Source organism: Rhizophagus irregularis, chromosome 3, assembly GCF_026210795.1.
Source record: "Rhizophagus irregularis chromosome 3, complete sequence".
NCBI lineage: Eukaryota > Fungi > Glomeromycota > Glomeromycetes > Glomerales > Glomeraceae > Rhizophagus > Rhizophagus irregularis.
The window spans coordinates 2,001,624-2,139,487 of NC_089431.1; the positions used below are offsets into that span (position 1 = coordinate 2,001,624).

The 137,864-nt window shown below is 30.3% G+C and overlaps 29 protein-coding genes across 35 annotated transcripts; 17 read left to right on the forward strand and 12 right to left on the reverse strand.

Moving 5' to 3' along the window:
- Positions 1 to 1,362: 1,362 nt before the first annotated feature.
- On the forward strand, positions 1,363 to 5,272 carry OCT59_020499 (uncharacterized protein). The gene is made up of 11 exons (XM_025318707.2): positions 1,363 to 2,018; positions 2,219 to 2,316; positions 2,389 to 2,463; positions 2,551 to 2,709; positions 2,839 to 2,916; positions 3,037 to 3,094; positions 3,185 to 3,521; positions 3,604 to 3,883; positions 3,961 to 4,060; positions 4,151 to 4,347; positions 4,439 to 5,272. The coding sequence occupies exons 1-11, from the start codon at positions 1,496 to 1,498 to the stop codon at positions 4,691 to 4,693; spliced, it is 2,160 nt and encodes a 719-aa protein (XP_025175463.1). The 5' UTR covers positions 1,363 to 1,495; the 3' UTR covers positions 4,694 to 5,272.
- A 399-nt stretch (positions 5,273 to 5,671) lies between these two features.
- Positions 5,672 to 8,181, forward strand: OCT59_020500 (uncharacterized protein). Of its 2 annotated transcripts, XM_025318708.2 has the most exons (11): positions 5,672 to 5,754; positions 5,836 to 5,850; positions 6,117 to 6,217; positions 6,284 to 6,390; positions 6,479 to 6,611; positions 6,694 to 6,815; positions 6,894 to 7,045; positions 7,138 to 7,467; positions 7,531 to 7,629; positions 7,710 to 7,878; positions 7,994 to 8,108. In XM_025318708.2, exons 1-10 carry the CDS (start codon positions 5,686 to 5,688, stop codon positions 7,803 to 7,805), a joined length of 1,224 nt encoding a protein of 407 aa, XP_025175464.1. In that variant the 5' UTR covers positions 5,672 to 5,685; the 3' UTR covers positions 7,806 to 7,878; positions 7,994 to 8,108. The 2 variants fall into 2 exon arrangements, with proteins under 2 accessions (XP_025175464.1, XP_065990161.1); XM_066149231.1 differs by having other exon boundaries at positions 7,554 to 7,629; positions 7,710 to 8,181.
- A 197-nt stretch (positions 8,182 to 8,378) lies between these two features.
- OCT59_020501 (uncharacterized protein) lies at positions 8,379 to 10,541 on the forward strand. Its single transcript, XM_025318709.2, has 2 exons — positions 8,379 to 8,752; positions 8,822 to 10,541. Exons 1-2 carry the CDS (start codon positions 8,446 to 8,448, stop codon positions 10,354 to 10,356), a joined length of 1,842 nt encoding a protein of 613 aa, XP_025175465.1. The 5' UTR covers positions 8,379 to 8,445; the 3' UTR covers positions 10,357 to 10,541.
- A 6,899-nt stretch (positions 10,542 to 17,440) lies between these two features.
- Positions 17,441 to 19,045, forward strand: OCT59_020502 (uncharacterized protein). Of its 2 annotated transcripts, none has more exons than XM_025323543.2 (2): positions 17,441 to 17,690; positions 17,763 to 19,045. In XM_025323543.2, the coding sequence occupies exons 1-2, from the start codon at positions 17,515 to 17,517 to the stop codon at positions 18,793 to 18,795; spliced, it is 1,209 nt and encodes a 402-aa protein (XP_025175466.1). In that variant the 5' UTR covers positions 17,441 to 17,514; the 3' UTR covers positions 18,796 to 19,045. The 2 variants fall into 2 exon arrangements, with proteins under 2 accessions (XP_025175466.1, XP_065990162.1); XM_066149232.1 differs by having other exon boundaries at positions 17,789 to 19,045.
- Positions 19,046 to 19,734: 689 nt separating this feature from the next.
- On the reverse strand, positions 19,735 to 21,123 carry OCT59_020503 (uncharacterized protein). Its single transcript, XM_066149233.1, has 5 exons — positions 20,955 to 21,123; positions 20,502 to 20,883; positions 20,349 to 20,444; positions 20,199 to 20,273; positions 19,735 to 20,121 (listed from the first exon to the last, which is right to left on the reverse strand). The coding sequence occupies exons 1-5, from the start codon at positions 21,032 to 21,034 to the stop codon at positions 20,068 to 20,070; spliced, it is 687 nt and encodes a 228-aa protein (XP_065990163.1). The 5' UTR covers positions 21,035 to 21,123; the 3' UTR covers positions 19,735 to 20,067.
- Positions 21,124 to 21,381: 258 nt separating this feature from the next.
- Positions 21,382 to 22,774, forward strand: OCT59_020504 (uncharacterized protein; the record flags this gene model as incomplete). Its single annotated transcript, XM_025311063.2, has 7 exons — positions 21,382 to 21,396; positions 21,473 to 21,538; positions 21,612 to 21,668; positions 21,746 to 21,938; positions 22,011 to 22,071; positions 22,141 to 22,570; positions 22,638 to 22,774. The coding sequence occupies 7 exons, from the start codon at positions 21,382 to 21,384 to the stop codon at positions 22,713 to 22,715; spliced, it is 900 nt and encodes a 299-aa protein (XP_025175468.1). The 3' UTR covers positions 22,716 to 22,774.
- Positions 22,755 to 24,369, reverse strand: OCT59_020505 (uncharacterized protein; the record flags this gene model as incomplete). The annotated part of the gene is made up of 6 exons (XM_025309394.2): positions 22,755 to 23,198; positions 23,275 to 23,396; positions 23,471 to 23,656; positions 23,730 to 23,924; positions 24,002 to 24,048; positions 24,117 to 24,369. 6 exons carry the CDS (start codon positions 24,367 to 24,369, stop codon positions 23,042 to 23,044), a joined length of 960 nt encoding a protein of 319 aa, XP_025175469.1. The 3' UTR covers positions 22,755 to 23,041.
- A 245-nt stretch (positions 24,370 to 24,614) lies between these two features.
- On the forward strand, positions 24,615 to 25,468 carry OCT59_020506 (uncharacterized protein). Its single transcript, XM_025318711.2, has 3 exons — positions 24,615 to 24,818; positions 24,902 to 24,972; positions 25,049 to 25,468. The coding sequence occupies exons 1-3, from the start codon at positions 24,709 to 24,711 to the stop codon at positions 25,252 to 25,254; spliced, it is 387 nt and encodes a 128-aa protein (XP_025175470.1). The 5' UTR covers positions 24,615 to 24,708; the 3' UTR covers positions 25,255 to 25,468.
- Positions 25,469 to 25,819: 351 nt separating this feature from the next.
- On the forward strand, positions 25,820 to 27,459 carry OCT59_020507 (uncharacterized protein; the record flags this gene model as incomplete). The annotated part of the gene is made up of 3 exons (XM_066149235.1): positions 25,820 to 26,631; positions 26,742 to 26,902; positions 26,968 to 27,459. Exons 1-3 carry the CDS (start codon positions 26,037 to 26,039, stop codon positions 27,457 to 27,459), a joined length of 1,248 nt encoding a protein of 415 aa, XP_065990164.1. The 5' UTR covers positions 25,820 to 26,036.
- Positions 27,460 to 27,580: 121 nt separating this feature from the next.
- Positions 27,581 to 31,725, reverse strand: OCT59_020508 (uncharacterized protein; the record flags this gene model as incomplete). Of its 2 annotated transcripts, XM_025326580.2 has the most annotated exons (21): positions 27,581 to 28,049; positions 28,116 to 28,206; positions 28,275 to 28,399; positions 28,476 to 28,577; positions 28,646 to 28,747; positions 28,819 to 28,899; positions 29,009 to 29,102; positions 29,198 to 29,295; positions 29,380 to 29,427; positions 29,498 to 29,597; positions 29,667 to 29,754; positions 29,863 to 29,959; positions 30,052 to 30,123; positions 30,191 to 30,242; positions 30,303 to 30,430; positions 30,523 to 30,630; positions 30,711 to 30,778; positions 30,850 to 30,908; positions 30,986 to 31,096; positions 31,180 to 31,364; positions 31,434 to 31,725. In XM_025326580.2, the coding sequence occupies 21 exons, from the start codon at positions 31,723 to 31,725 to the stop codon at positions 27,772 to 27,774; spliced, it is 2,379 nt and encodes a 792-aa protein (XP_025175472.1). In that variant the 3' UTR covers positions 27,581 to 27,771. The 2 variants fall into 2 exon arrangements, with proteins under 2 accessions (XP_025175472.1, XP_065990165.1); XM_066149236.1 differs by having other exon boundaries at positions 28,275 to 28,577.
- Positions 31,726 to 31,943: 218 nt separating this feature from the next.
- OCT59_020509 (uncharacterized protein) lies at positions 31,944 to 33,260 on the reverse strand. Its single transcript, XM_025318713.2, has 5 exons — positions 32,962 to 33,260; positions 32,597 to 32,866; positions 32,499 to 32,521; positions 32,382 to 32,416; positions 31,944 to 32,312 (listed from the first exon to the last, which is right to left on the reverse strand). Exons 1-5 carry the CDS (start codon positions 32,974 to 32,976, stop codon positions 32,245 to 32,247), a joined length of 411 nt encoding a protein of 136 aa, XP_025175473.1. The 5' UTR covers positions 32,977 to 33,260; the 3' UTR covers positions 31,944 to 32,244.
- A 170-nt stretch (positions 33,261 to 33,430) lies between these two features.
- Positions 33,431 to 35,817, forward strand: OCT59_020510 (uncharacterized protein). The gene is made up of 6 exons (XM_025318714.2): positions 33,431 to 33,613; positions 33,728 to 34,125; positions 34,202 to 34,328; positions 34,426 to 35,016; positions 35,094 to 35,260; positions 35,334 to 35,817. Exons 3-5 carry the CDS (start codon positions 34,206 to 34,208, stop codon positions 35,241 to 35,243), a joined length of 864 nt encoding a protein of 287 aa, XP_025175474.1. The 5' UTR covers positions 33,431 to 33,613; positions 33,728 to 34,125; positions 34,202 to 34,205; the 3' UTR covers positions 35,244 to 35,260; positions 35,334 to 35,817.
- Positions 35,303 to 37,593, reverse strand: OCT59_020511 (uncharacterized protein; the record flags this gene model as incomplete). Its single annotated transcript, XM_025318715.2, has 11 exons — positions 35,303 to 35,660; positions 35,735 to 35,790; positions 35,854 to 35,977; positions 36,056 to 36,229; positions 36,302 to 36,362; positions 36,439 to 36,498; positions 36,566 to 36,689; positions 36,761 to 36,895; positions 36,960 to 37,067; positions 37,133 to 37,437; positions 37,533 to 37,593. The coding sequence occupies 11 exons, from the start codon at positions 37,591 to 37,593 to the stop codon at positions 35,519 to 35,521; spliced, it is 1,350 nt and encodes a 449-aa protein (XP_025175475.1). The 3' UTR covers positions 35,303 to 35,518.
- A 166-nt stretch (positions 37,594 to 37,759) lies between these two features.
- On the forward strand, positions 37,760 to 38,890 carry OCT59_020512 (AP-1 adaptor complex sigma subunit Aps1). Its single transcript, XM_025318716.2, has 6 exons — positions 37,760 to 37,801; positions 37,888 to 38,044; positions 38,141 to 38,162; positions 38,255 to 38,363; positions 38,441 to 38,476; positions 38,560 to 38,890. Exons 1-6 carry the CDS (start codon positions 37,796 to 37,798, stop codon positions 38,695 to 38,697), a joined length of 468 nt encoding a protein of 155 aa, XP_025175476.1. The 5' UTR covers positions 37,760 to 37,795; the 3' UTR covers positions 38,698 to 38,890.
- A 291-nt stretch (positions 38,891 to 39,181) lies between these two features.
- On the forward strand, positions 39,182 to 40,036 carry OCT59_020513 (uncharacterized protein). Its single transcript, XM_066149237.1, has 3 exons — positions 39,182 to 39,270; positions 39,346 to 39,661; positions 39,725 to 40,036. The coding sequence occupies exons 1-3, from the start codon at positions 39,252 to 39,254 to the stop codon at positions 39,918 to 39,920; spliced, it is 531 nt and encodes a 176-aa protein (XP_065990166.1). The 5' UTR covers positions 39,182 to 39,251; the 3' UTR covers positions 39,921 to 40,036.
- A 470-nt stretch (positions 40,037 to 40,506) lies between these two features.
- OCT59_020514 (uncharacterized protein) lies at positions 40,507 to 42,117 on the forward strand. 2 transcript variants are annotated; one of them, XM_025318719.2, is made up of 4 exons: positions 40,507 to 40,724; positions 41,097 to 41,133; positions 41,213 to 41,280; positions 41,366 to 42,117. In XM_025318719.2, exons 1-4 carry the CDS (start codon positions 40,604 to 40,606, stop codon positions 41,542 to 41,544), a joined length of 405 nt encoding a protein of 134 aa, XP_025175479.1. In that variant the 5' UTR covers positions 40,507 to 40,603; the 3' UTR covers positions 41,545 to 42,117. The 2 variants fall into 2 exon arrangements, with proteins under 2 accessions (XP_025175479.1, XP_065990167.1); XM_066149238.1 differs by lacking the exon at positions 40,507 to 40,724 and having other exon boundaries at positions 40,984 to 41,133.
- Positions 42,118 to 42,148: 31 nt separating this feature from the next.
- Positions 42,149 to 45,790, forward strand: OCT59_020515 (uncharacterized protein). 2 transcript variants are annotated; one of them, XM_066149240.1, is made up of 9 exons: positions 42,149 to 42,755; positions 42,897 to 43,548; positions 43,607 to 43,705; positions 43,785 to 43,862; positions 43,994 to 44,161; positions 44,437 to 44,529; positions 44,592 to 44,757; positions 44,857 to 44,973; positions 45,043 to 45,790. In XM_066149240.1, exons 2-9 carry the CDS (start codon positions 43,531 to 43,533, stop codon positions 45,657 to 45,659), a joined length of 1,356 nt encoding a protein of 451 aa, XP_065990168.1. In that variant the 5' UTR covers positions 42,149 to 42,755; positions 42,897 to 43,530; the 3' UTR covers positions 45,660 to 45,790. The 2 variants fall into 2 exon arrangements, with proteins under 2 accessions (XP_065990168.1, XP_025175481.1); XM_025318721.2 differs by lacking the exon at positions 42,149 to 42,755 and having other exon boundaries at positions 43,075 to 43,368; positions 43,440 to 43,548.
- OCT59_020516 (uncharacterized protein) lies at positions 42,187 to 42,938 on the reverse strand (the record flags this gene model as incomplete). The annotated part of the gene is made up of 4 exons (XM_025318720.2): positions 42,187 to 42,297; positions 42,363 to 42,609; positions 42,684 to 42,729; positions 42,809 to 42,938. The coding sequence occupies 4 exons, from the start codon at positions 42,936 to 42,938 to the stop codon at positions 42,187 to 42,189; spliced, it is 534 nt and encodes a 177-aa protein (XP_025175480.1).
- On the reverse strand, positions 44,989 to 48,134 carry OCT59_020517 (uncharacterized protein). The gene has a single exon (XM_025318722.2). The coding sequence runs from the start codon at positions 47,939 to 47,941 to the stop codon at positions 46,331 to 46,333; it is 1,611 nt and encodes a 536-aa protein (XP_025175482.1). The 5' UTR covers positions 47,942 to 48,134; the 3' UTR covers positions 44,989 to 46,330.
- A 618-nt stretch (positions 48,135 to 48,752) lies between these two features.
- On the reverse strand, positions 48,753 to 53,113 carry OCT59_020518 (uncharacterized protein; the record flags this gene model as incomplete). The annotated part of the gene is made up of 23 exons (XM_066149241.1): positions 48,753 to 48,977; positions 49,061 to 49,144; positions 49,241 to 49,472; positions 49,545 to 49,620; positions 49,697 to 49,820; positions 49,894 to 49,969; positions 50,058 to 50,092; positions 50,173 to 50,327; positions 50,505 to 50,667; positions 50,751 to 50,887; positions 50,965 to 51,025; positions 51,103 to 51,225; positions 51,300 to 51,368; positions 51,451 to 51,477; positions 51,554 to 51,577; positions 51,653 to 51,778; positions 51,852 to 51,874; positions 51,954 to 52,230; positions 52,306 to 52,434; positions 52,520 to 52,536; positions 52,631 to 52,739; positions 52,816 to 52,949; positions 53,020 to 53,113. The coding sequence occupies 23 exons, from the start codon at positions 53,111 to 53,113 to the stop codon at positions 48,753 to 48,755; spliced, it is 2,520 nt and encodes an 839-aa protein (XP_065990169.1).
- A 1,779-nt stretch (positions 53,114 to 54,892) lies between these two features.
- On the forward strand, positions 54,893 to 55,761 carry OCT59_020519 (uncharacterized protein). The gene is made up of 3 exons (XM_025318724.2): positions 54,893 to 54,996; positions 55,065 to 55,129; positions 55,197 to 55,761. Exons 1-3 carry the CDS (start codon positions 54,927 to 54,929, stop codon positions 55,416 to 55,418), a joined length of 357 nt encoding a protein of 118 aa, XP_025175484.1. The 5' UTR covers positions 54,893 to 54,926; the 3' UTR covers positions 55,419 to 55,761.
- On the reverse strand, positions 55,636 to 56,559 carry OCT59_020520 (uncharacterized protein). The gene is made up of 2 exons (XM_025318725.2): positions 56,215 to 56,559; positions 55,636 to 56,131 (listed from the first exon to the last, which is right to left on the reverse strand). The coding sequence occupies exons 1-2, from the start codon at positions 56,532 to 56,534 to the stop codon at positions 55,819 to 55,821; spliced, it is 633 nt and encodes a 210-aa protein (XP_025175485.1). The 5' UTR covers positions 56,535 to 56,559; the 3' UTR covers positions 55,636 to 55,818.
- Positions 56,560 to 56,667: 108 nt separating this feature from the next.
- OCT59_020521 (uncharacterized protein) lies at positions 56,668 to 57,819 on the forward strand. The gene is made up of 5 exons (XM_025318726.2): positions 56,668 to 56,929; positions 57,017 to 57,116; positions 57,186 to 57,276; positions 57,347 to 57,414; positions 57,481 to 57,819. The coding sequence occupies exons 1-5, from the start codon at positions 56,704 to 56,706 to the stop codon at positions 57,767 to 57,769; spliced, it is 774 nt and encodes a 257-aa protein (XP_025175486.1). The 5' UTR covers positions 56,668 to 56,703; the 3' UTR covers positions 57,770 to 57,819.
- Positions 57,820 to 58,392: 573 nt separating this feature from the next.
- OCT59_020522 (uncharacterized protein) lies at positions 58,393 to 67,648 on the reverse strand. Of its 2 annotated transcripts, XM_066149242.1 has the most exons (34): positions 67,322 to 67,648; positions 67,005 to 67,194; positions 65,844 to 66,790; positions 65,271 to 65,770; positions 65,082 to 65,190; positions 64,965 to 65,001; positions 64,658 to 64,886; positions 64,479 to 64,579; positions 64,383 to 64,410; positions 64,089 to 64,165; positions 63,871 to 64,012; positions 63,603 to 63,800; positions 63,425 to 63,529; positions 63,161 to 63,357; positions 62,891 to 63,086; positions 62,674 to 62,820; positions 62,456 to 62,593; positions 62,161 to 62,388; positions 61,982 to 62,089; positions 61,795 to 61,905; positions 61,591 to 61,728; positions 61,399 to 61,492; positions 61,176 to 61,313; positions 61,055 to 61,086; positions 60,881 to 60,974; positions 60,649 to 60,819; positions 60,504 to 60,573; positions 60,287 to 60,422; positions 60,035 to 60,215; positions 59,799 to 59,950; positions 59,301 to 59,733; positions 59,121 to 59,223; positions 58,902 to 59,058; positions 58,393 to 58,823 (listed from the first exon to the last, which is right to left on the reverse strand). In XM_066149242.1, the coding sequence occupies exons 1-34, from the start codon at positions 67,458 to 67,460 to the stop codon at positions 58,452 to 58,454; spliced, it is 6,198 nt and encodes a 2,065-aa protein (XP_065990170.1). In that variant the 5' UTR covers positions 67,461 to 67,648; the 3' UTR covers positions 58,393 to 58,451. The 2 variants fall into 2 exon arrangements, with proteins under 2 accessions (XP_065990170.1, XP_065990171.1); XM_066149243.1 differs by having other exon boundaries at positions 65,844 to 67,194.
- Positions 67,649 to 75,694: 8,046 nt separating this feature from the next.
- OCT59_020523 (uncharacterized protein) lies at positions 75,695 to 75,940 on the reverse strand (the record flags this gene model as incomplete). Its single annotated transcript, XM_066149244.1, has 1 exon — positions 75,695 to 75,940. One exon carries the CDS (start codon positions 75,938 to 75,940, stop codon positions 75,695 to 75,697), a length of 246 nt encoding a protein of 81 aa, XP_065990172.1.
- A 110-nt stretch (positions 75,941 to 76,050) lies between these two features.
- Positions 76,051 to 76,254, reverse strand: OCT59_020524 (uncharacterized protein; the record flags this gene model as incomplete). The annotated part of the gene is made up of 1 exon (XM_066149245.1): positions 76,051 to 76,254. The coding sequence occupies one exon, from the start codon at positions 76,252 to 76,254 to the stop codon at positions 76,051 to 76,053; it is 204 nt and encodes a 67-aa protein (XP_065990173.1).
- Positions 76,255 to 81,385: 5,131 nt separating this feature from the next.
- OCT59_020525 (uncharacterized protein) lies at positions 81,386 to 81,607 on the forward strand (the record flags this gene model as incomplete). Its single annotated transcript, XM_066149246.1, has 1 exon — positions 81,386 to 81,607. One exon carries the CDS (start codon positions 81,386 to 81,388, stop codon positions 81,605 to 81,607), a length of 222 nt encoding a protein of 73 aa, XP_065990174.1.
- A 1,552-nt stretch (positions 81,608 to 83,159) lies between these two features.
- On the forward strand, positions 83,160 to 83,774 carry OCT59_020526 (uncharacterized protein; the record flags this gene model as incomplete). The annotated part of the gene is made up of 2 exons (XM_025326581.2): positions 83,160 to 83,497; positions 83,612 to 83,774. 2 exons carry the CDS (start codon positions 83,160 to 83,162, stop codon positions 83,772 to 83,774), a joined length of 501 nt encoding a protein of 166 aa, XP_025175488.2.
- Positions 83,775 to 108,076: 24,302 nt separating this feature from the next.
- On the forward strand, positions 108,077 to 108,430 carry OCT59_020527 (uncharacterized protein; the record flags this gene model as incomplete). The annotated part of the gene is made up of 1 exon (XM_025326582.1): positions 108,077 to 108,430. One exon carries the CDS (start codon positions 108,077 to 108,079, stop codon positions 108,428 to 108,430), a length of 354 nt encoding a protein of 117 aa, XP_025175489.1.
- Between the last annotated feature and the right edge of the window lie 29,434 nt (positions 108,431 to 137,864).

Genomic DNA, 137,864 nt, shown 5'->3' on the forward strand with positions numbered 1-137,864 from the left:
ACATCTGAAAAATTTTCAATAACTTTATATTCATTCTAAAATTACAAATTTCACTTTATATTTTTTCTTTTAATTTTCTCAAGAAGTAAAAAAGCATTATAATTATGAAAGATGTCAAAATGTAGCCCTGATTTTCAAATTTATTTTGCATTTTAAATGATAAAAATTGGACTTATTTTGAGTGAAATATATACATTTTTATAATTAATAATTTTTAGTTTTTTTATTATATATTGAAATTGAGGAATTTTGAAGAGTAAATTTCTTATCATTTTTCTATAAATGTTTCTATACTGCTATTTTTGGTATCAATTTTTTTAACAATATTTGAATATTTTTAATTTAAATTTAATATACAAATACTTTGTAATCTTAATTTACTTTTTTGTTATATTTTTCTGTTCAAGGTAAATATTTATAGCAAAATTTTTCAAAAAATAATGAAGTAAAAAGATAGCATAATATAAATTTTGGTCATAGGTTTATTATTCAATTTATGCAAAAAAAATCAGATTTATTTTGAGTATTTAATATGCATTTTTATTATATGAATGATATTTCAGTTTTTTTTTATTATACATTGTATATAAAGCAAATTATTATCTGTTATTATACTTTTAATTAATACTTTAATATTTAATGATATATCAATTTAACTCAAATTATCAGTAAATAATCTTAATCTTTTTCAACCAATTATATTATTTATTAATAAAATAGTTGTAGAATAAAAATGAAATAGGCTAAAAAAAAGTTGGCCAATTATTATAAGTAAAAATACTTTTCTTTTTAATTATGAAATAATTTTATTATAATAATAAATATGGTTAAAACTAAAGTTATACTATAATTATATATATTTCTATTTTTATTTAATTTTTCAAAACTATTACATTAATTTACAAATTTATATTTGAAAAAAAAAATACTGATAAAATCAAATAAAAATATGATTTATATTATACTTCAATTCTAAAGTAGTTTTTAATAAATAAATTAAATTTTTACGCAAAAATCCTTTAACTACTACTAAACTAAGCTAAAATAGCTTAGAGAAGAAATTAACCGATAATGCCCTAGAACTTGACTGGCTATTTCTTGTGATATCATCTACTCATCCTCGTTTCTTTATTCCTTTCTTTACAGAAAGTATAAACGAAAGTTAGTTTTCTTATGTTTAAATCATTCATTTATAATTCTGTTAAGAATAGTGTCAGATTCTGTTTATAAAAAAGCGCCGAGCCGAGTAATCGTAATAAATCAATGATCGGGGACCATTGTCTCAAAGGTTTATTGTAACACGAATGGCTCCTCAATCATTATTATTTTTTTTTTTTACCTTATTTACACTTTTTTTTTATTGTACTTATTAATTTAAAGTGAAATTTTAAAGTTAGTATTGGGTAGCTCAGCGTTAAGAAAAAAAACGAAACAGAGAAAAATATATAATATAACTGCGCATATTTATATAAAAAAAGCAGTACAGACTAAAATTATGAGCACAACGCAAACACCACGACCGTTCTACAAATTACCAAAATCGTCGCCTGCAGAAGAAAGCCCACCAACCAACACTTCCCCCTCAGTGAATATTAATTCTAACGAAAAAATAAATAAAGAAAAATTAATACCTAAACGTTCAGCTCCACCACCACCAGAAGTAGCGCAAAAAAACGTCCAAATGAGCGCTTCCGGTTTGAATGGTTTAAACACTAGCCCTTCAGGAAAAGATAGCCAGCGTCGTGGGACTAAGAAACCGAATAGTTTAGGCCCTCCACCAAAACCTACTCGTTCACCAAATGACCCATATCAACTAGCAAGAAGTCCTTCTGCTGGTAGTGGCCAAAAGCAAAGTTTTTCGAGTGAATCTCCTACATCACCAAAGTACTCAGCAAGTGGTTATAGTTCACTTAAGGGAGCTCCCGCCATCAACGTTCATGGTGAACCCATTCAACCTAGCCCCATTGAAAAAGACGGAAATACTAAATCCCTCAAGTTTTTTGGTAATTTTCTCTCTGGTAAATATTAATTTCTTTGTTTTTCTTTCCTTCGTGTTGACTAAAATCAGTTTCTTTTAAATTAAGCTGAAAAATTTTAAATTACTCATAATTAACTTTATAGTCTAAAAAGTCTAAATAGATTATTCAAATTTAAATACTATATTTTAAATTAAAAAAAAAAAAATCTTAATTAAAATATTTTATTTATTTTTAAACAGATATTCTTGGACCAAAAAAGAGAGTAGAGATTTCGTCACCATATGATCCAGTACATTTAACTCACGTCGGGTTCAATCAAGAAACTGGAGAATTTACAGTGGGTTTTCAGATCCATTTCTTGAATATTTGTTATGAAATAATTTGATTCTAAATTTTATGAATTATCTAGGGTTTACCAAAAGAATGGCAACAATTATTACAAGAATCTGGCATTTCAAAGCAAGACCAACAAGCACATCCACAAGTATGCTTGATTATTAGTAGCTTTGTTTTAATTCAAAATTATTCAATTTATTTCTCATTATTTTATATATTTATATATTTTTTATAGGCAGTATTGGACATTGTAGCGTTTTACCAAGATACAGCAGGTGGTAAAAATCCACATGCAATTTGGGAGAAATTTAATAATGCAAAAATTGCAAATAAGACATCCCCGTCCATTACTCCTACTTCACCAAAACAGGTAGATAAACTGTTCGAGAATCCCGTGAGTGTCAAATATTTAAGATTTTTGATAGTTTTGCATAAATTAACTATATGGTGAACAAATAAAATAATATTTGGGCAGGATTATCATATAAGGATGAAATTTATTTATATTTCGTTTTCGAATTAGAGAACTGCACCTGTTCCGCCAGATACGAAGAAAAAACCACCGCCTCCGGCTGTCCCTGCAAGGCCAATGAATCCAACAGTATGTTTTAATAATATTTAACTACAGATAAGAATGCTTCTAAATTTGGAAGAAAGAGAGTTTAAAACGAAGAATATTTCGCATTGGCACTGTTTAATTATATTTTGTAATTACGTATAGGGTCAAAAAAGTTACAAACCAAAACCGAATAATTCTCCGCCAAAACCATCGCGTAGCAGTAAGTATTTTATTATATATTGATGTAATCATTTAAATTTAAAATATAATATATTTATTTAAAATATGTATTTAAAATATGTAATATTAGACACAACTGAGCCTCCAAGACTTCCGCCAATAACACCGTTACCTCCACTTGAAAGTAAGACTTTACCGCATCCCCCACCAAAACCCAAGCCACCTCGCCATAACCAGAACAATCAAGGTGGTCCAACGAGTGCTTCAGCGTCAAAACCACAATCACCATCATCCAGTCCTGGTCAAGGACCGAAGGGACCTCCACAACAACAAGGTAGCCAAAGGCGTCCTCCTCCACGTAATAAACAACCTAAAGATTCTGGAAATATAATCGATAGATTGAATGCTATTTGTAGTGAAGGAAATCCAGAACACTTTTATACTAATTTGGTCAAAATTGGTCAGGGGTATGTAAATTATTTAATTTCTTAATTATGTTATAGTTGATTCATTTATGTGATTTATGTGTACTTTTATTTATTCCTTTAGTGCTTCAGGTGGTGTATACACTGCTTACCAAAAAGGTACAAATGTATCAGTCGCTATTAAGAGAATGAACCTTGAACAACAACCAAAAAAGGATCTTATCATAAATGAAATTTTGGTAATGAGAGAATCAAAACATAAAAATATCGTAAATTTTATTGATAGTTATCTTTTTGCTGGTGAACTTTGGGTAATTATGGAATACATGGAGGGTGGTAGTTTGACAGATGTAGTAACAACTAATATTATGTCTGAGGGTCAAATTGCAAGAGTTTGTATAGAGGTAATTAGCAATTATTATTTATTTATATATTATATTTCATTTTCATTTTTTAAATTTTATTATTATTGTCTTTATAGACATTGAAAGGGTTAAATCATTTACACGAAAAAGGTGTCATTCACAGAGACATCAAGAGTGATAATGTACTATTGTCATTGCAAGGAGATATCAAATTGAGTATGTTGGGGAAACTTTAACTTTTTTGTCAATTATTTTTTTGATTTCTGGTTAATTCATATTCAAAATTTCAATTTTTCACGTTCGTAGCCGATTTTGGTTTTTGCGCACAAATCAATGAACATCACAACAAACGTACAACGATGGTTGGTACACCATATTGGATGGCCCCAGAAGTTGTAACACGCAAAGAATACGGTCCTAAGGTTGATATATGGTCATTAGGTATTATGGCTATTGAGATGATAGAAGGAGAGCCACCGTATTTAAATGAGAATCCTTTAAGAGTTTGTATTATGAAATTATTTATTTATTTTTTTTTCCTAAAAATTGTCTGATCAGTAATAAACAATTTTTATTTTTTATTTTATTTGATAGGCTTTATATTTAATTGCAACGAATGGTACACCACAATTGCAAAATCCTAGTGGTATATCACAACAGTTTAGATTATTTTTAAATGAGTGTTTAGAGGTTGATACAGAAAGGAGACCAACAGCAGCTGAACTTTATGATGAAATAGATGATGGTAATAAAACTATAGTTAAATGTCATCGTTTCTTAGAAAAAGCTGATCATCAAGGTACACTCGTACCCTTAATTAAAGCTGCACGGGATAATTCAAGGAAATAAATTCTTTTTTTTTTTAAAAAAAAATCACGTATAATGTTTTAGCGAATTGGAGTATCTGGTAACAATATTAAAAAAAAAGAAAAAAACTTGGAGTATATAGCTTCAATCAATAATTTGTCGTTTATTTGTATTTTTCATTATTTGTATTTTATTATTAGTATTTATTTATGAACATTTTATACGACTTATTTTATTTTAGTTATTTATTATTTAGGATCTCAAGGCGGGTTTAATTTTTGTTGAAAGTTTATTAAATGTTTACACATTTATTTTCAACTCCCCGTCTATTCACCACAACATATATATCAACTCCATTGAATTAATTATTATTGTCATCATAGATTTTATTTTTATGCTTGCGTGTTTCGTTTCTTGTTTTATTTGTAGATTTATTATATATATATTTATTTATTTTAAAAACTCGTTCATTTCATTTAAAAAAACCTGTGCAAAAGTCAAAACTAAAACGTGCTCAAATTTTGTAATATTACTTATTAATTTATTATATAAATATTTACATGTCATTGTAAAACTTGGATAGAATCAATGAAGATTTGACGTTACAAAGCACGCTGAAAAAGGATAATTAAACTCCCTGAATTTCAAGAACAAGGATAAAATTTATTTTGGAATTTTGATTTATAAATTTTTTTCTTGTGCAATGTAAAAATAACAAAGAATTTTTAGAATCATTGTTTTAAGTTTATATTTTGTGTCTATATTTACTAAGAATTGAATCATGTGATTGAAGTGATTAACTTGTAAGTTAAATTTTGGCCAGCATAAAAAATTTGGCCAACTTCTAATTGCACGTGTCATATATGTCGAAGTTGTAAAAGTTGCAACCTTTGTTTTAAAATTTTGGTTAGCTGGAAAATTTCCGAAGTAGTGGGTCAAGTGGGCAGTCACGCGATCTAATATTCATTTAGAGTAATTTTTCTTTTTGGAGGGTTTTATAACTTCTTGATTTAGATCTTAGTTCATTTGTCGCGATGAAAAACACTAATTACTATGAAGTTCTCGGTGTCGAAACGATCGCTTCTGAGGGTGAAATCAAAAAGGTAAAAAATTCAATAAGCTTCTATGAAAAATGTAATATCCTTTATCTAATAATGTGTACATTTTTATTTGCGTACTTATAGGCATACCGCAAGTTAGTAAGTTAAAAGAAGCAGATCTTACCGTTCTGGCTGTTTTGTTGTAAATAGAAGGATGTTGACGTAGTCTATTGTGGAGAGATTTTTATTTATTTTCTGTTGCATTCTACAAATAAAAAAAAATTTTTTTTTGTATCCTTATTTGAATAATGAGCTATCTATTTTTTACTATCTGAAATTGCATTATTTAAACACGTGTCTTTAGCTCCGTATTTATTCGAGTGTATCACATTATTTATGTTATTATTTACTCAATGTCTTTATAGGCGATGAAATATCATCCCGACAAAAATCCTGATAATGAAGCATCAGAGAAATTTAAAGAAATTAGTCATGCATATTATGTTTTGAGTGATCCAGAGAAACGGTAATTAATCTTTGGAAATTCGGATTTTGAAAACGCGTCAATTTGCTGGCTAATCAATTCTTTTAGTGAATTATATGATCGATTTGGTGAAGAGGGATTATCTGGTGGCGGCGGTACCAATATGTCAGCTGAAGAATTATTTGCTAGTTTCTTTAGTTTTGGTGGAATGGGAGGTTAGTGTAAGCTGCTTTTGAGTCTTAATACAACATTTGAAAATTTTATCGCCAATTATGATATCCATAAATTAATGAATATACTTAGGTGGTGGACCTTCTAGACAAAGGCACGGGGAAGATATCGTTAAGCCTTTCCCTGTTACGTTGGAAGATCTTTATAATGGAAAAACTACCAAGATTTCTTTGCAAAAAGATGTTGTATGCCCTTCATGCCACGGGTATATAAAATTTTTTTTCGGGATTATTACGGTATTTAATTCGACTTGGGACTAATGCTCGATATTTTGAACATTTGTATAGAAAGGGTAGTAAATCTGGTGCCACTAGTAAATGTACCAGCTGTGAAGGCCGTGGAATAAAAGTCGCTATGCGACAAATTGGTCCAGGCATGATTCAAAGGATAAACACAGTTTGTACTTCTTGTATGTATTAATACTGTATTTCCAACTGATTTTACGAAATATTTCTATTACTAAGGCACAAATTACCTACTTTTCAAGGTGATGGTGCAGGGGAAGTAATCAAAGGAAATAAGTGCAAAAAATGTAAAGGCGCGAAGACTCTAGAAGAAAAGAAAAAATTAGATATCTTTATCGAGAAAGGTATGCAAAATAACCAGAGAATTGTTATGCAAGGTGAAGCTGATCAAGAGGTACTTATACAAAAACTGGATCAATTTTTTTGTTAAACTATTGGATAATATATATAATATATTATTATCACTTGTTTGTATTAATATAATAGCCTGGTGTTGAGACAGGAGATGTAATTCTTGTCCTTAAACAAAAGCCTCATGAAAGATTTGAGCGGCAAGATAATGATTTACTAACAGAAGTTAGTATCTCCATTACCGAAGCACTTTGCGGGTTTTCGAAGGTTCTTGTTAAACATCTAGATGGACGTGGATTGGTTATAAATCATCCTGCTGGTGAAGTGATAAAGCCTGGTGCTGTAAAATGCATAGCTGGCGAAGGTATGCCACAATATAAACGGTCGTCTGACAAAGGTAATTTGTACGTTAGGTTCAATGTAGAATTCCCACCTGACATGTGGATAACTCCGGACAAAATTAAGGTACTTTGTTTTAAATTTAGTTTGTTTTGCATTATATACTTATAATTTCATGCATTGAGATAGAAATTGGAGGCTCTCCTACCAAGCAGAAAGGCTGAGGATCCTTCAACTCATCCGGAAATCCTCGATGAAGTACACTTGACTGAAGGGAACTTTAGCGAGGTAAAATAATCAAAATTTTTTTGATTTCCCCTCTTTTTTTTTTTGTATTTTGGTCAATAAATGTTTCTCTACTGTATCAGTATGGTAACAAGAAAGCACGAAGTGGAAACGTATGGGAAGAAGATGACGACGAAGACGACGACGAAGATCATCCTTTGGGATGCACTCCACAATAAACATATTAATTGGAGTTTAATTACACGAACTTTGGGGTTTTCCTTCTATTGCAGTGTATTATGGCATTAGAGGGTAATTTTCTATCTTTATGATTATCACTCATTAGAAAATAATGTTAAATAGCAATTGAAATTTTTCTATTTTATTTGTTTCATCGCCTTTTTTTGCTCTCTCTTCTATGGTATAGAAGTTTACATTCAGGACATTAATGGCATTTTAGATTTTAATATTTTCAATATGTAATGGGCAAAAATAAATCATTAATATTTGTAATGATTTTAGAGAACTTATCAGGGGAAAAAAATGCCTTATTATTATTAATATTTACAATTTGTATGAAATTTTAAATTAAAAAAAAAAATTTTTTAGCTATTCAGAATCTTTCTTGCATAAATAGAAGTGTTATTATATATTAATTAAAAGCAGTTGTCTATTAAATAGATCGACTCGCCGTTTTTTTTATCCAATAAGGTACAAGAATGAATCACATGACTAAGTGTAATGGGGTTTATTGAAGCGTGGCGCAGCATATACTAATTTTCATGACTTTGCACCTGTACAGTACAAGTACTATACAAAAATAGGTTTGGAAAACGTTATTAATATATACTTGTCATTATCATAAAAGAAACCTCCAAAATGGAGAAATTTTGCGCTGAAATTATACGTAGAGCTACTCATCAAACGCTTGCAGCTGCAGGCTTTGAAAAGAGTTCAAGAATTAGCGGAGATGTTCTCGCTGATGTTTTTAAAGAATATTTAATGTTTTTAGGAAAATCTGTTCAAGAAGCTGCAACAAATGCTGGTAGGACTAAGGTTAATACTGCAGACGTCTTGATAGCATTTGAAGATCTTGGTATAAACCTGGAAGAGTTGAAGGAATGGACAAAAACTGAAGGAAGAGTTCTCGGAGGTTACGCTGGACGAAAACCGACTGTTTTAAAAGGTATTACATAAATTAGTAATAATTGTATTTGAGAGCATTTTTTTATAAATCATACTCATTTATTAACAGAATTATTAAGAAGTGGACTTCCTAATGAAATGGATGATATTGATTTACCAATAGTTGAAACGAAAGAAATAGATAAAATCAAACAAAATGGCCAGAATTCAAAAAAAGACGATATAGTTCAAGAAATTTACATCAAAGAACAATCACTAAAAAAATTAGTGAGTAATAAAATTGAGAACAATATAAAAGAAGCGGAAGATAATATGAGTATAGATATTGAGAGAACATTGTCACAGAATAATTCCGAAAATAATAATGATAACGAAAATGTATCCTTGTCTACGGCCGAGGATAAATCTTCATATTCTCTTTCTGGTCAGACAACACCAAAAGATGATGGGAAAATTATTAATACAAATGGTGAAATTACAAATGAACATATGGAATCAAGCAGTTCAATGCAAATTGATTCAATAGAAGAATGTTCTAAACAAACAACGGATTATCACAGTCGGTTGTTATCGCTTTCAAAAAAAAGACCTTCCTATATTCCTGAATGGCTTCCACCACTACCAGAAGTTAAATCACGCGAAGAAAATGAACCCATGATTGAAGTTAAAAAGGTTGGAGCCGAAGAAAAAACAAAGGAATTAAGTGGATTAACTGAATCGACAATAACAGAGAATGAAAAACCTTTCGATAATATGATAACTAGCCAAGAAAGTATACCAGAGATTCAAGAATCAAATAATGTAACTTCCGATTCAAATGTTCAAGTAAAGCCTTCAAAACAAAAACTTAAACGACCACTTGCATATACTATGCTTGACGAATCATTTGAGAAAGCATTCATAAGCGAATCCGTACTCGGAGAATCGACATCCGATACCCCAAGAAAAAAGCGTAAAATTGTTGAATTTGATAATTTGCTTTCATTTGAAGATCCTCTGTTTAGTGAACCCGAAATTCCTATAATGGATGATAAAAATACAAGAGATTTAGTGGAGTCTTATGGTTATCCGTTGCGGTTAAATGAAATGCCAATACAAAAACATCGATCTGTCGAGTTAGCATCAAAAATTAATGCTGATGTTAATCTGAAGATGCCTGTGCAAATTATTGATACCATATTACCAGAAGTGAAGCCTTCTAAGCCTTTACAAATAAAATCTCCGGTGTCACATAAAGGCAAGGAAAAGATGATACCGGAGATTATCGATTTCCAAGAGCCAGAACCATCTACAGAATCTCCAAAGGCACCTAAAAAGAAGGAACCAAAGAATATTAAAGCTAAAAAATCAACATACAAAGGAACAACTACAAAGTCTAGCGTTCCCGAGAAAACTTCGGAGTCTAATCGTCCTAAACTGACATTACGTATAAAATCAGCAACTACACCGTCCGATCCTGAACCATCTGAAGTTATTAATTGTATTTGTGAACCTCCAAATAATACATTAGATGATGGGAAATTTATGGTATCTTGTGATAATTGTCAAGAGTGGTTTCATGGAGTTTGTACTGGATTTGGACCTCATCGTGTTGAAGTTGGCACCTGGTTCTGTCCGAGATGTCGTGATCGTGGTATATCATGAATGAAATTTTCCCAGGATGTGTAAACTATTTTTATTATTATTATTTTTAATTTTTTTTTTTTTGCCTTTTTATTTGCTTTCGTGTATATTAACGACTAAAATATCAAAAGAAAAAGCAAATATTTGGAAATTTCAATTTTTTTCCGTCGAATCATGAGAACCTGTATTTTCTTGGTACTAATTAATAAATGTTAATTATTATCGTAACTTGCAAAAATTTATGACGAAGTCCTACTTAAAGTATAGATATGCAATAAATTAGTGAAATAAAAAATTTCCGTATTATGATTAGTGACTACCCCCGAAAGGTACAATGCAAATCTTCACCATATGTTTATTATAAAATTAACAGCTTGTATTTAATTACAGCCCACACTATTATACATTTTGTTTATTGAATTAAAATAATTGTACAGCAATAATTTATTTATTTTAAATAGAACTAATTAATATTTATGATAATAAATCGCCTTGCATAATATACGACATTTTCGTTTATTCTCAATTGCTAAAAACAGGATCAAATTTGAAAACAATCAACTTTTTTTTACACGACATTAGCAGTAATTCAAAATTTTGCGGGCCACAGTACCCCCCCCTATGCACAGTACCCTACAAAAAAGAACTCCCATTTTCTACCGATTTTATTATTTAAAATAATTTAATAAATACCTAGGTATTACGCATGATAAATACCCAATTATTATATAATAATAAAAACTCACGCAATGGTGGGGGTATAAGGTTAAAACCTCTGAAATCTGTATCATACCCGGCCCCCGTTATACGGTATATTATATTTGTAATTTGAAACTGTTTACGCAACTTCAGAATCAAAATGAACTTTGTATAACCAAAAAGTAATAACAACAAGGTGTTGTTGCTAATATAATAAGCAGATGTTTATCGCTGTATCGTACTTGAGAAACACCTTACTAATTACTTGAATATGAGGTGGAATGGAATGTTGTGAAAATGAATCATAGCGGTAGGGGAATAATATTTACAGTACCCCCATGTGTAAGATCCGGGAGATCCATGGTGATCTGATCACAGTATTAAATAGTGGTTTAAAATTTTAAAATTGTAAATATTTGTCTCAATTTTTTTATTTTATTTATCATTATTCGTTCGGTTATCGGTTCCAAGACGCAAAAATTACCTTTTTGATCCTCCTCGTGTTATTTTTTTGACCCGCATATACTGTATTACATATAGGAGGTCAAAAGGATAATTTTTGCGTCCAAGACCGTCACGGGTTTGATCGGTTAATTGCAAATTTTAATGTATTCTAAATGTTAAATATAGCAATATCCGTCCTTCACCAATATTAATTTACTTTGAATTTTATTATTTTTATAATACCATTAAAAATTCTAGTTTTAGTGTTTTTATTCTCATTTTTGAAATTATTGGCAAAACTTAATTTTTACGCGTTGATCACGTGATTTTCGTTTCTCTAAAAAATCACAAAGTCGGCGTTATAATTGTAAAAAAAAAATTGCGTAAATTTAAAGGATATTATTCAATAAATTTATAATTAGTTTTATCATTAGTTTATTCGACTTTGCAGTAGTTTTGCAATAGATTTGTAGTCCAGTCGGTTCGGTTTTGGTTGAAAACTACAGTTTTAAAACTGAAACCGAACCGAACCGACCGTTGGCATCCCTAGAAGCAAATAAATATAATGTGTTGGGACTCGCATTAAATGGCCTAGAATCTCTCTTTAACTGTTAATGTTATCATGCATTTCGCTTAATACAGTATAAGATTTCGCACATATCGAGCTTTATCTTTGTCACATAATATACTCAAAATGAAATCATTTTGTAAATCATATTGCAAGTTTATTTATTACTCTAAAATTTGCAATTTACTACTACGGGAATATGATCGTTAAAGAAATAAATTCTGTGGCGATCACGTGCTGGAAAATTCTTGGGCCATAGCATGCAATGATGGTTAATTCATCGCAGCCAAAATTACTTCATTTGGGTTAATGTCATAAGCGAAACTATTGGTTGGTCGATGGTGTAAAAAATTATATTCAATAAGTGAACAAACTTTTTAGCGATCGATTTCTACAACCAGATCTCGCCCTAGAACAAATCCTAGATCCCCGCTTCCACAATTGCTTTCATAACTTTAATTAAATCATCTAGTCTATCCGGTTTTTATATTCCATCTTTTTCCGTAAAAGGCTCATATATTTCCGAAATTAATAACCTTATATCACGAAATTTATCGAATTATTTACATTTTCCGTGAATTGATCTCGTGAAAGGCCCATTTTTACGGAGTTTTTACAGAAATAACGGATAAAATTTTTTATAGGTTAGACCATAACTTATCATCTTCTGCCTTGAAAACCGAAAAATTAAGTTTTTAAGTCAATTGAAATAAATGGGTTCAGTAAAGACATACTATATCGAGGTAAAATATGCTTTTCAAATTATTCTTCGGTTTCTTCCTTACTTAATCTCCAACAACATACGGAGTTTAAATGTGATACTTGCACAACTAGGCAATAAATGCGAATTAGACTTTACGTTGCTGCCAAATATGAACTTACTACTTAACATCCTGTCCAAAAGAATGGATCGGAATAGATAAGCACCGCATGAAAGTGGTGATACGTCACAAGCCAATTTAGAGAAGAATTAACATGTTTACTTCATCAATCATAAAAATGGGAGGTTTGGAAGAGAAAAGTAATTTCACATTGAAAACAACATGACTGACATTGAATTTTCCTCCTATAACTCTCTCCAAGTGACCTTTATTATTATCGAAAAGTGACTTAATATATTCTCTCTGATGCTAATCAAGGCGGTTTTTCTAGTACTAGGAGGCCCTCATTAACTCCTGTATTATAACGAGCAACACAACCGTTACTCAGTGTATTTAAAACAAAGCTACCTCGAATTTGAAGGATTTAGTTACACCAAAAACGAGAGATTTTAACATATAATCCGTGCAAAAATTACTTTAAGCTCAAAATATTATGGAAAAAGTAAAGGTGCGTAATTAAGACGTAACCCTGAGAAGAGTATTCTACTACTAATTATTCTATAATCAAAATATAGACGTAATGATATATACATAGACATAACTAAGATGTAACCCTGACTTCCGTTAATTGGTGTAGCTCTGCTTCTTTTGATGTGCCATCGGAAGTATATTGTCCAGACACAATCTGATCCTGGTTCTGAAAAGTTAAGTTTGCACCTCTAGTTCTGAGACAATGGGTCCGTGCGACATAAAGATTTCACAAAAGAACGCCTTGACGCACTGCTGACAATAATATTATTTGAGATGAAAGTTCTGTACAAGCCAATATGTTTTTTTTTTGTTCAAGTTTTCAAGGACTTTGTTAGCATCAACATAGTTTGGTGAGCCTTGTTAAGGTTAGTATAAAAGATGTATCACTGACTATCAGGTAAATTTCATATACCCGATAGCCTGACATATCTTTAATTCTTTAATAAATCAGGTCCTATATGTATTATATTGTACAGTATATAGTTGAAGCCGATATTTACACGAGAATTTATTTTATTTTGTTTTATTTTATATAATTAAATTCGGTAAATTTGAATTTTGCCATAATAAATGTGTTCTATTGCTATTTTGCTATTATTAATTTCTGTTTTCTGTTATTATTACAAATAAGCATTACATAATAATACATATACTAAAAACCACAAAATTAAAAATTAAAAGAACAAAATGTTAAAGAAAGAAATGTTAATCAAAATTTCTTTTTAATAAAAAATACATTACATAATAATCTGATTACTGTGCCGACTAAAAATAAAAAAGAAGGAACTGCGACTTAAAAGCTATTGACAAACTCTCCCCAAAAAATAACTTACCGTCTGAAAGTCTCTTCCAAAACCTACAAACTTTTATTTGCGCTGATCAAATCTTAGGTTTGTATTTAAAGGAAAAACCGGTATATTACTCATCAAAAGAATGCTAAAATTGTATACGTTAAATATCTTTGTATAACTATAAAATTATTTAAAGATTAGAATCGATGGGAGACAAATGAAACCAGACCATAGTGGGATAATGTGTTGGTGTGAATAGTAAAGACAAGTGAAAAGCTGGTGTGGAGTTTAGAAACATTGTTTTTACGGCTACGAGCTGAATCATGTAATTTATTTGTGATCTGTATCAATAAAGCGATTCTGGTAGTTGATTTCATTCATGTGTGCATCGGGTAATAAAATTTCTTGCCAAATTATGAATTAGCATTTTTTTTGCATTGCGTTTCTGCCGTAAATTTCAAACCTTAGCTGAATTACAAGAGAATCATCTTCTGACTTAATTAGGTCGAACACAATGAACTCACCTTTGCGCAGGTATCTATTAATGGTCTATTAATGATCATCGATACATTCTTCATATCGTTGGTAAACTAGCTCCAGTGACCCCGAGAGCTACCAGAGTTGAATAATACTAGACGGGTGATATTTTCACGAATGAAAATAGGGACTTTTGTGTGATATTTTGTATCACATAAATTGGACTAATTTCTGATGACATCTATTTCCAAAAATTAGCCAAATATAAATTTGATTCATCACTTATATATGAAATTTTATAAAAGCGATTTGGAGTGATTGCCAGAATTAACATAATTTCGGCCAAATTTATAAATTTATGGCGGTGTAACATTAAATATTAATGCTAAGCCACCCAAATAACGATTTTATGGAAAAAAAACAGCTTATGCAAAACTTATAAATCGGCAATCTGTCTAAAATCGGAACTATCGTGAAATTTGATGATTTCTCTTTTTAACAAATGTGCAACTTTTTTGCTTACTATATTTCTTATAAATTTCTGCATATATGTTATGAATTTTATGAGTGTTTACCAAACTTGCAAAAAATCGCAAAGTCACATCTGACGCGCATAACAATGTAAACTACTTTTTTATAATAATAAACATGCAATTTCTTTTTCTATGTTTATGATTTTACAAAATATAAATATAAACTACGTTAAATAAACTTTCACCTCGATTTTTAACATAATGATAGTGCCGATCTTAGACGGATCAGTGATTAGATAAATAGATATCAAATTATATATAGTAATCGCACAGAAAATACAATATACAAAATTCCTAAAAGTAAGAAAAACCCTAAACTAATAAAAACAAAGTATAACTAACTATTCCTGTGTGCCTCTATCTGTCATTCAAAAGAACTAATTCGATTCGGTCATATAACTCCTAATCCTAAAAAAATTTCCAAAGGAAGTTAAAACGCCGAACTATCCGAAACGCATGATTTGCCTCTGGCCACGTGATGGTTCATCCGTATATATTCTCTGAGTAGGAAAGGACGTGGAGAAAGAAGAAATAGGGATGTAAGAGTTGATGGAAGGCGACTGGGAAACCTTTGTGAAAAATAACAAAAGAATAAAAATAAAAGTATTATAAAAGAATTAATTTAACTATTTAAGCTTCTTTTAATATAAATATCTTTACAAATAAAAAGCTACAAACAAATTTTCTTTAAAAAAACCAAAAAGGAAAAATAGAAATATTTCTTTAGGAAACATTTCTTCTTCTTTTTAACTTGTATGTAGTTTTCCTAACATGGCTAGTTGTTCAGCATTCATCATCTTTCAGTTGCCTATCGTGTTAAAACTAAATACAACGAATCACGTTATTTTCTTAAGTTACAACCAAGGCATCGGCCATATCATTTAGTGCATCGCCTAGACTTTGACTAAAGCAACCTTTAGTTTCAAGGTGGTTATAAATTTAATTGCTGACTACATTAAATGGCTGTTGAGCTTTTGGAAACTTCTAGGAGTTAAATTTTGGATAATCCAATCGCAAGTGAATTTGTACGAATATTGATGTTGCAATGCTTGGAACAAACCAAAAGAATCGCAAGTTTGATCCGAGGTAAGTGAGAGATGCATTATGATGATGCGTTTAGAATAAGATTCTTTATAAGAACGTGGATTGGGGAATGATGGGTCTAATAAAGGAAAAATAGTGTACACAGGACAGGGTACATTAGTTAAATATTTGGCGCATTAAAGAATACAATATCAGTCATGTGACAATAATGCTAATAATGCGAAACTTTATTATTATGCAATATCATGGATCGTAAAGTGATCGCAAAATTACTCCGAGAAAATGTTACAAAATTTACACATGAAAATATAGAGTCTCCCCCTGTTTCACTCTTTTAACGATCATATTGATTTTTTTGAGATATTTTGTACTTTAGCATGGGTTTATATATAGATTAAACTATAATGGTCTAACTAAATCAGATTATTATAATTTAGTCTGTACTATAGAATAGAAAAAAATAACATTGTTTATTAATAAAGTGGAAACAAATTTTTGGAGGTAAATATGTTAATAAGGTTTACTATTCCCATTCAATAAATCAAAATAAGAGAGAATATATATAATATTGTTACGTCTTCTTAATATATATATATATATATATATGAAGTTTTATACAGTACATTATTCTAAGGGTTCGGCTGTTCGCCGAGTAAGAGGGTCGGTGATAATATAACACTTGTACGATGATAAATTTTCTTTAAGTATAACATGAGTAAATATTTTTAGTAAACTAAATATTGTTTTACATTATCGGGTTACCCCCTGGTTGTACTTCGTCAAGTAATGAATTTTGTTCTCTTGTTTACAATCTGGCATTTGCTATAGTTAATTTCCGAAATTAATTATAGATAATCTGATAGGAGAAGATTCTGCGAAATTTTTCTATTTTTATTTTGGGCTGGTTATGAATTCGTTATAGTTAGCATTATATTGCATTTTTAGGATATCGGTTATCAAATATATTTTCATTTTGATAATAAAGCCATTTGGTGATACATGATAATAGAACCACTTGTGGTACACAGAGATTTTCTTATATTCTTTGTTACACATTTATTTTTAGTTAGATCAAAAAAGCATAATAATAACCAAAATATGTATTTCTCATAAATCGTCAACCGTTTAACCAAACAAATTTCAGGGCTGAAAAATTTTGACTATAAATTAAATCCATGAAAAAAAAAACTCCCTTTTGAAAAAACTTCTTTTTTCCGCCCTTTTTTTTATTTTTAATACGAAGTTTTTTTTTTTAAAAAAAATAATTTATCATGGCGAAATTATCCATTACGGGGATAGTCACATTAGTTTCAATTTTATTATATGCAATAATATTAACCGCGTTAGAAATATTAGTGGTTCTTTTTCATCATAACTTCGTTGACCAATTTGAACTTGACCGTCAAGGAAAAGGTATATCCGAGGCTGATTTAATTTATCATGCAATGTAAGTTAATTATTGAAACATCAACCTAGGCTTTCCTTTTCTCTTTCAACTTAAAAAATTTTCTTTTAATAGATTCATGTTATCACTTGCTTTTCAAGTTTTATTATGTGTTGATGCATTATGGAGAAAAAATTCAATGCAGTTAATAGCTTTGGTTTTATTTAATCTTCTCTCACTTGTCTATGCTGGAGTACAACTTTATCAACATATGATATTAGAAGATGAAGGAACCGAAAACGCAAAGTTTGTGCCGAAAGATGCTAAGTTTCAAACACCAGAATCCACAAAAGCATTTTTTATAAAAAGAATGAGACCGTTAGAATATGTAATAATTGGCATAGTTACTGCTTTTTCGGGATATTTAGCAGCATTATCAATTAAATTAACGAAAGACTTTGGATGGGATGTTTATAGAACTTACTCAGCTGACGTAAAAATTCGAGATGCATTTCGGTCCCTGTCGATATTACAAACATTAATTAAATTGGATATATTTTTCATTGGATCATACGCTATACAGCTTATTCCTTCACAAAATATTGGTTATTCTAATTCTATCGCGGAAACTATATTAATTTTCTTTATTGGAACTATAATGTTATTGATGGCTTGGTATTCTATAATGCAAGAGAGCAAATATATTCTACTTTGTGTTATAAATCTGTTAACACTTTCTTTGATTTATATGGTTTATCGCATAATTAGTATTAATATACCACGTCCAGATGATCCTTATGAATTTACTAGACGTCTTTTAACATTCTTTTTGGCTACTACAATTTGTTTGGTATTATTCACAATTTTTTATGCGATCAAATGCTTTAAAAATATGATGCAAGGTAACTATGTATTCACCACTTATGGTTTACCTGGTCAAGAACAAAATGCGCCAGAAATTCAACAAAATATTCCAAATAGTTTTAATACTGAATATCTTGGTTATAGTGGTTATAGTGGTTATAGTGGTTATAGTGGTTATAGTGGTAATAATACTGGTAATAATAATAATTTAGTTCCTAATGAAACACAAAAAAAATCGAAAAGAGCTAGTAAAATTGCTGAAGTTCAAAATGCTCGGCTTTCTAGAAGAATAAGTATTGACTAGTGGCTTAGACTTTGATATAACTGTAAAAAATTAGTAATTATTAATCATATTATAATCATTTGTATAAATATTATATTGGGAAAGTTATAAATAAAAAAAATTAGTATTACACAAACACTACAAAATAAGAATCGATCGGTCAATATTCTATACTTGTTTTGACGAATTTAATAAATTTAATAACTTAAAAGACTAGTTGAAAATTCTCTTCTAAATAAAATTGGTAAGCAAAAATCTTTCATGCTTTATTAAATAAAAAGGTTGAATAAGTACTTTTATAAGACACATGTTCCAACTTGTAAAGATGCATCCGAATAGGACAGATAACTCCGATAGTAACTCCGATATCAAAAAAAAATAATATTTTTTTTTTTATGTAATGCAGGAATGCACTAATATATCACGCTCTCTTGCCTAAACCATTCTTGCATATACCATATATTATGTGTAATTTCCGTTAATGGGTATCTAAGTAATAATAACTGGTTTAAAGGATATCTTTACTATAAATACACGTTGACAAATTCCGTTCCACAATAGTTCCGCGGTATATTGAAAGGTTCCGGTTTATCAAGACTGCTTGTGTATTACTTTTATAGTATCTAGTCATCTAGTATATTCTCTATTTTCTTGTAATAAAAATACTGTCAAAGTTCAAGATGAGAAATAACAGATAAATTTCCGAATGGTAAGCGACAGATGGGATCTCTTAAAGTTTTATTAAATATTCTTTAAAAAATTATAGTTTTTTACCTATCATTTCCTTAGATTGTGATTTCTTATGTTAAACAGAGGTATGAAACGAATTTGGTCCCATATGTTTTTTATAATTTTATATATGTAACTTCACTCTTCAGCCTGTAGGATCAAAGTGTTAATTTACTTATTTTTATGAAAGAATAAATTTTCAACTAAAAAATATTTGGAATATTGATGGATGGGTCACAAATAGACATGATAATATCCATACCCTGTGACCTGAAGGGTAGGAAATGTCTTTTTTTCTCTAAATCCTGCAGAATACAATCAATCAAAGATCAGGAATATAAATTTATCTTCATAAATTAAATAATTTAAATAATTGTACATATATACACATAGTACGTATATATAGAATATTTTTTCTTATAATGTTATAATAAATGAAAAAACTAACAGTAAAAGTTACAGCGTATTATATAAAATATAAAATTAATCCATTAGGTTAGTAGTAACTTACTCGTTCTTATTTACACATTAATTATATACATGCATGGCGTGAATAATCAACTCTTAACAAAAATATGCCAAACGGGAAGAAATAAGCTTAAAAGTTTTTAGCCGAACCTGTAATGATAGAAAAAATGCGGAAAAAGAAATTAGAAAGATATTTATTTATTTATATTGATTCTTGACACTCGCACCTGGCATATCTTCTTCATGATATACCACATACCATTTCGGAACGATGAGGAAGAACCGGTTAATGAAGGACAGTTCTTACCGAGATAATGCAATCAATGATGTTAATTAGCTAAATTGTTTAATAATATATTAAATTCAACTAAACGTACTTGTCCAAAGTGATTTCCTGCACAATTATAACAATAAGATCTAATGTTTCTTGTAGGTTCTTTTGCTTCTTGTTTATTGTATAACCTCCAAGTTGACTGTAATAAAATAAATATACACATATATTTATATAACAAAAATAACAAATTACTTACTTCGTCATTATCGGGAGAACGTATTTCCTCGCAGGTGCGTTCATCGTGGTTATACCCTTTACAGAGTGAGCAGCGTTGTCCACCACGTTGTTGTCCATTACTGTATGATGGATAATCATCTTCGTCATAAGTTATTCTTTTTCGTTTATGAAGTATTTCATCACTCTCTAAATGCTTCGAGCCTTTTTGTGAAGATCTTGATCGATTATTCTCTGATACATCATTAGTTCCGGCAATCTTATTTGGAATAATTGTATCGCCTACTTTATCAGACTTAGTGACTTCATGCTTAGGTACTATATCCTGGTTATTTGAAACATTGGGTTCCGAGTTATCCACCGCATAATATATTCGTGCTAAGGCATTTGTCAACTCGGTTTCACTGCATTTTAAAGAATAGTAGCTTATAGTTTGAGCCATTTAATTCTAAGTGTAAAGTTGGCGGTTTAATACCTTTCCGATGTATCTTCATTAACTTGATAAATTTCGTTCTCATATTGGAGAACTTGTTCGTAGTCAAAATCGTCATCCATCGGGAAGAATAAAGTCAACACAATTTTATGGCGTTTTTCTAGAAGTCACTTCAGAAAAAGATATAAGGTATATGATTTTTATTTACAATAAAAGTGGTATGAAAGTTTGGATTTGCTGCCGACTTATTGTCTAACAAAAAAATTGTAGTGTTCTATTTGATCTAAGTGTAGCGTTACTCATGTTACACAGTGTTATTGGTACTGCTGATAGACTGTCGATACACGTAAAACGAAATGGTTCTTTTTTTTATAGAAGTTAGGGGTTAAATATTGTAAAGGCGCTTGAATTTTCTTTTTAATTTAAGAATAATTTTAATAATTTTATCGTAGTAATAAGGATACTGATAATGACCGAGAAAAAGGTGATAATTGCTTTAATTTACTCGGTAATATGATAAGGTTTTAAATGTTGTTACATTATATCATTTTCGTATACAGAAAGATAAAGTGCTTCATTCTCTGATAGCTGGTTTAGTTGCCGGTGGAGTAGAAGCAACGATTACAGTACGTAATTTAAGTATAGCTACGAAATTATTATTGTTGTAATAATTATAATCATAATAATCAATTAATATAGTATCCAACAGAATATGTAAAGACTCAATTACAATTAGATGGAACAAGCGGAACTAAGGTAATTATCATAGATGTGAAGTAAATAATCATGTTTTGATAAATTATTTTCTTTTCTTAAATTTGCAAACATCTTAGAGATTTAAAGGTCCAATTGATTGTGCAGTAAAGACGGTACAAGAAAAAGGAATCCCTGGTTTATATAAAGGATTATCTGCGTTAGTTATAGGAACAGCAGCAAAAGCGGGGGTCCGTTTTTTAACTTATGATCAACTCAAAGTACTGTTACAAGATGAAAACGGCAATGTTTCTGGACCTAGATCAATGCTTGGTAATATAAATAGTTCTTTGGATCGTTATGATACGTTGTAAATTCGCGTGATTAATAATTATTATTAATTAGCTGGGCTTGGTGCCGGAATGGTTGAAGCTATCACTGTAGTAACTCCCACCGAAACGATAAAGTATTTAGTTTCCTTAGTTTTAATTTTTTTTATTTTACAAAATTTTATAAATAAATTTTTTGTTAATAGAACGAAAATAATTCACGATCAAACTCGAGCAAAACCTCAATATAATGGACTTGTACATGGCGTAACCAAGATTATAGCAAATGAAGGTTTAGGAGGAATTTATCGCGGATTATTTCCTGTTATGATGCGTCAAGGGGCAAATCAAGCAGTGCGTTTTTCAACTTATTCTACACTTAAACAAGAATTTCAAAAATATTCAGGACCACCAGGACAACCTTTACCTGCTCTAGTGACATTTGGCATAGGTGCAATAGCTGGCACAGTAACCGTTTATGCTACTATGCCATTAGATGTAATAAAAACCAAGATGCAAGGTTTAAAAGCAAAAGAATTATACCGAAATAGTTTTCATTGTGGTTGGAAAATTTTAAAAGAAGAAGGTTTATTAGCTTTTTGGAAAGGAGCAACTCCTAGATTAAGCAGATTATTGGTAAGTCGTATATAATAATACGTAATTGATTATTTATTAAACATAATTTAATTGATTTAAATAATAGTTTTCAGGAGGTATTATCTTTACAGTCTATGAACAAGTGATGACAGGTTTAAGAAAAATAGAAGAATTGAAGTATTAGAATAGAATGATCTTATAATTATTAATAAAACTTTTAAATTTAAAAATTTCGCGTTTATAATTGCATTCAACATTTAATTAATCTATAATTACATCCCATTCTCAATATAAATAATATTTACTTTTGTTGAAAGTGGTAAAAAAAAAAAATTCTAGTAGCAACTTTTAAATTAAAAAAATGAAGTGATTTAAAAAGTGAATTGATCAGGAATTAAAGAAGGAATTAGGTATAGCTAAATTAAAAAATGATATTGCATGGCGCAAACAATAAAATAACCTAAAAAAAAATAATTTAAAATAAAAATCCAATAACATAAAATTATCATTTTAAGTTACAAGAATGAAAACCAAGAAAAAGAATATTATAACTGCAAATATTTTAACCATTAGCCATCGATTTGAAGAAATACTAGCATAATATTTTAATAGTTCCTTTTGTGCTCCCTCTACATGAGTTTGTATGTCATCTGTGTTGGCATCAATTCTATTAAAAAAATTCGAGTGATTTAAAATTAATGAGATTTTAATTTCTTTTAAGACAAATAGAACATTCACTTTACCTTTGAACAGTTTCCCGCTGTTCTGCGACCATTGTTGCCAATTGTTGAAAAATATTACCAAGCTCAGCTATTGTTGATTCAATAGATTCAATCGCTGTTGCACGACTTTCAATATAATTATCCTTTTTGAAGGAATAAAATAATTTTAATAAAAACTCAAATTGAATTTACATCACAATTTGAAAAAAGTTTTTACCTGTTGATCAATAAATTGTAATTGCTGAGCTTGTCCTGAAGACATATCAAGAGCAAGAAAATCTGTATTCTGTTGAACATTACGTCTTTGCGTATTATATAATGGTGAATCAGTTGCAGGTATATCAGTTTGTTGATTAGAAGAAAACATGAATTGTTCCTTCCTATCCTTACTCGCTTTCATATTCTAAATAATATTAAAGAGAAATTACTATTTATATTTATATATTGTACGTTAAAATTTACGCTCAAAATAATACCTGAGTTCGAATTTCCAAAACATCCTTAAAACTCATACTAGTACTAGCTAGTTTTGATTGTAACATAACTACAACATTAGAAGAATGTTCATCGGCCTGTTTATTATTTTTTTTATGATCCCGAACATATTGTTGGAGTAGGGCTATTTGCTTATTTAATTTTGCAATGTCCTGCTTAATTATATAAGTCAATTCCTATATATATAAAGATTAATTATTAGATTAATTAAATTTAGAACTAATTATTTGGCTAAATATTAAAATAAACCTACGCTAATTTCAACAGGCCGATCGTCAAAAAGTGTCTTTCGCTTAGCCACTAAATAACACATATATAAAATTATTAATATTGATTAATTGATACCAAGATAGTGATTAATTACTTACATTTCGTCAATTTTTGTAATTTAGCCGCTGTAATGTTTATATCCTTTCCTATCGCCGCCGCCATCTTTGCAAACTCACTTTTATTGACACCTGTACTACCGTTTACTAGTTTACTACTATTATTACTATTTAGCAATGGTCTTCGATGTTCTAAATTATGTCTTGCTTGAAAGCCTCCATGACCATTCGAGGACCTTGTACGGATTGACTCCACTGCGGCGTAAAATTCGGACGTTCTATCTTTAACTGACATTTTATTATTTTAACTTGACGGAAAGGCTGAGAGAATTATAAAATTTTGACTTTAATAACTCAGATCTAGAGCTTGAAAGTAGTAAGGATAAGTATATAAACTAGCTTTTTATCAAAAAAAGAAAGTGATTGTTATTTCTAAACCCGCCACGCCGCTGAATACAAGTATTCGGTGAAATATTTTGCGCTTTAAATAATTGTACGTGTTACCAAATTATTGGGATCATCCCCTTGCATAATACGTTTATATTCTTGCATTTTATTATTTTCATGTTTATAAAGCAGAAAAGTAAAATTTTGATTTTATTTTTAGACACAGAACGATCTAAAACTTACAGCAATGGGTAAACGTAAAACCAAAAGAAAGCCAAAACCAAAGAAGAAATTAGTGCTTGATACTCACTTTGACTGTATCGCCTGTCACCATGAGAAAAGTGTCGACGTTAAAATGTAAGATGCAAATAAATTTCTTTTACCGTTAACGTTCGAAACAGCTTATATAAATAGCTAAAGGGTTTTTAAATTGTAATTAGGCAACGTGATGCAAAAGTTGGTAACTTAAATTGTAGAATATGTGGTATTAAATTTCAATCAACTATAAATCGTAAGATTTTTTTTCTTTTTTAAAAACATTCTCTCATTATATTGTAAGAAGAGAAATAATAGAATTTCTTTTTCAGCTTTAAGTGACCCTGTTGATGTATATTATGAATGGGTTGATGCTTCACAAACAACCAAGCCTGAAGACTCTCGTGGTTTGTCAGACGATGAATTAGATTATCATGACAAGGATTTAAGAAATATTAGTGATGGCGAAGATGATAATAGACTAAGAGATAGAGGAAGAACCTCAGATTTTGGAGAGGATGATGAGGATTATGATTAAAAAGATTTTATCATTTAGTCATTAGCAAAAAAAAATTAAATTTATTTGATTTATTTGGTGGTACAGCAATATTATTATTATTTTTTTCATGGCTTGAGGTGATATCTCTCTTTTCGGACGGAAATCTTGTAAAATAAATTAAATTTTGAGATTTGTATAAGATTATATTATCTTTCAATTTATTAAAGAATTTGTTTACCATGTAAAAAGTTATCAAAGTACATTAAGAATATTGTAAAAATGGATATCGAATATTGATAATCAACTTAATTAGAAATGAGGCGAATTTCGATCACATGATCATGAAAATCCAATAAACAAAAACAAATGTATTAGAAAATGATCGTCATTCTCCACTGTATTACAACTTTCACACAGATCGTTTGTGGATAATGGATAATCAAAATCGTACGACTCTACTATCTTTTTATCATCTTTTATCAGCTTTTTTGATAAACAAAAATTTTCGAATTTTACCAGTTTAGATCAACTAGATAAAATGCGAAAAAACACATATATACATGTATTCATTTTTTTATTCAAAAAAAAATTTTTTTTTTTTAATATTCTTTTCATTCTCGAATATACTTTATTTGCTGGTAAAAAAATTTTTTTTACGCGTTTTTTTACGTGTCTTTTTACGTGTCTTTCTCATTAAAATTTTCAACTTTATGTACTTATATTTTTTTTTTTACATTTTACTCTTTTCAAAAAGGTCAAAATTGAAATAATTTATCATAAATCATTTTGAATTCAGTACATACTAAAAGATTATAAACCAAATGAATTCATTAAAATTTACCACATATTCACATTCGTTATATTATTCAAATCGTTCAAGTAATATACTTAAAAATCAAAATACTTCGATAATACGTTCATTTTTTACCTTAATAAATACTCATAGAATATTTTTGAATAATAATAAATCCATTTTTCTTTCTTCTCATTCAAACACTATTAATCATAAAAGATATTTTACTAATTTTTTTTTATCAAAATTTTGGACAAAAAAAACACTTAAACCTGTTCCCTCAAACCTACAGAAATTTTTTGATACATCGACATCATCAAATCTATCCATAACTGCTTTACCAGCAAATCCAACTCCAACTCCAGAACCAACAATAAAACCTATACCTATTTATACACGACTAACTTCTGTATTTCCTATTCCTAGTAAACATAATAAGTTTATACTATCTCCTGGTGGATCTGGTTTACCAAAAAACTCTGAAAAGTTAATTTCCACGAATAATGATGAAAAATATCATAGTGTGGGTTGTGGAGAAGATAGTTTTTTTTTAAGATATGATTCTTTAGGTGTAGCTGATGGAGTTGGTGGTTGGCGTAATGTTTCTTCCTTACGTAATACTGGTAATTTAATAATTTGGTTCTGAATGAAAAAGTCATGTATCCATACAATTTCTTTGATATTTTTAATAATGAATTTTTTTTCTTTTTGGTTTCTCGTATTACTATAATAGTTGCGAATTCAGCTTTATATGCTCGTAAATTGATGCACTATTCGTATGCAGAACTTGAAAAGTATGACAATGTTGAAGATGAGAAGAAATATAATGATGTTAATCCTGTTGATATATTACAAGCAAGCTATAAAAAAACTATTAGCGAATTAGAATTAGAGGTAAGTTTCTAAATGACTTTCTGTATTGAAAATTTTGTAATTAAAATATTTTTTTTATCATTAAGAGAGTTATTGGATCATCAACCGCATTAATTGCAATATTACGAGATGATGAATTAAGAATAGCGAATGTAGGAGATTGTGGTATAGGTGTAATACGTTATAATGAATTTATATTTCGTAATGAGGAACAACAACATTCCTTCAATTATCCCTACCAATTAGGTACAGGCTCAATTATTACACCTAAAGATTCACAACAATTCACAGTTAAAATTCAACTAGGAGATATTATAATTCTGGGTAGTGATGGTATATTTGATAACTTATTTGAGAATGATATAATTGATGAAATTAAGGATAAGGAACTTGATCCTCAAATGATAAGTGATGCTTTGGCTTGGAAAGCAAAACAAGCGAGTGTGGAAGATATTTCTTCTCCGTTTCAATATCGTGCTCATCAAGAAGGTTTACCTTATCAAGGTGGTAAAAGAGATGATATTAGTGTTCTGGTTGCTATAGTAACCGATAATAATTTGGATAGGTTAAATTGCTAATTTATATTATATATGTGCAACACCCATATAAGTTTAAAAAATTATGCTAAGCAAAGAATACCATCAAAAATTTATTATCATTATTAAATACTTGAAATATGTGAAGATTAACGGACTATATAAGCATTTCTTTTTCATAAAATCAAATTTTATTATCATAGAATTGAAATTTATGTAATATATATAACATTGTAATATTATCAGAAATGATTTTTTTTTACAAGTTAATAAATACTCAAAAGTGAAAACTCCATAAATGTAATCTTATAATCTTTCTAATAATTATATTTAGACTTTTTAAATAAACATAAATTATGAATCCCAACGTCTTTTACGTTGTTGATCTCTACTAGAAGATTTTGAAGTCGATGAGGAACCTGTATTGCTAGAACGCAGTAATCCCAATTCGGATTCGGCTGATGAAGCTTTTTGAAAATTCATTTGAAATTTCGATTGGAAACCACCCATATTATTACTACGATCAGATTTACTACTGGCACTAAGTTGTGGTGGTGGAGGTATTTGTGCACCTCCTCCAGCTCTTCCACTTCCTAATGGAATGGCATTCGAACTAGATCCCGATCCCCGACCTAGATAAAATAAATAATTCATAATTGTATTTAATAATTGACAGATATAAATTAATTGACACCGACCTCCACGACCTCGACCTCTGCCACGGCCACTTCTTCCACTCCTGCCACGTCCTCCTCGAATCATTTGCCTTGACTTTCTGAACCTTGCATTCTATCATTAATGTAAACCATATTAGCATAACAATATTCATCTGCAGGACCAGGACCAAAATTACTTACCTGCATTGCCAAATCCATTAAGGAACTTGGAACAACTTGCCCAGAAGATTCCAAATTTCTTACTAAATCACCTGCAAATTTATCTTCTTTTTGAGTAATGAGCGTATAAGCTGTACCCTTTTCACCTAGAAAATTATTTAATAGTACTGACTAAGTATCTCAGTTACAGCTGCTTTATTAGTTATTCATTTTTCACCATACCAGCTCTACCAGTTCTACCAATACGATGCACGTGAGAATCAATATCCCTCGCAATATCATAATTTACTACAGTCTTGACAGCCTTTATATCAAGACCTCTAGCTAAATAGTTAAAATAATTAATTTAAGATAACTCGAACAATATTTAATTTAAATACATAATTACATACCAGCTACGTCCGTAGCAACCATAATGGGAAATTTATTATTCTTGAAATCCCTCAATACTTTATCACGTTCAGCTTGCATCATATCGCCATGCAACGCACCACCTAGTTTAAATAATATTAATCAAAATCTTTCATAAGAGTTATAAAAGAACATAAAAAAAATATCCACTTACAATCAAAACCTGATTGTTGCAAATTTAAAGATAATTCGTCAACACCACCTTTTCTACTAACGAAAATAAGTACACTTCCCTCTTTTATCCAACAAAACAAAAAAAAATTAGAATCTCTCCGAAATAATATAATAAAGAAAAATTTTGCGGTTAAAGAAAACTTTCAAACAAAATAAAATTGATACTTTACCAACGCAAAATGAAGCCAAACGTGAGATTAACCAATCCCATTTATATCCGTCCTCAGTTAAAATTTCAATTACTTGCGTTATATCGGTATTTGCCTTAAAGATAATGATTAAACTTAATAAATACTATTTACTTTAAATGATAACAGAAAAATTAATTTCTAAAAAAAAAAATAATTTTTTAAGCGTACTTGCCCAACGTATCCAATCGAAATTCTCACAGGTTCTGTTGTCACTTCTCGAGCAAGAGCCTCTACTTTTTTAGGAAATGTTGCACTAAATAGCAATGCTAAATAATTTATAAGACATTTAAATCAAATTTTAGATTTTTTTTTATAAAAAATGCAACTAATAACTAATATTAATTTATTACTTTGCCTGTCTGGTCTGATATTATCACATATTGACCGTACCTGAGGCTCTAATGAACAATAGACTTAGTAAGCAAGTGTTCTCGAAAACAAGAAAGAATATACGGGAAAAATGCTCACCAAATCCTAAATCGAACATACGGTCAGCTTCATCAAGAACCAAAAAACTAACGCGTCGAAAATTTGTCGCTTTCATTTTTACCATATCGATAAGTCGCCCCTATTTCAAAATGAAAATTAAACATTTTTTTTATATAAAAACAAAATTTTATAACTTATTATAACTTACAGGAGTACCAACTAAAATTTCAACTCCGCCTGGTCTCAGTTCTTTGAATTGGTCCATTTTCGAAGCACCTCCATAAACTGCTGCAACTCTACATTGTGTAAATCAAGGATTTGGAAAGCAGAGAGTAGTATGTGCGTCGCTTATGATTCCATTTCTACCAATTATGAGATAAAATTTCATAGCGTTTAATTTCTACCTCAGACCATAAGCCTTTGCAAACTTTTTAGCTTCAGTAAATATCTGACTAGCAAGTTCTCTGGTGGGTGCTAATATCAACCCGATGGGACCTTCACCTAAATAACGTCATTTTTAGAAACAGAATAAATTATATATATATATATATATATATAATATTTGTATATTAAATATGATAACAATAATTTACCTTTAGATAATTCTTCTTGATCCATTATGTGTATTAACATTGGCCATATAAAAGCCGCAGTTTTACCGGAGCCTGTTTAAAGCTTATCAGTAGACTAAACTTATGAATTATTAAATGAAAACTGTAATTATTGTAGAACCTGTTTTCGCGATGCCTATAATATCTCGACCTGATAGTGCGATAGGAACCGCCTAAAACAGACATATGTGAGAAATGACAAATGTGATATATTTAATAGAACGATGAAGTACTTGTTTTTGAATTCCAGTAGGTTCTGAATATCCGTGCTTAATGATAACATCTAATAAGGCCTCATCAAATCCAAAATGAGCGAATGAAATACAAGGCTTTGTAACATCAGCACCTGATACGTGCATATCTATGTTGAATTATATTCAATAATTAGGTCTTTTTTTTTATAAAAAAAGAAAATACAATATATATATATATATATATATATATGTAAATTACCAAGTTCTTTTCGAATTTGATCAACACGTTCTTTAGACAAATTTGCGATATCAGTATGTTCTTCATAGAAGAATTTTTCAATTTCGGGATAATCAATCTGAGAATGATCTACGAATAAAAAAATTAACAAATAGCATAGTCACGCAATTAATATAAAAAAAAAGAAAATACAAGAATTGTCAATTTACCAACAGCTTGGAGAGGTTCTATGTCTTTCCGCTTTTGTTCTATGACTGGATTGTCATCAGAATCATATCTGAAAATAGAAAGATGATCAATAGTAATTAAACTAAGAGATCGAACATCAAAATTCTATTTGAAACTTACTCAAGTTGTGCGTCAATAGCTCGAGCGGTAGCATAAACCTCTTCGTCTGAATTAACATTCTAAATAAATTAAACCTATGTCAGTAAATAGTTTAACGCGTCAAAGCAAGGCGTATTTTTTTGAAATAAAACCGTACCTCATCTTTCTCGATTGGACGTTGACTTTTTCCAACTTCAATACCTTTCTTTTTCATATGATTAACATAACTTTCTACAAAATCTTCATCTTCAATATCGTCACGTCTAATCTGCATTAGAGTTACACAAATGGTAATCAAATTTTTAAATTTTCGACCTTTTTTTTTTAAGAAAAAAGTGAAGATATATATACTTTTTCTTGTTGAGGTTTATTGAGACTTTCTTTTTGAACTTGATTATCGATGTCCAACATGAAAGCGTCCAATGGATCATCATCATCCTCCTCCATCACCTTCGATTTGATCTCAGGTTGAATGGTTCGATTTCTTTGAATTTCTTTATCAGTACTATACCCCTGGGGCACGAAACCTTGAATTCCTATCATAAATAATATTAATACAAATTCTTAGAGAATTAGATCATTATATGAAAAATTATATATCAAACCTGTTGAGGTTCGAGGAGGTGGTGGTCTATCGTCCTCCAGGTTACCAACATAATCCTCGTTCAGATTAAAAGTATCTGATTTGTTACTTGAAACAGACTTTTTTTCTAAATTATCATCAAGCTTAATCAGCTTTCTCTTTTTGGGCTGGGTTTCTTCATCAGAAAAGTAATCGAGTGAAGGAGGTTTTTGTCGTTGTTGCTCATCAGAATCAAGAATTGATTTAGACCTATTTGCAGAACCAGAATGCGAGAATCCAAATCCAAACGGCTTTGTATGCTTTTTTGAATTCATTATTGGAGATCTTAAAATAAAAAAGCACTTTTTATGTTTCTCGAGATATTCAACTTAAAGCTTGATGACTCAGCATGTTACACTTGTATCCATAAATATAAATAGATAATTTATCACCCCGCGTGATAGATTTGTATCATGTAGGTCTGCAGGTCACCCTTTTTTTTTGTGGGGGATATTCACAAGACGGGATATATTCAATTTTAGTCTAAAAGTTTAATAACAAAAAATTCGGATTTTTTTTTCTTTACATACACGCACAGAAACAAGATCTATGATGCATGTTTTTTTATTTTATAACACATTGATACAACAAAAGATAAAGAATATAATTCCCAAGAAACAGTCTATGTTTAAAGGGGTAAAAAAAATAAAGCAAAGTATAATTTTATACGAGAAGTAAAAAAAAAATTACTAAAATAAGCTTATGCGAATTAATTGTAAAAAATTACTATAAAGAGTAAAATGACACGAATATATCAAGAAATCATGAGCATCCAAATATCAGGGTTTATAAATTTAAGAGCGTTCACCACGAAGACGACGGGCCAATTGAATATCCTTAGGTTGAATAGTAACGCGTTTAGCTGTAAAATAATAATCAAAATTAATATAATTACTTTATTAATTGTCAGAAATTTCTGCGCCTCACATACCATGAATAGCTGCAAGATTTGTATCTTCAAAAAGACTAGTGAAGTGTATAAAAAATTAAATTAAAATAATAAATAATAATGATTACTATCATATAAAAATTAAGAAAGCCAAATTACCTCACTAAGTATGCTTCTGCAGCCTATTATATTAAAAAAAAAAGTTAATAATTAATACAATAACATGCGCAGTATCTCTAATGAATAAATAAACATACTTCTTGAAGAGCACCAATAGCGCTAGATTGGAAGCGTAAGTCCGTTTTAAAATCTTGTGCAATTTCACGAACAAGACGTTGGAAAGGTAACTTGCGGATCAAAAGTTCAGTAGACTTTTGATAACGTCTGATTTCACGCAGAGCTACAGTACCAGGTCTGTAACGGTGAGGTTTTTTGACTCCTCCTGTAGCTGGTGCAGATTTACGAGCAGCTTTCGTAGCGAGTTGTTTCCTAGGAGCTTTTCCTCCGGTACTTTTACGAGCAGTTTGCTATGAAAAGGTCATTTTTAAAAAGTTGGATGAACTTACTGGCCTCGCTGGAATTCCACAAAAAGAAAAGCAAGAGAAATAAAATAAGTTTATACCTTAGTACGAGCCATATTTTATAGGTTAGCGTGTTATTAATGAGTTGGTTATTTTATAGTTTTGTAATATAAAAGTATTGGAAAATTTTCTTTGAAAAGTATTTTTTTATACTTAATGATGGGAAAAAAATTCAGAGACCACCAAAAAATGGCTGGAAAAAGGAAAAATAGGGATATATGTGAGAAAGTGAGCAGATGACGTAAATGACGTCGGATATCGGAGTCAGTTGTCAATTACCACACTATAAATATTTTTATTATTATTATAAATAATAAATACTTCATAAACTTTTCCAATTAGATAAGCAAGCCCGACTTTTGTCATGTGATAAATAGAGTGACGCGAAGTGACAAATTGCTTATATTATCACATGATTATTACGTGTAACTATTAGGTGACATGAGAAGTTGAACAAACCATAATTTAATTTGATTTGGAAATAGGCCACCTACATAAGTTTATTTATTAGGCATCAAATTTCAAATTTTTAAATATAAAAATGCCGACTGAATACCAACTTCTTTCTCTAAATGAAACTAATTCAAATCATTCTGATGAAGGTTCTAACATAATACCCATGGTTACAAGAGGCGCATTCGCAATGCCTAGAAGTTCTATAAGTCTTCAGGAACTTAGAGCTCCGATTCCATGGTATTTAGACTCTTGCAAATTGACCAAAGTGTGGACTACATTTAGTTATTCTGAGTATTATAAAACATCTATCCTCAACATTATTAATTCTTTTTTTGTTTATTGAATATATAGATTGTGATTTTTATTGTTATATCATCCTGGGTAATATTAGTTATTTGGCAAGTATTACGGTTGGGAATTTCGCAGTCAATTACTTACGAGGAGGAATAAATATTATACACGAGAAAAAAATATTAAAGATATAAGACGAATATTAAGTATAGAATAGTTAAAGCATAAATTTATTATTTATCTTCAATAATCCTAATTTTCGCAACCATAGTAATGTATTTTTTTACGAATAAAAGAATTTTTTTTTAACGTTTTAATGCTGTAGAATGGTCTTCACAAGTAGAATTAAGATCGACTTCTGTGACACTTATCTGCTTCATCTTGCATGTTTTCATCGAGAAAAAATTTTTTTAGATCTTCATATTTGATTTTAAGACTTTTGCGTGTTTTCACTTTTAGTGAGTTCATTATAATTTTTTTTTTTCTTGTCATTTCTTTTTCTTGCTTATGATAATAGTGAAATTTTTATTACAGTATAATGTCTGCCCCAATTCCAGCTACTTATTCAGACATTGGCAAATCTGCTAGCGATCTATTTGGCAAGGACTTCCCGGTCGGCTCATTTAAGCTCGAGTCTAAAACTACTGCCCCCAATGGTGTGGTAAGACCACAACGAACCATTCATACTTTAAAATTTTCGTTTATGAATACTATAATCGAGTAAACAGTTAAATTCAAAATTCCAATTTCTCCTTTAGTCTTTCACCCTTACTGGCCTGAAAGACACGAAGAGCGGCAATATTAATGGAGAACTTAAATCTAAATATTATTATCCAAAGAGAGGTGGAACGTTTACTGGAAGTTGGACTACAAGTAACATATTAAATGGACAAGTTGAACTTGAAAATAGTCTTGCAAAAGGTCTTAAATTAGATTTAGTTGCTAACATTCAACCGGCAAGTGGAAATAGAAATGTTAGAGGAGGTTTCACTTTTAAACAACCAGGGCTTCATACAAAGGTTTATCTTGATGCTCTTAAAGGCCCTACTTTCCAAGGAGATATCGTAGTTGGCCATGAAGGATTTCTTATTGGTTCGGAGGGTTGTTATGACGTTTTGGAAGGAAAACTAACCCGTTATGGTGTTACGGCGGGTTATACTCATCCTGAATATAACGTTGCCCTTCGCGTAACTAATTCATTGTCTGCTTATACTCTTTTATATTATCATCGTGTGAGCTCTGAAATTGAAGCCGGTGCTAAGGCTCATTGGGATAGCCAAACGAATAATCCTTCAGTTAATTTGGAGTTTGGTGCCAAATATTTCTTGGATCGTGATGCTTTTATCAAAGTATTATTTCTTCTAATTTCTTTTTTCTTTTTTTTCTTTTTTTCTTAGTGAAGTAATATATATTGATTTGTTTATAGGGTAAAGTTGATAGTACTGGTAAAGTTGGTATTGGATACACACAAGCACTCCGTCCTGGCGTTAAGATCTCATTGGGAGGAAGCATTGACACGTCTCGTTTGAATGAAAATGCACATCGTTTCGGCATTTCTATTAATTTAGAATCTTAATATGTTGGTCTAAATTTGTATGTATTACATTCAATTGAAACATTAACATTTAATCTGTTTTGCTTATACAAATTCACTTTTATTTTGTAGCAAATTTTGACTTTCAAATTGCTAAAAAATATATAATATATAATTTTGCGTTATAATCACCGGTATACATATATTTGTTAAATAATTTTAAATTATTAAAGAATTTAAAGAATATATGCATAACCTATCTTTTACCTTATTGTTATATTGTATTTTTTGTGTTCCATAATCTCTTTCTTACCTTTTCAGACACGACAAATATAACTTTCTGATATGGTAAAATATCTAACCCAACGCTGGGGAGGTATTGACTTATTTTTTTCGTAAACTTTTAATTTTCGGATTTGAATATTAGAACAAGTGTAATTTGGAATATCAAATTCAAGACTATTAAATGGGTTCAATTATTAGTTTAATTTTGAAGAGAGATACACGTATTATTAATGTTATAGTAACTTTACCTAATAGGTCCTATTTCCAGCTCTGCTACAGCAGAAAATGAAGTAGCCCCTGTAATCTATAAAATAATGGTAATATTAGTTGTCGATATATTATAAGATTAAGAGTACTTCAAAGCTACCTTGACTTTTATTGATTGTTCTGTGCCACCTTTTAAATTATTAATAGTCCATATGATGTTTTTGATTCGATTATCATATTGGAATGATTGCTCATTCGAATCATCCGTATTTTCGTTCGAGACACTAACAAAAATATAAGGTTCAGATTAAAGTGAACATAACTTTATTAAACTTTATTAAACAGAAGCTTTAAATAAATACCTCTGTGTTACGCGAGGTAAAGGTACAGTTAGCGTACATTTACTCACGAACTTATCTTCCGGAATATCAGCTCGAATTTTAATAGTGATGTCCATTCTATTTGGACATCTTGGGTCACGCAGAAGAATTGGGAAAATTCGAAATGGTAAACTAACGTCACTAGATATCCGATAACTTGAAGTATTTAAATTTATTAACCATTGGATAATGAGGATAAAAATAAATGTAATAGATAAAATATGTTACTTCATAATTGTAGTCTCTCCTTCTGGTGGAAAAATGACCATTCGCCTATATTCATTAAAATCTTGATAATAATTGTTGCTACTTAATTAAGACTAAAATATATAATATCAAAAAATTAAAAATATAACAAAATCTACCTGTAGGATCCACCGAATCATGGAACTTATAATCATCAAACACGATCCCATACTTGTCACCTATGTTTTCGGTAAGAAATGTTTATTATTGTATATGAAATTATGTTTAGGAACTTTTTTCTCTTACTTGATATATCTTTGTCTCTTCCAAGTACAATATTGGAATTTAGTCCCAATCGAATTTCAGGATTTCCTTGCAAATAACTCTTAATTTGAATTGATCCATTAATTTCTGCTCGTACTGTCATTCCCTAATTTAAATTTGTTGAATATATCAGCAAATACTTATATTCATATTTAAAGTTCTAAAAGAATAACTTACATTAGATGCAAAAGAAGCAACAAGTTGTTCAATCATGTCAATGTAGACTTCATTTTGTTTAGAACTTCTTTCATCACGTGAATGCACAATTGGTCTATTTCTTGAAGACCCTAAGTTTGTCCCCGGGGCTTTTAACTGAAAATTCGATTCGAGTTATTATATTATTATATATTATAATTAGAGAAATATTAAATTCAACCTTGGCTAACGAATTAATGATTATATTTTCGCGTTTAACCGGTACTGGATCTTCATATACGTAAGATTTCAATTGATCGGTCAAGGTTGTCTGAACATATCCGTAATCCTAAAAAAAAAGAAACTTTTGTTATCAGGATAAATTAAGTTCAAGAAAGGTAGAATTGCACTTACAATTATTTCGTCGAGTAATTCGTAAACTAAACTAGAATTTAATCGTAAACATTCCTCGCTTAAAATTCCACAAAAGTCCTTTATCAAAGTTGCGATACGTCCAAGTAATTCATAGATCATAAAAGGCGAAACATTAAACTTTGTAGTGCAAACAAAATAAAGCCCTTGTATATTTGTAAAAAGAAAATTAACACCGTCAACATTAAATATTGGAGGCGGGTCTAGTTCGGCTCCATGGTTTTTTTGCCAGGTTTTTAATTTATCGAGAAGAAGGTCAGGTACATCTCGAGGAGTATCGTGTCGGTCTTTTTGTTTTTCAGACCAAAAAACGAAATATTGCGAATCAATTTAAAAAAATACGTCCATAGGTTATTGTAACGAAATTCATAGAAAAACTCACAATCGCGAAATATAAGTGTGTCGCCTCGCTGAGGAGATAAAATAAAAAATTGTGAAATCATTTCACTAAATTAACGTAATTAATAACTAATAATTTAAGGATAATAATTTAATTTTTTCAATTAAATTCTGATTGGCTCGATAATTTTCCGATATTGGATCTACATTTTTACGGGTTTGTGTAACCTTTCTAAGTTTTGACATTGCCACCAAAAAAATTGTATTTTTATTCTTATTTTTCGATAGATCAGTTCGACCTTAAAGATGGGAGTAAGTAGTAAAAGCTTAAAATTATTTTATACTTTTCGACAGATTTATCAAATCACTGAAATTTTTTAACTATTTTTTTATAAAAGATTAAATACGTGTTATTAGTAAGTCGACAAGGGAAAGTACGTCTTGCAAAGTGGTTTAATACTCTCTCACCAAAAGAAAAGCAAAAAATCATTAAAGAAGTTACACAAATGGTACTTTCAAGACGTACAAAAATGTGTAATTTTTTAGAATATAAAGGTTAGGTGCTTTAATTTTAATTTATTTATTAACTTTGTATCAAATTTGTTATTAAAATTTATTCGATTGGACAAATAACATGAATTCTGTTCGTAGATGAAAAAATTGTATATCGAAGGTATTATCGAATAATAATTCAGTACTAATTCCGCTTATAAATAGGTATTTTAGTATTTAATTTAATCCAATTTTCTTTTTCAATTAATTTAGATATGCAAGTTTATTTTTCGTTACGGGTATTTCGGCCACCGATAATGAACTTATAACACTTGAGATTATTCATCGTTATGTTGAAATCCTAGATCGATATTTTGGAAATGTATGCTTTCAGAAATAAATTATTTATATCTTTGACCTTTTTGATCTAATAAACTTCTTTAATTCTTATTATGTTAGGTTTGTGAACTTGATTTGATTTTTAATTTCCAAAAGGTAAATAATTTATTGTTTATTTCGTTTCGATTCTTGTTATTCTTGTTTTTTAAACAAAATTTTTATTAAATTGTTATGAAAAGGCATATTTTGTTTTGGATGAATTGATTATTGCAGGAGAAATGCAAGAATCCAGCAAAAAATCTGTATTAAAAGTTGTCAGTCAACAAGATCAGCTTGAAGAGGGAGAGAATAGTGAAAAGGGATGGCCAGAAAAGTAATTTAATAATTTCTCGTTAAAGAAACAAACTTAATGCATACTAGTTAATATTTATTATTATTAGATGATTGATTTATTTTAACTGGGCTACTAATAGCTTTAGATATATATATTTTTTAATTAATTTTTTTTTTGTAATTTATTTTCCTTCTATTAAAGAAAAATATTATCACATTATCACTTTTGCTATGTTTATCGTTATATGAAGGGAAGATTCTCACATACGTTTCACACGCATTTTACCAGTTTCGTCATAACAGAGATACCAAAAATGGATTAAGTATTAGAGGTACTATTGCCCTACAAATTGATTTTCTAACACGCGTTGATGCTTATCACAAGAGTCACGCGAACATTTACTAATAGTGATCTTTTTCCTTTAATCTATCCATAAGCCACAAAAACAAAAAGCCCCAAACAAAATAAAAAAAAAATGAAAATTTCCGTTTGTAATATATACGCAGCCTCATAAATTCTGTTCTCTCACCTCTTTGCGTTTTCAACTTTATTAATAATATTAATAAATGTCGGAATTTGAAAATTCCGACCTTAAATATGCTTTATTTTACGAGTGGTAAAATATTTCATTAGTTACTCTGACAAAAATTTTAATTCGATATATTGAATTTCTTTTACTCGAAATGAACAGATTTGTCGAAAGTTGTAATTTTATTTTCAGGGTTCCAAGTTACCTCATTTCATACTTTTGTATTAGCAACTTTATTCGTTATCTCATTATGTTGGTGTGAGAGACTTTTTACTTATTATTATGAGAATGCAGGATATGAAAAAGGTCAGAAAAGATTTAAAAGGGTTGTAATAAGGACATTTACTTATGCAGGGTTAACAATTTTGAGATTTTTTTATATGCTATTAATAATGTCGATGAATTCACAAATATTTATTGTGGTGGTAACTGGATTGACAACCGGACAATTGATCGTAGAATACGTATGTTCCATTTCGTAAGTAATCGAATGAATCTTTTTTTTTTTAAAAAAAAAACTTACGTTATATTGTTTTGTTAGTGTTTATTCGACGCATCAACTTGTTCCAATTTCGCAAGATGATGATCTCCCAACTTTAGCCAACAAACTCGATGATGAACTTGAGCTCCAACCTCAAAGCTTAATAATCGAAAATGTAAACAGCGATGATGAATATGATTATCAAATACACAACGATATCGTAAAATACGAGCAGCAAAGTCTCGTTAATAAATGAAACATATTCGATATTCAACAGATCTCGTAAAAAAGTACTAAACAATATTTGTGTTTACTTAAATAAATTAGTTTACTGCCGAGTATATGATATTTAATGGCGCAGTTTTGTGTTTGAAAATTCTTATTAAGCGTAACAATAGTGTATCAATATTTGATGCACTAAACTGAATTTAGCATGTTGTCGTTCGAACAAATTAGGTGGCTTTCAGCCAACGCAAGCATATCTTTGTTCCAAAACCATTGTTTGAAATGCCAATCAAAAGTATTATGGAGAAACATTTAAATTGTAGTACATACTCAGATTGTACTCTACTCAATGAATAAGAACCTCATGATGATTGTCTCACAACTAAATAACGTAATTTTATTTGTGACAGTAAATTACTAAACTTGGCAAAAAGTTTTTCACAATTATCCAATTGTTGGGGTAATTTGATTTGTAAGCCAATATAATAAAATAATACTACAAATGATGGGAAAAAGCTTATGCAGAACAATTTTAAGCTAAGCCATTGCAAAGAGGGTTCATCCCTGTTTTTCAACAAATTTTTCAGGTATATAGAGACATCATTTTTCCCCTCCATAAAAAAAAAAAAAAATATATTCGAAAACTAGTTTCTTTGGTCGATAAAATTTTTTGCTCCATTACACCACCACTTCATAAAGTTCTTTACGTTTATAATGTCCGTCAAATTATTTGTTGGTGGTCTGTCTTGGGGTACTGATGACCGTACTCTTAGGTCCAAGTTTGAAGAATATGGCACCGTTGAAGACGCCGTGGTTATTCGTGATCGCGACACTGGTAAGATGAAAATCTTGTGATAATAGCTAGATAGTTTTTTCCAATTTTTTTGTTGTTTTTGAGCGAACAGAAGAGTACAGAGTTGAGCTCCTTGTCAATTTCGCGAGACTCCCAAAGCATTTTTTTTGTTTTGGAATAATCTCGATAGCGAATTAAAGGATGCTAACCTTTTTTGTCTTCCTTTCCCCCTCACCTCACGTGTCTTGTGTTGTTGCCTCACAAACAGGATGATACTTTGTTTGTGTTTTTGTGTGTGTGTGTAAAAATAATCAATATATTGTGTTCCACCAACCCTTTTATTATCCACCCCGTTATCTATAATTATGTTCGTTTTGTTCTGGTTACCTTTCGTAAATTCCTGCAATTTAAAAGGTCGTAGTCGTGGTTTCGGTTTTGTTACCTTCGCAAGGTAGATTTATTTTATTTTTCTGCACGTTGATTAAGCATGAAAATTCTGCGATTCTAAGGGTTTTTCTTTTTTTTTTTAGTAATGAGGAAGCTGAAATTGCTATCCAAAACTTGAATGACGCAGAATTTGATGGCCGTAATATCAAAGGTATACATAAATTCTTATTAATCAATCCCCACAATAATCTCTTCACAAGTATTTATAATTTTATAATCTTGGTTTTCGAAAATAGTTGACCGTGCTGCTGAACGCTCTTCACCTGCTCCACGCTCAGGCGGTGGTGGTTACGGAGGCGGTGGTGGTTACGGAGGCGGCGGCGGCTATGGAGGCGGCGGTCGTGGTGGTGGTCGTGGTCGTCGTGGTGGCGGCGGCGGCGGCTATGGTGGTGGTGGTTACAATAACCGTTACTAAAATAAATGAGATTTTATTGCAATCTCGCTCTTATAATGATTGCCATCTTTATTTTCTTTTTTACCTTTATTAATATTTTATCCCCCCTCTCATTGCTATTATTTTGTTATTCAAAAAAAAAGGTTCGAGTGTCCGTCTTAGAAATTTTCCTAGTTCTGAATTATATATTGTTTTGATCTTTTATTCCTAAAGAAATTTTAACGCGATCGAATTCATTTGTTTTATAATCTGTATTCACTCTGTGTGTTCTGCTCTTTTTTTTGTGTTTTATTCCATTATATATAATTTTTTTTTCTTTTTCCTTCTCTTTTATGTTCCTTTTGATAAGGACAAAAAAAAAAGTTAATGACAGATATTTGATTCGTTTTGCTACTACTTTTAGTCTAGGTTCGCACTTTTTGGTTTTTTTGTTAGAAAAAAGAACCGAAAACTTGTATATTTTTAGTGCTTTGTACTTTTGTGTTAGTTTCTTTACAACTTGTACATATTTTAGACGTGACGTTCATGATTTTAAAAAAAAAAAAAAATCTTTTGAATAAAATATATAAATATCTTTTTCATTTGAATTTTACATTTTATGAGAATTGAATAACACTACTATGTTGGTAATGTGTTTTTTGCCTATCACACGCTATATAATTTTCATAAATTTCTAATTTCTTTGTACTTTCCTTCGTTTATACAAAGATTTAATGCTTTTCTTGGATCATCCTGTTTAGGCTTTATGATTGCAATATAACCGTCTGTAAATGGCTATAATACGAATGAATTAAATATTGATCAATCAAAAAAGCAAAATTTAAAGTAACTTCTAATACCTTTTTCTGTAACATATCAACGTCAAGTTTTATATTAAAATCGATCACCCAACCAACAACACCTGCTTTAATACTATAATTTTTTCCTTCTTCCGTTGTGATAACACAAATTTCGCTTTTTGCCGAAAGTGGGATTTGTCTTTTTTTACTAATTGATTGAGATACTTTTTCATCAAATTTTATTGATTTCACTTTTTGGGATTGTAATAATAAAGGATGTGTCGGCGCTAAACCAATAACACACAGCCTATTTATTTATCAAGAAACGAATTAATGTGACGTGCATTTTTTTTTCTTTGTTTTTAAAAAAAAAGTTAATACTTATTGGGAGCTTGATAAATATAAAAATCTTCGGTAGTGTTTTCACCTAATAAATTTATTTGAGTATTTATTGTTAGTATGGTTGAAACTTTTATTCTTTAATCGAATATTATTTATTTATTTACTTGAATCAATAAGAAAGTTCTTTGTATAATATTGTTCCAAATACGCTAAAGAATTCTTCTCATATTTTTCGCTGATTTTTTTGTATAGACTTAAATCATATTTAGGGCTAATTAAAGATTCCGAATTCATTTTTTTTTTAAAAAAAAAAAACTTCGAGTTACGAGAATCCACAATATAAATGAATTGATGATGTATATGTATGTACTACGATCTGTGTAACCTCCATCAGCCATAGATATATACCACTTATATACCTCCAAAAGAAGGAACTGGTAGTTTAGAGATCAACAAGAGAAGCTATGGAAATCGATAAGAACTGTACCAATACTGCATCAGTTGAAACTTCTGATCAGTATATTAATGTAAATAATAAAACCGATCAGAAAGAGAACAATGCGGCAATTCGTTTACCCCGTAAAGAGTTTAGAAAGCTCATGAAAAAGCAACGCAAAAAAAACGCTCGAATTGAAGCAGCTAAGGCTAAACAACAAGGACAAGAGGAGGAAGAAGAAACTCCTGAAGAAGTTATGGAAACAATAAAAGCTGAAGAAAAAAAGAGGTTCGACATATTAAATACAATTAATATAATAATTTTTTTATTTTATTATAAAATTCTTAAAACAAAAAAAGAAATGCAGAGAGGATATTATGGGAAGTTCGAGAACGACAAATCAATCAAGCTAATGCAGAAAAAAAGAAAAAACAAGAGGAAAATGAGAGGATGAAAAAAATAATACAGGTAATTACTTTTTAAATACTAATTTTTATTATAATTCTAATGATATCTTTAATTATAGGAAAATTGGGAAAAAACGATTAAAAATATAAAAATACCGAAATCCATCAATGAAGTAACAATTAACAATAAAAATCTTACAAATCAACAAACTGAATTGGTATTTAATTGATTTAGCTTTTAAACCCCGTTTAAAATCGAGAAATATTGAATTTCCCTAAACGTATATATTTTTGAAGGGTACATCAGCTATATCTCCATCCGTAACTTCTGTCCAAGAAGATTCAAGCGAAAAAACTGATTATGGAACCGAGAAAGTATCGTATCCTATATTTAATATTAAATAACTGTCTTGATTATTTTCAGATTTTGTCTTATATGATTCATAATACAATTTCATAACAAATTATTCTTAATTTTGGGAAATATTTATTTACAATAACATTAGGACCAAGTTAATTGTCCATTCTATCTCAAAACTGGTGCTTGTCGATATGGCGATTCATGTGGTCGACATCACCAGTATCCTGAAAAAAGCGTTACTATTTTAGTTAAAAATATGTACGAAGGAATGCCAGTACAATTAGCAGATGAGGATAATGACGATAATTTGGAGGTATGTTACTCCAAACATCTTAATGCATGTCGCGATATTATCGTCGGAAAACTTTTTGGAATTAAACGTAGTAGTGATTTTTTTTATTAATACAAGGAAGATGAATTTGGTTATCAATTATTTGAAGGACTTTATCATTGTTCTTCACTGTATCTTTTCTTTTTACATGATATAATCTCTTCTAAGTCTAAATGAATCCTTGACAAATTAATTACGATTATTACATATTTGAAAACAACTCTATATTACATTTCGGACGATTCTTTTTTTTTTAGTATGACGAAGTTGAAGCTGAGAGACATTATTTCGAATTTTTCGAAGACGTTCATACGGAATTTCGACAATATGGGACTATTGTGCAATTCAAGGTAATGATTCGATAAGTCTCTTTCATATTGGCCGAATATTAATTTTATCATATAAAATTCAGGTTTGTAACAATTTTCAATTACATCTACGTGGAAATGTATATGTACAATATTCAAATGAAGATGAGGCAAAACGGGCGATCGAAAATATCAGAGGAAGATGGTATGCTGGAAAACAGTTATTATGTGAATATTGTCCAGTAACCAAATGGAAACCTGCGATATGCGGTAATTACATATATATTATTAATCATTCTAGTTTGTAATATTTAAATTAATATGTATTTTCGTATTATATTCATCAATATTTTGGGTTTTGAATATCAGGATACTATCAAAGAAACCAATGTCCAAAAGGAATTCAATGTAATTTTTTACATGTATATAAAAATCCCGGAGGATTATATTCAGATGCAGATAGAGACTTCGAAGATAAACGTTCAGGTTCTTAATTTTTGTGAATCTCAAATTATAAAATACGTTTTATATTAATTTTATGGTTTTTATTGACAGATTTTATTATGGCTATCGAGAATTCTTCTAATATTACTGTTTCTACAGCTGTAAATAAATCGTTTCCAGAGTCAACTGTTAATTCTACCGAGTCCTCAAAAAGATCTCGATCGTCCAGCTCAGATAGGAGCGATTCACATCACTCTATAGTGAAACGTAATAGTAAAAATTCTCGGCGGAAAAATCGATCGAAATCACGATCGAGATCTCATTCTCGTTCTCCACCTCTGCGATCCAACGACAAATATCGTTATCGTCATAATTACAAGCGTGACAATCGTTATCATAATGAACGTGATGAACACCACCACCACCATCACCACCACCATCGAAGTCGACATCATAAAAAGAGTGATCGTGATTTAGACGAATCGCGTTCTCACTGGAACCGTCATCGTGGTCATTGGGATAGAAAGCCTGATTATTATGACATGAATGTTGATAAAAAAAACAAGAAAGACAGAAATGAAAATGATCGAAAAATACAACGGCGTGATTCAAAACGAGATAATAGAAAAAATTCTAGAACTAATAAGAATGAGAATCAATCATCTGATGACTCTATTGTCTCTTCTACTTACAATATTAGAGAAAATGGTAAGATTTCTGATGAATAATATATATAGTAAATACTGTCAATGTACTGTATAATATGGAATCACCGAACTTATTCGTTTTGACAATAAAATGTTAAATGTAGTTCATTAAAAATTTGTTACTTGAAAGCGAGTTTAATTATTTTTGTATTAAAAAACAAAAGTATATATTCTTTATATTCTTAGTGTCTTTATTGATTAAATATAATATATACAGTATCTACAATATATAATTTCAAAACAACATTTAAAGAAAGCAATATGAAGAAAGCGTATGTTATTTAGCGAGCCACAATTTTTTTGAAGAAGTTGAGGTTACACAATTCAGATTTACACTTTATAAGCCAAAGCATTATTGTCAGGACCATTTTTTTCTTGGATATAAAGAGTATTATTGTATGCATATTGTATTCATCCCACATATGAGACTACAAAAACCTGAAGAAATATCAGTATCTGATGGATGCTTGTCCAGGTGACCTTGAAAGAATCCAGATCATCCACGAATTTCGAACAGATTTATAATTATAAAGAGTTTCAGAAAACAGATGTTTGGTACATGCACATATATTATACTTGAATTTATGAGCGCCATCTTAAAATTTGAATGGAGAGATACAATGAAGAAAAAAAGAAATATAATGTACCAATAGCTTTTATGATTTTAAAGTTATATATTATTAACCAACAAATCATTCTTTTCTTTTGCCACTATGTCGAAATTTACCAAATTCTTTCAAACGTGTTTTTCCGTCATAAGAAATTTTTAAAACATTTGATTTATCGAATTTACTCATTCGTCTCAAATACGGTAGCACAAACATAGTAAGATCTTCTTTACTATGATTTGTCATAATAAACTCTGTATTTTGTGTGCCAATTGCATCTTTCTCAAAAAGCCGTTGTTTACCGCGTTTTATTGACCAAAGTAGTTCGTTATTTTCTCGCATGCTTTGATTAAACTTGAATGAATTGCTGCCCTTATGAATAACAAAACCTTTTTTTGGAGAGTCTTGTATTCGAGAATCTATTAAACCATTCATCAGAATCAAACTACAGTTTCTTTTATTGTAATTTTTAGCATATAGTAAATCATAATTGCTAAATACTTCAGATGCACGTGCGAGTTCAGCATCGCTAGAATATAATTCAAGATAATTTGAAAAAGCCAGTTCACCAAACTTCTCGTAATCAATCTGCATATTGCGAATTATTCTTCTCGGCTTTGAATTTGTTTTTTTAACTTCAAAAACAAGATCCAGACATTCAAATTGGTCCACTTGATTTTCAAAATTTATATTTTCATTTATAATAGAACGCATTTCAGACATCGTTTCTTGAGGAAGCTTTACAGACGATCGAGTATTATTAAAAGGCTTTCGAGGAGCATGGAGTAACTTTCCAGCTTTGTTATATCTGTGAGGTGATACGAATGATGGTATCTTCTCTGTAACTTCCATAAGTGTATAAGCATTTTGTATAGAATTCAGTGCTTGACGAATATCATTTACACCACTTTCGATAACTTGGTCCATAATTTTCATTACACATTCTCTTTTGATAGCTTCATTTTTGGGAAACTTCAAATTCAAGAATGCTCTGATTCCCCTCTTTAAAAAAGTTGGCGCAACCGGACGAAATCTAATATGTGTCACTTTTTTATCTTCAAGAATATCACCATGCACAGTATTGTATACTGTATCAACTAATTTACGTTCTTCATGGTTCCAATCCTCAATATTAATGCTTGTTTCCGTAATTGTCCAAATAATCGGCATTCTTACATCATCTCTTCTCAAATAATTTTTTATTTCTTGAACAAACTTAGATTGTTGTTCTTTAAAATTTGGAGCATTGGACGTAAATGGTAAATCCTCCAACAATAGAACTTGCGCTCTGAAATTATTTTTCAGGGCTTCTGGTGTCGCAAACCAAACATTATCATTGATCCAGTCTTTAAATCTCGTTATTGCTGGTTCATAAAAATCGGGGTGAGAAGAACCTATAGGATATGGATCAAATCTATTTATACAAATATAAGGCAGCACATTTAATCCCCGAAGTCCATGCTGTTCAGTCTCTTGATTGATAGATTTAATAGCTAAATTAATAGTTGTTGTCTTTCCGCTACCCGGTGGTCCATTTAGGACAAGCAATTTTTTTTCTAATAAACATTTATCGTTATTTACTCTTTCGAAAATTTGTTTTACAGCGTTTTTAACTTCATAAAACTTTTGTGGATTTACAGCCAGCTCTTCAACACAATTCGGTTGAAATTCAAGGTACCAATTGCCGGAAGTCATTTTTACAGAGCTAAATAAAACTTTCTGTTTATAAATAGACGTGTCAAATTCACATGACTGACGCCACACCCTGTTATGAGAATCAAAGTTTTCTAAGCACTAATTAAAATTAGTTTTAAACAAAAGAATAAATACCTATTAATTAAGAGAAATACTATTCTATTTTTATTTTAATATATGTAAGGCTTGACCTGTCCTATCTAATATTATAAGAGGCCCGATTAAAAGAGAAAATACAAAGATAGGGAGAATACTATATATCACATTGGGGATGTGATGTACGGTATCATATAAAAATTTAATATATATTGCGGACGGATCAATTGGAATTTTTGCCGGATATTTAAAAATTGCAGAGTTTATAATAATTTTTTTTATCATGTAAAATTAATTATATTCGGATTTGAGCTATGTAACGGTTGATTCTTTCTTCTTCTCATTTAATTATCCGAAAACTTTTAAAATTAGATAATAAATAGTTATATACTTATATTAACATTTGAGCAATACAAATGATTTAAATTAATAAATTATAACTTTTAAGAAAGAAATTTTTTTTTCCCTTGTTTAGAAGGATTAATTTATTTTTTGAAAAAAAACTATCTATTTTATGAGAGACAGATATTTAGAGTACTTTCTCGAAATTTGAAATGAAATTGTCAGAGTTAGAGCTATAAAGTTTGGTTTTTACTAGGAAACTTCTTATAAAGCGAATTTAAACTATAGTAAATTATAGTTTATTATAGAAAAAATCTCTTAATAAATGATACATAATTTAGTTGATGGAACCCAATATCACGTGATAAAAAATTCATTTTTCTTTTTTAATTTCACTTAACTTACTAATTAAATTTTTAAAGATTCTTTTACCGGCTTGTAAATTTTTTAAACGTATCCTTTCATTATTTAAATGGGCTTGATCAGTAGATTGTCCCATAGGTAAATGTATTGCTACAGCATTAAAATTTCTTTCTAATAATTTTATAGCTGGTATCGAACCGCCTTCTCTTATATACAATGGTTTAACACCCCATTCCTATTTAATAAAATTTATAATTATAAACAAAAGAGAAATAATAATTAATAATAGTAATAAAAATAAAATAATAAAGAACTTACCTGTTTAATCACTTGTTCTGCTGCTTTAAAATATTGATTTTTAGGATCTCCTAACCACCAATCTGCCTTATTATTGATTTCAATCTAAAAGATGATAATAACATTATATTGTTTGTTTAGTTCCAATATTTTTATTCTTGTTTTTTAGGTAAAATAAATAAATAAAATAATAATACTTACGCGTAAATTATTTTTAGTTCTTAATTCACTAAAGATTTCTTTAACAAATTCTTTAAAACTTTTCACAATATCATCAATATCTTGATCTGGTACAATACGCATACTAACACTAGCTTCAGCTTTACGTGGTATAATTGTAACATTTTTTGGCCCACTAACATCAATTTTATGTATAGTAAATGACGGGTATCTCCATTTTGACATTAATTTTTCTTTTGTTTCGCTTGATTTACTTGAAAAAATCAAAAAGACTTATATAAAACGAACGTACATAATAAAAATGAATTCGTTTGAATAAAATTACCTAGGATTTAATTCTAAAATACGTTCATATAACTGTTCTTCATAAGATGTAATAGGTCTCACGTTATTATAAAATCCTAAAATTAAAATCAAATAAAATAAATATAAATACGTATGAAATAATTTATAATGACTTCCTTTAAATTTTTTTACCTGGAATTAAAACATAATTATCTTCTGATACGAGTTTCGCAAGAACTTGAATCATATCATTTAAAGGTTGCGATACTGCTCCTCCTTGCATACCAGAATGTAAATCTGATTCTTCGCTAGAAATCTATGTGCAATATATGTAAAAGAGATGCAAAGAACTACTTTTTCGGCATATTGAATTAATTTATAAAATTTACCTCAATTGTTGCAAGAATCACACCACGGAGCCCATAAGTTAAGCATGGAGTCACATCATCTAACCAATAAGAATTACTATAATAATGAAATAACAGAGAACTCAATCAACAATTAATTAATTAGCATACCTAAAAATTCATAATTAATTTAGAATAATTTTTACCTTAGTAAAATAACGTCTACTTCACCAATCAAATTCTAAAACAAATACACATATTAATTTTTTGTTGCGTGAAATTTAAAAATTACTTTGTTAAATATTTTTACTTATTTGTTACCTTGAATTTTTCCACAGTTTTATCAAATCCTATACTACCATTTTCTTCCTCCCCTTCAATCAAAAATGATACGTTGGCTTTGAGTTTCTTTTCTTGTTGTAATTCACTAACTGCACATATAGCCGCAATCATAGGTCCTTTATTATCAGTAACGCCTAATAATAATAATGGAACAAGTAAATAATGTCAATCATTTATATTATATAATATTTAAGTTTATAAATGAATATATATTGCCTCGGCCATATAAATATCCATCCTTTGCTATAAATAAAAATAACATTAGAATACAAATATCTTCAGATATTTAAAATACATTAACTATTTATTACCAGTCATTTCAAATGGATTTGTAAACCATTTTGTTTTATCAGCATCAATAACATCATAATGTCCATAAACCAAAATATTTAACTGTTTATGTTGTTGCTTAAAGTCACTAATTCCATTAAATTTACCAAAAACTAATGGATTTTGACCTGTTGCTATCGGAATCTATGAATACAAAGTAGAGTAAAATATTTATACAAACATCTACAGATTATATAAAAAATTTTTCATTTTTTTCATTAACTTACTAATTCTGATTCAGCTCCTAATTGTATAAATACATTCTTTAAAAATTTTGCACCTCTAAAACATTCTTCTAAATATTTTGGTTTTCCGCTAACTGTACGTAATAAAATCCACTTTTTAAGAGCATACAACATAATATCTAAATAGTATATAACATTCACGTATAAAAATTATGATAATAAAAATTTTCCTATAATTTAGTGTTTTATATTTTACCTGAGGTTTCTGGAATTATTGCTTCTTGGCAATTATCATCTGTTAAATTTATATCCCAAAACTTCATATCAAAAAAAAAAATATATATTAACCTTTTAACTAAATAGTAGTTAGTAATCTTATTAAAAATAAATATACTTTGATTAATTGATCATTAGCACCACTAATCAACAATGATTTATTTGGTGATAAAGTTAAAGACAATATAATTCCAGTATGATCCTTATAAGTATTTAATATTTCAAATGTCTTATTCCATCTCTAAATAAATATTCAAAATATATCAATTAATTTAAAAAAATTAACTATAATATTTTTTGAAAATATTATCTTACTTTGATAGTTCCATCAGCTGAACCAGAAAATAAACAGTTATCTCCTGCAGCTAAAGCTAACACATCATCCTAATTTGTTAAATGCGAGAATAAAAATTTTAAAAGGATCTCTTAATATAAAACAGATAAAAAAAAATCATAATGAACATACATCGTGAGCCATAAGAGATCTGATATGCTATCAAAAACAAAAATTAAGTAAAATTGACACTTGAATACAAAAAAACAACTCGGTTATATTTTTTTCAACTTACATGATAAGTTTCCAAATCATAAATCTTTTGTAAATAATAATAAAATTTTTTTTAATCCTTAAACTTTAATTAAACCAAATTGTAGCTAATAACACAAACCTTAATATCACCACCTTGTGCGCCACAAAATAATAACTCATCTTGTATAGCAAGAGTTAGGATACCAGCATCTGTTCCTTTAAGAACTTTTAAAAGCTCCATAGAATTCTTTGTGATTGACCACACCTAGAAAAAATAATGAAGATATTCTATAATTATTTCAATGCAATTAATGCAATTTAAATTTAAAATTTTTTACCTTAACGTCACCATCCCCTGATCCTAAATTTACAGGAAAAAAATATATATATATTTTCAATAAATATGTTGATAAAAAAAATATATTAACATTATCACTTACCACTTAAAAGAATCCTTCCATCTTTATTTTCTCCCAATAATAAAGAATATACATACCCATCATGACTATTCATATAAATCATACAATCGTGAACTTCATATCTACAAACATTTTCTTGTTCTGCACAAATTTTTGCATCAATTTCCTCTTCTTCGACCGAACTGATTATTTCACACGCATTAGTAGTTGGTGGGATATTATCAAAGAATTTAGAATAGTTGCATGAATACGGAAAGTTATGTGTTTGATGATTTTCTTTAGTCGATAAATCGAATCGCTTGATTAAGAAAAAAAAATTTTTTTTTTTACTATAGAAAATACTTGTACGATTTATTATTTTCAATTAACTTACTAGAATACTTGTGTTCTGACAACCAATATACACTGTATCTAATTCGTCACAATAAACTACCGAAAATAAATCTCCAACATCGCACACTTGAATAACATAGAGACATTTTAATGTATCTACATCCCACACCTATAACAAAAAATATGAGATATTTAACAATGTAGATAAAAGAAATATGTAAAAAAAATTGAATTGGGATGGAATAATTACATACTCGAACAGTACAGTCGCCTTCATATAAAAATATACATATATATTCGAGAGTATTAAAACGAATATCGATTCAAATCAACATCAATTAAATATAATACAATGTTCTTCTTACCAGATGAGCTAAATAACATTTTTTGATCATTTGAAAGAGTCAAACATAAAACACCTCCTAAATGTCCCTTTAATACAGCTTCTTGCTGAAAAGTGATCAAATTCCATATCTAAAATATTTACAAATTTTTAATCAAATTTCTAATGATAGTGAAATATCAAATAAATTATTCAATTAACATTTACCTGAATATGAGGACCTTGAGAACCGGTAAATATATATCTGTCAGAACAAGCTAAAGAAAGTACGGAATTTTCTCCGTGTGTTATTGTATGACTTGGTTTATTCTCTTGTTTTTGTGGAAAGCGATTTAGGCTGACTGTAAAAGAATAAAAATATGTTAAGTGGTGAACTATAAATACAAAAAAAAAGAAAGAAAGGTATATTACGTAGTGGTGTGGGACTAGCACTTCGTTGTATTGGAAAGTATTCACTTGGAACGGCGAGACCCTCCAGACTTTCCGGATTAGACGTCTGTGACATATTTATAATTCAAAAAATTAAGGTTTTGTACAATTGGAAAAATTCAGAATTGGACTTCCTTTATATATTCAGCGCTAGCGTCGATCATTTATCAAATTTGCCTTTAAATGGAATTTAATTTTTGATACTAAGAATCGGAAATTTTCATTCAACGTATTGCACCATTTAAAATTATTTTGCGAATATCTAAAAGAATATTAAAAATTTAATTTATTACATTCATACAAGTTAATTTTATTAAAATAAAAATTACATATTTTATTAGACTAAACGATGAAAATACAGTATAAAAGATGTATATGAATATACAAGATATTTGTCATAATATATTTGGTGAATTCTTTATTATTATTCTCATAAAATAAAGGTAGTCTTCTCGTTGAATGTATTTTTGCAGGCTTTTCAAATCGAATTTTCCAAGAAATAAATGTTGATAAAATAAATGTCAAGGTAATTAATATTAATAATGCTATATATACGTATTACATTGCTAATAATGGAATGTGTGAATGTTGGCGCAGTTTGAGAATTCGTTTTAAAGATATCAAAAAGATTTAGTTAAATTTTAGTATACTAAAATCGATAACCTAAAATATTATTAAACGAAAAACCTACATGCTGAGAATTATAACGCCGACAATGATCTGAAATCTTTTTTTTTTTAAAAAAAAGAGAGAGTAAGAAAATAATGAAAAAAATTTATATGGAAACCATTTCAACTAATAAGAAAGTACCATGTAGTGATTTTCAAAGATTTTCGAATTGTGCTTACTTAGAACCAAATATTATGAACAAAAATAATAATTGAATCCATTTCAGATTAACGTGTATATTTATTTGACGTCAAAAAATTTTAAAGTAAATTCAAAATTAAATTTAAGTAAATTCATGAAAATGGTTTATACGAATATAATATAAAAAAAAAAAGAAAGGAAGATTAAAGGGTATGAAGAAGAGAACATATACAAGGCTACAAGCACTTATTTATATAAATTAGTCATCCTTTAAATACGATTGTTTTACAAATTTATATTTTAATTAAAATATTCTCGAATGAACTAAATCATTAAAATTTAATCACGTGTAATCACAAGTAAGTTTCACTACTTTCTTCGGCGAGATTTTATCGGATAATTATATATATATATATATATATATATTTTAAACTAAGTTTTATATAGCGAATATTACGAAGAATTTTTGCTTAGGGACGTCCATTACGTGTTATACAGACTAATTGGCGTCTTAGATGCTTGTCAAATTAACAACATAAAGCCACAAAAAAGTTCGTCGATCTTGAGAGGCGAAGTATTTCATAGGAATTTTTTTTTTAATTTTTATAAGCCACGAAAAGCATTTAGAGTAAGGCTATCTTTTTCGTGGCAATCGTGAATAAGCCAACAAAATTTAAATTTGGTAAATAAGCCGCACAAGCCTTTTATGCATAAATGGCTTAGATCGATGAACGTACGCGTTGGCTTCTCGTTTAAATGGCCACGAAAAGAACAATTTGAGCGATTCTTCGCGATATTAAGCATAGATAATCTATTCCAAGAAAAAAAAAATGTGCTAATCTGGTATTCGTTTGAATTGACACGAAAATAATATTTTTTCAAAAATGATAAATGTTGAAAATAAGGCTTTTTTTATGAAAATATGGCAATGAAAGTTTTATTGCAACGTGTTATTAATTTTTATGGGGATTCAAATAATCTTAATTTAATAAAATTTGAGGTAAAGAGTATCTATATAAACGTGCCGTTTCTTGCCTTGATTCCTCACTTCACTTGGGGTAATTCAAAAAAAGACCAAAATGAAACTCTCTAATATTCTCTTGCTTAGTGCTTTCTTTGTCGCTTTTCTCTTCTTCGATTCCGCTACTGGCAAGTTTAAGTTTTCTTGAAGTGATTATTGTCTCAACCACTATTACTAACAAGTATTATTTTTTTAGCTTGTGCTCGTACTACCACGACAGTTACGAAAATAACCACTATTCCAACAACAATCACTAAAGCTGTAATAACTTTAATTAAACTTTATTCATTTTAAAAATTAATTTAATTATTTTATTTCTATTTTGAAGACTTGCTTGACGATCGGTACAACTACCACTCTTAGCATTACTTCCCCAACAATCATTACCAAATGCACTCCTACACCAACATGTACATGTAATCCGCATATTATAGGAGATTGCTGCCGACACCCCGTAACCATCAAAAGTCTTAGCCTTAGTCTTAAAACGATTAAAATTAAAACGCTTGTACCTGTAACAACGATCTGTGTAAAACCACCAATTTATTAAATATATAATATATACCGATTTTCAAGATGTAAATAATTTCCCTTGGACCTTAAATTTTGTAAATAATATTATAATATTTGTAGTTTTATATTGTGTATATATCTTTATCCTATAAAACTTTTTTTTCCTTTTGATATATATATATATTAGATTTCTTTTATTATTCTTTTTTTTAAATACGAATTGATTTAAAATTCAAAGATTTCAATTGTTTTTTAATAAATTTAGCATTTGATTTTTTTGTAAAATTGTAATAAAAAACAGTAATACATAATATAGAGCGGTTAAAATGCAATTATTAGCGATAAAATCGATAAAATTATACAAAAAATCATAAAAAAAAATTTTCTGCTATATATTTAAAAAATATCCCGCATTTTCTGTATTTTCTATCCAAAAATCAGAATTTACCGTTTTCTTCTTCATCCCTTTTTCTTTTCTTCTGAGCAAATATTATTTTTATATTATTTAATCCTACTTCATTTTTTTTTAAATAATTCGTAATCTCTAATTGAGTTTGTTCAAGTTCAAGCCATTTACAAATATCTAAAGTAATTTTCCAATTTTCAATATCATTTTGTTGCCAAGTTGTTGGTAAATATTTTAATAAACCGTCCATCATCTTTGTTAATCCTGTTACTTTGAATTTCTTTGCTAAATATGCAATTGTGAATAATTGCTCATTTGTTCTTACATAAACTGGCCAACCGTAGCTATAATGAAAATTATTATTTTTTTATTTTTTATCATAATATAAATTTTTTTTTATTTATAATATAATTATAAATTTACTTACAAGTATGATAGAAATTTACCAAATATTTCATAATCATAATAAAATTCAATTTTATCTTTTTCTTCTTTATACTCTTCTTCTTTATCAATAATATCATACCAATTTTTTATCACTATACGATTATTAATCAAGCAAGAACAATCTATGTAATAATTTCCTTTTTTCATTTTATCACTCTTATCGAAATATTCCAAAAAATATCCTGATTGATATTTTAATATAACACTGTGTGCAAAATAAATCTTTCCATCTATACGCAATACTACATCATATGTATAATGATCATTGAAAAGCTGTTTTAAATTGGTTATTATTTCCATATTTTTTGAAAAATTCAATTGCTAAAAAAAAAAGGTTTCGTAATACTACTTACTTTTAAATTATACATTATGCAATTACGTCATCTTAGAACCGTGGTACAAAAAAATTATCTTCATGCGCAACTTGTATAATGAATATCTCTGTCTCATTTTATGAAAACATTGAAAAATGATTTCTTTCGTAATATATTCATTGTTTATATTCTTGATGTTTCTTATAACAAATACTATAATACTATATTATATAATGATTAATAATAATGAAGTTCAATTGAATGAAAGGAAAATATTGCTAATTATATCTCATCCTGATGACGAATGTATGTTTTTTGGTCCTACTTTACTTTTTTTACGAAATCGAAAAAATCAAGTTCATTTATTATGTTTATCGATAGGTACTTAATAAATTATTATAAATTGAAAATTATCTTTATCGATATATTTTTATTAATTATTATTTTTTTCTTTTTTTTTTTATATAGGAAATGAATCGGGGCTGGGGGAGATACGAAGGAATGAACTTGAAAGTAGTTGTATAACACTTGGAATTGATATTGAAAATATTAATATTATAGATCATCCGTAAGTTTCAAAGTTGAAACCAAAATTTATCTTTATCAATCAAATATAATTTACTTTAATTTGTTTAAGATCATTACAAGATGGTCCAAAGAATAATTGGGATCCTACTTTAATATCCAATATAATAAATGATTATGTTACAAAACATAAAATTGACATTGTAAGTATATACCATAATTACTTGTAGTAAACCATATCTTCCTAAATATCAAATTTTGAATAATTTATAGATTATAACTTTTGATGAAAAAGGAGTTTCTTCTCATCCAAATCATATAGCTGCGTTAAATGGTGCAAGGTAAATATATTATTTTAATTACGTTATCACGAGTGTATCTAATCTCCTTTTTATTTTATTTCTTAGACATTTTATTCAATCCGTTACCACTTCAAATGATATTATATTATATAAATTATTAACAGTTCCCGTATTAAGAAAATATATATCAATACTTGACCTGCCTTTAACATATCTATTTAAAAATCGAAACAATTTAAATCATTTAATTTTTATATCCTCTTTTACCAATTTTATACGAGCAAGAAAAGCTATGACATCACATCAATCTCAATTAGTTTGGTTTCGTCATTTATATATTTTGTTTTCCAGGTATATGATGATAAATGAATTACAATTAGTTAACATTAATTAAATTATTAAATAAATAAATATATATGTATAACAAATACAATTTTTCTTTTTACCTCTCATCAATATAACAATGAGATTTATTCCACAAAAAACGCTTGATTTAAATACTTTTTTTATCACTATAATTGTTACATTCTGTGTTCTGACATTAATCCATGGTATAATTTTAATCATCTTTAATTTACTTAAAATGATTTTCTCTTTGGTTCATCCATTATCAAGGTAATTCAAATTTTAAATTAGTATTACGCCATAACAAATCTAATAAAAATATTTTTATTTTAGCGAAAATAAATATAATGTTTAAATAATTATATTATATTTATTATTTCATATTCGCTTCTTTATGGTTGACTATCTCAATGATAAAAATTGTAATATAAAATTCTTCCCTTATATGAAAAAAAGATAAAAAGATGTTAATTATATAATTAGAATAAATTTAAATGCTAAAAACTATTTTCAAATATGATTGATTAAGTGATTATAATATTTAATATTTTACAAAATAAAGGAAGAATCCAAAATGATTATTAAAGCGAAAAAATTAAGTTCTATATTACAAAAAAAAGAAAAAAAAAAGAATAGCAATTGATCGTAATATACATCCATATTTCCCAAATATGCTATTAAAAAAGTAACTATCGATGTAAAAATAGTTATTATTATTATTAAATTTCCAGTTACAATTGAAAATCACTATCCTCTTCATCAGTCACATTATCTATAATTGATTTTCGTTTCTTTTTAGATTTTTTAGATACAGTGTCATTATTAGGTGTATTTCTTTTTTTATTTCCTGATGTTCTTGGTGATGATGCGTTTTTTGATTTTGGACCTAATTTACGTACAATTCCTTTTCTTGAAGATGTACCTCCTGATGGTTTTACTGTTGTATGTGTTGTCTCATCAAATATAGTCATAGTCGTTATATCGAGATCCATGCGATCCAAACTAGCATAACTATTTGATTGTTTGCTACTTAAATCTCCCTCCATCTCTGTATCGGCAAATTCTTCTTTCTGCGTACCATCCTCAGCGATAAGCTTTCTGAACTGAAAAGAAAACTCTTAAATTATTATCGGAAATTTTTTTTTTTTTAAAAAAAATTCTATTTATATAAATAAGCATACCAATTCGCATTGTTGTTTTATATCATCGTCCGTTAGCAAAGGTTTATCTATAAACGAAAGACCATCCCATGTAATTACTGGTGGAGCATTTTGATGACGTAGAGCTGGCTTATCTTTATTGGATCCACTTTGGGCTGGATTGAAGTTCTGACATTTGCTAAATAAAAAATAAAATTAGTAAAATGTTTATAATAATAAATTTCTCGAGATTTAACTTACGCTTCGCTAAGTGCATATGTCTTTTTCAGATGTTCCTTCAAGTACATAAGAATAGTCATACAAATGGAAACCTTTGCAGCATAAGGCAATGGCAAAATAGTTTCTGCAAAAAAAAAACAAAAAAAAACATATAATGAAATATAACTGTTCGTTTAATTGTTTTAAATAACCAGAATATACCTTTGTCTTTATTCCTCGATTCTTGTTCTTGACTATCTTCTTGTGTTTCCTTTTTCTCTATATTCTCTAAAAGTTCAGGCTTTTGAACACCTTCAATTAACATTGAATTTAATTTAATGTCATTGTCTGTAGTTTCGCTCACATTCATAAAACTTCCGTTAAGCATAGTAACGCTAGGCTGATGCGGAGAATTGTTTTCATCAAATGTTTGAATATTGACAGAGGCCTGCTCTTGTGAAGTTTTATTCTGATTAATTATATCCATGTCAATATTGAGTATTTTTGCATTATTTTGAATAGAATGCAGAGCACTTATAGCAACAACTGACAAAACACGATTGATACAATAAATAACATGAAGGACTTCTTCCAAAGACTTATAATCAATAGTAGCTAGATTTTCCGCAACAAATTTACAAAAACCGACATCAACCTGAACGGAAAAGGATAATTAATAGAAAATATATGAATATTAAATTAAAGCAAAAATGTTCATACCGTTGATTCATCACATCGTATTAAATCAAAATCGAATGTTCTGACAATTGATATTAAGAAATCATTACGACGTTGCCGTTTTTCTTTCAGTAATGAATACATAGGATTAAGCAAAGCTTCAGGATGTCCCTCGTCATTTCGAACAGCATACCCTAATCGTAAAAAAATGGATCAAGTTAAAAAAATCATATAACACTCAATCATCATAAATTTTAGTTATTTCCTAAATAACATACCAACAATAGGATTTTCACAAACCAATTGCTTTTGAAAAGCGTACGCCTTTTTAACACAATCTACATTTCGAGAATGTATCAGTGAAGCATGTTTTTCATTTAAGTGTTGATGCAATTTAAATGCCTTGTCACGAACAGTCTGTTCTGGACTAGTCTCTATCGCAACAATTGTCGGGATACACTAGAAAAATAAATATAAATAAATGTTATTGAGAATGTAAAATGAACAATAATAAATACAAACTCACATACCAATACAGGATGTGCTAAGCCCTGCTGAATAATGTTTCCTAAGACATCTAAAGCAATTATTTTCAAACTTTGTGTTGGATCAAAAGTACATTCGAGAATCCGATCAAGATATCGTTGCATTAAAGAACTGCTTACACTATTAAATTTCAAAGAAGGAACTATTACTCCCAAACCAAATTGCTTTAAAACAAATAAAAAAAAAATTTATTATTCTTACCCAGCCTCGGCAAACTCATCTGCATTTCCAATTAAAACCTTTAGATCGACAGGGTTATTTTTTTTTTGCTCTATGAATAATTGATAAATATTTATTTAAAATAAGTAAATAAATTTATAAATTATAATAATAATAATACGCTTACTCTTCTCTTCTAAATCTGTATTAATTTTTTGTTGTTCTGCTACCAAGAAATCAGAAAACACCTTCATTAGCTGTATTTTCATATCCATAGCTCCAGTATTCAATATACGATCCATTAGATCCGTACTTTCCGGTCTAAGCATTATGATTGGATAGGATAAATATATGAACCCTATAGAATATAAATAAAATCAGTAAGAAGAGAAAGTAAATATACTTTAATTATTATTTACCTAAACTTTGTAATGCCATTTTCTGAACAGTTTCTGATAAGCTTTCTTTGCAAAAATATAAAACTAATTGGAAAACAATAGTTATTATAGGTCCCTAAATTTGTAATAAGCGGTATTTCAATATATATCGATAGCACAAAATTATAAAAGCGTGTTTAAATAATCTATTCGTACCTTATCAATTAGATTTAATTCTTTCATTTCATCTGATAAAAAAAACAAAGTTAATCAAATAAATATATATGTATATATATATATATTAGTGAATTTATAAAAATTTTTGTAGTGTTCTAACCTGGTTTTTCCGATCTCTTTTTGTCAAAATCGAAATTCTTACATAATAGACCGATAATTAAAAGAAGAACCATAACATTTCGCGCCGAAGATATATCTTTACCAGCATCTAAATGTTTCTTCTCAACTTTAAGTTTTTCTTCAAGGGTACAAGGTATATAAATGGAAAATAAGAAAAACAGAATTTTTCATGCGATTACATGAATAAATTAATAAAATATTACCTATACAAGATCTCAACAGTTTTGTTAAACGAATATAGTTATGCGTTAATTTGTCAACAATAACACAAAGACACGGTACAACTTCTTGAAGAATCTAAGGTAATAATACAAATGGTAATAAGATTTCAATATTTATTCTTCATATAATTCTAAACAATACCCGATATATATTAAATCATCTTCTTATCATACCTTTTGTGGACTTTTGGTAAGTAGACCAAGAAGAGCTTGCTCTACTTCAGTTAAAAAGCTTGGATTTGGTCGTTTTAAAAGTGGAAGAACACTTTGATAGATGATCAAAACATAATATAAGATAGTTTGGTCATCGGACTATATGATCAAAAATTAAATTAAAAGAGAATTCTATTATTATATGACATCATTATCATTACTTACCGAGCTAGCACTTTTTAAGTATGGTTGTAGAGTGACAACATGTCTTCGAACAAGTGAAGGAGAGGCATTGCTTAAGAGACATATGGTACTTATACAACTTACGACTTCAGTCTAAAAAAAGTCCATATATATTAATAACATTTAAGTAATGATCATAGAAGGAAAAAATCATGATTTTATAAAATACCTTTGAATTGGAGTCTTGCAATGTCAATAAATGCTCGAACAAACAATCCACCATACACTGGCATATATTTAAAACTTCCCGTTTCTGTTTTCCATCCTTTTCTAAAATCTTTTTTTTATAAAAGATATAAATAATCTCAAATAAACCCTTTTTACATGATTAAATAATTAAAAACTAACCTTTTTGAATAATCCTCCTAATACATGGCCGTTTCTTTCGCCAAGGCGTCCTGCAACTCCAACAATTAACAAGCTTCTACTTAAAACTTCTTTCTTACCAACAGAAGACATGTTGGTAAATTCACTTTGTCCATCATCGTCATCAAGATCATCCATGTCAATGCTCACAGTTCTTTGATGTTTGAATGGTACAAACCATAATTCTTGAATTGTTTTTAAAGCTAAGTCCTTTAGAATGAATTAATTAATAGTTACTAATGATATCTAATTTTCACAATTCTTAAATGATATTTACCTTAACATGATTATCGTCGTCATTTATACGCATAAGAATTTTACAACCAATATCTATCATCATTTTCTGGTCCGCACTTTTAAGATATATGTCACGAAGTAATTTTATAACACGTTTTCGGACATTGAGACCGGTATCCTGTACATACATGCATATAATAAACATATATTCCAAAATAAAACTTGTATGAAAATTACAAAATATTAATTTATATTTACCAAAATTCGCTCACTGATAACTTTATAATACTGTTCAGTAATATCGGGTTTTTGTGAGAGATATCGACCAACAAGATCAATAGCTGCATCACGAACAGCCGGTGAATTATCGGAAAGTCTTTGTGCAATTGTTTGTCGAACATTAACCTTTGCATTTACATTCAATATTAATTAGAATATCGAGGTTGCCTTAATCGAAATAGGAATAGAAACTTACTTGACTCAAAATGTTCGGATCATTAATAACTACTTGGCCCAAGGCTCTCAAGGCTTTGGTTCGAAAAGCAACAACACCTGTATCAAGCGAAACCAAAATTCTCGAGAGGATAGAATCAAAATTCTGATATAGAGTTTGCCTTGTTGCAAGAAGTTCGGTAACAAGACTAATGTCAGAACGTTCTATACCTAATGATCTATTTGGAAGTTAAAAGAAAAAAAAAATTAAGCTATTAAACCTAAGGTACTATAGAAAGTACATTGAAACTACCTTTGTTTCAAATTTTGGTCAATGTTATCTTCTAAAGACATTTGCCAATATTCGGCAATTATTTTATCTAGCAATTTTTTCATTTCGCCAATCGTGGCTTTTTCTTCCCGGTCTTCACTCGATAAATTTTCAGAAATCGAAAGTAGCGTGTTAACAAAAGAATATCCCCACTCCGCCAAATAAAATTGCCGAGCACACTAAAGTATATCAAATATACAATCAATAAGGTTTATTGTATAATTATAATTCTTATTATATACGTACCTGTACTCCAGGATCTTCTAATGCGCCAAATTCTAGAAATTTTAATACAACTTTTTGACATTCCCAAAGATTGTTCACTGACTGCGCATTCGTTAGACTAGTAATCTAAAATAAAATGAATCGAGCTATGTAAATGTGACCATGAAAACAAAAAAAAATTAAATCGTATTATTCGCACCTCTCCCTTTGGGACATCTTTGGCCATATCTATCCAATGGCGAACTTCTTTATTTTCCCAATTATCTTCTAATGTACTCTCACCAGTTACTAGGACGTTATTGGCATATTTCTTTATTCGTCCAGCAATTGTACCTAAATAATCAATAGCCATGGACTTTGTGTATGTGTCTGCCTTCTTATCGTTAATATAGCCAACCTAAGTTTTAGCGAGTAAATATTATTAATTGACATAATAATGAAACAGTGATTGCTTCTATAAACATTACCATAATTTTACTGAAAATGTGAACTATCATTTCTGCGGCAGGCCATTCCGGAAAATTTAAAACTGTGATTACATCTTCCATGAAGTTATCCAGCAATACACGATATTCTGACTCGTTCGAGTTTTTAATAGACTTTGTGCATCTTAACAATTTAAGAAATTATTGGATGACGTGCGGAATTGTAAAAAAATATTAATAAAATAAAAGATGAAAAATACCTTGCCAGCAAGAATTTAAAAACATAACCAGCATTCGCACTAGCAGCATCAATACCCGTTTTCCAAGCACTTCCACACTAATTTAATTAAATATTTATTAGTAATAAAAAAAAGGAAACAGGAAAAAAAAAACAATGTGGTTCTGGGGGATAAACCTTTTTTTAAATTATTGATATCTCCAATGATATCAATTCCAAAAATTTCATCTCTGCCTTGGCCGTCAATTTCCTTGGAGCCATATTGATTTGTACCCGCTGTACAACTTTGAATGAGTTGCAAAATAAGTGCCGAAACCATCTGTATTGATTTACCATCAGGTAACCTATAATTAACGATTTTATTAGCTATGGTAATCAGCATGGGGACATTTTACCCATTCGTATTAATTACCTATATTGTCGTAAATTACGCTTTGTCGTGGGTAACTTAATTAAAGAAGTGAGAATTTCCTCTAAAATCCAAGTACGTTGTTTTTGATGATTTGTGAAAACCTGTTACATTAATTATTAATTATCATTAAAGCTTTGCCCAATACAAAATTCATGATATTAAATAAAATCATGTCGTACCAATCGCAACAATCCAAGTGCGACCAATTTCATAGATTCAACATTATTTCCAAAAAAATTATTGCTGCCACCGCTAGCAGAATCAACAAAAAATGGTCCAATAGCAATAAAACTAACAGTTATGACAATGCTATCTGATAACTCTTCTTGTTGCATTAAGTCATACAATTTTCTCAGATAAGTAGTCATAATTGGAAGCAATCCCGATATCTTACGCTTGAGGCGCGAAGTAAGAAAAAAATTAACTGTTAAGGAATAAAAATAAACTTATAATAACTCGAATAAAAATAAATTTTATAAAGGATATTTATCAAAAATCTCGAGCAATAAGGAATCAGCTTCATCTGTCACACAATGGAAATTACAATAAATTAACTAACCATCAAAAAAATCCCATCCCAAAAAATTTTTTAAAAAAACATACTATTCAATTCCTCTTTAGACGTATTTAATTCCAAAAAACGGTATATAATTTCTCCAAGTTGATTTTTTACAAGATTCAAACTTGAAGTAATTAGGTCTTCAGGGTAAAGCTATAATCGATAATTGTTAATTAATTATATTATTATATTAATAGTCAACAAAATACGGCAAAATAGAAAATGTTCAATACCTGTTTACTTAATTTACCACCCGTCATTATTGTAAATGCAGCTATTGCAGCATCAATCCCATTCATTATTTTTTCAAGCTTTTCTTCAATTTGTTCCGTCCTTGAGTCTTCATCCATTTTATAATCATCATCATAAGTATCACCTTTATCTACACTGTAATCAGAGTTTTTTTGATTTACTTTAATTCGGCTTTTAGATGTTGACTTAGGTAATACTTCAAAATTTTCGACCTCTCGCACAGAACGATCTAATATTTTCAAAAGACGTGCTAAGTCCTCTACTTCAACATCCTCCATACGTTTGTAACGGCTCACTTTGCTAACAAGTTTTATGAGTTGTTGGATTGCATTTGTGGTAAGCAGAGGTTCGCTTGAGCCCATACTTGATGGAACAAATAATGATGTTGAATTTTGTGAATTTGCATTAGATTGATCTACGCTGGCGGAATCCTCAGCTTCAAATATCATACTCATATAATTGATTAAGTTGATCAATACACCTATAAAATAGTCCAAGATAAATAAGATTTGCAATAAAATTGAAATTATACAAAAATAAAAATGTTAGCTTACTTTCTCCATTTCGTTCTTCATCCTTATCTTTATCCTTATGTTTTTTGTATTCTTGATTTGGTTTTTTGTGAGATTGATGCGGACTAAGACTCCAATCAAATTCTGATTTTTGGGGCGAACGATATTCTTCCAATTTATCTCTCGGTGGAATTTCTATAACTACTTTAGGGGATGTTGCTCGAATACTTTGTCGTTTTGTAGTTAAGAGATTATCAGAATCTTCGTATTGTTCATTATAGAAATTATTTACGGGAGATGTTTCTGGGTTAATGACGACTTGGGGAGTTAAATGTTCCATTTCTATTTCTTGTGATGAAGTAGATGACACTTTAGAATCTTGATATTTTGACTGAATGTAAGATTTTGAAAGGGATGTACTTTCTATAACAACATGTGGAGAATTAGAACGTATATCATATGATCGTGGAATCATATTTGCTTCTGAAAAAACGTTAAGATGATAATCTCTATTTGAATGTGCCGGAGTTTCGATGAAAACTAATGAAGATGGTGTTCGAATATCTTGATTATCTGATGAATTATACATAGAATTTCCATAAATACTATCATTACTATACGTGTTCTGTCGCTCTCTCTGATGAACATGGTTGATATTTCGAGGAATATTCGGTGTAGGTAAAATACATTCTTCATAAACACTTTGATTATAACCAATTTGCTGAGGCACAGCACTATTCATGATAACTTCAGATTTATTAGCATTATTAGCATGAAAGCTTTGAGATGATCGAGAACCCATGCCAGATACTTGATAAATGTCGCGATTATAATCTTGGTGTTGTGAGATTATATTACTACTGGTAGTATTCTGAGGGATCATTTCCATAGCCTGCGTGAATGGACGTTTCTGTGGGATTGAAGGCTGAGGATTGATTGCATACTCGAAAGAAGGTCGTGGAAATGTTATCGATGAGCTCTTAAATCGGCTAATTCAATATAAAACCAATAAATTCATTAAATCATATTCATATTTTCGATATTTGATATTATAACTTTTTTCAAAAACTTATTTTGAGACATAAATATTAATACAATATAAATTAAGAAAACAGACTAAGACAATAGATCTATATATAATTAAATTAAACTTGTACACTAAATATTTATTATGAAACAAGATCGAAACAATGGAATACTTACACATAGCTCACATCAACTTGATTTAGCAATCCACGAACAGCATGTAACTGTTGTTGTAGAGAGAAGTCAGAAATCTGGGACGCTGATTGATTATCCAAAAGGTTGGCAATACGTGCATATTCTGGATCTGTCGGATTACAAGTGATATAATCTCCGAATGCAATAGATATTGGAGGTATATCGCTCATAACTTTTCGACAGGATAAAAGAATTATTAATTATAGTTTTCAAATAACCTAAACAGCCCCCAGAGTCATCGAGGTACCTTAAACTACAAACAAATAAACTAATAAACTAAATAATAAAAAAAAAAGAACCTGCTGACGCTGGAGTAAGTGAAGCTAATGCTGAATATTGTAATGACGATCGGGCGTCGTCTGGAGTTGGCATATAACCTGCTCCAGCCCCTCCCTCGCCACTACGCTGTTTTCCATTTGTACTGCGAGGACCATTCATTATTTTTGTTTGTGATTTACTATACAATTTTCGCGATTAATAGTTGCTAGATAGATTTCACTGTTTGCAAACGTTTCCTATTGATGGAACACTTGATTTAGAAATGAATGACATCAGAGTTGAAACACAGTTTCCTTCTCATTTATATCAAATAATGTCGGCCTTCTTTGTTTACTTTATATCATGACATTCGAAGCGAAAAAGGACTATTGACTGTGTGTTATGTCAATGTTTTTTATCATGTGATCTGATTGATTTATTATTACTATAAAAGTCATTTATTGCTTTTATAAAATAAGTATGACGTCATATTATAGTACATTAATAAGTTTTTCTCTGTTCTATTTCTTTCAGATTTTTGAATTTCCCAATAGCCAAAACTTTCATCATATCCTAACCAACTGACAATTTATAATAATTTTACAAATTTCCATACGCTCAAAAAATTACAAACAACAATATTCTCAATGATACAATTATATTATTTCTTAAAAGGATTGTTAAAATTATAATACCAAATTTCTTCTGTAAACTAAGTAGTTACAGCACAATATAAAACTACTTAAATCTACAGGGAAATTGTTTTCATTCTCATTATTTTGAAAATTAGAAATTTCTACTGTTGATTAAGTTCAACTACAATATTCTGAGTTGTAGTTGTCAGCATTTTTAATGATGTTTTCGGTTTATCAAATCTTTTTCGAATATAAGTAAACTATCACTACAATAGCAGTTCATATTGAAAAATAAATTCCGTTAAAAGTGTTACAACCTTGAATGCTACAAAATCAAAATATATTAAAATTATGCTTTAATTAAAAAAAAAATCAATACACTAAAAAAATTCTTTATCTGACAAAAGCTAATACCTAATGCTATTTCAGAATGCAAAAATATGAACTGGAAAAAATTCCATTTTGTTTTTTGGCGGAAGAACAATACCAACCAGTAATGGAAAAATTATTGATATAGTTATATAATATTTTTGTCGTTACCATTTACTTTTAAACTATACTTCTATGAATCTTAAAAGAAAATATTAATACCATGAAGCCTGCTGCAATCCCAGACGCATTGATTCATAATGCTTAGATCCAACAAATTGCCTGTAATGTTTGACATAAATTGGCACCATAAATCCATGCACTGAGAATATGAAGTATACAAAGAATACAAAAATAGACAAATACGTGATTATAATCGATATATAATGAAAATAATTATCATAAGAAGAAGGAAATTGTGCTAAGTGTTGCATATGTTAAGCCACCACTAATAAGTTAAATTCGTTATCTATTGGAACGTATTATTATTAGTTGTTCTGCTTTCATTTAACTTTGTTAATACTTCAGGAAATTTAATTCAATAATATTGTTTTTTTTAAAAAAATGATGTATTTGAATTATATAGCTGCTTCAATTATTCCACATGATTTTGATAAAAGGACTAAATCAGAATTTCAAAACTAATGAAGCATCATCCTTTATAATGATATCTTTTATGTATTAATTGCAAAAACTATTGCAAATAAAATTTTGAATAAATGAAAACTTGCTTGAAAAATTCTCTTTTTTCTTTTAAAAAAAATTACTTGACTAATTGGGGTCTTTGCCAATAAAGTACAAAACTCAAAAAAAAATTTTAATTTTACTTTATATGTTAATTATGTTTTTTTACTGAAATAAATGCAAATTTAATATCAATTCAATTTTTGATATTTTTTGAGTTTTATGCCTTTCATTGCAAAAACTATGTATCAATCAAAAAAATATATATTACGTTTTCTGATAAATATGATAAATATATAAAATAACAACTATTAAATACATCTCATTGAAAGGATTTCTTTTGATTATTACATTATAAAATAACTACTATAATATTATTAACCAGGTTAACTTAAAACTTAAAATTTTTGGCTAATTCTTTTTCAAAGTTAAATTTCTTACTAAATATAAGTTTGGTAACTTATACTGAATTTTGATATAAGTTAAAATTAGAAAATTAATCAGTATTACAATTTATCAAAATCTATTATATACTAATAATTTAATATATCAATATCAGTTTTTTAACTGTATATAACTTAAAATTAGTATTTTTAATAAGTTGTAAATGATAAAAGTAAATTGCTAAAGTTCACGCAATAACTCGGTCACTATACCAGATTATGATATATTTTCAACCAGAATTAAAAATCTAATAAAATACTGGCCAGTATTATATTATAATTTTACCATCGAATATTATTACCAGCGATGCTTGTTTAGCAATACAATATATATATATATTATAAAATATAAAATTTACAAATAAATATTTTAATAATGCCTGTTTAAATTATTTTTGCAATAACTAAATATTTTGTTAAATTTTATATTTAATTAATATTTGGCTAAATCTAAATTAATGGCTAAATTGGAACTCAAAGAATATATAGATCCAGATCCAAAATTTTAATATAATTTTATACATCTAATTCTATTAAAAAATTTATACAAAATCATCATACAAATTCAAAATTTTATTATAAATTTTACAATTATAAATTTGAGTTTATATAAAAAAAATCTTTTTAAAGAAAAATTCCTAACAAATATTATTAAAATTTTAGATACTTTATAAATATTGATATCCAATATATATAATATAGTAGGTCTTATACAAAAATTTGTATGTATACTATAAAATTAAAGAAAACACATTTTGCTACATATCTTACTATACAGTGATCATAAAAAAATAAAACACAGCTTATTGGATTCATTTTAATAAAATGAATCAAATGGTAATAGTTTCATATTTCTAGGTATAATAGATGTTAAATTATATCACACATTAGCACTTTGTATTTTTATTCACTATGTATTTTTATATTTATTCCATAACTTGCCATCTATCTATTATACCTAAAAATATAAAATTACCACCATTCAACTTGTCTTATTAAGATGAATCTATAAGCTTTGTTTCATCTCTTTATGTGAATGTCAAGATTATACATGCCACCCAAATTATTTTGGACTGCCGTAATTATAAGTAAAATCCCAAATTCAATTATGACATCCCAAATTATTTGGCACTTTACATAGTAAATTATATATAAACCGAATGAATTATGGCATCCCAAATTATAATTATGACATCCCAAAATAATTTGGGCAGCATGTATAGTCAAGATATATAATAAATTAAAAAATATTTCAAGTGTTTTTTAAAACAAATTAAGAAACTCTTTACACAGGTCGAACAGATGTCATTGTCGCAAAATTTGCCTGGAATTTTTCTGGCAAATTGAGAATTATCCCGGTAAATTGGGGTAAATTGTGTTACAATTTTGGGATAATGGAGGACTTACAATTTGGCAAATTTTGTCAAAATGGCAAAATTCCTACAAAATTCCTAATTCAAATGTTGAGAAATTTTTCAGTAAATTATCATTAAATTGTGGGAAATTTTAGGCAAATTTTTAGTAATGTTATGCAAACGAAGTGTAAATTGTGGTGAATTTAGTCAAATTTTTAGTAATGTTATGCAAACGTAATGTAAATTGTGGTGAATTTTAGGCAAATTTTTAGTAATGTTATGTAAACGAAGTGCAAATTGTGGTGAATTTAGTTAAATTTTTAGTAATGTTATGCAAACGTAATGCAAATTGTGGTAAATTATAGTGAATTTTTAGTAATTTTATGCAAACGTAATGCAAATTGTGGTGAATTGTAGTGTATTTTTAGTAATGTTATATAAATTGTTGAAAATTTAGGTGAATTTAGTCAAATTTTTAGTAATTTTATGCAAACATAATGCAAATTGTGGTGAATTTTTAGCAATATTAGGCCAATGTTATGTAAATTGTGATGAATTTTTTGTAATGATACGTAAATTGCAAATTTGAAATAAAAACTTTCCATTGTTGCACAATTTACCGGGAAAATTCTGGTAAATTGTGTATTTTTTTGTCAAATTTTGGAAAAATGGACCATTTTACCAAAATTTAACTTTCAAATGCTAGAAAATTTTTAGCAATTTTAGACAATTGAGTGACAATTGTTTGACAATTTTTGGACAATTGAGTGTAAATGTAATATTTTTAAGACAATTTCTGACAATTGAGTAATAATTAAGCAACAATTTTGTGTAATTTTATACAAATTTTATAACAATTTATTGATTCTAATTTTATTAACAATTTATCTAATTATTCAATTATAACGTGTAATTAAGTACAATAATGTTAAAAAAAACAAACATCAAAAAAAACAAAAAGTTTTGAAGATTAATCTTCGAAACTCACCAAGCAAGGAGCCAAAGAACTATTATCTTGTTACAATAATCTACAAAAAAAGAAAACCATTCAGTTAGAATGTTTCTTAAAGATAAAACAGAAGTTTCGTAACGAAACGTACGAAACTTACCATTTCAGAAGCCATATCCAATACCTGAACGTAAAGTAATGGCTTCTATTCAACAATAGTTTTACGAGATTCATGTTTCCTAAGTTAGCTTCCCAGATATCCCGAACCTACAAAAAAGAAAAGGAACGTTAGTAAACGGTTCCTAATAAAAAAAAATTTAAGTTTCATGATATTTGTCATGAAACTCACCATTTAAACTGAAGTTTCGAAGTTATACTTCGAAACCTACACGTTATCCAAACCTAAGTTCGAATCTGGAGGGAGGGACCTACAAAAGAGAATAAGAAATGTTAATAAAACATTTCTTTAAAAAACAAACTGAAGTTTTGCAACGTTTTTTTTGTTGCGAAACTTACCAAAGCCGTCATTCCGCTCGAACCTACAAAAAAAATAGAAAAGAAACGTTAAAAAATGTTTCTAATAATAAAAAAAAAAACACGGTAAGTTTCGTTGCAAACTTACCACATTTTCACTTTCCAATGATACCCGAATTGGAGACCTACAAGAAATGAAAAAGTAAAAGAAACGTTAGAACGTTTCTTAATTAAAAAAAACAAAAAAGATAAGTTTCGTTGATGAAATGAAACTTACATTTTTCCGTTTCAGAATCCTGGAGCACCGGAACTTACAAAAAAAGTAGAAGAAATGTTAGAGAACGTTTCTTAATTAAAAAGAAAATAAAATATTTTAAGTTTCATTAAAATGAAACTTACATGTTGACGTTTCGGAATCTTGGAGATACGAACCTACAAAAAAAGTAAAAGAAACGTTAGAACGTTTCTTAATTAAAAAAATATAATATAATAAGTTTCGTTAAGTTTCGTTAAAAACGAAACTTACATTTTCCGTTTTAGGAATCCTGGAGCACCGGAACTACCGAACCTACAAAAAAAGTAAAAGAAACGTTATAGAACGTTTCTTAATTAAAAAAAATATAATATAAGTTTCGTTAAAATGAAACTTACATTTCCGTTTTGGCCATTAATGAATATTCATGCTGAAACTTGGCGTTCTCCTGCACTACAAAAAAGTAAAAGAAACGTTAAAACGTTTCTTAATTAAAATAAAAATATAAATATAATTAAGTTTCGTTAAACTTACATTTCCGTTTTAGAATCGAGGAGGGCCATTAACGAATATTCATGCTGAAACTTGGCGTTCTCCTGACCTACAAAAAAAAGTAAAAGAAACGTTAGAACGTTTCTTAATTAAAAAATAAAAATATAAGAAGTTTCGCTAAACAAACTTACATTTTGCCATTTCGGAAACCTGGCACCGGAATCTACAAAAATAAAGTAAAAGAAACGTTAAAACATTTCTTAATAAAGAAAAAAATAAAAAAAAAAATAGTTTCGTAAGATAACAAACTTTACCTGACTTCTCCAAATGTAACGATAATTGCTATACCAACGGGAAATGGGAAAGGTAAGGGGGAAGGACGAGAGAGAGGGAAGTGGGGAGAGAGAGGGAAGGAGAAACGAGAGGGAGGGTGACGGGAAAATGGTGAGAAGAAGGAAAGAGCAAAATAAACTAAATTAGTTTTTTTTTAAACTCTAAAAAAAAACTGCGGCTGCGGCTGCAATAGTTTATTTTTAGTATTTTTAGGTTAGTTAAAAAAATGAACTGCGGCTGCGGCTGCAATAGTTTATTTTTAGTATTTTTAGGTTAGTTAAAAAATGAACTGCGGCTGCGGCTGCAGTTTAACCAAGTTCATGTCACGTACTCACGTGATACACGTGACATGTATTTTATATAAATAGGGGGCTTTTTCCCGAAACTTTTTTTTTTCTTTTTTTATAATTTTTTCAATTTAATTGATAGATGTATATATATACTTATATATATACATATATATATATCTATCTAATAAACTTTATGAAAAGCCCCTCCTCTGTAAACAGGTAGAGGCCATAAAGTACCTATGAGGGGAGAGCTATGCTGCTCCTCCGCCTGTTTATAATAATAAAAGAAAAAAATTGAGCCTTTCAGTAGTAAGGTTTAGTATTAAATTAAACAACATATCACAACACATCGTGTTGTTACATTGTTAATATTAACAATGTGTTTAATGTTAAATAATGCGTTTGGAATATAAATATTATAAATTTAATAATGTCCGTAATTTACAAATAAATAAAAATTATCATCAATTTTAATGTAATTAAGTGTAATGCTACGTTATCCAATGTAATTGTAGTATTTTTTTGTGTTCTTTAGTGCAATTCCGCGTTTTTTAGTGCAATTCCGCATTTTCTAGCATAATGTTACATTTTCCAGCATAAATAAAAATTATCCTAATAATTTTAATGTAATTAAGTGTAATGCTACGTTATTCAGTGTAATTGTAGTATTTTTTTGTGTTTTTTAGTGCAATTCTGCATTTTTTAGTGCAATTCCACATTGTCTAGCATAATGTTACATTTTCCAGTATAACGCGAAATTTTCTAAAAAATATGATAATTGTGGTACTTTTTAGTGTAATGCTACATTGTCTAGTGTAATTTGGTGAAATGCTACATTTTCCAGTGTAATGCTATATTATTGAGCATTTTCCAAAAAAAAATTGTAACATTTTAACATTCTGACGAAAATGAAACATTTGACCAAAAAAACATAAAATTTGCTGAAAATATGCAACATTTGACAAAAAATATAGAATTTTCATAAAAAATGCACATTTGCTAGAAAATTGGAATATTTGACAAAATTTGATTTTAATTGATAATTGTTACAACAATTTTATGAAATGTTGTTACAATAATATCGCATTGGAGATAAAATGTGGCATTTTCATAAAAATGCACCATTTGCAAGAAAATTGGAACATTTGACAAAAAAAGCAAAATTTGATTTTAATGACAATGTTATAACAATGTCACGAAATGTTACGAAATGTTACATTTGAGATATAATGTAGCATTTTCCCAAAATTTCATAAAATTTGCTAAATCGGACAATGTTGTAACAATGCTATTCCAAAAAATTGCTCAGCGTAATGCAGCATTTTCCACAATTTCCCACCATTTACCAGAAAAATGTGGAATTTGCATTTTTTGAATTTTGGACAATGGTGCCCCTTCGACCTGTGTTATTAAAAAATATTTTAAAAATTTCTTAAACAAAAAATAAATCATTTAAATATATATATATATAAAATTCTATAATTCATTATACAAAATAAAAATTTTACCTATAGTAAAATCATTATTGTTAATTTGTTATACAAATAAAAATCTACTTTTTGCATAACTGCTATTTGATTATACAACTCAACCATATGACTTATTAAAAAATTATATACAGTAGTAGACTTTTATCCTCAAACTTAGTTTCGGCTATTTCCACGCTCATGTTCTGATACAAATATATTTTATATAAAATAAAATTTAACAAATGATATCTAACTGGGTTATGTAATATTATTTACGTAATAAATGCCATTATTCCCTCGCCTCACAGAAGCACAAAAATCACATTTATCTTCTTCAATGAAACAAGTAATAATTTTCATCATTTTGTTAGAGCGAAAAAATAAGGCCCAATATGGGCAAAACTTTATTAAATGCTTCGTTGATAAGTATATACATTAACGGAACGATAACCATATGTCTAGAAAATATTAAAACGCAGAAAAATTTGGGAGCTGTGAACACAAAAAAAAATTTAAAACCTCTGAACATGAATGCCCCTTTCAACTTGAAATCTTTATTATTCTTTATTATGTAAAATAAAAAATACATTATACCATTAATTTATAGAAATTTTTTTGGGGTGAATTGCTCCTCATTTTTTAGGCGACTGCGACCCTCTTTTAGTACCTCATAGAAAACATCTGTATTCTTCCTTGTCCTTGCTTTCCACGATAAAATGACTTTTATGGCTATTATGAGTTTTGAGAAAGCTTCCACTGTCCTCGGTACCTTGATATTTTGTAAGTCCATCATTATAATTGTGTTTTTCGAAAAGATATTTTGATGCTGATATAGTAAGTTGAAATCCGTTAGATTGTAAACAATATGTTTTGATATCTATAATTCTAGCTTTTGCAGAAGAAAGAAGCGACATATACAAAGCTGTTAAAATCACTTTTGTGCAGTATTCTAGCTTTCTGAGATCACCTTTTCTCTTTCTGCGTGTATTTAGAATCCCATCTTCTTGCGCTAAGACTTCTGTACCTAATGAGCTTTTCCATCAAGCTTCGGATCACTCTTTCCAACAATGTTTAAGATTTCTTTGAGTTTGTTATAGGATATTGATGCTAACTCTCCGTAATTAAACTTAATATCAGTTTTTTCAAGGAAGGCGTTTCTCAATAAAGGTGGACGTCTATATGATTGAATTAAATTCACGTTCAGACAAAGCTTGGAGCAAGGTGTCATTTTGTACAAGAAGTAGAAGTGTTGGAGAAGATGCTGAACATAGATCAAGTCATTTGATGCAGTAGAGTAATTGATTAAATTCTCACCCAGGCACCTGCCTAAGGGTTCCAAGTCTATTACATGTTACAATATTTTACCTTTTTACTTGACAATTCAATTCCTTCAGTCTCATTTTCTCGCTTTTGAAGAGTTTGTAGTTTAACACCTTTGATTGATACTTCCTATGCATGTGCATATTGAGTAAGCTGTTCGCAGAAAAAAAGTGTTAGAATAGACGAATACAGTCCAGATACTTTATATACGTTCTATTCTGATATCTTACCGCTCTTCCAAATAATATGTTGAGATATCCTAGAGAGGCAGTTTGGATAGCGGTTTTTTCCTCAATTTCCTTCCAGAAGCTGCGTACAACTTTGCACATTAAGCCTTCGCTGTTCTTTTGTCTGGGAATTTTCTACAAAAGAAGCGTCATTCTTTCTTTGCAACAGGGTACTCGTGAAGAAAATTATCGCAACTTTTTCCGAGTATTTTTCAGTAATCATTTTTTGCGTCCATTATAATTTATGAGAGACAAATTATGGGTTTCACGCGTATCAGTATATCGGTATCATATAACTACCCCAAGAATACCACCAAAAATTTTTGGTAACGTGACTTGATGAGTTTTATTGGTCAGGAACATTTATCTTGTAGATTTCATAAAAAAAAAATTAAAGAAACGTTTAATTTAAACATTTCTTATCAGTTATAGTCCTTTTCACTTTATAAAATTATTGGTTTTTTTTTATTAAAATAAATGAATATAAAATTATTTATTATTTAGAAATTTAACAATAAATCTTCGTGTTATTTATATAATTTAATAATAGTAATAAAAAAATAATTTTTACTATGTATTAAATAAAAAAGTCTTATTCTTATTCAAAACTTGATAGTTTACCTTTATATGTCCAAAGTTGTAAATAAATTTTTATTTAATATAAAAAACGCGTTTTTATTTTTACAACAAAATAAAATACAATAAGATTAAAAAGTAAATTATAATAAAAAAGAATAATATATATTTTAAGGGAAAAAACACCTATTTATTTATTTATTTTATGGATAGTCAGGAGAAATACAATTTAAAACCTATTAAAAACAAATATAAAAAAACATATCTAGAAACCTGACTGAATCAAGATAGTGAAGGTGAGAAGTAAAAACTTGATAGATATATCTACTATTTTTAGATTAGTAATACAAAGTGTTACCAAAAATTTTTAGATGGGTTTCTTAATGTATACTGGAACATATGATATTAATGTATGGAACTGGCTGGAATTAACGCATATGCATGTGCATAATTCCTAAACTTAGGCCACCAGATATATGTTAAGTTACCTTGGCTTCACCCCTAACATAAGATGGGGCCTTCATAGTTTATCATATTAGTAAATCACATGATTGGTAGATCTATTAATAATCTTGATAGTATAATCAGTTACTAGCTCTATTCATTTATAGATCGTATCAGATTGATACAATAGCCCTGTTCAATTCTAGATCTGACCGGATTGATCGAAAATTTACACCCTTAAATAATTGGTTGCTGATGCGGTCAGTGGTCAGTCATACCGATCTACAAAAATTGGTGTTTTTCCCTGATTACGATCTATATAATAAATGACACATCTACACAGGTCGAACAGATGTCATTGTCGCAAAATTTGCCTGGAATTTTTCTGGCAAATTGAGAATTATCCCGGTAAATTGGGGTAAATTGTGTTACAATTTTGGGATAATGGAGGTCTTACAATTTGGCAAATTTTGTCAAAATGGCGGAATTCCTACAGAATTCCTAATTCAAATGTTGAGAAATTTTTCAGTAAATTATCATTAAATTGTGGGAAATTTTAGGCAAATCTTTAGTAATGATATGCAAACGAAGTGCAAATTGTGGTGAATTTAGTTAAATTTTTAGTAATTTTATGCAAACGTAATGTAAATTAAGGTGAATTTTAGGCAAATTTTTAGTAATTTTATGTAAACGTAATGCAAATTGTAGTAAATTTAGTCAAATTTTTAGTAATTTTATGTAAACGTAATACGAATTGTGGTAAATTTAGTCAAATTTTTAGTAATTTTATGTAAACGTAATGCAAATTGTAGTAAATTTAGTCAAATTTTTAGTAATGTTATGCAAACATAATGCAAATTGTGGTAAATTTAGTCAAATTTTTAGTAATGTTATGTAAACGTAATGCAAATTGTGGTGAATTATAGTGAATTTTAGTAATTTTATGCAAACGTAATGCAAATGGTGGTAAATTGTAGTGTATTTTTAGTAATGTTATGTAAATTGTTGAAAATTTAGGCGAATTTTTAGCAATGTTATGCAAACGTAATGCAAATTGTGGAAAATTGTGGTGAATTTTGCATTTTTTCGGTAAATGTTAGTTAAATCTTTGAATAATTTAGTGAAATTTAGGATAATTTCGGACAATTGAGTGAAAATGTTTTACCGATTTTGGACAATTGAGTGTAAACGGTATAAAATGCAACATTTTCGAGACAATTTAGTGAAATTTTGCAATAATTTTGGACAATTGTGTGAAATTTAGTAATAATTTTAAACAATTTAGTGTAAACGCTGTGACAATTTAAAACACTGATTTAATAATTTTACATAATTTATTACAATATTATTTATTAACAAATGCACAATTATTATTTAACGATGAGAATCTATATTGATCTATATTCATCAGATATCCGATGATCTATGGATAATCCACACCTCTAATTCATTCATGTATCAAATGTCCAGTGCCGAAGTAAAAGCCGGTGAAAACTTAAAAAAGAAAAAAATGAAACATTAATATACGTTTCGTTGAAAAAAATCAAAATAAAAAACATTTCGAAGTTATATACCTTTGAAATGTTAAATTCCATACAAGGATCGCCGAACCTAAAAAAAGAAAAAACGAAACGTTAATATATGTTTCGTTGAAAAAAATCAAAATAAAAGATATTTCGAAGTATAATATACCTTCAAAATATTGAATTCCTATGTCCATGAGCCACCGAACTAAAAAAAGTTAAAACATTTCGAAGGTATAACAAACATTTCAAGTATACCTTCGAAATGTTCCCCACTCCATTTCAGTTTTCCCTTTCTCTTTCCCCTTTCGTCTTCACCTTTCCCTTTCATTTTTCCGTTCCTTTAACCTACAAAAAAAAAAAATAAACGAAACTTTAAACAATGTTTTGTTACATAACAAAAATCCAATAATTTCGAAGTTCTAATACCTTCGAAATGTTGAAACGGCATCCTGGAACCTTAAAAATGAAAACCGAAAGTTAGTAAACGTTTCATTGTAAATAAAACAAATAAACTTCGAAGGTTCTTATATTTACCTTCAAAATTCTTCCGTACAGAAGGCGACCGGAAAATAAACTACAAAAATAAAGATAAACGAAACGTTAGTAAACGTTTACTAACATTTCGTTAAACAAAAAAAAAAACAAAATTGATTCGAAGGTAAATATTTACCTTCGAAATCTCGTCCTGGAGGCGAAGCCATGGATCTATAAAAAAAAACTGAAACGTTAGTTAACGTTTCGTAGAAAAAATTATTAACAAAAAAAACGAAAATATTACCTTTCACCCAAAAATTTCGTCCGGCGTTACTACAAAAATAAGAAAAGAAACGTTAGTTAACGTTTCTTAAAAAAATAAATAAAAATAAAGTTTCGCAACACAATGTTAAAACTTCCGTTCGTTTCTTTTAAAAAAAATCCAAACGTCCGGAATCAAAAGGAAAAAAGAAACGTTAGTATCGTTTCAAAAAAAAATTAATAAAATAAAGTTTCGCAACACAATGTTGCGAAACTTACCGTTCAAGTTCGAAATTCATCATCCAAACGTCCGGAATCTAAAAAAAGGAAAAAAGAAACGTTAGTATCGTTTCTTTAAAAAAAAAATTAATAAAATAAAGTTTCGCAACACAATGTTGCGAAACTTACCGGTTCGTTTCGAAATTCATCATCCAAACGTCCGAATCTAAAAAAAAGAAAAAAGAAACGTTAGTATCGTTTCTTTAAAAAAAAAATTAATAAAATAAAGTTTCGCAACACAATGTTGCGAAACTTACCGGTTCATTTCGAAATTCATCATCCAAACGTCCGGAATCTAAAAAAAGGAAAAAAAAGAAACGTTAGTATCGTTTCTTTAAAAAAAAAATTAATAAAATAAAGTTTCGCAACATAGCATGTTGTTTTAAAACTTAAACTTACGGCTCATTTCGAAATTCATTATCCAAACGTCCGGAACCTACAAAAGTAAAAGAAAGAAACGTTAGTTAATCGTTTCTTTTAATAAAAAAAAAATAATTAATTAAGTTTCGCAACGATTCTTTGCGAAACTTACCGTTCGTTTCGAAATACATTATCCAAACGTCCGGCGTTCCTACAAAAGAAAAGGAAAAGGAAACTTAGAAACGTTTCCTTACAAAAAATTAAAAAATTTTTTTTAAAAAAAGTTTCGAAGCGAAACGCTTCGAAACTTACCTTTCGGTTTCTCATTTCCCAAAGTCAAACCACCGAAAAATCTATAAAAAAAAAAGAAAGGAAACGTCAGTATGTTTCCTAAAAAGAATTTAGAAAAAAAGTTTCGAGGCGAACACCTCGAAACTTACCATTTCGTTTTCTAAGTCGAGTACGCCAAAAAAACCTACAAAAAAAAAGAATTATTGGAAACGTTAGTAATGTTTCCTAAATTAAAAGATTTTTTTAAAAAAGTTTCAAGGCGAACGCCTCGAAACTTACCGTTTCGTTTTTCCAAGTTGAATACGGCGAAAAGACCTATAAAAAAAAGAAGATATAGGAAACGTTAGAAACGTTTCCTAAAAAATAAAAAAAATATTAAAGTTTCGAATCGAACAATTCGAAACTTACCCTTTTGTTTTTCTGAAAGGAAATTTCCGATATTTCTAATTTACGGTAAAAGGGGAAGGGAAGGGAAGGGAAAAAGAAGAACGAAAAGGGAAAGGGGAAAACGAAAGGGAAAAGGACGAAAAGGGAGGAAGAACAAAAGGGGAAAGGGGAAAATGAAACAAAAAGGGAGGAGGGAACGAAAAGGAAAGGGGAAATGGAACGAAAAGAACGAAAGGAAAAGGGAAATGGAACGAAAAGAACGAAAGGAAAAGGGAAATGGAACGAAAAGGGAGGGGGAGAACGAAAAGGAAAGGGGAAATGGAACGAAAAGGGAGGGGGAGAACGAAAGGGAAAAGGGGAAGGGGAAGGTGAGAGAAACAGGGAAGGTGAAATGGCGAAAGAAGGGGTAAGTAAAAGCCTGAGAAAAAAAAATTAAGCTTTTGCTAAAAAAAGCTTAATTTTTTTTTTCATTATACCGCAGCTAAGCTGCGGTAATTATTAAGTAATATCACGTGATGCACGTGATATAAAATTTATATAAATAGGGGCTTTTTCCCCGAAATAATTTTTTTTTTTTATTATAATTTTTTGATAGATGTATATATATACTTATATATATACATATATATATATCTATCTAATAACTTTACGAAAAGCCCCTCCTCTGTAAACAGGTAGAGGCCATAAAGTACCTATAGGGGGAGAGCCACCTTGCTGCTCCCTCCGCCTGTTTATAGTGACAAAAAGAGGGAGTCCTTCAGTAGTAAGGTTTCGTATATATAAATTAAACAACACATCGTGTTGATACATTGTTAATATTAACAATGTGAATTTAATGTTAAATAATGCGTTAGAATATAAATATTATAAATTTAATAATGTCTGTAATTTTACAAATAAATAAAAAATTATCTAATGTAATTAAGTGTAATGCTACGTTATCCTGTGTAATTGTAGTATTTTTTTGTGTTTTTTAGTGCAATTCCGCGTTTTTTAGTGCAATTCCGCATTTTCTAGCATAATGTTACATTTTCCAGTATAACGCAAAATTTTCTAAAAAATATGATAATTGTGGTACTTTTTAGTGTAATGCTACATCGTCTAGTGTAATTGCGGTATTTTTTAGTGTAATGCTACATAATCTAGTATATTGCTACATTTTTTAGTGTAATGTGGAATTTTCCAAAAAATGTGATAATTGTGATGCTTTTTAGTGTAATTTGGTGAAATGCTACATTTTCCAGTGTAATGCCATATTATTGAGCATTTTCAAAAAAAAAATGTAACATTTTAACATTCTGTCGAAAATGAAACATTTGACCAAAAAAACATAAAATTTGCTGAAAATATGCAACATTTGACAAAAAATATAGAATTTTCATAAAAAAATGCACCATTTGCCAGAAAATCGGAATATTTGACAAAATTTGATTTTAATTGACAATGTTATAACAATTTTATGAAATGTTGTTACAATGATATCACATTGAAGATAAAATGTGGCATTTTCATAAAAATGCACCATTTGCAAGAAAATTGGAACATTTGACAAAAAAAAAGCAAAATTTAATTTTAATTGACAATGTTATAACAATTTTATGAAATGTTATTACATTTGAAATAAAATGTGGAATTTTCATAAAAATGCACCATTTGCAAGAAAATTGGAACATTTGACAAAAAAAAAGCAAAATTTGATTTTAATGACAATGTTATAACAATGTTATGAAATGTTACGAAATGTTACATTTGAGATATAATGTAGCATTTTCCCAAATTTTCATAAAATTTGCTAAATCGGACAATGTTGTAACAATGCTATTCCAAAAAATTGCTCAGCGTAATGCAGCATTTTCCACAATTTCCCACCATTTTCCAGAAAAATGTGGAATTTGCATTTTTTGAATTTTGGACAATGGTGCCCCTTCGACCTGTGCTAGCGTCTGCACATTTTTTGCGTTAAACTTTTTGAAGTTCTAACTTTTACCATGCCTATTCCAAAATCTACTTTTCGTCCAATTGCTCCTAAACCACAAACACCTGTACGGGACCCTTATGTTATAGCTGTATTAACATTTACTCCATCAGAAATTCAAGAAGTGACGGTACTTACTACTGATGTTTCAACACCTGTAATCACTAAAGTTTCTAAAAAGAATAATGGCCAAAAAACAGAAAGAGCAAGTTCTGTTAAAGAAGAAACTGGCTGGGATGATACAAATACCGGATTATTGATAAGTTTTCTTGAAGATAATTTTGATATTTACAAAAAAAATAAGTCCAATTTTGCCAAAACAGCTGCTACTAAGATTTTTTCAGGAAAGTCGTGAGAGCAGATTAAAAATAAAGTATCTCGTCTTGTAACTAAGTATAATAAAATTAAAGAAAAGGAGAACAAAACACGAAGAGAGACGCAAGTAAAATGAAAATGGTTTGACAGACTTGATGCTTTATTTGGAACTCGTAAAAATCACAATCCGGGATTTTTAGTAGATGGATTTTCTGATGATGTTCAATTGTTTGACAATTTTAAAGAAAAAGAAACAGAAACTAACGAAGAAGTTTTAGCAGAAAAAAAAGATAATCAAATTACTAAAAAATAAAAATCTCTTTCACAGGATCCATTAGCCGAAGCCATGATTTCTATGAGTAATGCAAGACAAATAATTTGGGAAAAACAACTTGCCTCTGAGAATGACCTGTTTGAAAAGAAGCAAGTAGTTTAAAAGGAAATTAGAGAAGCAGAAACAGTTTTTAAAAAAGAAGAATTAGAAGTTGAGCGAATTAAAGCTGGAACATTGCGAAAGAAAATGGAGTTTGAAATAGAGCAATCACGTATGCAATATGAGATTAGAATGAAAGAATTGGATTTAAGAATGTTGCAATATAAATTATCTTTAGAATAGTTGCAATTTAACGTTAATAAGTAGTAGCAATAATAACAATAGCAATAATAATAGTAATAACAATAATCATAATAATAATAATAGTAATATAATATAATAGGTAATAATATAATAATAATGGATTTAACAATAAATTTGTGAATAACAAAACATTTTGCTGCAAATTTTTTATTTAAGAATTTAACATGTATTGTATTTTTTTAAAAATTCAATAAACTTAAAATTTAAATCTTTTATTTATCATATATTTGATGAAAATATCTTTTAAAATATGCATGATATATTATTTATGAAAAATTTATGAAAAATGTTGATGAAAGATTAAATTTCTTTTAGCCTACCCAGTTCTTTTTAATACCTCATCATTATTCCTTAATGTATAATTATCATTTTCGCCATTATCATCTTCTTCTATATTATTATTGAAATCACCCTCCCAAATATCCATATTTATTTCTAAAAAGTTATGTAAAATTATTGCACAACATGTGAATAATACTCCCATCTTAACCATTTTAATATCAAGATCCTTTAACATTCTAAATCTCGCTTTTAATCTCCCGAAGGTATTTTCTATTACAACTCGATGACATGAATGGAATTGATTAAATTTTTTGTGTTTTCGAGAAGATGGATCTTTAAAAGGTGGGATTAAGAAAGGAGAAATAGGATAAGCTGAATCACCCAAAAGATAATCATCATCTTGAATAAGATGAGAATAATCTTTATAAAAAAAAGAAATTCTATAAACTTGGGCATCATGTACTGAGCCCGGCCAGCCAACATCAAAACTAGTAAAAATGCCTCTATCATTTACAATACCTTGACAGTGAATAGCATAGCGTTTTTTTCTAGTAAAGTAAACCTCTGGATCTTTATTTGGAGCATTTCTCATAGGAATATAGGTTCCATCAACTGCTCCAATTACATTTTTCAGCCCTCCTAAATTTTCAAATCCTTCATTAACTTTTTTACGCTCTTCTGAAGTAGGCCACTTAACAAACCTCTTTTTTTTGCTAAAATTGCTTGAATAACTCGTTTAGTATAAAGAATTACCGTCCCTTCTCCTATTCCAAATCTTGAACAAACTTCAAACAAACTTCCAGTAGATCCAAGTCGACAAAAAAATACAGCTAACTGAAATTCAACACAAGCTTGAGGTTTATTTCCTTGTGATGAAAATACATGATGGGATCGTATAAGGTTGGCTAATTGTTGGAAGTTATGTGGATGCATTCTTAAAATTTTTTTAAATCGAGTAATATCATAAAATGGAAGAACATTTTGCCACCAATGCTTTGACTTCACTACGTGGTATAATCTTGGTTCTAAATACCGTGTATTTATTCATTTTATTAAAACTGTTTGTAAAATGATATTATTCTCTTCATCACTTGAATTTTTCTCTTCTTCTTCTTCATGTTCATCTCCTAAAAATATTTGTAACTATAACAACTTATAAAGTCTTTCTTTAGGATTTATATTGTAACGGTAAAAGAAAAGAAATTATTTTACAAAGTTTTTTTCTTTAGTAATAAGTGTTATAGAAAAAATTATTTTTTTAAAGTCTTGTAAAGTTTTTTTTTTTAAAGAGTATTGTAAAAAAAATCATTTAAGTATTAAATCAAGTTAAAGTTAATCAAAGTTTAAATATTAAATCAATGATGAAATTGCAGATCAAACTGATATTTTAATGAAAAAAAAGCAAAAATCTGCAAAATCACAGACTTCCGCATAAATTTCACATAAAAAAAAAGCAGAAATCTGCAAAATCGCAGACTTTCATATAAATTCATATAAAAAATGCGGAGATCTGCTAATTTTACAGATCTCCGCAGTTCTGTATCTTAAAAAATTTCCCGATGATATGATTTTGCTATTTGAGATAAAATTTGACTACACGTAACTAATAATACATATATGGAATCATTACAAGCTTTCATAAAATCATGATTATGTTTAATTCATAATTTAACAGTTGAAAATGCAGTCTCAATGGAGTTAAAATCAGGAGAATAAGGTGGAAGAAAAACAACACAACATCCTAATTCTTCCAATAAAACTATTAATTCATTATTATGATGGATTCTTGCATTGTTAATTATTACAATAATACTATTATCTCCTGGATATGGATTTATTGTTAGCATCTAAATAGTAATAAAATTATTAATTACAATATAAAAAAATAAGATTATAACTAATTTTCACCTGGGGTGATATCTCTCGGGTAATATCACCCATTGATTTTATTATAATTTAATAAGTTTAAATAGGTGATTTAACCTAGGTGATTTCGCCTATTAATTTTATTAATAAATTTTATTTCAATATAGGTGATATCACCTGAAAGTTAAACAAAATTAAATATTTCACGATGATATAATGTTTACATTAATTGTGATACTATTATTATACTGCATTGTTATTATTATTGTATTTACAGACCATTTCAAAAATTCTCACTCATTTCATTAAAAAAACTTTTATCTTGTTTCACTTTTCTAAAGGATTAGTTTTTGAATAAAATTAATAAAATTAGTATCACTTTTGTTTCTATTTGCTAATATCACTTACATAAAACTGCAATACAGAAAATATCATTTTAAATACAAACTTTTTTATAATAATTTGTACGATAGTTCTGACCCACTATTTAATTAACTCTTATTATGACTCTTCATATAATGATTCTAATCTTTCATCAAACTCTCGCCATAATTCTTCAGTTGATACTTTTAACCCGCTATTTAATTTCTCATATGATTTTTCTGACTTGTTTCTTGAAAATAATGAGATAGCTAATGAAATCCAAATAGGAAATGAAAGTTTAGTAGATTTTTTAAAAGATCATATGAAAGATCATCAGAAAGATAATAAATATTATGATCAATGAATCTAACCTGTTATTGAATTGTTTGATACAGTCAAACCTTTATATAACAATATGTCGGGACATATATGAAATTTTTAGAAAATATCGTTATATCAAAGTTATACCGATATTTATATGTCCTCACATATAGTGGGAAAATAAAATTTTATCGGTATAATAAGTTTTTAATAATATATCGGTATATCGAATATCGGTATATTGAGGTTAGACTGTACTTAATTTCTTACATGATTTTTGATTCATTTCTCAAAATCATGAACAAATAATGAAATTCAATTAGGAAATGATATGATCATCAGGAAGAAAATAGTGAGTACCACGATCAAAAATTCTAACCTGTTATTCTGTTCTTATTATTTGATTTTCCTGATCTGATACTTGATTTCTCATATGATTTTTTTAATCTATTCCTTAAAAATTATGAACAGATAACGAAAATTAAACAGGAAATGAAAGTATAAATATCATAAGAAATCATTTGGAAAATTATCATTATGAAGAAGAATATGACGATAGTGAATATGAGAGTGAGTATGAGAGTGAAGAAAAAAACAGATTAAAATTAAATTAAGAAAAAAAATTTAGTTCATGGGAACTTGTTGAGTCATATCTTGACAAATATGCAAAATAACAAGGATTCTGCCTTTGTAAAAAAAGCGTATACCAGATCCAAATAATAATACAATTACTAGACGCAGAATGTATGAATGCTCACATGCCTAAACACATGAAACTCAAAAAACTATCTTAATGGAAAATAGGAGGGATAGAGATTCTGAAATGATTGGATGCTCTTGGCATATTAATCTTGCATTTCCTAGATCTTCAAATGGTGTTCAGATTAATAGTATAATTAGTAAACACAATTATGATATGAACCCACTTGTAAGGTTACCTGCCTAAACCTCTCCAAAATTTTACGATTAGTTTCTCCAAGATTTTACTATAGTTTTATTATAGTTTCGGCAAGGTTTCAGCAGTTTTAGCATTTATAATAAGTTTTGACAGGTTTCGCTTTTCTCCAGAGTTTCGCCAACTTTTTAATAAGACTTTCATATAGTTTCAGCAAAGTTTTGCTATTTCAGCATTTCGCTAACTTGCCAAAACCCCTAGTTTCTCCAGCAACCTTACCCACTTGTTGGTGAAATAGCACCAAAATATCAAAAATTAACTGACAAAATGATTGAAAAAGTTAAATTTTGGATGATTCAAGAGAAAATGGGCATATCAACTCAATACAATCTCCTGGTAGCCTTGTTTCCAGATAAAGTAATTAACAAAAAGGATTTAAGGCAAATATATCATTTTGTATTCACAAAGTAGATTTTTTTGATTCATCAAATTGTATAACAAATTGCCGTACTTTTTTTGATTCAGAAGTTTGTAATACAGTAATCATGAGATAGTAAATAATCTCTTTTGATTCACAAAGCAGATTTTTTTGATTCACCAAATTGTGTAACTAATCATTGTACTTTTTTTGATTCAGGAGCTATACGACAGTTATCACGAAATATTTAAGTTTTTTTTTTGAATCATGTATCAAATAAAAATTATATTCATTTGTTAATTTTCAATTTTTATTATCTAATTATACGTTAGCAAAATAATTATTTTTTTATTCATAATCACAATTATGCACATAATCACCAAAATCACTACTTGCTATCATTATATTCCGTGCAGTTTCTAAAGAACAATGTCTTCAAATATTAATCTCATTGCTAAAGATGTTAGCCTTAATTATTTTTTAAAAAATTTTGAATTATGGCTATAAGATTTTTATAGCCTTAATTAATTACGGCATATAAAAATTTTGTATTACGACACTTTTTTGAATTACGGCTAACATCTTTACTCATTGCTGTTTCAGGAACAAGGATTTCTTGAATATAATTATCAGTTTGTAATGAACAAGAATTTATGGGCGTAAGAATATTAGTTGTTATAAATAAATCAATTAGGGTATTTGCAATTAAAAGAGTGCCTTTAGTTCTATAATATCCTGACTAATTTATAGATTTAATTAGTAAGTTATAAATTTAATTTAAAATTAATTTAATATATAAAAAAAATAAAAAATAACTTACTCTTAAACTTTGAAATCGGTTTATTAGCATCATCGGCGCTGCAGCCTTCTTATGTCCAACTTTTTGATATACTTATTTTGTAAGACTGAGATAATAACTGTGAGTATTACCATTAATGATTTCTGTGAGATCATCTTTAAATCTATTAATATGATGGGGTAACTCATCAAAATTAATTATAGGGTATTTGTTTGCGATGCCACTTGAAATGATTGATAGTTCTGATAGTTCTGCAAAGTGAATAAAGCAAAAATTCATCCAATCTGATTCTGAACTTTTTCCTATAAAATATTTAATTAATAATTATCATTGGATTATTAATTGTTTAATATATAATAATTCCAAATACCTTATTCTATCTAATGCTAATTTCATCTGATCAGACATCGGATCAGGTAAAATTTTATCACAAAAAGAACAAGTTTCTTTCACTATAAATTATTGAACAAATTAATGCTAAGTTTCATTTAAATTAAATATTTTTAAAATATAATGCTTACTTTGATCAATATTTAATTCATCTTCTAGTGACTCTAATTCATTAAATTCGTCAAAGTTATATTGATATTTATATATTCTCTTTATTATGAAAATTCTAATAGATAATAAAAACAATAAATTTAAACAACAATAATCAAAATATAAATCAATTAAAATTATTAATTGTTCTCTATTTGTTACATTATTTTTTCACGAATTTTGTTTTATCCTTTTAGTTTGTCTTTTTTGCACAGAAAATGGTAGCGGATTTAATGGCAAATTAGATTGAGGGTTCTGATAATTGCACTTGTAATGGATTTCTTTTTCTTGGTTTAGCTGAAGGTTTTGATGGAACACCATAATTACTCAATGTATGAATACTTAATTGCCAATCTGCCTAAAATCGGTACTGTATTACTAATAAAATTCGGGGTTAAATTTGCTGATTTTGTGCTAGAACACAAACTTCAAAAAAGGATATCTCATAGATGACATATTGACTATAAAAAAAAATCATATGATATACTGAAAAAATACTTGAAAAAAATGAATTTGCAAAAAAAAGTTATACATTCATATGCAAAATAATGAGTTTACTATGTGTGCGTGTCAGATTTACACCTTAAAATATACAAAATTTCAATATTTCATTTACTATATTGCATTATTTACAACAAAAACCTATAATTTTTAGCTTCTAAAGTTGTTTTTAAAAGCTTTTTTGAAATATTTTTATTATTAAAAACAAGTGAAAGTTAAAGAAAACCAGTTACAGAAATATAATTATAAATTTTTTTGGCAAATATGATTTGTCATAAAATGAAAGAAAATATTGTTTTTATGATATTTCTGTTTGTAAAATGGGTGAAACTTATTTCACGCGTGAAATGCAAAAAATGCTTTTTATTTTATTAGTAACGCTATGCCATTTTTAGGCAGATCAGCAATTAAGCCATCTGGTCAGAAAGGATCATTTATATGGTTTAAATTTCCTAAACATATAATTATAAAAATAAGTATAAGTAATATAAATATGCTTTGCAAGTATTTTATTATAAATCAATAAATTTTTGCTAGAATTTGGTAAAACGCATTACTTATTTTTAAAATAAGTAACTAATTTGTTTGTTATATTTTCAATAAATTTATCATAATTTTGTGATTTTAAGTAATCATATGTTTACAAACATCACGTAAAGATCTATTCCAAATATAATCTAGACATAGAGGGCATTCTCCTGTAACTATATTTACGATATAGTAGTTAGATCGGATTTCACTAGCTTTCTGAATTGCTTTTTCTGCCGATCTATTGACCAAAAATTTTCGGAAAGAAAATTTTATATCTTCGTACTAACAACTCTTATATTTTACCCAACTTATACCTTCTAACATGTCTAGAAACCTTGCTAGAAGAGGTGGCGGCAGCTATAACCCTAACAGTAATAAGGCTGCTCGTCAAGAAAAGAAAAATAATAAAAAACAACTCTCCGATAACTCTGGTTCTGATAGTGATAATAATTCTCAAAAACGTTCCCGTATACTTACAAAAGACTCCATGGATGAAGACTATGAAGATTTCGTCGCCGACGCGCTGGCTGACGGTGGTTTAGTTGGTTCAACTTCGACCGCTATTCCTCAACAAAATAATTCCCGCAGCACCGCCCAAGAAAATACTCAAGCTTCTACCCCGAATAATTCTGCTGCGCCTACTGCGCCTGGCCAAGACGCGTTTTCTGGAGCTAACGCGTCTATTCATGCACCTCGAAACAAAGAAAATAACTCATCCCCTAACGCGTCCCCTAATATGGACGAGAATGATGGTACATCGCCCGATCAGGCTGTCGATCCCTCCCCCACCATTACTATTAATCGTCAAGATTTCCTGGCTGCGGCTGCGCCCAACTCCGCTCCCCAAACTCTAGAGAAACTTAAAACTAATAAGGCAATCATTGATGCCGTTAACAATTTGTTTTTAGAAACATATGAATCATACACCGGTCGGGCTCGTATGACTGGTTCAGGGGACGCTAAACGTCTCATCATTCACTTCCATACTGCGGAGGCTCGTGACTTGTGTATTGGTTCCACACACTCCGATTTTCCGGACCTACAATTCCACCTGTACGATCCCAAACAGCTCCGGTCCGATGAAGACCTCCGTGCAATTCAAGTCACAGATATTCCGTTTTTCATTACTAAACCCCAACTACAATCCTATTTCAAGAAATTTGGCAACCTGCTATCCCTTCATCTCTATTCAAGGAAAGGTGCCAAAATGCAACAAGCCCGCATCGTCTATGATCATGCCGATGCCATCGCCCGTTTTACCACCCAATGGGCAGTTTATTGTTTTTCCACCTGTTTGCGCGTTACTCCCTGTCACTATTCAGTGAAACAAAAAGCTGCTCGTCGAGAATTTGTTGCTGTCCTCTCTGGACTCCCTGCTAACACTAAAGATATCCATCTCGCTCCGTTAGTTAAAGAGCATGGAGCTAAAGCTATTAACATTCCTCTTTCTCTAAACTCCTATAAACCTAAACCATGGGCTTATGTTACTTTCAATTCACAAACGACAATGGATGCCGCTATGGAACAAACAATTGGATTCCATGGTCGTACTCTTTGGTGGGGTACTTCCAATAATTCGAAAGCCCTCTGCCACAGATGTGGTAAGCTCGGTTGTGCTCCTACCTCCTGCCCGCTCAATCAACGCCGCGGACGCTCACGTACACGTGACCCTGTTGCCGCCCTTAAAAAACGTTTCAACATTGGCCATAGACCTGCTCAACAAAGAGCTCCGCGTAATAATTCTCGGTCTCGCTCTCGCTCTAAATCCCGAGATCGTTCTGCCTCTGCTCAACGTCCGAATTCAAACCCCAACCGCTCTAATAATAATAATAATAGCTCTAACAATACTAAACCCTCCTCCTCTGGTCCAGCTCACTTCTCCTCAACTGCTCATGGACGCACGCCTTCCAATACTCGAAAAGGCAAAGATCGATCTGTTTCCTTTTCGTCCAATGGTCGTGCTCCACTCCTGGATCCGAATTCTCCTAATGCTCTTGAGGCTGCCCTTAAGATTCTTAATGTTTTAAAGAATCTTCAACAAGATGTTGCTCGTGTGGAATCCCGCATTTCAAATCTTGAACTTAACAATCAACGGCTATCTGCCATTGAAGCCCATTTAGGCATCAATCCTCCCTCCACTCCTGTTATCAATTCTGAACCTGATCGGATGGAAGAAGACCCTCCTGAAACTACTGGTACCTTAATCCCACATCCTAATGCTCCCTTATCTTCTGGTGCAAAGAAATCCTCTTCCCCCAAATCTACACTCAATAATGTTCCGCACTCGCCTCCACTTCCACTCCTAACCCTTCCCCGCAAGACGAATTGAACTCGGTTATTCAAGATCAAAAAGCGATTAAAGATACCTTACAATCGCTCACTGGTTCCATCCAAGGTTTTATTGCTTCTCTTGGTGGTTCTCCCTCCGAACGAGCTTCTGCTCTTTCGCAATAACTGATTTCTCACCTCCTTTCCCCGTACTTTATTATCATTGTGTTCTAATGATTGACAATTTTAATTATGATACGTTTGTTCGGAACTCACCCAACCCTGTAGATACTTATAATTTTTCAGAACATGAATCTTTATTTACTACCTTAAATTCTTCTCCTATCCCCAATTCCTTTAATATTTCATCCTTTAATATTAATGGCCTTCGACATAATAGTCAAGTTAAAATTGAACAAATTTTAAACTTTTTCAACCTCAAACATATTTCCTTTGGTGGTATCGTAGATACCCATTTATCCCCCAAACAAATTCATTTTTTATCTAAACGCCTTCCTAATTATACTGTCTTTTCCTCTGACATGATAAAACTAAACAAGTCAAATCTACTGGTGGCGTTTCCCTTTTTATTGAAAAATCTCTTGCTTCTCATGTACAAGATTTTGTTTCACATTCCTCACGTATTTTATCTGTTGACCTTTATTTTAAAGGCAACATTAAATTGCGTATTTTTGTTATATATATCCCTCCTATTTCCGATTCTAAATTACGATCTGAAACCATTGATCTCCTTTTACAATTGTTAGTGCATACTAAACAACAAAATTTTTATCACGCCATTTGTGGCGATTTTAATATGCATTTAGACATTTATTACCCTATTTATTTTAACCGCCCTTCTGTTGCTTCTCAACGGTCTTATCGTTTGTTGCATCATCTTTTATCTCATGGTTATGAAGAAACCATTCCTGCTAATGCTTCTGATTCACTAGGCACCTTCCACCGTGATGACCAGATTACTCGCATAGACTATGTTTGGTCCTGCCCGATGCTAAAAAGCTTTGCTCTCACTTCCTACATATTCGACGCCCATGATACCTGCTCTTCTGATCACAATCCTGTCATCACGTATTTTGATGATTCACTCTTGGCTGCATCTATCAAGGTTGCTCGTGCTAAACAACTTCAACGTCGAACTCGCCGCGTTTTCAAATTTGATTCAGTCACTACTCAACAATGGGAATCCTTTTCCACTCACACTGACTCTCTTTGCGATGTTCTTCCTTCTACTTTTTCAACATGGCACATCAATCATCAATGTGAATACTTGCATTCTCGTATCGTGAAAGCTGCTAATGCTTTTCTTCCATCTGTCATGGTCGGTAATCAACACACACCTACGGTGCCTAAAGATTTGGAAGCTTTAACTCAACATTATCGTTTCCTCAGCCATCTTTTGCATTCGATACGCTTATTGTGCAAATATCCTTCTACATATTTTAATAGATATGAACATGTTTGGTCCATACATTTCATTCGACTTCAAAAAATTCTTCATCTTTATAAGAAGGTTATCCCCTCTCCCCCTATTTTACCTACTTCTTTAGCCACATGTAGGCAAGACGGTTTTATTTCTTTATTAGAATCCTTAAAGATTATTTCCAGTGCCCTTTATGGCCTCCTTCTTCTCAAAGAAAAAGATTTTCAAGATTCTTCTATTCGTGCCAAAGTGGATGATAGGGACAACAATTTTGAATCTGATATTTCCTCATTCATTAATTCAGCTCTCTCAAGGACTCGACGTCGTATCACATTATATCGAATCTTTATTGACCACCCTACACAACCTAAACTCCTAACGAACCCGCATGATATTGATGACGCTGTTATCAACCACTTCCAGAATTCCGTACCTATTAAATCATCTCCTCCTGATAATATTTCAGCTCTTCCTGAAAAATGGTCTTCTGCTTATCGCCCTATGGATGATGTGAATTCTTCTATTTATGATTCTTTGTTGGATCCTCCTTCTCTTGATGAATGGTTGTCTACGGTCTCTTCTATGCCTAACGACAAAGCTCCTGGTCCTTCTATGATTACTTATGAGATGCTTAAGCATCTGGGTTCCAGCGCTTCAGCTTTGGTCTTAATCCTGGTCCAGTCATGCTTCCATACTGCAGATATTCCTGATTTATGGCATCAAGCTATGGTTTTCCCTATCCCTAAACCTCACGAATGGAAATGTCAACTCAAGAATACAAGACCTATTACTTTACTTGAAGTTATTAGGAAATCTTTGGTCAAACTCTTTTATAATCGTCTCGCTTCCATTTTGGCTTCGAATGAAGTTCTCAAAGGAGGAAACTTCGCCGGTCTCCCTGGTGGTTCTTGTCGTGACCCTTTTGTCGTCCTGGAATCTATTATCCATGATGCTCATGTCAACAAATCGCCGCTTTGGATCCTTTCACAAGATATTTCAAAGGCTTTCGACTCGGTTGATCTCAAGATGTTGCGTTTTGCTTTAGAACGCATTAAACTTCCTGCTTCTGCTACCAAGTTTATTTTATCCCTTTTTATGAAACGCTCTAATCGCGTTTTTACTGCTCATGGAACTACACCTTCTTACCGCGTTCGTATTGGTATAGATCAAGGCGAAGTTATCTCTCCCTTACTCTGGGTTATATATATGATCCTTTATTCGACTGTTCTTAAGAATGAAATGATGGATCCGTATATACTTCATGCTCCTTCTTTATCTAATCCCTTGGCTGAGACAAATTCAGATGGATTACGCATTAACAACTTGGTCTTTATGGACGATTCCACTTTAATTTCGTCATCTAAATCTGGAATGGAATCGATGCTTTCTATTACGGAAGAATTTTATCAGATTAATAATACTTCCGCTAATCACAACAAATATGTTTTAATTACTAATTCGTTGCCTCCCACTTCAGCTCCTTCGCCTTTTCCAGTCGTGTTTGACTTGCAATTATCTGGACTGAACAAAGTACCTTCCATTTCTATTGTGCCTATTTCCATGCGAATAGTTCTTTCTGCTTCCCTGGGCTGTGGTTCAATGTCGCTTGATCTCGTGATTTTGTCAGAAAGCAAGTTGCTCGATGTAACTCGCGCTACCGTTCGTCCTGCCAAATTATCTGCTAAGCAAGTAGTTTATTTACACAACACTATCCTTATTCCGAAATTGGAATATCGCATGCAAGTACACACACTCTCGAATCTGAATGTCGTCGGCAACCAGCAGTATCCGTTCCTTGGTTAAACATAAGGCCAATTTTTCACGTGTACTCCCGATTCTATTTTGTTTTTATCTCAAGGCTTGGGATTGATTAATTTATTTTTTCATCAATCACAAACACATTTAACTAATTTGTTTTTATTAGCTAATTCTTCTTCTTTTTTTGAAAAAATTTAAAAATTTTTATTTTTATATAGATTACGCTTAATTCAATTTTCTTTTTTGATTCCCATTTCTCCATTGTTAGTTAAAGATTGGACTTTATGGTCTAAACTTTTCGCTTTTAAACAGGATTATATCGCTTGCACTATCGCCCTCCTGACCACCACTCCTTTCAAATTGTCGTGTTCACGACTTTCAACTTTGCCTGACCTTACTATATCTGATGGTCATACGCCTTTATTTGACGTTATGACTCCAAAAATTTTTATATCTTACTTTCGACGTCTTAGAAGTTTGCAACTTTATTACCTATCTCAATTCATCACGCCTCAAGGAACCCATATGATCACTTGGAATGTTTATTTATCCAATCTATTAAGTAGGAAAGGCCATCGAGTCCTCCCGCATAAATGGTTCAATGACATCCACCAACGCGTCACTGTTCCGAATTCCAATTCTCTGCTCTTGGATCAATTTTCTTCTGATGCTATCCCTTCGAACATTGATTTGGCTCCAGCCTTTGGTTCCTCTAGAAAATCCATGAAACGGATCGACTTTAAACGAAGATGGTTCTCCTCTTTTTGGAAAACAACTTAGCAAACAACAATATTCCTGCAAGATTGTCCATTGGACCTCTGATTGTGCGACTCGACCTAATGATGTTATCACGCTTACTCCGTCCCGGTTGTTCTAAACACGTACCGGTTACCCATACTAAAAACAACCCATCAGATGTTACTCCTCTATGTATCATCCCAAAACTTTCTCCTCTTAGATCTTTACTTCTCCCAACAACGCAGGAGCGTATTAGACATGACACCACCACTATTACTTCTCCTTATACTTGGGCGGACCTTGACGAGATTGTAAGATCCTATTATGGTCGTTTGGTCATTCTACCTAATTTTTCACAAGAAGATGTGGTTACTCTCCCTTCTCCTTCTCCTTCTCCCTCCTTGGCTTAGCGCTCTCTTGCTTTTGCTGCCTCACCGTTAGCAACTCCTCCTGATAATCATTATTGTTTTTATACTGATGGTTCTTTAATTAACCTCGCACTCCCGATGTTTCTATGGGTTGGTCGGTACAAGTCCTGATGGCGCTGGTTTTTTCCAATCTATCGCTGCTCACGCTCATGGAATTTTTCACAATTGGCCTTCTTCTACAAGAGCTGAAATCGCTGCTATACATGCTGCTCTTACAGTCACTCCTCCGTCTTCAACGGTCACTATTCATACTGACTCTCAATCTGCCATAGATGGTCTTCGTCTATGTGCTACCTTTTCTTATTCCAATAGTAGGCTTTATTACAAGACCACCAATTTTGAACTTTGGGCTATTATTGAACATCTCATTTCCTCCAAATCTTTATCCGTCACGGCTGTTAAAGTGAAAGGTCACTCTGGTAATTTCTATAATGACTACGCGACTCTCTGGCCAACTCTCGCGCATACTTCTTCTTCAGCAATTCTTCTTTCTGATCTGGATCAAGTATCTCCTCACGATTTCTTATTAAAATATGATGATATTTTATGCGAATCCAACCCACGACGCCTATTTAAGCAATATTCGCAAATGCTGTGGATGCATAGATTAACGCGTTTATCGCATTTTAACTTTACCATTGCTTTATCCTCTATCTCAGATTTCGTGATTGATTGGGATCTTACCTGGTTCTCGCTAAATTCTGAACCTCAGCATGATGCTTCATTTACTCGCGCTCATGCTTCCCTTCATCGCACCTTCAAATTCAAACTCTTTTTGGAAGATTTGCCTACCTTGGAACATCTTAAAAGAATTCGCCCGGACTTGTATATTGACATCTTATTGTGTCGTTCGTGCCTCGACTCCAAGGAAGATTTCATGCACTTGTTTATGTGCAAATGTAGACGAATCGCTATGGAACAGATTCTCCTCTCCTACCAACATCACTTTATCAACAAACTTCAAGAAGCTGGTGATCTCGTTAAGAAAGATCCCTCTTTAATTATTAACAAATTTAAATCTCTTCCTTGTTGGTCCTTTTCTTCTTCAAATTGGACTTCATATAGCCTTGTCCGTGGCTGCCTTCTGAAATCTTTTGTCGAATTTTTTGATGAACTTTCTATTCCACGTAACTCTGCGATGAAGGTTATCTCTGCTATCCACAATCACTTTATCCAAAAAATCAGAAAACGAATTTGGCTTCCGCGCTCCTATGATAAATCTAAATGGGAAGACGCGATGAATATTACTCATAAACTCAAACTCTCTCGGCCTTCTAATTTGCCAAAGTCCACATACTTACCCTTCTCAACTTTACCTCCTCCGACCCTTTCCGATGCCGCACGTGACTCCGACGTTGATTATTTAAAGAACTCGATGAAATATGGTTTGCCTTGGTTTAATCACTATTCGGGTTTTATGGGTCGTCTAACGGTGCAACTTACTAACAGCTTTAGCAGGGTGGTGTGTCGATTTTAATAATGGGCGCATTGTTCGTTGGTTTGTTTGCATAGTTGCCTCTTCTTAGGTTGAAATATATTTAGGCGGGAGATCAGGATAGTTTTAGTGTTATGCGATTTTTTCCTTTTCGAATTAATTTTATAGCTTTATTACTGTTTTGGAGACTATATAGTTTTGTTTTTAGTTAATTTTATTTTTCTTTTTTTGTACTTTGAAAATTTTATTTTATTTTTGTAAGTTCGATAAATAAATTTAATAAAGATAAAGGCTACTATGCCATGTTTGCCTTGAATTGCTTTTTCTGCCAGTTTATTTATCATTGGAGAAAGCTTATTCATTGTTTCCTCAGTGAATTCCACTATATGATCATCATAAGGTGAAATAAATACATCAGAATCCTTTGATTGTTTAACATAGTAATAATCATTATGGTTGGTAGATTCAACCATATTCATCAAAAAACAAAACCTTCCTTTATTTAATCTTTTTTGTTGATCAGATGTTAAAATAACTGGCAGATTTTGCTAAATTTTTTTTTAAAAAAATATTAGTAAAAATACAATTTAATAAAAAGAAGTATTTAAAATTACCTGTTTATTACTAGTCCAGTTTCAAAGTTATTTGGCCCACTATTTTCTGTCAAATTATCCCAAACTCAAAACAGTTTGTTTTCTTGAATAATTAGATTCAATTGTACAATGTATTCTTTTTGTAAAATTGTTGTCATTCATGGTACTGAATTATTTGAATAGTCGTATAAAATCCTTCCAGCATCAATAAAATTTAACCTCCACTTATCACACATCCAATTATTTTTTACACTATTAATTATTAGATCCTTTTTATTATTTTTGATAGGTAAAGTTTGTATATGATCACAAAAAAGCAAAAACATATCATGTGAAATATTATCTGATCAATATCGTCCAATAATTTTAAAAGCTATTGCAATAGGATATCTAATAAAACATAAGTTTAAATTATTATTAAATTAAAAAAAATAAGAAAAATTAAATTTAAATTACCTAAATTGTTGAGGAATTTGCCATTCTCTAAGATGATTACCTAATGTTTGCATAATATGAAATCAACATAAAATAGCACCGCATGTTAAACTTTCTATTCCAAGTTTCGAAGGTCTATGCTTATCTATCATCATATATGGATTCCATAAATTATTTTGAAACCTTTTGCATCATGTAGATCTTCATAATACGAATTTTTTTTTTTTAAAAAAAAATTTATTTGCAAGGTTCAGAGTCTTTAAGGCAAATTCGTCCAATATTCGGCACATAATCTGCAACATACAGGGAAATCAGAACTAAAAAAAGAGTCATATTTCTTTTTTTTCTTTTTTTGAAAAAAAAATTTTTTTTAATGAACGTTAGTTAACGTTCAGTTTGTAAGTCAAGAATATAATAGAGCCTATTGTCAATTTTAATTTGGAGGTATATCACCTCTGAAATTTTAATTGCCAGTCCGTCATTCAACAGTACAAAATTAATTTGTAGATCTGACGCATATTTTATATGAATTACATTAATTGGCATATTTTAATGTTGATTTTGTCCCACAAAGTCACGTTTAAATATAACAATAACTCACTAATCAATAACATTAAACATGAATAAGCCACAAAAAAAAATTTTTTTATTGTTCGATATAAAATTTAACAAGTTTACCTTGGAGGAAGTTACCATTCCACCTTATATTTTAGTTAAGGTAAGATTTTTTATATATGAATTTTGCAAATTTTTACAAGGTTTTTTTTACATTATTGAAAAATATATATTATTTTCTTTACCAAATTAACAAAATAACAAAAAAAAAATATTTTTTTTTATTTTTCTTTTTAGTTTTTTTTTGGCACACCATGATCTTACCAGTTTTGGAAAACACACTTAGGTAATGTAATACCTTCTTCTAGTAAATTTTTGAAGTATTTATGTTGTTGTGATGTATTTTTAAAATAGTGCAAAAACCATTCCAGAGCAATAGTATTTAATATATAAAAATCTGTCAAAATTAATTATAGATTGCTGATCATTTTGTACTGTTGAGTGGCGGACTGGCAATTAATTATTTTTAAATAAAAAAAAATTTTTTTATATATTATAGGCTTTGGATGGAACCTATCGATGAGTTTGAAATTCAGAGGTATGCTTATCTCCGAAACTTAATTTATTTAAAAAAAAAAATAATAATTTTTTATTTATATTATATAGGTTCCGGATGGAACCTATTGATGATTTTGAAATTTAGAGGTATATTAACTTCCGAATCTTTAATTTATTTTAAAAAAAAATAATAATTTTTTATTATATTATATAGGTTCCAGATGGAATCTATTGATGATTTTGGAATTCAGAGGTATACTTACCTCTGAAATTTAATTTATTTTTTAAAAAAAAAATTATTATTTTTTATATTATATAAGTTCCAGATGGAACACATGAGGAATATTCTGTATTTTTCCAATATTAAGCACCCCCCGAAATTAAGCACCCCTTTACTTTGCATGATATCAAGCATAAACTGAAAATAAGCATCTCTCCGACTACTTATTGATTTTATTATATTATCGAAAAAAACAAAAATTACAAAATTACATTATTATTGAAAAATATATTTACAAATAAAAGAATTTAACTACTGAAACTTTTTTTTTGCAAAATTTTTTTAAATTAATTTAAAGACGTTTAAAAGGCATTTTTCTAAACTGTCGAAATTAAGCACCCCCTTAAACTTTTCGCACAAAATCCCTGTAAAAAGGGGTGCTTAATATTGGATAAATATGGTATCTGGTAGAACTGTTACTGGTCAACCATGCTTCTGAAAGTTGTACAGACAGATAACAGATTATAAAGAAGATTGAATAGAGAACTATATGAAGATATTAGGAGATGGCTTCTCAAACAATTTGTAACTTGTATCCATTAGATGCAACAGTGGAGAAATTACCTTATATCAGTTCCTATGTAATTCATATTCAGATAGTATTGATGAGCCCTTTACTACATTCTATGAAAATTATGAGTAATCCGATAACTAAGAACTTTGTTTCTCATGCCTTAGGAGCTATCAGGTTAAAAGCCAATATGTTAAGAATTGACTTTGAAGGTACTTGTAATGCTTAATGGTCCATATTACCTTTAGAAAAGATTTGTAGAAGGACTCCAATACCTTTTATTATTTTTTTTGTTATCCAGAAGGCAATTAGACTTCAGGGCTTCATATTAAGAGAATAATAATTTCACTGTTTCAGCTTTTAGAGTTTCTGCAATTTTACTAGTTGTATCCTATACATGATGGTGAATTAACCCATGGTAATTTGGCAATACACCATATAATGCTGAAATATATTACATCAAACCCAATCTAAAATAGCATATGCTGAATTCCCATAATGCCGATTTGTGCTGATTTAGTGAATTAACATAATGCCGAATTACACCAATTTGGTGAATTGGCGTAATGCTGATTGGTCATAAATCATAATTGTCAAAAGTTAAATTATTTTAGTGACACAACTGATATACAACTTCCATATAAAGGTAGACAATTTTTTTTTGTAAAATTTAGGAGTCAAAGGTGTTTCTTTTTTATGAATTTTTTAAATCTGTTTGATTTTTAGCGAGATCATTGCCAATATAATCAATGTATAATTTCCATATAAAAGTAGGTTTTGATTTTGTATAATTTAAAGGGATTTAAGGGTGTTTTTTTTCCTTCAGAAAAACTGCATGACTTTACCAAAAACTTCTTTCCTGATAGGATTTTTAATAATTTATAGACGAAACTCTTTTTACTAGAGAACTAGTTTTGTCATTTAAATGGAACTTATTCTTCTATTTTTATGTAATTTAACCGGTAAGTATTAAATTGCTGGCATAGTGGAATATAGTGCATAATTTACTTACAGATACTGTACGTTACTTCTTTATTATGGTTATTTGAAGCTTTTTTATTATTATTTTTATTTGGAAATATTTCTAACATTTTTTCTTTTTATTATTTTCAGATATTGCTTTCTTGGACAATAAGAATTACCATTGATGTTGAAGGAATACTTAAAAAACAAGAAAATCTTTTACTTGGTAAATAATTTTTTTTTATTTATTATATCTCCAATAAATATTAATATTATTTTTATTTCAATATTAAGTGTTGGACAGATGGATAAGTAGCAACCATCATTTTTATTTTTCTTTAGTTGTAATTACTCTTGAATGAAAAGGTATGTAATTAAAGTTAAAGACTGTTCAAAAAACTCTCACACTGGTCTTTTTACAGCAGAAGAAATAAAGAAAGTCCTTAAAGATATAGGCCCACAGCGTTTTTCTTCAGTAGTGTCAGATGGTGCTAGCGCTATGCAATTAGCTAAGAGATTAATATCTGAAGAATATCCTAAAATTTTGCCAGTTCATCACATGCAATTAATTTGTACTGATATTATGAAAAAAAATCCATTTTCAAATAATATACTTATTAACTATCAGAAATTTGTTACTTATTTTGCTGAGTCACATCAATCTGAAGCTACTCTTCATGTAGAAATCAAAAAAGAGTTAATTGTTGGAGGTGGATTAAAAAGGTCTGTTAAAACAAGATGGAGTATTGCTTGGGATTGCTGTACATCAGTATTACATTTAGAAACTATTTTCAAAAATGTAAGTGAAATTGTAGTTAATTTCTAAGGGCGGTGACATATATTACGTAATATCATTTTATTATAGACGCTTACCCCCCCACCCCCAGGTAAGATATCCTGATCACGTGAATACAGATCATTTCCTTTTATAGGATTATTTATTGGTATTTCATCATAATGATCATATTTCATCAGAATTTTTTTTAAATTGATTTAATGTTCTGTTCATTTTAATGATATAAAGCATGTTAAATAAAATTATACAAACAATTTTGTTTTATAAGAAAATTTTATTGTAAAATAATCTAATTTATTTTTACAAGTTTATTTTATATTAAAATTCTCAATCCCCCATGTTCTGAAATTCTAAAATCCCAAGTCCAAAAATCGTAAATTTTCATATAATCAAAGTATGAATTGAACACACAAATCAATAATATTTAATGATATACAGTATAGCGATTGTGATACCTATTACTGTTTATAGCTGCGGTTCGCATTTTCTCGTTACAAAAGAAGAAATGTGAATTGCCGCAGCACTTCGCACAAATGCGTTTAACTTAAATTTAAACTCTAAACTTTTTACGCGTCGATATTAAACTTTATTCACAATTTATATATTCCTAAAGTTTTGTAAGCTGTTTTTTTATTGTTATCAAAATCCAACAAAATAGCTTAATATGAACCGTCAACCCTTTTTTCTCAGCCCCAAGTTTAATAAGAAACCAATTTATAGTTTACAAACAAATAAATATCAAGAATTTACCAATGCCTACGTATATAGTATTATGGTTAAGATGGGGAATGGTGATCCTAATCGCTCTGAACTTTGTGAATCAGCGACTAAAGAATGAAACAAAATTAAAAGAAAAGATAAACCGGAAATTGAGGATATTATTAGAGATTACCTGGCCACACCATATAATTTATGTGATATATAAACAATGAGGTCAATACCATCCGGATCTAGAGAAGAATCTCTTCCAAATCTTCCCACGATTCGTACAATGGATCCTGTTCCAGAAATCTCTGTTAATGCATCATCTCAACAAAAGGCAGCAAACGAGATACAAATAGCTGAAAAAAAGCTTACCGAGTTTGAGCAGATCTACAACATCACAACTGATTCTCAATTTTGGCTTGATACTTTTAAAAAAATAGGAAGCCTTCGAGATGAAATCAGATCTAATAAGGGAAAAATCATCAAATTAAAAAGAAATGCTAATTATGCTCAAAAGTGCAGAGAAAAGAAAAGAAAAATACTCGACGAAAATCAGGAAGTAATACGATATGACAAACCTGGTTGTCCTTCACTTCTTTTTAACCATCCAAATTTATACGATCATATCCATGATTCTATCGAATTTGGGGTGGCTGACGAAAAATGACGAAAAGAGGTTATTAAGGTCCGAATCGTTAAAAACTTGCGAAAAACCCTTGAAGAAAATTATAACGTTTATATGGTGAAAACTACATTGAACAATTATTTGTTACCTCGCCAATCTAATTCTATTGCTGCAAAAGCGCATCATCATCCGGCGTGGGTCGCGGTAGCCGGAGTTTCGCGTACCAAAACACGGGATCATTCCGATGGTCATTACTGCCTTGCATCTGTCAAAAGCGCAAGACAATTTGCCACTGTCTTTGCTAATAATGCCGTTATTATTTCGCAGGATGACAAGGTGAAAATAGGTCTTGGAGTACCTGCTGTAGGTCGGACGTTTCACACTTTGCAATCAGTTAATGAGCTTGTTAGTGTGGCCGACCATGATTTTCCCCTAGGAAATGCACAAAAATTAGTTCCATCGGTTTACCTTATGATAAAACCAAATGAATTAAACGATGAGTTACGAACGGGACAACTTGCCATCTTTGTACGTCGTCAATGATCCCTTGGTACGTCCTCACTCTCACACATGCAAGACCTCAAAAACCTAACTCTGGATATTAAATATAACGATGTGTTGAAAACAAACGGAGAGATTAGACCTATTTGGGTGTTATTGGTAGATGGAGATCTAGACGAAAATCCAAGACATCTAAAAAATATCAAAACCTATTGACACCTTTTTCGAAAGTTCGATTTAGATTACCTGACTGTACGAACACACGCTCCAGGTCAGTCCAAGTATAATCCAGTTGAAAGAGGTATGGCAACACTGTCCAGAAAATTGGCGGGTATCATGCTACCGATCGATCACTTTGGATCACACCTAAATACACAAGGCAAGGTAATCGTTCCAGAGTTAGCCCTTCGAAATTTTCGATATGCTGGAGAATCACTTTGCGATATTTGGCGTAAAGATTTGATTTTTGGAAAAAGTGTTGATGCACGGTATGTCGAGAAGCTTACTAACCCGTTTGAAAACATAGAGTTTGAGGGTACGGATAAAGAAAAAGCAGAAGAGCAAAAACAACAAAAAAAGAAACAAGAAAAAGAAAATGACATACCAGAATGTTTTGTGCCATGGTCATGGATCGAAAATCATTGTAATTTATGTCAGTATTCTCTTGATATTAAACGTTGTACAAATTCAAGTTGTTGTGGACCATCTCGTGCAAAAGAAGCTACGGATCTTCTTCTTTCGAATAATGGCTTTTTGCCTCCAACTACGAAAGCTAAAGACAGACATTTCGCAAATCCCATACACCTCCTTGAATATTATGATCTCTTAAAAATTCCCGGGTACGATTCACATTGCCCATCCATTGACCAAATGACCTATTCGCGCCTTTGTCGTTCGGTGTGCAACAAATACTTTCCAACTTTTAATTATTTGACAAAGCATAAAAAAGCGATGCATCCAGTCAGCCATGGACGACCTAAGGGAAAGTCTAAGTGTAATTCAAATTCTCTTGACGATTTCTCTCTCCCTCACCCTTTAACTATGCTGGCCTCTTTTTGATGAAAATGAATTTAAGGGAATATATATCAGATAATGAATGATTGTATATTAAACTTAATTTATATTATCCTATTATTATATGTATTGTATGCATTTGTATACATATAAAAATAAAATTCATTTTATTTTTTCCTAAAGTTTAACGTGGGAAACCAAAATAACACAAATGATTAATAAATTTTTAAGCCACTAAATCGGTTATATAGGTTGATTATATCATGTGATAAATATTAATATGTATAACATAAGATTTTTCGCGACCCCCCACCCCCTAAAATATTACATAATAAATGTCATCGCCCTAAGTTAATGTCAAATTATTAAATATTTTATTATTATATTTTTAGATGTTAATTGCTGATTCTAAAGCAATGAATCAAACTTTACGAAATTTAGTAAATAATTGAAATTTTTGGTTGAATATTGAAAGTTTTACAGCTATTTTAGAACCTGAAAAAAAATGCTGTGAAGAGTAAAGCTCCGCACGTTGAGTTTCGAGCAGCAATCTGGCTCGGCTTGGCTTGAAAAAAAAATTCTGGCTGAGCCGGAATGAGCGAGCCATAAAAAATTTCGGCAAGCTAAAGAATGAGCTGCCAAGCCATTAAAAACCTGGCTCGAGCCGAAGTAGGCTTGAGCTTTATCTTCAGAAAAATGTTTCGCAACGTTTTTTATTAAAACATTGAAAAAAAATGTTGCGAAACGTTTTTTTTTAAATATATTATTAAGAAAAACGTTTTCGCAACGTTTTTTAATTAAAACATTGAAAAAAAATGTTGCGAAACGTTTTTTTCTAACATAATACTTTGAAAAAAACGTTTTCGCAACGTTTATTTATTAAAAATATCGAAAACCGTTGTGAAACATTTTTTTTAAATATAATATTTTGAAAAAACATTTTCGCAACGTTTTTTATTAAAATATTGAAAAAAATGTTGCGAAACGTTTTTTTCTTAAATATATTATTACGAAAAAACGTTTTGCGCCATTTTTTAATTAAAACATTGAAAAAAAAACGTTGCAAACCATTTTTTTCTAACATAATACTTTGAAAAAAATGTTTTCGCAATGTTTTTATTAAAACATTGAAAAAAAATGTTGCGAAACGTTTTTTTTAAAATATATTATTAATAAAGAACATTTTCACAACGTTTTTTTATTAAAAATATCGAAAAACGTTGTCAAACGTTTTTTTTTAAATATAATATTTTGAAAAAACATTTTCGCAACGTTTTTTATTAAAATATCGAAAAAAAATGTTGCGAAACGTTTTTTTCTTAAATATATTATTACGAAAAAATGTTTCGCGCCGTTTTTTAATTAAAATATTGAAAAAAAATGTTGCGAAACATTTTTTTTAAATATATTATTAATAAAAAACGTTTTCGCAACGTTTTTTTATTAAAAATATTGAAAAAAACGTTGTGAAACGTTTTTTTTAAATATAATATTTTGAAAAAACGTTTTTGCAACGTTTTTTATTAAAATATCGAAAAAAAACGTTGCGAAACATTTTTTCGTAATAATATATTTAAGAAAAAAATGTTTCACAACGTTTTTTTCGATATTTTACAAGCCAGCTCGAGCCTTTTGAGCTGAGCTTATTACCGGCTTGAGCTTTTTGAGCTGAGCCTATTACCACTCAGCTCGAGCTCTTTTCGAGCTGGTTACGATTTGCCACTGAGCCAATTTAATCATGGCTCAGTTCGGCTCAGCTTGAAAAGCTCGAGCCAGCTCACGAGTCGGCTCGGCTCATGCGGAGTTTTAGTGAAGAGTATTGAAGGTAAAAATGCAACTATGGCTGATGTTTTTTTGAATGGCTACTGCTATCAAGGCTTTACCTACTGAAAGTACTAAAGAATTAAAAGAGTTTTGGCAAAAATGCATTCAATTTTATAATAATAAATGGAAGCAGTTTGATCATGAATTATATTTACTAGCATATTTTTTGAATCCAAAATTTCGCGGAAAAGGATTTATACCTGAGACCTATCAATTAATCCAAAAGAAAGCTTTAGCCTTATGGTCAAAAATGGGCAGAAGATCAAAATTAGCATTTACACTTGCTGTTCAAATGAATAATTATGATGATTCTTATATTGACGAACTTCCAACTCAATCATTATTTGCAAGAATTGGCTTTATATATTCTTTCTATTGTTCCTCATAGTGCAAGCTGTGAGTGTGTTTTCTCAGTATTAAATTGGTTTACCCAAAAAGACGAAGCAGATAGCAGGCTTTCCGATTTTTGAATAATCACATGATGATTGGCAAATGTGATTTTTACTTAAATAACAAATAAAATTTAAGTAAATCATCAAGTTTTCAAGTAATTTTAAATGACATAACAGTCATAACACTGACGTAATTGTTTGTTACATAGATATGTATTTTATTGGCTGGATATCAAATGTATCGGCATATGATAATTGTACTAATTTATTTTAATTGTGCCACAAAAAATTTAATAGCGAAGGATGATAAAAAATATCAATTCTTCAGGTTATGTTTAAACGTATTACAAAGGAATCTGGCTATTGGAGACGGAATCCAGAAGTTATAAACACTTGAAAACTTCTTATAAAACGAAAATAAGCATAGTACATTTTCTTTCGAATTGTAATAAGCTGAAGAAACAAAGAAATATGAGATCTATTTACAACAATGGAAACAGACATATTCAAAGGTTTGTTTTTACTTAAGCTTTTTAATCTACTATATGTTTATTGAAATTTATGATGGAAGAACCCTTTTAAAGAAGCTCTTTTCTTTGTATATTTAACAACTTCTTGAAAAACAAATTTTTTGGGTTTTATAATAAATTATTTACATAATTTTTCTCTGTTAGAAACTGATCTATCTATTATTTTATTTTCTTTGAATAGTGAATGACTCTTTTTCATTCCTTTAAATATAATACAAAATCTTAAAAATAACTTATTGGTAAGAAATTTATATTGGCTAAACAAATAATTTTACATTTTAAAAGATTAAATCACACTCTAATTTTGGAATCAAAGATCTTTCCGATTGATTCACTACATATAGAAATGTTGACAATCAAATTCATAATTAGGAATAAATGTGTTGAATGCATTTATTCATCAACCAATGATTCAACCAAAGTAATTTTTAATTTGTTGGATAGGTCTTGGTCTATTCTTTAAAGTGAATATAAAAACGTCCGCCTAGTTTATATATAAGTTAAATTATTTGCATTTTTTTTATAAGAATTATGTTCGATTTTAATTTTACACAGATGATATATATTAAAGTTCTTTATTTTACATCCATATTCAGTAAAATTTTGAATACAAGTATATCAAGTTGCTATTTATTAATTTGGAAAGTTTGAGTTATAATTATTATGTAGAATTTTGAATTCACCAAACATTTATATCAAAAAAATGTATTGATCACGTTAAATTAATAAGTTGTTACATATAAAAGTTAGCCAATAATAATCTGATTTTAATAAAAATTGGTATAATTAAAATTTAATATAGGACATATATATTGATAGAATTTAAGGATATATTAATATGCCGAATTTTATTTTTATTTTATTTTTATTTTTATTTTTAAATAAAGACTAGTACTGGGGTTGCACTATACATAGGAACAGGTACAAACAAAGTAAACTATTATTCCAAGCTAAAGATTAACCTAACCTCTCAAACAAATTGAAGGGATCACCTAGCCTCGCTCCACAAGGAACGCAGGCTTAGCCGCAACTCAAGCTACGAACTAAATAGAACAAAAAGACACTCAAACACTAATTTAGCGAGAGTTCCCAGTCAAAAAAAAAGAGAAAATTAATTCTGCCTATTCTGAATAAAATCTATTATTCTTATAACTACTAAATCTTTAAGAAAAAAAGAAAGAATCGCCAGCGTTAACTGAATGAAATTGCTATACTAGTTTTCGCAGTAAGGATAAAATTTCTCTGGGATTTGGGATCCTTCAACGGGTCTTTAGTAGATTTGGCTTGCTTTTTAGCACTAGTCGAGGATTTCTGGTCCTTCTTCTTAAGGTTAACATTACCAGACTGTTGCGCAGATTTTCTGGGCTTCTTGTCAGGAACATTCTTAGCCTTTAGTTTGATTAGTGCTTTCTTCAAGGTAGGTAAGGAGTGTTGACACCATTTCAACTCCAGAGAATTCTCCCAGAAAGCTTGCGGAGTTCCTAGGCTTTGAGTGTAGCCTCCCAATTCTCGAAATATCCTACGAGCTTCCTCTTACCTTTACTTGTTTGTATAATTTTAAACGCGCTAGCACCGCATGTCGTTAAAAATGATTGTGGTTTATGGTCTGCCCACAAGGTAAGGATGGTGCCGCAAATATGTAATTGTGGAATAATTGCGATTTACGGTATTGCAGAACATTGCGGATTTTTAAATCTAAAAATCCGCAAATCCGCAAATCCGCAATTATCCGCAATCCCGCAAATATTCCGCAAATCCGCAAATATCGCAAAGTACCTCAAATATTCCGCAATTGAATTGCGGTACTTTGAGGATTTGCGGAATATTTGCGGATTTGCAGAATGTCCGCAAAAAAAACTTTCTTTTTTTTAATAAAATATAATTACTACTAAAAAAAAATATTTCTATTTATTATTAATAATAAAAGAAATTATTTTACATAAAAAAAAATTAAAAAAAACGCTGGAACCTATAGTTCCGGTGTTTTAATTAAAAAAAATTTAAAAGAAACCACCGGAACCTATAGTTCTGGCGTTTTTACATAAAAAAAAATTAAAAGAAACCGCCGGAACTTATAGTTCCAGCGTTTTAATTAAAAAAAATTTAAAGAAAATGCCGGAACCTATAGTTCTGGCGTTTTTATTAAAAAAAATTTAAAGAAAACGCTGGAACCCATAGTTCCGGCGTTTTTACATAATAAAATTAAAAGAAAATGCCGGAACCTATAGTTCCGGCATTTTTATTAAAAAAAAATTAAAAGAAAACACCGGAACCTATAGTTCCGGCGTTTTTATTAAAAAAAAAATTAAAAGAAAATGCCGGAACCTTAGTTCCGGCGTTTTTATTAAAAAAAACTAAAAGAAAACGCCGGAACCTTAGTTCCGGCGTTTTTACATAAAAAAATCAAAAGAAAACGCCGGAACCTATAGTTCCGGCATTTTTATGTAAAAAAATTCAAAAGGAAACGCCAGAACCTATAGTTCCGGCGTTTTTACATAAAAAAAATTCAAAAGAAAACGCCGGAACCTATAGTTCCGGCGTTTTACATAAAAAATTAAAAAAAAGTTAAAAAACGCCGGAACCATAGTTCTGGCGTTTTTATATAAATAAATTAAAGAAAACGCCAGAACCTATAGTTCCGGCGTTTTTATATAAAATAATTAAAAGAAAACGCCGGAACCTTGTTCCCGGCGTTTTTATTAAAAAAAAATTTAAAGAAAATGCCGAAACCTTAGTTCCGGCGTTTTTACATAAAAAAATCAAAAGAAAACGCCGGAACCTATAGTTCCGCGTTTTTACATAAAAAAATCAAAAGAAAACGCTGGAACCTATAGTTCCGGCGTTTTTACATAAAAAAAATTAAAAGAAAACGCCGGAACCTATAGTTCCGGTGTTTTTACATAAAAAAAATCAAAAGAAAACGCCGGAACCTATAGTTCCAGCGTTTTTACATAAAAAAAATCAAAGAAAACGCCAGAACCCATAGTTCCGGCGTTTTATATAAATAAATTAAAAGAAAACGCTGGAACCTATAGTTCTGGCGTTTTTATATAAAATAATTAAAAGAAAACGCCGGAACCCATAGTTCCGGCGTTTTTATTAAAAAAAATTAAAAAATATGCCGGAAGCAATAGTTCCAGCATTTTTGTATAAAAAACCTATTAGTTCTGGTGTTTTTTGTATGTAAGAAAACACCAAAACTGAATTGCGGAATTACGGGCTACTAACCGCAATTCAACTTCAAAATTCGCAATATTACGGAATTTGAAAATCATTTGCGGACCCATCCTTACCACAAGGTAGCCATCGTCATGTCAACCGAAATATCATGAATAACAGCTTGGAACTTTTCGTGTTGTTTTCTTTCTCGTAAAGTCCAATTTGCAGGGAACCATTCACCGGTATACCTCCCAGGTCAGTCGTCCAGAACTTGGTAAATTGGGGAAGAGAGAATGAGTTCAAAACTATTTTGACTTGAAGAGTCTAATATTTGTGTTGCCATTTTAATGACAACTTAATAGTTTTGCCGCATATCGTTAATTCTCCTAAGATTTTTTCAACATCCCAGGTATACAGAATGTCGTATACAATAATGTCTCTGACTTGCTTTCGCTCATCATCGGCTTCTCTGTATCCAGTCAGTATATGTGTGACCCCAGGTGCGGTAGTTTTTGCCCCCCAAAAAAGGGTATTTTGTTTGTCCAGGGTTTGTGCCTCAGGATTTGCCGTAAATGATTGGTGTATAACTTGTTTATCTCCTGCAACACGCGCCTTTTGTTTATCTTTCTTCTGGGAAGTTTCGGGTGTCACAGTTAGATCAACAGTAGTCATTTCCACATCTGATAGTATTGGGGTATAACATGTACTGGTTTGACTCGCCAAACATATCTACTAAAAGCTGTGCTTTATCCACAGGTTGCTGTGGGTTTTTATCAAATAAAGTTTTGAGGAAACCGTTCTCAACAAACTGTCCAGGCTGAAATGTTGTATAAGATAAGAACGTTTTCCCTTCTTCTGAAATGAACTCTAAAAAGTCGTCTACAGATATATTCTCAACTGAGTCTCCCATGTTCGACATTTATGCCAAATTTTTCAAACGTGATAAAATCGAAAAAATTCGTGTGATAAAATCGAAAGCCTGCTATGCTACTTGAAACTAAATTCAAATGGTGTGCCATGCATCATATAGATAAAATATGGGTGTACTTTTCAGTAATTAGTCTTCTTGCCATTTGCATTGCTGATTCAGCATCTGATACTACAGCTGCAAATTTCTCTGGGCCAATTAAAGTCAAAACTTTTTCAATTTCAGTAGCATTAAAAGTTCCAGTATGAGAATCCATTGATGTATCTTTCAAAGTATGAATATATTGCCTTTTACTTGGGGTAATTATTATAAATGCAAATAGATCTTCCTAAAGGATCACACCATCTATCAACCGCTATAACGAAATTAAAAATATTAATATGCATGTAAAAATATTAATTAATTTGATATACAGTAATTAAATAAATTACCTAATGTTAGATTTTTTAAAATTATATTTAATATTTAATATTTTATTTTTTAAATATTTAATAATATAAATTCTAATAGAATATAAAGGGAACTATTTGGCTGGAACAAATAGCTCTAATAGAAAGGACAACATTAATATAATAACTTATACAATGCTACATTTATGTTGAACATTAGAGTACAGAATAACAAAAACAAAAACAAAGCTAACATAGAAAATATAGACAGTTTTTTATATAGTCAACAAATACGGTATAAGGAACAACAACAAATAGATTTAGATGCGTTGTACCTTACACTCCACATTGGAACCCATAATATTAACGGATTGGCAGGGGACAATGCAAAGCTTTATGGAATTCTAAGTTGGATGCAAGAAAACTAGGTAGACATTATGGCCTTGAATGAAACTAATTTAGACCGAAAGAACGGGTTTTTTCAAAACGCCTAATAGTTTTAAAGAGCAATTTCATATATATTGGTCAAGCAAACAGAATGACAAACATAATGGTTCAGGAGTAGCGTTAATTTGTTCAAGGAAATGGAATAAACATTATCAAGGACACAAATTCCATTCACCATATCTACTCTCAGCATACTTTTTTGTTCAGAAATGTTTTATTCTGTATATGGATTGTTTACGCGTCACCACAAATTAAAACAATCCTTCATGACACCCTGGAACTACTTAAAAGGAAAATGAGCGATGAAACTATAAAAAAAAAATAAACAATATTGTACACATATTAATGGGAGATTTTAATTTGATCTCAAATGGTCATATCGATCGTACACCACCGCAACATATATCAAAACCCAAATTTTTTAATGATCTTGAGTAAGAAACAATAGGAAAAATACAGTGTATGATAAATTACCCATTGGTAACGCCCACACCAAAGTTTTGTATGATTGTGATGACATTGAAGCGGAAAAGTGGGATAAATTCCGACTTAATATAAAAAGTCAACTTAACTCTCTAGATCAAGAAGTAATTGAGAACAAAGTCTATATAACGGAGTATTCTCAAGAAGATATAGATAGATATTGGGACAAACTCAATAGTTTTATAGTCAGCACAGCGGACTCAGAACTCCCTAGAAAAGTCATAAGACTTCATAATACCTTCATACGTTATAATAAGAAAAAGACGAGACCAGAATGTCATACAAATAAGCTGCTTAAATTATTATATAATTATTATTATGGCAACCAACAAATGACCACATCTGTGGACGCCAAATCCAGATGGGCTAGAAAAATTGCCAAATATAATCAAGACTATGTTACATCAACCAATGACTATAACAAATGTTTTTGGAAAACTGGTTTGACAATCTAAAAAAAAAGTGAATTATCGCTTAAGAGCAGATTATAAAAAATTCAAAGCAACAGAGATGAAATCTATTAAAGATAAAATAGAGAAAAGAGTTGAAATTACACAAAAAGACCAAACAACATGGCTGTCTAGCATATTAGATACATTTCACGCAATATAGTTATAGATAAGGTGTTAGTGAACAAAAAATCAGAAGGTTTGACTAAGAGACTGGCTACAGAACTGGAAGAAGTTAAGGAAGCAGTGGACAATGATTTTGCAAGTATGTTTAGGAAAAGGAATACACTTCAGAATTCTTTGACATCGCTTTGGCAACAAATTTATGAACCTGCAGGTAAATTCAAAGAAGTAATGGAAGCTACAATAGAAAAGGTTACTATGGAAGAATGGAATAATACCGTTAAAGAATTAAATAAAAATTTGACTGCAGGGTTGTCCGGTATTAACTACAAAATAATTCTACAATTACCTGAGGAATTAGTCATCCTCTTGGTCAAGTTCAGAAATCTGACATTACAAACTGGACTTGTACCAAAGGCATGGAAAACATCGATCATTCTCTCTATTCTTAAGCCCACCAACTTTGAATATAATATTTTGAATACTTGACCTATTGCATTGCTGGACTGTTTTCGGAAGACCTTCACAAAGATGATCATGAACAGATTGAGTTCAGTTTTGAAATGATATAACATACTACAGGGATACAATTGTTGCGGTTTACCCAGAGAATGTACAAATGAACCAATACACCTGGTTAATAATTTTATTGAGGATGCCAGAGAAAATAAAAAAGAACTATGGGTCCTCACACAGGATATGAAAAAGGCGTTTAATTCAGTTGGGTTAGAAGTACTAAATCAAGCATTGCTTCGTATTGACATTCCAGCATCACTGGTTGAATGGATTATAAGCCCTTTTCAAACACAGATTCCTTAGAATAGCCACAGCATATGGGTTAAGTGATGGATTTATTGGAAATGACGGAATAGATCAGGGCGATGCACTATCTCCGTTGCTATGGCGAATTTTCTATGATCCACTTCTAGTAGGAATACAACAAACTAAAGACAGTGGATATGAAATGAAAGTTACTTGGCCAAATGATATCAATGATCCTACCATGGACACATTACAGGCTTCAGGTTCTGGTATGTGCATATATGGATGATACGGTATTTTTAGAATCATCAAAATCTAGGATGCAAAAGATAGTAGATATAGCAAATGATTTCTACTTGATTAATGATATTGATATCAATGTTAAGAAATCAGAAATGATAATTATCAATAAAGTCAGGAAAAAGGCATGATCAAATTATCAAATTAGGCCGTATGATCGCTCCATAGTTCAAGCCACTAATAATGAAATAAGATACCTTGGGGTCTGGTTTTCTAACAAACCGAGTAGACGGCGATGGATGCAACGTTTGTCCATGATGGTCAAAAACTTTTGTGATACAGTTCGTAGGAAGTTTGTCCCAGCTGGACAATGTATTTACCTAATCAATAGAGTATTGATTTCCAGACTAATATATATAGCCCAAATCATGACACTGTCAGAACATGGCTGGAATCAAGTGTTCGCTCCCGTAATGAAATTGATTATTTCATGAGGGGTGTTTAGGTATGGATCACTTATGGAAAATTCATTGTATCAATATTATAACGGATTTAACGATTAGATTGAATAGTGACTCATACGCAGCGATAGCTACACAGATTAGGCTTAGAGACACGCAGCTTAAATCACTTATCGTTGATCTGATCTTTGACTGTGATCTTCATGCAACGTCTTGGATACCCTATAAAAAATATGTATACGGTTTTTATACTGTATATACGTATTTTTGATACAGTTTGCATTTTTACATACGGCATATCAGTATAATGTATACTGTTCGCAAAATGTGCTTAGTAAAAAATACAATAAAGTATACGGTAAACATACTGTGTGATACGGTATATTAAATTCATACGTCTATAATGTATATCATTTCTACTGTATATCAGTATTTTGTATACGGTTCACAAAAATATTGTAAATAAAGGATACGGTATACGTATTATTCTACAGTATATTAAAATTCATACGTTTATAATGTATTTTTTACAGATATACACAGGTCAAATAAATAAACATCAGATTTTTGCCCTTTTTAATATGGCTGTCTGATTTTTTGGCAATTTTAATATAATATTTCCGATTTTAATAAATATTTCTGATTTTAATATAATATTTCTGATTTTTAACATAAAATTGCCGATTTTTGGTTATTTGTAATAGGATTTTTCGATTTTAATATATAACATGTGATTATGTATTACGGTTTAATATTTATTTATTAACTTAGATTTTTTTTTTTTATTTCAGTTATAATTATTTTTTTGCCTTAAAAACTTTACTAAAATACTTTTTAAATACTTTATAAAATAGAATTAAAATATTTTTTTTCTTAAATATAAATACATTTAAATTAAATAACTCATAATTTAAAATATAAACAAATATTATATTTTTTTTACATATATTTCAAAGTATGGTTTGAGCATTTTGGCTGAAGTAAATCTTATTCTTTTAATTAAAAGTAGTTTAGTAAGTTTAAAACTGTTAAGATCATAAAAGTACAGTTAATATTTTTGGAATTATTTACATTTTTTATATTATACAGTAGTATTAAGTTACAAATTTTTTTACCTTCAGAGCGTATTTTGAGATCTTTAGCCAAAGTAAATCAACTTCTTATATTAATTGTAAGTTGTTCGGCAGGTTAAAATCTACTTGGATATTAATTTTCACGAAGGTACAGTTAATACTTGATGAGTTATTTACAATTTTCACAACAGTACTCATTCACGACTTTTATTTTTTTTATTTTGTCACTTCAGAGCGTATTTTGAGATCTTTAGCCAAAGTAAATCAACTTCTTATATTAATTGTAAGTTGTTCGGCAGGTTAAAATCTACTTGGATATTAATTTTCACGAAGGTACAGTTATTACTTGATGAGTTATTTACAATTTTCACAACAGTACTCATTCCCGACTTTTATTTTTTTCATTTTGTCACTTCAGAGCGTATTTTGAGCACTTTATCCAAAGTAAACCAACTTCTTATATTAATTGAAAGTTGTTTAGCATGTCAAAATCTACTTGAATATTAATTTTCACGAAGGTACAGTTAATACTTGATGAGTTATTCACGATTTTCACAATGGTACTCATTTACGAATTTTATTTTTTTCCGTTTTGTCACTTCAGAGCGTATTTTGAGCACTTTAGTCAAAGTAAATCGACTTCTTTTATTAATTGAAAGTTGTTCAGCAGGTCAAAATCTACTTGGATATTAATTTTTACGAAGGTACAGTTAATACTTGATGAGTTATTCACGATTTTCACAACGGTACTCATTTACGAATTTTATTTTTTCCATTTTGTTACTTCAGAGCGTATTTTAAGCACTTTAGCCAAAGTAAATCGACTTCTTTTATTAATTGAAAGTTGTTCAGCAGGTCAAAATCTACTTGGATATTAATTTTTACGAAGGTACAGTTAATACTTGATGAGTTATTCACGATTTTCACAACGGTACTCATTTACGAATTTTATTTTTTCCATTTTGTTACTTCAGAGCGTATTTTAAGCACTTTAGCCAAAGTAAATCGACTTCTTTTATTAATTAAAAATTGTTCAGCAGCTTAGAATCTACTTGAATATTTATTTTAATGAAGGCACAGTTAATATTTGTGGAGTTATTAATTTTTTATAATTGTGCGTATTACATTAATTGGTGATCCGCGAGTCAAGTAGCGAAAACGATAATAAAATTTGACGGAAATTTATTAATTAAAAGCCGCATTTCTGAATGTGGGGTTGTTCATGAATTTCTCTAGCCAAATGTTTAAATAATGCCATTTTGCTTTAATGAAATAGTTTTCCACAGTTTTCCCACCAATCTCATGCAAAAAAACCATAATGTAACATTGGAAAAAGTCCAATTTCTAAGAGATCTGAGATTCGAAAGACAAAAACTAGTTTTATCATACCATATCACTTGTATAATGAGTGTGAAAAAGTCTTGAATTTGTCAGGTTAGAAGTTATTACAGCATAGTTTACTAATGAAATATATCAAAAATAAAGCAATATGCATGAAAGTTTAGTAAAATATAAAAAAATTTCCATAATTTGTACTTTTAAAACCTTAGTTTACCTAATAACATAGTAAATGCCGCGTGCTTCCAAGGTAAACTTCATCAAAAAAAAGTTTTACACTTTGTAGCTTTGAAAAATAAAAGTGTGATATTTACTTTATTGTTTGTGTTATTTTTAGTAAACTATGCTTTATAGTTTTTGTTACATCAGAAATCATTAAAGTCGGCGTATTACGACAAATTAGTATATGATTTGCGTCAAATTTTATATGTAATTTCTCTAGTTGACTCGCGGATCGTCAATTAAATTACAAGTAAATTTATATTCTTAATGTATTTTGTTTAAAATTTAATTATTTAAGATTAGTTTTTTATTTAATATTGCTTAATAAAATATTTTTTAAATTTTAATTCAATATTACAATATAATTTTTTATAAAAATATATATTTCATAATGTATATACAATTTTTTTGTATAGTGAAAAAACTGAAAAATGTGGTTAAGAATTAGTAATACAGCTGTAAAAAGTCACAAATCGGACAAATATAGCTAAAATCAGCCAATTTTTTATTTATTTGACATGTGATAGAGTAAGTTTTTCTACACTTTAAAGCATTAAACAATACTAGTATCTGCTAATATGTACTACCCTAAAACTCACTGATGTAAAATCACAATTATTAAAAAATTCACAAGAATTTTTGTTAATACTGTTTAATTTTTAAGTTCAAAGTCCGATTGATAATACTAAATTCAAAACTCAATTATAAATCATTTTTATAAATTATAATTTAAAAATTAAGCAGTATTAAGGAAAATTCTCATGAATTTTTCTTAATACTACTTAATTCTAATTTAACTAATTTAGTATTAAGGTTTTAATTTAAAAATTAATCAGTATCAAGGAAAATTCTTGCAAATTTTTCTTAATACTGCTGAGATCCCCCAATTCCCTCTGTCATCAATTTACAGAGTTGCCACATCGAACGGGCATTCTCATGGTCGAACGAACAAATAATCGAACGAACGAACAAATAAACGAACAAGCAAATAATCAACGGCATAATTAACAAACAACATAATAATCAAACAACATACAACAACATATAACAACATTCTTGGTTCACGAAATAAATAGCGTTAGTAATATAAAACATCAAGCGATATAAAATAAAATTAACTTCTCTAAATTTTCCCTAAATTATATCCACTTTTACCTTTAATTTCAAACTTCGATAGCTCTTGCTACGAATTATTACTTTTCAAAAACGTATATTTAATTCATCTTAAAATTTTCATTTATTTAATTAAAATTAATTAAGCAAACATTAATTAAAGTTTAGGGCGAACCTATTACCTTTAATTAATATTAAACTTTACTAACAAATAATTAAATGAAACTTATATTTTTATTGAGTTCTGTAGATGAGAACTATGGAATTACTTTGAATTTCACTCTCTATTTATACAAATTTTATGCTTCTTTCTATTCTATCTATATACTATCTTTTATATTCTTTTTACATATTATCTTTGAACTATCTTTCTAATATGCTATCTATATTTTAAATACGCTATCTAATAATATGCTATCTTTTATGTTCCATCTTTATACTATCTTTTTATATTATCTTTTATATTATTTTATATTCTTTAATCTTTCTGACATTATTTTGTGTATTCTTTTAATTCGCTTTATGTGTTTTGCTTATAATCTATCTTTTGTGGCTTATAATTATTCTTTCTAATTGTTCTTATTGTTAAAGATTACTAAGCCGCAATTGATCGACTCTAATTATCCTATTGGTTCTTTGTCAATCATTCAATAAATATTACATTATGTAGATCATTACTTTTCCTAAATGTTTATCCTTTTCGGCTAATTATTTATCCATCTACGCCAATTCATAATTAATTTGTTCATTCTTAATATTTGGCAATCACATTTGGTGGTTGAATTTTATCGTCTTTTCATGCTTGATATTCGACCGTCTACACTGCTTAATTCTAATTTAACTAATTTAGTATTAAGGTTTTAATTTAAAAATTAAGCAGTATCAAGGAAAATTCTTGCGAATTTTTCTTAATACTGCTTAATTCTAATTTGACTAATTTAGTATTAAGGCTTTAATTTAAAAATTAAGCAGTATCAAGGAAAATTCTTGCGAATTTTTCTTAATACTGCTTAATTCTAATTTAACTAATTTAGTATTAAGGCTTTAATTTAAAAATTAAGCAGTATCAAGGAAAATTCTTGCGAATTTTTCTTAATACAGTCAACTCTCTTTATAGTCACACATTTGGGACTGTCCATATTTGGTGATTACAAAGAGATGTGACTATATAAAAAATTTCTTATATTTGTATATCATAATTCTGGCCAAAAATTAACATAATTTTAGCCAGAATTATACTTAAAACTTTATTGTATCGTAACTTCGCCAATATTAATCGTAGAGAGATGATCTTACCGCCATTCGATTCGTCTTGATGAGACGGTTCTAATGGTATAAAATACATCGAAATTCAATCACTAGATTAATTTCCAAAATTAAAAAAATATTAATGGTTTTTGTGTAATAACTCTGCCAATATTGATCCTAGAAAGACGATCTTACTACTATTCGATTCGTCTTGATGAGACGCATCTAATGGTATAAGATACATCGAAATCCAATCACTAGATCAATTTCCAAAATTAAAAAATATTAAATGGTTTTTAAGTAATAACTCCGTCAATATTGATCACAGAGAGATGAACTTACTACCATTCGATTCGTCTCGATGAGGCGATTCCAACGAGCTATAAATCGTCCTTTTACAATCACTAGGTACTGAGAAATCTAGCAAAATGTTAAATGGCGCAGTAAACGTAAATCAAGAAATATTATAATGCCAATGTTTAACATTTTGTTGAATAACTCGTCAGCCAGTGATCGGAAAAGGATAAAATTAACTCTCTCCCGTTCTGCTCACTTGACAATATTTACGAAAAAATAAAAAATTTTTTCGAAGTTTTTTATTACTTTTTCTTTATATTTTCTTTATTTTAGATAACTGCGACACTTTACAAATGGCTAAAGATAACAAAAAGAAAGATAACAAGTCTAACAAAGATACTACTTCTAAACGTCCTGCCTCTAGCTCTCCAACTGGCAACGTTTCTGGTCAAGGTTCCTCTATGTCTGGTCCTTCGAACACTCCACCTTCGACCACCTCTACTAATAAACGTACCAGAATCAGTGCCGACGACTCTGTCATGGATGTTGATAAACCTCTCACGCCTCCTGGCCCTGTTGAGACAACTTCCGTTGAGACACCTTCTCAACCTGATACCTCCTCTCTTGACGCTTCTCAACACGCACCTGCTAATAACAACGATAAAGGCAAAGGCCCTGATATTACTCCCGCAGTTTCCTTCCCAGAACGTGCTGCCTCCCGGACGCGTCCCAAGGCTGCAGTACAATCTCAACCTACACTTTTACGCCTGGCGCTCCTAATGACGTCGAAGATTTTTGGACTCACTTCGCTTCGAACCGCGACACGTGCGACGCGGTTGATCGACAACTTTCCTTGTTCCCCTCTTATGGTAGTCGTGCCACGTGTAGTGGATCCAACGATTTGAAAAGGATCATCGTTCACTTCCGAAAAAAGGAAGATCTTGTCAAAGCCGTAGCTTCCCCTATGGATTCTTTGTTTAACTTGCATTTCCATGCATATGACCCCCAGGCTATTAAAGCAGATGAACACGCGCGTACCCTGGTGGTTACCGACATCCCCCTTTTTATAACTGACGCTCTTTTGCGTGGTACCTTTTCCCGTTATGGCAATATTGTTCGCTGCCATACCCGTTTATCTAAACTTTATCGTACTGCATACATTACCTTTGAATCTACTGGTGCTTTACAGAACCTCGACTCTACCTGGGGCGTCCTTTGTGGAGGACATTGTTTGCGTATCTGCCCCGCTACTTTCTCACCTGAACAACGCGCTGAAAGACGCGCTTACGTTGCCTTACTTGCCGGTCTCCCGCGTGGTACTATAGCGGTCGATCTTGCTGAAATTGCCGATGAAATTTCCGCTAAATCTATCAATGTTCCCTTCTCTACGCGAATTCTTACAATCCCAAACCTTACGCCTATTGCCATTTTGCCTCTGAAACGGCTATGGAAAATGCTAAATCTATTTCATGTGCCCTCAAGAAAGTTGGCCTTACCTGGCATTCTCTGGATGAAGTCACCTCTCTTTGTCATCGGTGTGGTCGCCCTAATTGTAACCCTGATCGATGTGGTTCTTCATCTAGACCTAATACCCTCTCGCCATTGGCGAATCTAATGATAAATTACGTGCTTTATATAACAAGCATCTACCTCCTTCTCATCCCGCTAAACGACATAACCGTTTTGCCCGCCCCTGATAACAATAATGATGGACGCGCCCGTACAATGCTTCTCGCCATCGTTCTAAATCCAGACCTAATAACCGACAACAATCTCGTTCTCGTTCTCAACATCGACCATGGAATCGTGACAATCTTAACAACAACAATAATAATCAACGTCGTCGTATTCCTGATGCAAATGAACTTGATCACTATGCTGATGGCATGGATGTTACATATCCTGCTCCTCCTACTGTGCTTACTGATTGGAAATCTATTGGTGTTGCTCTTGAAAAAGTAGTTGAAGATTTAGCCCTCCTTACCACACAATTTGCTACCATGAACAGCCGCATCACCAAATTGGAATCTGCTATGGCTGCTCGTGCTCCTGTTCCAGGACCTTTTGTCGCAAAACCACCTTCCTACATCCCTTCCTCTATGCAAGGATGGGATGATACAGTGAATCGAAATGATAATAATATCCTCGTTGATGTTAATTCTCCTCCTTTGCAATCAACAAGTGGTTTTTCCCCAATTCCCCATTTTGCTCCCATTCCACCTTCTAACGTTGCCCCTTCCTCTCCTATTGATATGGAACAGCGACTCTCCTCTCTTTCTGACACTGTTGCCTCTTTGGCTGGCTCGATTAAAGAAGGAATCCAACAAAATAACCTCATCCTAGCTCGGAAACAAGGCCAGGCTAATCAATAATTGTTGTCCTTTTTCCCCTTCTTTATTACCGTTTATCAGTGTGTAATAATGATGGACAACAAAAAACATAATTTTTCTCCTCATCCCTCTCCCCTTATTAAATTTGGTCAATTGAATGTTAATGGTTTATGTTCTCCAGTTCGACAACAACATTTACTTAATTTTTTTCTTCACTCTTCCTTTGGTGCTTTATCTGTTAATGATACGCGTCTTTTCCCTTCAAATGCTAAATTTATTTTCAAAAACGAACACTCCCAACATCACTTTAAGTCCTATTGGGCTTGTTCATCTTCTTCTCGCCTTCATGATGGTGTTGGTATTTTGTTACGTAATCCTCTTCATAAGCATGTCCAAACAATTGATCCGTGGAAAGGTCGACTTCTTAAATTAAATTTGTTTTTTCATCAAACCAAAATCTCTATTATTTCTATATATTACCCTCCTTCTGGTTCTATTCATCGTTCTATTTATAATGATCTTATTACTAAACTCCTTTCCTGGCTTGATTATGCCAGAAATAACAATTATTTTGTAATTATTCTTGGCGACTTTAATATTGATGAAATCGCTCATTCCCATTATTCATCTAATCATTTTAAGCTCCTTCGCTTGCTTTCTTCTCGGTTTTTTACCGATCATCAAGCTTACTCCTCTACAAATGGTCCTGATCTCACCTTCTTTCATGATAATGGATCTTCTAGACTGGATTATATTTGGTCTTCACCTGGTTTTCCTGCACCTGGTCTTTTTTCGCAAGTGGTTACTTGCCCGGATCTCCTTGATCGTCCTTTTACAGATCACAAAGTTCTTACAACTATCTTTGACTTCAGTTCTTGCTTGGCTGTTTTGGCTAAATCTCGTCTCAAACAGAAAAAAGAAATGCGTACTATTTTTTCTTACGTTTCCACTTCAGTTGAACAATGGAATAATTTTACCACTGAAGTAGATGATTCTTTTGGAGTTTATTTAGATAGACAATATCACCCTAATTCTGATTTCTCCTTTCTTTCTCTTGATCGTATGTGGCATGCATTGAAAGCTGCCATAATTAGTGCTGCAATTGAAACTCTACCCTTTCAAAAAGTCTCCAATACACACTGACATTCATACTCTCCTGAATTGACTAAACTTATTGCTATTAACAAATTTTTAGATCGATTTTTACATCGCCTTACTACTCGTCATTCTAATCGGCCTACTCAGATTGCGCAAATGACTGCTGCTTTGCCCTCCCATCTTGGAAATTTAGCATCCTTACTTCCTGATTATTCAGTTCCTACCTATTCTACATTCCCTGTATCTGTATTTAAATCATTTTTACGATCACAGAAGAATTTAGTTTCTGCTTTTTTATCTACTAAATTTGCCCAACACCTTACGGATTCAGTGGAATATTATACTGCACTACGTGACGAACACTTTTCGAACTCGCTTGGCACCTTTATAGATTCTGCCTTATCAGTAGAAAAACGCTCAATTGTTCTTGATCGTGTCCTGGTTGTACTGGACTCAACTCCTACTTTACTAACGGATCCTTCGGACATTAAACAAGCAGCTATTTCTCATTTTCAATCGATTGTTTCTCCTCCGTTGGTCCGCTATTCTTCCATCACTTCATTTCCCGCCCGATGGCAACAAGCTTACACTCCTCTTACAAATGTGTCTGCTTCATTATATGATCCTGTTTTGGCGCCTATTTCCCTACAAGAATGGTCTGCTGTGATTTCCTCCATGCCAAATAACAAAGCTTCCGGCCCTTCAAAAATTTCTTATGAGATGATTAAACACTTGTCCGGTGAAGCCTTGGAATTTTCTCTTTTACTTGCCAATACTTGCCTTTCTCGTGGTGATATTTCTGCTGACTGGCGTGAAGCCGTGGTTTATCCTATTTCTAAACCTCATGACTTTGATGCTCAACTTAAGAACACTCGACCTATTACCCTTCTGGAAACAGTTCGAAAATGTGTAGTTAAGGTCGTCACGAATCGTCTTTCCAACATCCTTGCTGATAATAAAATTCTCCAAGGTGGTAATTTTGCTGGTTTACCTGGTAGTTCTACGGATGTCCCTATTAAGATGCTGGATGCGATTATTCATCAACATAAACATGACTCTACTGATGATCAGGAACTATGGATCGTTTCTCAAGATATCTCTAAAGCTTTCGATTCTATGGACTTAAATATGCTTAAATTAGCTTTAGATAGATTACATATTCCTGCACTTTTAGTGCGATTTATTTTGAATCTTTTTACCCGACGAAATAATAAGATTATTACCTGTCATGGCGATACAGCTGCTTATAGAGTACGTGTTGGTATCGATCAAGGAGAAATCATTTCCCCTCTTCTTTGGGTTATTTATCTGGATCCCTTACTTACTATTTTGAATCAAGATGAGATCCTTTTATTTTAAATTCTTCAGCTCTTCTAAATTATTCTCCACTAGAATTTGAACAACATTCCTTACCAATTTCACATTTAACGTTTATGGATGATTCTACACTTATTGCCTCTTCCAAGTCCGGAATAGAAGATCGTCTTTCTATTACTGCTGAATTTTATACTTTAAATAATGTTCAAGCCAATTCAGCAAAATATGTTCTTCTTTCATCTTCTTCGCCTTCTTCAAAGATTATTTTTGATCTTTTACTTTCTTCTTTAGTTTCCGATACTTCTCTCTCCCTTTCTTCTTTATCTCTTAATACTTTTTTCCGTTTCTTAGGAGTTTGGTTTTCCTTGTCTGCCTCTTCCGCTTTTGTTTTGAAACAAGCGCGCTCCATGGTCAAAGATATGGCTGCTCTTCTGGGCCCGAAGAAATTATTAGCTCAACATGTGGCCTATCTTTATAATGCTGTCCTTCTTCCGCGATTGGAATTCCGTCTTCAAACTACCCTTTTCTCTGAAAGTACTATTCAATCAATAGTTAAACCTATGTTTTCAGTACTTCGAAGAAAAGCTGGACTTGCTGCGACTACTCCGTTGGCTTTGTTATTTCTTAAACTTCCTTTTTCGATTCAGAATGCTTTTTATCGATTCCTTTCTTCCCATATCGCATCTTGGCAAAAAATTTTCATTCACCCTGACTTCAAAGATTTTGCCCTCTATGCTATCTCCTATCTTCAAGGATATTTGGGTGCTGAGAGTTGCCTGACTACTATTGACTTAGAACCGTGGTCACAAGTCGTTTCTTTACGGACGCATACTTTGTTTAATTCATTATTATTTTCTTCGCGATTGAATATCACGTGGTCCCTCTCTTTCCGACCTCCGAGGCAGGACTTGCAACCAGCTTCGCCACTCCGAACCGTCTTACCGCATTCGATTTTTCAGACTGCTTGGAAACTTTGGAAAAATTTGAATCTTTTTGTCCTTGCTCAATTGGTTTCCCCTTGTGGACGATATCTTATGAATTGGCTTGACCTTCGTTACCTTGGTATCGTTGGCCGTAAAGGACGGATTCCCACTTGGTTCAATTTTATTAAAAATAATTTTCTTTTTTCTCCTTCTTCTTCTTTATTGTTGCCTTTATATTTTATTAATTCTTCTTTTACTTTATCTTCCCCTTGTTTATTAGATCATACTGTTAAAGATTATTCCTTTTATCCTCAATGGGCTATTAATTTTAATGTCGCTACCCAAACTTTATCTGTGGGCCGTGTATGTATCACCTACAAGAAACAAGATTCTGCTATCATGTCCCATTGGCTTCCTGTATCTTCTTCCGCTGATGAACGATCTTATAATCCTTGTCCTGGATGTTCCTTTAATATCCCCGCCTTATCCAAGAAATCCGCAATTAAGCAACGCTGTAATAGCGAGAAGTGTTTTTTTAATGTAATCTTATCAGAAACCGTAGGCTATCCTACCAGAAATGCCAAAGTCTTTGCGGCCTACCTTCCGATTATTTTATCTACTTCGTGGAGTTATGCTACTTCTCTGGCTCTTGTTCATTTGTCAAAACCGTCTTTATCTACTTCTTCCACTCTCTCTTCTTCCTTAAAGGATATGCCTGACGATGTTGTTTTACCACTTTCCGTGCAATCTCTGTATACTGATGGTTCTTTTCATGTTGCTACGGACTCTTCACCTGCTTCCATGACCTCTGCTTGGCTTGCCCTTGATGATGATGGACTTATTCTTGAATCTTCATCTTTGCAACTTTTTTCATGTCTTCCTTCAGCTTTGCGTTCTGAAATCTATGCTGTTGTATTAGGACTAAACGCTCTTTCTCGTGGCACTTCAATCTCCATTCATACTGATTGTAGTCAGCTTATCTCACTATGGAAACGCTTTGTTGATGTTCCTTTTTCACCAAAGTTGCTTCGAGAACATAATCATCTCCTTTGGCTTTCTATTCGATATCTCATTATGGATCGTGACCTTAAGGTTGATTTGATTAAAGTCCCTGCTCATGGCGATGACATCTATAATATGCAAGCGGATTCATTGGCAAAAGACGCTCATTCGCCTTCCCCACCTAATATTTCACCTTGGCATTTTGTTATGCTCCGTGCTTGTTATCATTTAATTCTTTGCCTATTGACATGAATATTCGTCATTTCCTCCGCTCTATAGCTGACGCTCGTGCTCTTTTATCTTTCTGTTCATTGGCACGGTTTACTGCTCTTGGTTCCCTTCACTTTTTGATTGGGCTGGTATATATTTTTGCCTTTCACAAATTAAAGGTTTTGCTTCGCATAAGAATGGTCGTCCTGAATTCTGGATCTTCTGTATCAAACTCCTTTTGGATATGTTGCCTACTTTAACTACTCTTCAACAACGCAAACCTTATTTATATTCTCCCGATTGGCTTTGTCCACAATGCAACTCAGCTCCTGAAGATTTGAATCATCTTTGAACTTGTCCTTATATTCTTCCAGATTTAAATCCGTGTTTGACACATCGTTCTGAAATTATCAAATTCAGAGATTCCTGCTTATCTTCGTTCTCATCTCTGAAACCTCTGGATATTACCTTCCAAACTGGATTCTCTGCTCTAGATTGTTGGAACTATGATACTCCTTCTTTGTCCTGTCTCTGGCTTACTCGAGGATTGTTGCCTGCGCATTTAACAGGTTTTTTAAACCAACACTTTCCTCTCTCTGTCATATACAAGATTATTTCTCCTCTCCTTAATGACTTCCAAGTCGAATTGTATGGTGAAATTTGGCTGTGTCGGAATGTTCTTTTCCATGCTTGGGAAGAGTCGCAGGGTATCTCGGCTGCTTCTAAATTACGTGGCCCATCTATAAATTCTTCTCCTATTGTTCCTTCTCCACATACAAATAACTCTTCTTTGGCGACAGTTTCTCAGGATTCCTGGATTTCTTGGATATCCTCTTCTATAATTCAGGGTGGATCATGGATCTCACACTTGGATTTTCTGCGCCGCTTAACAGTTCAACCTCTTAGGATTTCTTTCTGGTAACGGACTGGATTTTTGGATGTTGGATAGTTGACTCACACTGGCCTTCGGGTAAAGTTGGGGTATGCGATTCTGTAATAGTCTAGTTTTTCTTTGCTTTAATTTTATTTTAGTTTAGATTTCTTTACTTGTATGAATCGTGAAGCTACTCTTTTATTTTTATTAGTTTATTTTCTTATTTTTGTAATTTGTTCGTTTGAATTTTCGATGTTAAAATATAAATAAAAATAAAGTCATAAGACTGTTTGCAAAAGGAAAAGGATAAAATTACCAGGGTTGGTCACCCTATCTCGGTGGTTAGTCACTGAGACCCTCATTAAGCCTGAGTATGGTGAGATCGCAGGTTCGATTCCTATAACCACGGAAATAAAAAGAATTTTACTGCGGACGCTACAACCAATAGCGTGAAGGTACAGGGATTAGTGTAGTTGGACTGCATTATGGTGAATTAGTGTGTACGGTTAGGCTGCACATTTCAACTAAGGGCGGTCATGGTGTCCTTCTAACGTTCCCTATGAGGCCATTGGCATGTGCGCAGTCCTGTCCTTGAGGTCACTACTATACCTTGGGAGGGACTTCCTGTCCGGGTGGTCACTCTACGATACCGCTTGGGGCCGTAATAGCTAGATGGTCGTCCTAGATGGTAAAGCTGAGGGTGCAATGTCTTAGTGGTAGTTAGACCTTCTGTTAGGTCTTAGACCAACCAAGGTGTTCGTGCGAGAACAGGTAACGCATGGCTATGGGGTTCGGATTCCCTACTTCTTGGGTCCTGGTTGGTGATCCCTGGTGGTTGATACCCACCATAAGGGGTGATCCTGGACAGATGCCTGCTACTTCCTGTCCGAGTGGTCACTACAAAAGTATACCACTTGGGGTAAACAACTGTACTATCGGTGCTAGGTAATCGCGGGCTGTAGTGGCCTTTGAGTGAGGCTTAGTACCAAATAAAATGGTGGTATGGAAGGGTACTAGATGGTTGATGTTACCTGTCGAAAGTCCTCCATGAAAGTAGATGCTCTCTAAAGGTCGTTAAATAAATTGAGTATCAGTATCATGCAATGGGTATAGGATGAGTAGGCGGCGTGTACTGCTTCGATCAGCCTAAATGGCCCGATGGGGGATGTCTTCTATAGTGGTGCTGTTACCTGAGGAATTAAGTACTCGGTTTAATGGTTGCCCATTGAAGATGATAGGACACAGACCCTGAACGATTAGTCTCATAAGAGGCAATGGGTGGTCTGGCCGTAAACACTTGCAAAGGAAAAGGATAAAATTACCACCATTCGATTCGTCTCAGTGAGACGATTCTAACAAGCTATGATACATCTTTGTACGATTATTAGATGCCAAGTTATTTAATATATTCTTTATATAACTGTGATTATAAACAGTTCTTTTTAATATAAGATTTTTGAGGATAGGTATGATAGTGACTATAGATAGATTGTGACTATATAGGATAGATTTTAATAATAAAGTGTTTTGAACATTCAACTGGTGTGACTATATAGTAGAATGTGACTATAACGGGAGTGACTATAGAAGGAGTTGACTGTACTGCTTATTGTGCTTAATTCTAATTTAACTAATTTAGTATTAAGGCTTTAATTTAAAAATTAAGCAGTATCAAGGAAAATTCTTGCGAATTTTTCTTAATACTGCTTATATCTGCCAATTCGTGAAATTAGCCAAACATAAAGATTTGCACATTTTAACAAGAATTATGTTTCACAAGCTTAAATTGTATGTGTTACATAATCAGATGATCTAAATCTATCAAAAAATAAAAAAAAATTTTTTAACGTTTATTCAAAAATAACAATGGCAACTACTTTCTTTTTCAATCACTTTTCAATCACTTTTCAATCAGATTTTTGTTAGGTGACTTAGAAAAGTTTATAGGCATATATAGCAGGTTTTTTTCAATCAGTAAGTAAGAAAACAAATATTAATAATTTTTATTAATTAGAAAAATCTTTTTTCATTTATTTTTAACCTTATTCCCTTCTTTTTTTTAGTAAAAATATATACAAAATAAAAATGTGAGTTATGATTTAGAGTTTTTGAGATGGTTTTTTTTGTTTTTTACTATACTCTACTTGTTAATTACTTTTTTAACTTGATTTTATTAATTTATTCAATTTAAAACAGAAATGGCAAATAAAAACTTGTTAAGTAAAGTAAAAAGAGCCCAATAATACCTGTAAAGATCATCTTTAGGTAAGAATTATAATTTTAAAAATTTTTGTGTCAGAGTTTTATTCAATTAACAAAATCGTTAATATCTCGGCGTACATGTATGCTAAACACATATATTTATATTCATATGAAAGCCCAGAATCTACTCTACCTGAACGAAAAAAGATTATTCAAATCGAATTACTAGATGTGAAGATATTAACGATCAAAGTCAAAGGTTAAAAATAAATATATTGAACGTAATTATTCAGCAACTTGTGATCCAATTCATGTGATATTTGGTTTATGGATAGCTCTTGATTACCTCTTTCTAATGAATATAAATTCATTCGTCTAGCATACATACACGTTAAGTTATTCAATATTTTGTCATGACAATTATATTTAAATTTTTTAATTTTAATGATATTATTAAAAAAATCAAAAAATAATATAATCAAATCAATTTTATTTATATCAGCGGTGTGAATCTATCATTTTCATGTAAATTGTATTAGCATTTTCTTAATAAAGTTAGTTTTTTGAATATAAAAACTTAATTCCATAAATCAGTCCATATGTTAATTCTAATTTAACTAATTTAGTAGTATTAAGGCTTTAATTTAAAAATTAAGCAGTATCAAGGAAAATTCTTGCAAATTTTTCTTAATACTGCTTAATTCTAATTTAACTAATTTAATATTAAAGCTTTAATTTAAAAATTAAGCAGTATCAAAGAAAATTCTCACAAAATTTTCTTAATTCTAATTTAGTTAATTTAGTATTAAGGCTTTAATTTAAAAATTAAGCAGTATTAAGAAAAATTTTTACAAATTTTCTTATTAAAAAAAAGAACTTTTAAATTACTAATTAAACTTTAAAAACAATCTGTATGATTTAAATTTTAAAAAAATACTTCTGCTTTTTAATTTTCGCATTTCTACATTTAACCAATTAAAATTCAGCTGATCGCCGATCACATGCATTAATAACACGTTATTGTTTATTTTTTGTTTATTTTTTCAAAAATATTCTTTTCTCTTCTTTTTTTTAGAAAAAAAAGACAATAAAAATGAATACCAAAATTATTTTAACATATAATAATAAAAATTAAATAAAAAACTTATTTTGATAATATATAATATATATATTTGTACCAAACTACTAATTATACAAAAAGTGATATGCTCGTATATCAATTAACAATTACTTTCACTAATATCTCTCTGGAATTGTAATGGTGAATTTTAACAATATTAATTAAACAACTATATGTACACCGTTTTATGTTTTTATTTTTATATTAATATTATATGTTAACATATATTAATTATATTTTTTTTTACTTTTATGTATTTTATTTAATTTTTTTAATATATTACTAACATTACTACTATCGTTTTATTACTTTTTTATATCTAACTAATATATTAATAATATTACTAACTTTTTATTATTTCTTTTTTATATTTAAAATAATGATAATATTACTAATTAAATTTCTTTTTTTTTGTTTATATTTTGCTAATATTATTTTTTTTACAAATAGTATATTATTTTATACTAGTTTTTTATTTATATTATTTATAAAAAAATATTTGTATATTTAATATTATTTAATAAAAATTTTATTGATTATAAATGCATTTTAAATTCTGTTTGCAAATATAAAATATACAATTTAATTGAATAATATATACTATTTATCAGTACAAAATATGCAGTTTAAACTGGAAAAAAGTACTGTTTATCAGTATAAAATATACGGTTTATCCTGGAAAAGTATACTGTTCGCAATATAAAATATAAAACAATATACTGTTTATTGGTATAAAACATACGGTTTTTCTACTGTTTACAAGTATAAAACATACGGGTGAAACTGGAAAAATATACTGTATGCAAACCGTATATATAATACGGTGTGCAGAATACCGAATATATACAGTATGTGAAAATACTGTAATTATATGGTAATAATACTATAAATATACTGTTCGCAAAATACGAAAATACAGTATACTAACCGTATATATATTTTTTATAGGGATAAAACTTCAAGCCCGGAAAAATGTCCCATTCAACACATTGGTAATAGCTAAATTCCTTGACATTTCAATGGCGATAGACCCGATTGATAGATCAACTTGGAGTATATCAGGAGGGAAAGAGCCGATATTAAAGTTCTTTAAACAATATCAGCTTACGAAGTATATATATAGTATTAACCAAAGCTCACATTACCCAATATTTTATATTGATCAATTATTTATTAGGGGAACATATCTTATGACATGGAAACAATATCGTAGTTTAGCACTACTCCCGGTACAAGGAAGGACAGCTAGATGGTACTGTGATGTGGCCCATTTGTGCACATCAAGGACAGATAATTTAACAGTAAGCAATGATCTGGAGATTACGAAAGTTAACCATTGGGCCTTCTTATTAGATATTATACTGGATGCACGACGCAAACAAGTCATTTTTGTTAGAGAGCCTTTGGCTAATTCAGATGCATGGTTAATTGGCAAAGTCAACAAAATACATCATCATGAACAGGGGATTTCAGTGAACTATCGTCCAGGATACAATGATAATGGAATAATTGGATGGCAGGACACCGGACGAGTTATACTGGCTCATTGCTGTAAGAGAGCAATTTTAGATAGAGTCTCTAATTCACATGGTTGGAGTTTTCCTAGTGAATGGTTATCTTCAACTCATCATCCTGACATTTTGTTACCCGGAGATAGATCACCAACATCAACGCCAAGTCCCATAATTAGCCTACCACTGGTTCAGGACATATGGATTCACAGATGGATAGATGATGATGACTTGAAATCAAAACTTACGGATATTAGAAATATATTAGAAGAGAGAACATCAGTAGAATATTACACAGATGGTTCGCTCAGGACAAGTATCCCTACATCAAGGGATAAACAGGATCCCAATTTAGTGTACACAAAAATGGGTGCAGCGTTCTGTGTCAATGATGAACCTGCCTTATCTGCCCAAGCAAATTTATCATTATGGCCCTCTTCTACACGTGCAGAACTAGTGGCTATTTTTCTGGCATTACTCATAGGTCCTATGAATGCAAAAATTAAGATATATACAGACAGTCAAAGTGCCATCTATATGATAAATAATAGACATAATAAATCGGGTAGAAAATTACTGAAACAGTCTAATTCTTTAATTTTACTTTCTTTTACAGGAAAAAAAGATGGATCTAGTGTTAGTGAAAGTTAAGGGACACAGTGAAGATGTTATGAATGAAATGGTAGATAAATTAGCTAAAAACACAAGTAATGATAGTGGTTACTTTAACAACAGATTTAACTATAGCAATAGGAAAAACAGATCCCCATTGAATACAACTTAAGGAAATTTATCAAAACTCTAATGAATACTAAAGTGGCAGCAGAATGGTCAATGCTAAAATCAAATGGGAACTTAATTCATAGATATAAAGGGTTTAATTGTATTTCAGTTAAAAAACATTGGCACTTAATATTTATTGTTAAACTATTTGCTAAACTTCTTCCTATAGGTACTATTCTTCTACAGCGAAAACCAAATCTATACAAAGAGTTTGTCTGTCCAAGGTGCTAACAAAGAAGAAAACAGACATCATTTCATTGAATGTGAGGCCAATAAGGACTTATGGCCTATAATCAAAAGCAGAATGCAAAATGATATGATTTCCATAATTCAAAAATAGAGTAATACAACAGAGGATACACCTAAGATTATAAATAAGAAATTAAACCAGATACACTGGTCAAAAACTAGGCAAACGTGGCATAGTAGCCTTTATCTTTATTAAATTTATTCGAACTTTACAATTTACAAAAAAAAATAAAAAGAAAATATAAAAATAAAACTAACTAAAAACAAAGCTATATAGTTTCCTAAGAAAAAATAAAGTAAAAAAAATTAATCTAAAAAAAAGAAAAATCGCATTACACTAAATTTCCCCAGATCTTCCCCCTTGATATATTCCAACCAAAGTAGAAGCAACTATGCTAACAAAATAACGAATAGCGCGCCCACTATAGAAATCGACACTCCATCCTGCAAAAGCTGTTATTAAGTAGCACCGTTAGACGACCCATAAAACCCGAAAAGTGATTAAACCAAGGCAAACCATATTTCATCGAGTTCTTCAACCAATCGGTTCCGGAGTCACGTGAATCGTGTAGGGTCGGAGGTGGTAAAGATGAGTAAGGTATGTACGTTGACAATGGCAAATTAGAAGGCTTCAGAGTAGTTTTCAACTTATAAGTAATATTCATCGCGTTTTCCCATCTACTTTTCTCATAAGAACGCGGATTCCAAATTCGTTTTCTGAATTTTTGGACAAAATTATTATGAATAGCAGCGATAACCTTAATCGCAGAGATTCTTGGAATAGACAAATCGACTAAGATGTCAATAAAAAGTGTAGGTAAACAACCACGGACAAGGGCGTAAGAGGACCAATTTGTAGAAGAAAAGGACCAGCATGAAAGAGAAGTGAGTTTAGCAATAAAGGGAGTAGGATCAATATCAGCCAATTTTCCAGCTTCTTGAATTTTAGAAATCAAATGATTTTGATAAGATTGGAGAATTTGTTGCATAGGTAGACGACGTTTTTTGCACATAAAAAGGTGCATCAGGTCTTCCATGCGATCGATACAAGAACGGCAAGTTAATTCGTCCATGTATAAGTCTGGTCGAGTCCGCTTAAGCTTTTCCAATGTGGGTAAGTCGTCCAAGAAAAGTTTGAATTTAAAGGTTAAGTGTCTTGAAGCATGCTCAAGAGTAAAAGATGCATCATGAGAAGGCTTAAAATTCAAGGTAAACCAAGTAAGTTCCCAGTCGACAATATATTCTATATTAGATAATAATAAAGAAATAAAGTGAAATCGCGTTAAATTTAGCAAATCACGCATTAGCTGCGTTTGATAATACTGTTTAAGAAGGTGTCGTGGATTAGATTCACAAACGGCGTCATTGTCGTAAGTCAAGACGAAATCATGGGCAGAGGCAAGGTCCATTCCAGAAATCAAAATACTGGATGATGCGGTATGGGCAGTATTGGCCAGGGAGTCAGCAAAATCGTTCAAATAATTGCCAGAATGAGCTTTAACTTTAACAGGGAGAACTGTCAAATTCTTGGTAAGGATAGTTCGTTCAATAATGGCCCAAAGCTCAAAATTTGTTGTTTTGTAGTAAAGACGGCTATTTGAGTAGACATAGGAAGAGCAACTTCGAAGGCCATCAATGGCAGTTTGCGAGTCAGTATAAATAGTAACTTCTGAGTCGCGAGGAGAAATGGTTAAAACTGCGTAAATAGCGGCAGCTTCAGCACGAGAAGAAGAAGGATTATCTCGAATGATGCCATGTGCATAAGTAGCAATGGAATTAGGAAAACCAGCATCAGGTACGATTTGCATCCAAGACCAGCCCATAGAAACATTAGGAGTGCCTAGATTAATAAGAGACCCATCAGTGAAAAAGATATAACGTGAGTCTGAAGACACAACCAACGGCGAATTTGCAAAAACAGCAGCAGCTGAGGATTCAATAGTGATAAGAGGAGCGGAAACTTCAACAATATCATCAGGAGGAGAGTCAAAATCAAAATCCAATCGACTGTAATAAAGACGGACACCATCTTCGATATCAGCCCAGGTAAAAGGAGAGGATACTGCAGAAGTATTACGTCTAATGCGCTCATTGATAGTGGGCAGAATAAGCGAATGTTGTAGAGAAACCGTAGGCGTACAAAGGGTTAAATCAGCATTCCGTTTTTTGGAAGGAGGCAAAGAAGTATGAGCAGCACAACCAGGGCAAGGAGAGAGTCTAATGAGATCACCAGGCGAAGATTCACAATCAGAAGAGACCCAGTGAACAATAGAACAAGTACCATGACTTGCTTGAACTAAAAGTTGTTTGCCAAAGATGGGAGGACCGTAGTCGTCTAACGTGACAATCCAATTTTTCGTAGTGGTAGGAGAGGACAGGCAAGGAGTCAATTCATAAAATGAAGAGTCAATCGTAGGCGTAGTAATGAACTGGCTCAGCAAACGATTGTTAGTGTCAGGAATGGTAGTAGCTTGCTGGATATCTTTATACCAATAAGGGATACAGCCAGGGCCACGTCGTCCAACCAAATTGTCATAGTAGGCTTTCCA

Excerpts from the sequence above, each read along its gene's own strand:
- OCT59_020499 (XM_025318707.2), top strand. The coding sequence starts at position 1,496 with ATGAGCACAACGCAAACACCACGACCGTTCTACAAATTACCAAAATCG. Across the intron at positions 2,710-2,838 it reads ATAAACTGTTCGAGAATCCC|AGAACTGCACCTGTTCCGCC; the intron begins GTGAGTGTCAAA and ends TTTTCGAATTAG. Across the intron at positions 4,348-4,438 it reads TAAATGAGAATCCTTTAAGA|GCTTTATATTTAATTGCAAC; the intron begins GTTTGTATTATG and ends TTTATTTGATAG.
- OCT59_020500 (XM_025318708.2), top strand. The coding sequence starts at position 5,686 with ATGAAAAACACTAATTACTATGAAGTTCTCGGTGTCGAAACGATCGCT. Across the intron at positions 6,816-6,893 it reads AAACACAGTTTGTACTTCTT|GTGATGGTGCAGGGGAAGTA; the intron begins GTATGTATTAAT and ends CTACTTTTCAAG. Across the intron at positions 7,630-7,709 it reads CTGAAGGGAACTTTAGCGAG|TATGGTAACAAGAAAGCACG; the intron begins GTAAAATAATCA and ends CTACTGTATCAG.
- OCT59_020501 (XM_025318709.2), top strand. The coding sequence starts at position 8,446 with ATGGAGAAATTTTGCGCTGAAATTATACGTAGAGCTACTCATCAAACG. Across the intron at positions 8,753-8,821 it reads AAAACCGACTGTTTTAAAAG|AATTATTAAGAAGTGGACTT; the intron begins GTATTACATAAA and ends ATTTATTAACAG.
- OCT59_020502 (XM_025323543.2), top strand. The coding sequence starts at position 17,515 with ATGGCGAAATTATCCATTACGGGGATAGTCACATTAGTTTCAATTTTA. Across the intron at positions 17,691-17,762 it reads GATTTAATTTATCATGCAAT|ATTCATGTTATCACTTGCTT; the intron begins GTAAGTTAATTA and ends TTCTTTTAATAG.
- OCT59_020503 (XM_066149233.1), bottom strand. The coding sequence starts at position 21,034 with ATGGATGACGATTTTGACTACGAACAAGTTCTCCAATATGAGAACGAA. Across the intron at positions 20,445-20,501 it reads GTTCTCCCGATAATGACGAA|TCAACTTGGAGGTTATACAA; the intron begins GTAAGTAATTTG and ends ATTTTATTACAG. Across the intron at positions 20,122-20,198 it reads TCATGAAGAAGATATGCCAG|GTTCGGCTAAAAACTTTTAA; the intron begins GTGCGAGTGTCA and ends CTATCATTACAG.
- OCT59_020506 (XM_025318711.2), top strand. The coding sequence starts at position 24,709 with ATGGGTAAACGTAAAACCAAAAGAAAGCCAAAACCAAAGAAGAAATTA. Across the intron at positions 24,819-24,901 it reads AAAAGTGTCGACGTTAAAAT|GCAACGTGATGCAAAAGTTG; the intron begins GTAAGATGCAAA and ends AATTGTAATTAG. Across the intron at positions 24,973-25,048 it reads ATTTCAATCAACTATAAATC|CTTTAAGTGACCCTGTTGAT; the intron begins GTAAGATTTTTT and ends TTTCTTTTTCAG.
- OCT59_020509 (XM_025318713.2), bottom strand. Across the intron at positions 32,417-32,498 it reads GCAGAAGCATACTTAGTGAG|TCTTTTTGAAGATACAAATC; the intron begins GTAATTTGGCTT and ends ACACTTCACTAG. Across the intron at positions 32,313-32,381 it reads AAATCTTGCAGCTATTCATG|CTAAACGCGTTACTATTCAA; the intron begins GTATGTGAGGCG and ends ATTATTTTACAG.
- OCT59_020510 (XM_025318714.2), top strand. The coding sequence starts at position 34,206 with ATGTCTGCCCCAATTCCAGCTACTTATTCAGACATTGGCAAATCTGCT. Across the intron at positions 34,329-34,425 it reads CTACTGCCCCCAATGGTGTG|TCTTTCACCCTTACTGGCCT; the intron begins GTAAGACCACAA and ends TTTCTCCTTTAG. Across the intron at positions 35,017-35,093 it reads ATCGTGATGCTTTTATCAAA|GGTAAAGTTGATAGTACTGG; the intron begins GTATTATTTCTT and ends ATTTGTTTATAG.
- OCT59_020512 (XM_025318716.2), top strand. Across the intron at positions 38,045-38,140 it reads TAATTTTTTAGAATATAAAG|ATGAAAAAATTGTATATCGA; the intron begins GTTAGGTGCTTT and ends TTCTGTTCGTAG. Across the intron at positions 38,477-38,559 it reads TGATTTTTAATTTCCAAAAG|GCATATTTTGTTTTGGATGA; the intron begins GTAAATAATTTA and ends TGTTATGAAAAG.
- OCT59_020513 (XM_066149237.1), top strand. Across the intron at positions 39,662-39,724 it reads GAATACGTATGTTCCATTTC|TGTTTATTCGACGCATCAAC; the intron begins GTAAGTAATCGA and ends TTGTTTTGTTAG.
- OCT59_020514 (XM_025318719.2), top strand. The coding sequence starts at position 40,604 with ATGTCCGTCAAATTATTTGTTGGTGGTCTGTCTTGGGGTACTGATGAC. Across the intron at positions 41,134-41,212 it reads GGTTTTGTTACCTTCGCAAG|TAATGAGGAAGCTGAAATTG; the intron begins GTAGATTTATTT and ends TTTTTTTTTTAG. Across the intron at positions 41,281-41,365 it reads TGATGGCCGTAATATCAAAG|TTGACCGTGCTGCTGAACGC; the intron begins GTATACATAAAT and ends TTTCGAAAATAG.
- OCT59_020515 (XM_025318721.2), top strand. The coding sequence starts at position 43,109 with ATGGAAATCGATAAGAACTGTACCAATACTGCATCAGTTGAAACTTCT. Across the intron at positions 44,162-44,436 it reads ATAATGACGATAATTTGGAG|TATGACGAAGTTGAAGCTGA; the intron begins GTATGTTACTCC and ends TTTTTTTTTTAG. Across the intron at positions 44,530-44,591 it reads GGACTATTGTGCAATTCAAG|GTTTGTAACAATTTTCAATT; the intron begins GTAATGATTCGA and ends TATAAAATTCAG.
- OCT59_020517 (XM_025318722.2), bottom strand. The coding sequence starts at position 47,941 with ATGACTTCCGGCAATTGGTACCTTGAATTTCAACCGAATTGTGTTGAA.
- OCT59_020519 (XM_025318724.2), top strand. The coding sequence starts at position 54,927 with ATGAAACTCTCTAATATTCTCTTGCTTAGTGCTTTCTTTGTCGCTTTT. Across the intron at positions 54,997-55,064 it reads CTTCTTCGATTCCGCTACTG|CTTGTGCTCGTACTACCACG; the intron begins GCAAGTTTAAGT and ends TTATTTTTTTAG. Across the intron at positions 55,130-55,196 it reads CAACAACAATCACTAAAGCT|ACTTGCTTGACGATCGGTAC; the intron begins GTAATAACTTTA and ends TCTATTTTGAAG.
- OCT59_020520 (XM_025318725.2), bottom strand. The coding sequence starts at position 56,534 with ATGGAAATAATAACCAATTTAAAACAGCTTTTCAATGATCATTATACA. Across the intron at positions 56,132-56,214 it reads GGTAAATTTCTATCATACTT|CTACGGTTGGCCAGTTTATG; the intron begins GTAAGTAAATTT and ends TTTTCATTATAG.
- OCT59_020521 (XM_025318726.2), top strand. The coding sequence starts at position 56,704 with ATGATTTCTTTCGTAATATATTCATTGTTTATATTCTTGATGTTTCTT. Across the intron at positions 56,930-57,016 it reads TTTATTATGTTTATCGATAG|GAAATGAATCGGGGCTGGGG; the intron begins GTACTTAATAAA and ends TTTTTTATATAG. Across the intron at positions 57,415-57,480 it reads GCTGCGTTAAATGGTGCAAG|ACATTTTATTCAATCCGTTA; the intron begins GTAAATATATTA and ends TTTATTTCTTAG.
- OCT59_020522 (XM_066149242.1), bottom strand. The coding sequence starts at position 67,460 with ATGAATGGTCCTCGCAGTACAAATGGAAAACAGCGTAGTGGCGAGGGA. Across the intron at positions 65,191-65,270 it reads GTGGTAAATTAAGTAAACAG|CTTTACCCTGAAGACCTAAT; the intron begins GTATTGAACATT and ends TATCGATTATAG. Across the intron at positions 61,314-61,398 it reads ACTGTTGAGATCTTGTATAG|AAAAACTTAAAGTTGAGAAG; the intron begins GTAATATTTTAT and ends GTACCCTTGAAG.